This window comes from Eublepharis macularius, chromosome 19 (assembly GCF_028583425.1).
Source record: "Eublepharis macularius isolate TG4126 chromosome 19, MPM_Emac_v1.0, whole genome shotgun sequence".
Lineage (NCBI taxonomy): Eukaryota > Metazoa > Chordata > Lepidosauria > Squamata > Eublepharidae > Eublepharis > Eublepharis macularius.
This window is the reverse complement of record NC_072808.1, coordinates 23,959,286-24,102,993: the sequence shown is the minus strand read 5'-3', so window position 1 is coordinate 24,102,993 and position 143,708 is coordinate 23,959,286. Positions and strand designations below refer to the sequence as shown.

The following is a 143,708-nucleotide window of genomic DNA, read 5'->3' as shown; positions in this document are numbered from 1 at the left end:
TTCTGCGTCATTTTGACCGGGTGTATGCGTCATTTTGACAGGGTTTCATCCTAACCTCTGATCTTTTATTCTGTAAACAAATAGCAATTATTAATGCTACTGGTCTTTACACATGTCTCCTCCTAATAGAGAACATGTCTGGGGTTATTCCAAGTAAGAAATAAACCCATTTTTCCTCTTTAATCTCTGTGTTTGGTGTCTTGAAATATATATGGGTTAGTGGTAGTAGGGGACTTATAAATTGGAAGCAGGCCGATTCCAGATGGCCCTCTGCAATCCAAAACGTTGCGCGTTGTCGCGTGTCATCACGCGGAAAACGCGAAATATCGCGTTTTCTCGCGCGAGTTTTGCGTGAGGTCGCGCAAAACTAGCGCGAGAAAACGCGATATTTCGCATTTTCCGCGCGATGACGCGCGACAACGCGCAACGTTTCAGATTGCAGAGGGCCGTCTGGAATCGGCCCAGGTTGCTATTTTAAAAACTTCCCTAACACCTAACAGCACCAGTAATATCATTTTAGGTTCATTCCCTTGTTCATCTTCCAGTGTTATATATGCTGTCGAGTGTCAGCAATGTCCTTCCGCTTGGTCCCTATGCAAAAGAATAATGGAGAGCATTTTAATCTTCCAGGACATTCCATTGCTGACCTAAAGATGGCCGTCCTTAGACAGAGAAACTTCAAGGGGCGATTACAACGTGCGATAGTTGAAATGGAATTTATTTGCAGATTCAGAACAATGGGCTCTCTGGGGCTGAATAGAGACTTAGGATTCTTATCTTGCTACAGATGCTCATTTATGCTCTAAACAAGTTGCATTGTACCTGTAGATCCTGATGCCCTCCCTTGTAACATCCCACTTGCCTTTGGCTGGGATCCCCATTCCTATTGTGTCTGAAGAAGGGAGCTCTGACTCTCGAAAGCTTACATGCTGAGAATCTTGTTGGTCACTAAGGTGCCCCTGGACTCAAATCCTGCTGCACCCTTTTTGCCAGTCCTGCACCTATAGGAACAGCTTGCTGCACAGAAGTTCAGGGTGTGTAATATTTCCACCTCGCTTTATTTCAGTGCCAGAAAAAACTTCACCTGCGCTTTGCATCAGATTGCTCTTAAAGGCACAGGAACAGGGCCAGAGAAAAGCTGGCAAACTTAGCCGTGGTCTTCTGTTGGAGTCAGCGCCTGCCGGGGATGGAAGTCCTCACAGTCTCCTTCGCTTCCCACTCCCCACACCCCATCCCAGGAGCTGTCAGCTTGGCCAAACGGATGCTGAGTGCATTAGCCTGCGGCTGGCTGGCTAAGTGTCTCCAAGCAGTGGGCTTGCCATTGCTAGACGCACTTTGCTGGGCAACGCCTGGGGAGGGCAGATGAATTATTCAGCTGTCTCCTTCCCTCCCAGCATCGGTTCTGCTCTGGACTTAAAATGCTTCCCATATTCCAAACCCAGTAACCTCCCTCCCCAAATCCCTGGGTGCACATTGGGGACTTAGAAGAGGGTGGGTACATGGCTGCGTCTGTGTGGTGGGTGCCTGTTTGGACTGGGCCAGGGCGATGCTTTCTTCGCCCCCCTCGTCTTTCACAAGCCAGTGATTCTGGAGCTGGGAAATCAATCGTGAATGTGCAAACTCACCCCCCCCACACACACCCTTGGAGTGTGATGGCAAGAGAAGAATTAATTCTTGCAGCAGTAAGGAAAGTGGCAGGATGAGAACAAGGGAGCCAAATGTGTACGTGTGTGGAGGGGGGAACAGGGCCTAAAAGGATTGCCAAAAAAGGCTGAAAGAAGTTGTGGGGTGGAGTAGAGCAGATGCCATATCCTCACCTTGACAGCAGGGCCGTTTCCAGACGGCCCCCCGCCTCACGAAACGTCGCGCGTCGTCGCGCGTCGTTGCGCAGAAAACGCGAAATATCGCGTTTTCTCGCGCGAGTTTTGCGCGACGTCGCGCAAAACTCGCGCGAGAAAACGCGATATTTCGCGTTTTCTGCGCAACGACGCGCGACGACGCGCGACGTTTCGTGAGGCGGGGGGCCGTCTGGAAACGGCCAGAGTGTCCTCACGGTAGCTTTCCCCACACGTTGTTTGCCCAGCCCCGTGGCCAAGACTGTTCCTTCCACCCATGCTACCGGAGGGCTTTTAGGGTTTTCTTTTTAAAAGCCTTAGACTACAGTGACAAGTCCATTATCGATGTCTTTAAAGTTCAAAAAAAGTCCTCTGGTGGGATGGGTTAGTAGTGAAGATGGTGTTGGTAGTCGTGCTGTGGCAAGAAACATGGCACTGATGTGAACGGGATCTGCCCACGTCTTTCCATCAACACAGTGTGCAAATGCGCTTTGATGGCAAGCCTTTCCAGAAGATCGCCTCAAACTGGGTTTAGGAAAGATTGGAGCAAAACGGGGAAAACTGGATAGTGGACAATTAGAGGCTGGTGTTGTGCAGATGCTCAAAAATAGTCCCACATTGGTTTGCCAAACTGGAGCAAAACCTCCCCAAAGAAACAAAGATGGGGTGGGGTGGGGGGGCTTCTGTACCTTGAACAGATGTGCCCCCAGGGGAGTTCACACCAGTGCATTTTGTCATGTAGAGGAAAGCTGCCCCTGCTGCGCGTCCCTTTTCTTCTCTATTGCTTAAAGCTCAGAAGCAGCCGCCCTTTGGACACTGTTGAGGCAGCAACTGCAAAGGAGCCATACACTGACAACAAACAGTCCGGGAACAGCCCTACTGTTCTACATGCCCAGGGACAGAAGCAGGGCTTTTTTTTCTGGGAAAAGAGGTGATGGAACTCAGTGGGTTGCCCTCGGGGAAAATGGTCACATGGCTGGTGGCCCCGCCCCCTGATCTCCAGACAGAGGGGAGTTGAGATGGCCCTCTGCGCCGCTCAGCGGCGCGGAGGGCCATCTCAACTCCCCTCTGTCTGGAGATCAGGGGGCGGGGCCACCAGCCATGTGACCATTTTCAAGAGGTTCCAGAACTCTGTTCCCCCGCTTTCCAGCTGAAAAAAGCCCTGGACAGAAGCCTAGAGATTTGAATCCACTTCCTCTGTACTCACATAAAGTTGCCAGGAAAAATGTTCTGTCCCGTTAATAATGGTTTAATTATATACAGAAACGGGCACTGGAAGCTTGGCATAGCATCAAGGTCTGGTTTCACCTTGCTCTAGGGTTGCCCGCTTATGGGGGGGGGATTATTGGGCCTGCTTTTGTGTCTTTGAGAGAAGCCTGAACTGCAAAAGTCAGCCAGTGCGCCTGTCCATGGCTTGGAGCTGGGCCATCCATGCATGCTGCTGTAGAAAGAAGAGGGGTGGGTAAAAATGTTGGCACCCTGAGCGTTCCCCCCCTTGTGTGCACACTCCCCGCTGAGACTGACAGTTATGACTCAGGCCTCCCAGTTCTTCAGCAGGCAGAAGCCACGACTGCCCGGCTCTAGTGGAGCGCATGAAGCACTGAAATGATATCATGTGCCAGGAGAAATGGCGGGAGACGGCGGTGACTGGAGGGGCCAAGGGCTGCTTCCTGCTGGGGAACAAGGAGGCATGCAGCTGGTGCCACTTGCCCGTCCAAGAGCATCTTCATCAGGAAATGGGAGCAGCTGACAGCTCTGTGAGCGCTCCTGCCTCTTCGACTTTCTGGCTGTTGAAGGGCAAGTGAAGAGCAGATCTCTGCAGTAGATCAGGAATCCTGTTGCCCTTCCTCACCACAGCTCAAGTCTGTGCCCTGTCAGCCTCAGGGCCTCAAGCAAGGTGCACCCATCACTTCCTGGCCTGTGATGCTATCAGCTGAGCAGAAGCTAGTAGCTCAAAAGAGAGACACTCTCTGGTTTGCCGGCTGGTGGTCCTTCTCAAGGCAGGACATCACAATGGCGCTACTGAGCAAGACAATTATGCACTAGAGAGCTCCTGTTCCTTCGAATGAAGACCATCGGAGACCTTTGTCGAATGCTCAGACCTGTCTTTCTCTCTCATGGTATTCGCTGAATGGTACACACCATCTATCACCTGAGGTGGCCGCCTTGCCCCTGTGATGTTCGTTTTTGCTTACATGTTGAGAACTGGCACTCAGTCAGGTTCCTGCTTTCAGGTTCACACAGCAGAGATGGGTGTGTTCAAAACAACATCTGTTTGTTACCAAGAAGATACAGGGATGGGAGCAACTGACTAGTTTCAGGACAAGGGAGCTCATGCAGTCTACAGTTTTAACAAACAGAACTGACTGAGCAGGGGCTCTACCCCAAGAGACTAACTAAACCAACACACACTCATATCGGAGGGGGAAACAGACTGTTCTGTACACACATCACAGCTCCATAAGTTAAGTCGGTCTCTGCCTGACGCATCTGGAAAATTCTCTTGAGTCTCTGATTCAGGAAGTGTCAAATCGAGAGAGGAAGATGGTTGGAGAGAACATCGACGGCCACACAAGACCACTTCCGTTCTGTTCTTAATCTGTGATCAGATGCTCTTGATTTCTTTACCCAAAGGAGCTTAAGGCAGTGGTGAGGGGGGAGGGAGAAATGTTATCAAAATGATGTTTTTCATTGCTCCCAGTTGGGGCCTGATTCAAACAGAATGCTGTTGAGATGAAAAAACTCAGGGCTTTTTTTCAGGGGGAACGTGGGGGAACGGAGTTCCGGCACCTCTTGAAAATGGTCACATGTTTGGTGGCCCCGCCCCCTGATCTCCAGACAGAGGGGAGTTTAGATTGCCCTCCGCGCCATGCGTCGCGGAGGGCAATCTCAACTCCCCTCTGTCTGGAGATCAGGGGGCGGGGCCACCAAACATGTGACCATTTTCTCCGAGGGTGATTTAAACTTTAAAAAACTCCCCCCTTGTTCCAGCTGACCCAAATGACGTCATTGTGCAGTCCTGAGTTCCACCACTTAGTTCCACCACCTCTTTTCCCAGAAAAAAAAGCCCTGAAAAAAATTACCTGTGCATTTAGCATCTTGTTTAAACTGGACTGTGCTGCTTGTGCAACACCTGGAAGGGGTACAGATCTCTGCAATGTACCTAGCACATTTTTTGTCCTGACTTTTCTCCCAGGTGCTCAGGGTTCGGATCATGGTTTATCCCCGTAACATCTCTGTGACGTAAGCTAGGCTAAGTGTCTGGCTCAAGTGAGATTCAACGCTAAGTGGAAATTTGAAGGGGGCCTCCCAAGTCCCAGTCTAATCCCAGTCCTGTGCTGACTCCACACCGGCTTGCTAACATTGGGTGTGAAGTGGGTGAGGGCCCCATTTAAATGAGGCAGTGGGCATATACAAAGAATATAGGTATGTGATCCCAGCATGCGGTTTAAATATTTTTTTTCCTTTTAATAATAATATAGTATGTAAAAATGTGCAGGAGAGATTATCCCCATTATTCTAGTGAGCCTTGTGCAGGAGAACTTCCCGAGGGATTATGCCCCATGGGTGAAAACTGTCTGCCTCCCTTAATCTACTGCTTCCCAACATCCATCATTTTGTCTCTTGGGAAGCGTCTTTCTGCCCGTTTCCTTAAGAACACAAGAACGTTGGGGACATTCTGTTAAATCTGCGGTTTGGGGAGTGGAAAACCAATATGGGGGAGGGAGGGACGAGGCCTGGAGAGGACATTTGTGGTCACTCTGCTGCCCCGTCCCTTCTGCATGTAATCTCAGGGCCAAGTTACAAGTGACGAATGACACTTGAACGGCAAGTGAACAGACTCACGTGTATTCCTCCCTGTTCACTTGCACTCCACTTGCGCTCCACTCGATCACTACGAGCCAAGATACAAGCGAAGTGCAAGTGAACAGGGAGGAATACATGCGAGTCTGTTCACTTGCCGTTCAAGTGTCATTCGTCACTTCTAGCTTGGCCCTGAGATCACAAGCCCTTGATTTTTTTACTGATTACCTCCGTGGGGGAAACTGCAACCATACTTAATTACCTAGAAGAACATATTTTGCACCCTGCTTTTTAGGGCTATTACCTTTTGAAACCATGTCTCGAAGGGCAGAAATCAATCAGGGAAAACTCCAGTCCATGTCTTGTAAAGCTTCATGGCTTGCATCTGGATTTGTCTTGATGATGTTAAAGACACAAGAGTAGAACTGCGTATCTGGCAACTGTGCGTGCCCTGTTCCTTTCAGTGGAGTTTACGCAGGGCAGGGTGGGATTAAGACATGCTGAGGCCCTAAACTATGTCAAGTTTAGCATTACCTCCCAGATGGTAATTGAGGCCCTAAACTGTAGTTTGTTTAGCATGTGCATAAATTAAGTTCGGGCCTAAGAGGATTGTGCTCCATGGGGTCACCCTTACTACGCCTCCGATGTGCCTCATTCAGGCTGGCCCTTTTACTTATTAGGAAAGTTCTGGGTAGATGGCTGCCCTGGAGAACCACTGATGGCCAGGCGCAAACGTCTCTGAAGCAGCCCCTTCCCCTTCTGATGGCTGCCCTATGGAGTTTTGAATCTATTGCAGGCTAACTCATGCAAACTTTGCTGATCCAGGCTCTTCCTTTTTCTTTTTCAATGAGCATTTTGAACTGAATAGCAGACCCCCCAAAAAGTGACCATATCCTTTTAGCCCTGCTTTTTTCCACTTAGGCAGCTTAGTGGGGAAGCACGTTTTGCAAAGAAAAGGCTCCAAGTCCAGTCCCCACCATCTCCATCTAAAGGCTCTGGCATAGGAGGGTGCTGGGAAGGCCCTGCCTCATCTGAGGCCCTGCAGAGCAGCTGTCTGTCAGGACAGATAATACTGAGCTAGGTGGAGCAAGGGTCTTCTTCGACATGGGCTTTTTGTAGCCCTGCTATGTGAAATTGCTTAATTTAACTGGGAAGACCCAAGCCTGAAAGCTGCATATCCCCAAAGCATATGATGTTAGGGGGAGCTTTTCCAGAAATCCCATCTTTAAGGTCCGCCTGTGTCCTTGGAAATAAACACAAGACTTGGGAAGAGTTGAAAATCAAGTCCTGCCAATGGTGGCCTTTGGATTCCAAATGCTAGATTTTTACTGTGAAATAGGATGTGTGCCTTTTTGAATGTGGAAGTTCTTTTTCAAATCCTAGAATTCAAAATTAAAGGACTGTTATGCGTTAATTTGATCTTGGCTGGTGTCCAACCAGCTAGCAGCTGATCAGAACCTTGGTATGACTTACCAAATATTATGTACCGTTGCATGTCAGTGGATACAGAGAAATTGTCCAGGGGCTATTCTAACACCATTGCTAACAGAGCAGGAGTTTTTAGGAGCCAATTAAATTTCAGCTCTAGTTTTAGAGAAGAGACTTGGGAGGCTGCGGCTTCTATAAAACCATAATTGTACTATTGTGCCATTGACAAAAGAGCTGTAATGGAAAGAAGGCATGCAGGCGGCCAATTTCTGCTTGGGACAGGGCCAGATGAAAGAATGCGAGCGCCATACATGCCCTATCATGGCCCTTTGAGAAGGCGGAGGGCACCTTGCTGGGCAGCCCTGATTTTGGCTGGACTGACCTGGCAGGTGGTCTTAGTGATTCTAGAGCCGAGGGCTAAAGTCCAGGATAGGCGCCACTCAAAGCTGAGGAATCACAGCCACTCAAAGCTGAGGAAACCCTGCTGGCCCACCCTGCTGGAGCCAAGCAAGGGGTGGCTCTCACCCCCAAGAAAGTGGGGCAGAAGCCATTACCAGAAGCCCCAGGAGGGGTGGGCACGCATGGCTGTCACTGCAAGCAGGCAGTTTGCGCTCTGAATAGGCCAGGACAAGTAGCAATGGTCTGCTTGCAAAAGAAGCTCAAGCTGTTGCTAAGATGCAGCAGTATGTGCAGTCCAGAATTTCCTACAGGACGCTGGGGGCACAGCCTTGGACTATGCGCACACGCAGGACACATGGCCCTCATGCTTAGAATACGTGCTCTGCACGCACAGCATCCTTTGGGAAAGGAGATTCCTCAGGAGATTCTGGTGAACTAATAGTTGGATCTAGTGCAGCTTCCTGTGTTTACCCTGGGGCACACCCCTTGGATCTTGCCATACAGACAGTTGGGGACAGAGGAAAAAGAGACTTGCTTGAGCTGAAACCTTTCCGGGTGCCACAGCCAGCCCTTCAGCCAGCCCTGGGCATGGCACCGAGGTTCTAGCTAGGAGTCCTCAGGTGTGGCAGAGGAGGAAGAACGCAGCATGAGATGGGAGGACTTGAGGACAGGTGGAGGATGCTGACCACTGGTGGAGTTTTAGATTTGTCCTTGTATTTATCATCCTCTCAGGTCGGCAGCCTGTTGCTCCAGAGCCAAAGGTGGCTCGGCACAGAACTGAACGTGGCTCTATTTTAAAAGTATATAACATCTTTGGAGGTGTTGGTGGGATGTTGGAATAACCAGTATGTGATGGGAATGGAAGGAAGAGACTTCTATGGGATCTAAATAGCTTCTTGCTATTCTGTATCCTGACCTGGATAACCCAGGAGAGCCCGATCTCATCGGATCTTGGAAGCTAAGCAGGGTTGGCCTTGGTTAGTAATTGGATGGGAGACCTCCTGCAAAGACCAGGGCTGCGGAGGCAGGCAATGGTAGACCCATGAAAAATCCACCAGGGGTGGCCATATGTCAGCTGTGACTTGAGGGCACTGCTTTCTATAGAAATGGCTTCTTAAAGATGCTTTACGGAAAAGGGAAATGAGAGGGGGAATGGTTGCCAGTAATCCAAGTGTGACCCATGTGCAGATTTCTGCCAGCACACTAAAGCAACCGTGCAGGGTGCTCCTTTGCATATTTATGTCTTATTGTGAGTCCTTGTGTGTACCTAATAAATGACTTGCGACAGTGGAAACTTTTATGGATTATGACCGAACCTGCCAGTACTGTGAAGTTGCATTGCTTTCAGTTATGCAAAGGGGCTTTATTTTAGCAGCTCTTTGTTGCCCTGGATTTCCATAGAGTTTGGCGCTTTCATGGTAAAAGATTGCAGCCTCTGCCCCAAGGGCTGCTGTTCCCTGGAGAAGCTCAGCTCAGCTCTTCCTATCTGGGAGATGCACCGATCCTGCGGCCGCTCTCGGCGTCCACGCTTCACTGCAGTCCATTTCTGATCTGTGTAGCGAGTGGTCACCATGCAGCTCTGTACATCAGGAGCCTGAAGGCGCCGGGATCCATTTCACTCTGCCAGGCTTAGCTCTGCCGTGTAATGTACAGCAGACTGGCGCCTCAGCCCCTGGCACGAGGGAGGGGAGGGGGTGTTAGTATGGCATGGTCCTCCAGCAGGCTTCTGCCACAGGAAAGAATTTGTCTCTGCCACAGAGGAGAGACGGTGAAGAGCCGGGCTTTATCCAGGGACCCGGAGTCTTTGCTCTCTGGAACTTGGGGGGGGGGGCTGCTTTATGCCACCCCCTCACCCAAGGTTGGGGTCCCTCTCCCAAGACCGGCTCATTCTCCTCCAGCCTGGCTTGCAGTCAGTTCTGCCTCTGCTGCTGCCTGAGTTTTAAGAAACCCGGATTCTAATTTTGTCCTGCATGCCACCCCCACAGCCAGCCGGGAGATGCCTTTTGTGCAGCCTCCACAGGGAGAGAGGGGCGTGTGTGTGTGTGTGTTGTGTGTGAGTGTGTGTGCAGGAGAGACAGAGAGAGAGATCCAACAGCATGGGGAGGGGGCTTTGACCTCCAAAAAGTCATCCTCTCCCTGGGGGATGTTGGTGTGGGGGAAGAAAAATCCTGCCCCCCTTCCTCTTCCCGGCCCCCCAGCCGCGGCTAGAGCCAGATTTCCCCCCTCTGCCTCCAGAGCTGAGGATCCAGCCAGGGCACCTGGGTCCCACCCATCCCTATGCCTGCTTGAACCGCTAGCTCCCCCGCCCTCTTCCAGCCAGCCGAGAAGGAACCCAGGCGTCCTGCAACGGATACTGCGGGGCTTCCCCCACCCCACCCCGCTCCCAAACTCTCCCTGCAACACGCTCTTGGGGGGGGGGCGGTGCAGGAGCTCCCCCTCCAGGGCCGAGTCAGAGGCGGGGGGGGGGCAGGGCGGGGCCGGCAGGGCGGGGCTTCTCCGCTGCTGCCGCCGCCGCCGCCGCCGATTATGTCACATCGAGCAGAGGCTCTGCAGCGGCGGCGGCGGCGGCGCGGACGGGCGCGGCTCAGGTAGGGGCTGCGGGATGGGGCGGGGGCAGCAGCGGGGGCCCTTCCAGCCAGGAGGCGCCCCCAAGCCTTCGTCAGACTCCGAGAGGAGCGGGGGGGGGGGGCTTCGCCCCGGGGCGGGGGCCGGGCTGGGGGGCCCCTCCTGCCCGCCTCTCCTCCGGCGCCGCCGGACACCCGCGCCCTGCTCCCAAGGCATTGGGGGGGGGGGGCGAGGCGAGACCCCGGGCGCAGCGGCACGGGGGGGGGGCTGCGGGGGGGCGTTTTCCTCCGGGGGGCACCGGGGGGGCGGGAGCGTGCCGTCCCCCTCCCGGGAGGGCGCTGGGACCCCCGGGTCGCCCCTTGCCAGTGCGCGGGAATGCCGGGGCGGCGCCGGGCGCGGAGGGGCTGCGGCAGCAGGTGCGGGAGGGGGAAGCCGCAGACCCCCGCCCGGGGCCGCCTCGGCTGCGCGGGGCTGCGGGGCGGGCGGGGGTCCCCGGCGCCTTGGGGGCTGCGGCCGGGCTGGCGGAAGGGCGCCTGCCTGCGGTCTGGGGGGCCGTGGGGCGCGCCTGCCGCTGTGCCTCTGGGCGGCGGCGGGGGGCTTTGTGTAGCGGCCGGGCGGCGGGGGCCGGCAGGGGCTGCAGCCCGAGGGGGGCCCGAAGGGCGTGGCGGGCGGAGCGGGGCCTCGAGCGGCTGGAGCGGCGCTGCCCCGGGGCGGGATCGGGACCGGGGCGGGGGCGCAGAGGCCGCCGCGGGCCCTTCTGGCGCCCAGTCCGGGGCTTTGGCGTCCGAGGCGGCCTTTGCGTTCCGGCGGGTCGGGCCGTTGCGTGCCAAGCGCCGCGCTCGGGGCGGGTCTGGGGGGGGGGCCCGGCTGCGCCCCGCGTTCCCTTTCCGAGCAGAGCCGCTCGGCCAGGCGGGGCGGGTGTTGCGCCCGAAGGAACCCCCCGGCCGGCCGGCTGCGCCTGCAAGGCAGGCTGGGTGTGTCGGCGAGGCGTTGTGTCAAACGGGAGGGGCAGTGCGGAGGGGCTGCTGCGCTTTGTGTGCTGTGAGTGTGTGTGTGTGGCCTCGCTTTGAGTACCTGTTCGGGTGCGAGGAACAGAGACGCGGCTTGGATCGCGAAGGTTTTCTGGATTGCAGTTGTGTGCGGAGCTGCTGTGCGGTTGTGTGCCAAAGGGTCATCTCTGTGTGTAACAAGTGTGTGAGTGAGTATATGTGGCGGGGAGCATTTTAGGTCTGCCTAAGGCGCAAGCCCTTCAGTGCCTTCGGAGCTGAGATTGGAGACTCCTGCTATATAATACATGAGGCATCAAGTGTGGGATGCGCCTGCTGGCGTGTCGGTGCACAAGAGATGCAACATGTCTGGGCGCACAAGCAAAGTACTGCTCTCTTTGGCCTGCGGTTGTGTATCAGGATACTTGTATGGTGTGTCTGTGTCCATGGACAGCCAAAAAGACAGATAATAAAAGACAAATCAATTCCGAATTCTACCTAGAAGCTAAAATGATAAAACTGAGGCTATCGCACTTTGGTCACATCGTGAGAAGACCAGATTCTCTGGAAGTCAATAATGCTGGGAAAAGTGGAAGGCAGTAGGAAAAGAGGAAGACCCAAAAGGAGATGGCTGGACTCTATAAAAGAAGCCACGTCCTCCAGTTTGCAGGGCCTGAGCAAGTCTGTTAATGAAAGGACGCTTTGGAGGTCTTTCATTCTTAGGGTCGCCATGGGTTGGAGGTGTGTAGTGCCTTTGATGGGCATGCACCAGAAATCTCTCTGGACAGGGCTCCTGTGCATCTGTAGCAGGGCTGAATTTGAGCAAGAGTCCCCCCGCCCCACCACTGTCATTCTGGCCTGTTTGCAATGCCAGGGCTTGTCCCTGGGGCAGAAAGAGGGTGCCTTTGCGCACCATAGAATCATAGAGTTGGGAGGGCCCTTCCAGACCTCCTAGTCCAACCTCCTGCCCAATGCAGGAACTTTGCCTAACGCATCCCCGACAAGGATATGTCCAGCCACTCCTTGAAGACAGCCTATGAGAGGGAACCCACCACTTCCCTAGGCAGCCAGTTCCACTGCTGCTTCCACACCAGTAAAGGAGCATCTATATAACCACTGAGGAACTCCTGAGCAGGCTATTAGGTCAGCGGATTCAAACGTGCCCAATAGAAATGATTCCTCGTCCAGGAAATTCCTTAACGAGAGCTGCGGTCCAGGATGTTCACACCAATGGGGGGTGCATATGTCTGCCTGCATCTTCCCCCATCACTGCAGTGGCAAAAGGGGTTTCCTTGTTTGACAAGGGAGAGTCAGATATGTCAAACTTAGGGATCCTTTTCCCTAATGCTCCTTTCCTAATGGAGACAGGAGTCCACTACCAGGTTGCCATCTTCAGGTTGGGAAATCCCTGGAGATTTGGGGGAAGGCAGTTTGGAGAATGGAGGGGGTTCAGTGGGGAGGCTTCTCTTAGGGCCAAACTACAAGTGACGAATGACACTTGAACAGCAAGTGGATTGCGTGGAGTGCAAGTGAACAGGGAGAAATACACTTGCCGTTCAAGTGTCATTCGTCACTTGTAGCTTCGCCCTTAGACTCCAAGCTCCAGAGTCGTTGATCTCTGTAGCTGGGAGATCAGTTGTCATTCTGTGAGACCTCCAAGCAGCACCTGGAGATTGACAGCCCTAGCCCAGAGCCCCATGTCAGAATCTGGAGGGGGGGCGGTGTCAGCAGAAATCCTAAGATGTGGATCTGAATGTTGCTGAGCTCCAGCTGTGCTCAGCTGGTTGCTAACATCTCTCAGCTGCCCAGCCTGCAGCCCCTGCCTTCCTACCAGAGGCCAACCAGGCACAGGCTGCTGAACACTGTGCACACACACACACACACCCCGCCCAGCAGTCCTCGACTGGGTGTTTAGCAAACTGAATGGAAATCAATGACATTTTCTGCCCTGAGAGATTAGGGAAAGTCCCCAAGCTGAAGTGACGAACATGAATGGGAATTGTATCCTGGGGAGTGAAATAACCCCAAATCTCCAGTCAAACAAACGTGCGGTTTTTAATTTTCTGGCGTTTGGAGGGAGAGGGGAGTATTTTTCTGTCTGATGTTTATTTTGGCAACTTGGTACGTTGTTTGGCTGGCTCCCTTATTAGGCAGATGCTGTGTAATTATCATTTTCATTGGCCTAATAATAATGGGGGAGGGGTTGCTATCTAAACACATGATTCCAGTATTAGGGCAATAATTTGCTTTTTGAATTTCTTACCAGAAATATTATATTATATCTTGGCAAGCATTGTCAAAGGACCTTTCCTCCCTATCTATTTTATGGCTGCCTCTTCCATTTTTTTGTCCTAAGTTTCAAGATCTGATCTCAGAGGAGGCAACTGGGATAAACCCTGCATCTCTTTCTCCTGCCCTGATCCAGTTTGTATAAATGGACCTGTTTCCCCACCAATTTACAAAAATCCAGTTTGTGCTGCCCCCTAAAGAGCTTCGGTGCTCTCATGTTGTTCTCACTCACTCCAGAGGGGCTTGTGCAGGAGACCTTCCCAGGGAGTTGGTCGGTGGGTTTAGGGTTGCCAGCTCCAGGTTGGGAAATTCCTGGAGATCTAGGGGGAGAAACCTGAAGAAAGTGGGGTTCGGGGAGGGAAAGGACCTTGGCATGGCATAATTCCATAGAGTCCACCCCCCCAAAGTAGCCATTTTCTCCAGGTGAACTGATCTCTGTGGCCTGGAAACCAGGTGCATTTCCGGGAGATCTCCAGCCACTACCTGGAGGCTGGCAACCCTAGGTGGGACCTTTCTGGATTAATCCTGCCTTTCTCCTTCCTGCCAGAGTGATGGAAGCTTCCCCCAGATGCCCCCAGTCTGTGTCTCCTCCTCTTGCCTCCTGACAGGAGGGGATGGGGGCAGCAGGTGGCAATTGATTTACAGGAGGAATCTGAGGCGGGAGTGGGGGGGGGTGATGGCGGTGGGGCCAGCGGCCAGATAGCTATTTGTTGCCGGGCAACAAGGAATTATGGCTTGGCATGTTCCCCATCAATCCACCTTGTCCAAGGCTCTGGTGGCAGGAGAGGAAAATATCTAGGCCTGATCTCTCCTGCTGCTGTGCTACCCTCGGTCCTGACCCAGAGCGACCCCCGGCTTTCTGATCTTTCTGGTTTGACAGTGCTCCGCACTCGCAGCTACTTGCAGCCCCTTGTCTGTTTCTCTCCTTTCCTCTCCATGAAGGGGTCTTTGTTCCCCCTCCCCATCTATCGGCCGCATTGTCCCCAGCCTCTCCCAGTGCAGCAAGGAAGGGGCCCGAGAAATGCCTTTTCGCACAAGTGTTGTGAAACAGAATTGTATGTGTGTCTGCGGAGAGCCTTTTATTTCCAGCCACAGCTGAGCCTGGGCTTCATCCTGAACTGCCGCTGGGCTGAGGCAGCCTTTGCAACCAGCCCAGTAAGCCTCGCCCCTTGCTTGCACCTGTCTCCCCGCTCCTGTAACTGGACACACAGTGACTCACTTCCCTGCCCTTTCCTTTAATGTTGCTTATTTGCCTACCTAGCATCTCCATATCTACCCCCCCCCACCAACACACACACCCATCCAGCACCTGCTGGGATAAGCCTTGAGGTAAAGGAGATGTGAGTACAGGTGTGATCCTGGGAGGTCCCCTCCAATTCCACAGCACGTCCTTGCAAATAAAACGGGGGGCTCTGGCAGTACCTTGCAAACCCCTTCCATTCCCTGTATCTGTTGGAAGAAGAGAGGCCTTTTGTTCGAGTTTCCATCCTTCTCAAAATCTGGGGGACAGAATCTGTCCCTGCAAGATGCAATTTTGTCACCCCAGGCAAAGTGCTGCTGTGGTGTAGTGGTTTGGTTATTGGATTAGGATATGGGAGACCCAGGTTCGAATCCTAGTCCATTGCAGAAACTTCATGGGTGGCCCTGGGCCAGTCAGATGCCCTCTCAGCCTTAACCTACCTTACAGGGTGGTTGGGAGGATAAATGGAGGAGAGGGGAATGATGTACGCTTGCTTTGAGTCTCCACTGGGGAGAAAGGCGGGGTATTAATGAAGTAAATAAAGGAATGTACCCCTTATCTCCCGGGTTCCTGCCGAAGTCAGGCTTGGTTTGGACTCCGTTGGCAATGGCGTGAGGAGAGAAGGCGATGCCAGCAACCTCCCATGTTGTCAGTGGCTGCGAGTGAGCCAACGCCCCGTGGGGCTTCAGCATCCTCAACAATCCCCTGGGCAGGTTTAACTGGAGAACTGGCCCTTGTCCCCCCCAAAAACTTTAGCCTCTGGCATTTGCGGATTTCCTCTCGATGACCAGGAGGCAGAGGAATGTTGATAACAGAAAGAAATTGATTTTTTTCAACTGTCAAGAGTGTGCTTCAAAATATAGATAATGGTGTAGGCTGGTGGTTGAGTAAAAGTGTGTGTGGCTTACTAAATCTTTGTGGTCTTGTTTTGCAAGGCTTGGCATTACCGAGGTGGCTGTACCAGGTAGGCAGTGGATGGGGTGCTACTAAAGGTGGCAGTGCAGGAAATAGGCAGGCCTGACCTACCTGGAAGGTGTTCCACACCAGCCTCATTGAAACAAACAGGAGCGGCCTGCATTAGTTTCTGCCAGTTTTGTGTAGAACAATTTCACAGTGATGCGTGCAACTGGTTAATTGGTGGGAGCCAGGAGGTGCCCTTTGAAGCCCCATGCCCAGGTGGAAATGTCTTGGCACATCTTATCCAGATTATTCAAGCGACTGAGCTGGGCATCCTCCCCCCCCCCAAATGCCCCCCGCCCTCCAAGAGTTCCAAGATACATACATGTCTCAGGTCAGTATGACTATGGGAAAATTCCTTTTTCAATCCACACCACATCATATGTCAATTCCTGAGAAGGAAAGTAAATCTGGAGGTAAGAACCTCCAATCCAGGGCTGATGCAAATTACTTTGATGCTCTGAGGAAACCTTAACTCTGTTGTCCCCCACCCCTTTTCACAAAGCACCCTCAGATGAATTACAATTCCTCCCGGAGGATTTTCCTGTCCATAGCCCTTGTCCCTAGAGCTGCCAACTCCAGATCGGGGAGATTTCTGGAGGTATGGGACTGATCCCCGGGGTTGGTAGGGTTTGTGGAGAGACCTCAGTGGGGTATAATGCCGTAGAGACCTTTCTCCAGGGGAGTGATCTTTGTTGTCTGGAGATCAGTTGTAATTCCAGGGCACCTCCAGGCACCCCCTGGATGTTGGCAACCTGACCATCCTTGTTCCATGAAAGTGAATGGAGCAAAGAGAAGATAACACAGTAGAGTTGCCAACCTTCTCCAAAGGATGCCCTTCCCAGGCTCCACCCCACATGCCCAGGAATTTCCCAATGAGGGTGGTTCGGGTGAACAATGTACACCCCACACTCTACGAACAGCAGGATCCAGAAGAACTGTATTCCTGCCCCCATTTGTTTTATTTACTGCAGCCCCTTTTCCCTTGCTTCATGATAGTGAATGGAAACTTCTGCTGCAATCTAAAATAATGGGCCTGGAGCAGCACCCATCCTCTTTGGGGTGGCATAGTGAGAAGAGTGTCAGGGCACCAAGGGACTCACTCCGCTTGGACCCAGCTGGCACCCCCTCGTGAGCCCAGGAGGTGAGGGGTTTGTCTTGCTTCGGGTGACACGATCTCTCGAGTTGCCTGTGGTCAGTTTCCCCCACTGTGTGTGTGAGCGTGAACAGATTTCCCTTGCTCTTAGGGGAAGATCACCCATCACAGCCATTGGTGTCTGGTGGCCAGGAGGGTGTTCAACTGGGAACACTCTCTCTTTCTGGATTTTAATATTTGCCACAGTCTGAGCGCTCCCTCCCACTTGAGTGGGTCAAGGGCCAGAAAGACTCTCTGCTGGGGCAGCCTGCAGAGGAAGGGTGCTCTCCTTGCTGTTCAGCCGGGCCCTACAGGAAGAGCGGGGGCTTGCTCTGGGGCACTCCGAGGTCCAAGTTGCCATCACTGCTCTGGAATCCGAATCCTGAACAATCGGTGCCTTGTCACAGGCTCTCTGCTTCTTGTTGACAGGACAGCTTCGCTGCCCCCGTGTTTCCGCTGCCTTGCCCTCAGCTTGACCCAGCCCCGAGCATCGTTGCCACAGTGGGGGCTTGATGGGGGTCACAGCAGAGTTGCTGGGATGTGGCGCTGATGGATCACTGGGGTGGAGGTGGAGTGTGGATGAGCGATGCTCTGGACCGGTGGCCAAGAATGGTGCTAAGGGAGGACCCCAGCTCTGGCTCTCCAGTAGCATGAATCAGGCTGTTCCGAGAAGCAGACCTTCTCACATGGGATTTTTCCCAGAAGTACAAGCCCACTCCAAGCCTGCTGCTGGCGGACATCCCAGTGAAAGCTGGCCACTGTCTTGTGGATTAAGTACAAGACAGTCCTTTTGTATCTATGCAACCCCATGCCTCAAGTTTTAGGTGTGTATTTGGGGGGGGGGGTAAATTTGTATGTTACTAATTCACATATTACATTTCGTATTCCCACCTATTTTACATCTCCATGTGTATTTAACTTCAAAGAGTCCCATGCCCAAGCAGGTGTTTTTCTGTGCACAGTTGTTTCCTGCGCACTTGTAACCCCTAAGTATGTTCCACTATGAACAAAGAACATAATTTTTGCGTTGTCTCCTTTCATGAAACAGCCCTAATGAGGGGCTTCGTTTAACAGAGCGCCATGATATTATTAATCTCTTGTATGCCACTTTACTTTATTCCAGGCACTTATTCCTTGCACTCTGTGCTAGAAAATTTGGCTCTTGAGGTATCTTACATAAAAATCAATAATGCTATACTAAGCAAGCCAAACCATTAAGGGTTGGATCCTCACTTCTGCCAATGTAGGCCTGGATCTTTGCTGCTGCTTCCCACATCCGTAGCCCCTTCCAGTACTCAGAAAGCAGATGCTTTTTTTTCTGGGAAAAGAGGTGGAACTCAGGACCACACAATGACGTCACTTTGGGTCAGCTGGAACATCCCAGATTTGGCAACCCTAGGCTATATTCACGTGAGTCATGCCCCCACAGGCATCTGCTTTCTGAGTACTGGAAGGGGCTACGGATGTGGGAAGCAGCAGCAAGGAACAGCTGGAACAAGGGGGGAGTTTTTTAAAGTTTAAATCGCCCTTGGCGAAAATGGTGCAGAGGGCGATCTCAACTCCCCTCTGTCGGGAGATCAGGGGGCGGGGCCACCAGTCATGTGACCATTTTAAAGAGGTGCTGGAACTCCATTCCACCGTGTTCCCGCTGAAAAAAAGCCCTGTTTTTCCTCCTTTCCCTCTGCAGTTCCCCAGCCCTTGTGTGGGCCCTGTGGCTCTGGGAATCTACTTTCTAGAAATCAGAACGGGCTGCAGCAAGACACAGAAATGTGTTAAAGACCTGCCTTCCCACTGTTGGCAGTAGCTAGGAGCCTACCTTAAAATACAAAATACAGATAATAATAATAAAGTAAAATAATCACACCAGTGAAAAAGAAAAAACAGCTCTTAAAACCAACACATTCAAATAATTAAAATATTTTATGAGCCATAGAATCAGTAACATGGAAGCCGGCCATGTAAACATTCGTAACAATAACAGAGTTAAAAAGGATACAAAGCAGGGGTTATGATTAAATATAATCAATGGTATAAAATAATGATAAAAGTAGGGATCACGTAGGGAGGGAGGGAGAAAAAATGCGCGGGCAGAAAGATAAATTTTAATCTGCCTCTGTGCCAGGCAGATAATGGTGGGAGGGGCATTTCATTGCATGGTTGCTCCACATGTCAAGGCCCCGGCCCCGTGATGGGTCGTTAGAACAGACTCTCAGAAAAGGACCCCGATTAACAGCAGTAAGTTCATAGACCTGGGACCTGCAAACCTGGGACTACATTTGATTTTAAACTCATAGCAGTTGTATCTACAGTTGCAATTGCAAACCTCCAGGTCACCCACCTGGAGATCTGGAATTACAACTGATCTCCAGGCCACTGAGATCAGTTCCCCTGGAGAAAATGGCTGCTTTGGAGGGTGGATTCCACGGCATTATACCCTACTAAGGTCTCTCCCCTCCCCAAATCATGCTTTCTCCAGGCTTCAACCCCCCCCCAAACCTCCAGAAATTTCCCAACCTGGATCTGGCAACCCAGTTGCGTCTGTCACACAGGTTCCTAATGGTTCTGCTTTTCATTTGGGAGGCTGAGGCTAATAAGTCATTCTCGATTAGCTGGGCTTGGAATCCACGTTTCCTAGATTCATCCCTACAAGTGGTTGTCTCTTGGGGAGTAAATAAACTCCCCCCACCCTCTATTCCATGGGTTTAGAAACACTGGTGTTATCTTAGCATTTTGGGACCATAGAGCTCTGATATTCAGTTGCGTGGGAGCACACGTGGGTCTGTGGCATGCCACCTGTGGCTCTTCTGCGCACGACTTCCCAGTGTGGCACCGTTGCCATGTTTCAAGAAAGTGGGCAAGGCCCCTGGTCTTTGGGGGTTGTGGCTGGCAGTTGGTTCTCTCCTCAAAACAGCAGCCACCAGGTGGACAGGTAACCTGCGAATCCCCCTGAGGTGTAGGCCTTCTCCCCGGGACAGAGGTAAATTTGGCTTTTTTGGTAGATGGTTATTGCAAATGTGCACTCTGTGAGCTGCTAGAAAAGAGCAAGAGTCCAGTAGCACCTCTAAGACTAACAAAATTTGTGGTAGGCTAGGAGCTTTCGTGGGTCACAGCTTACTTCTTCAGTTAGTCTGTCCATAGCAGTAGAAAAGAGCAAGAGTCCAGTAGCACCTCTAAGACTAACAAAATCGGTGGTAGGGTAGGAGCTTTTGTGAGTCGGAGCTCACTTCTTCAGATACCAATAAATACCACTGTCCTAGTGAACGCATCTGCTGTATAAACCCAAGCTGTACTGTATGATTGTAGGATACGCAGACCCAAGGGCTCACCATTTCACTCCAGATTACATTCTCTGAATTAATTCGCAACCTCTAGTTATATTACCACGGTTGTAAATATTTAGATGTTCTCCTCCACAAGATAAACATCCTGAAATCTTGAGAGGAGCTGTTTGGTTGGGAGTTAGGTTTGCCAACAGAAAAGAAACAGGCTTGGAAGCCAGCCACCCGTCGGAGGGACCACGAAGCCACTTTGCACTTCAGCTGCATTTCAGCTACAGCTTTTCTTCATACGCTTCATACACTGTTCATTTGCAGTTTTGACTGATTTTTTATTTGCGCGCTAGTAGGCTGCACCAAGTCTAATAAAAATTAATAATAATAACTGCGCTTATATGTCGCTCTTCTAGACTGATTAGTGCCCCACCCAGCAGGGTGAGCTAGTTAGTGTTATTATTATCCCCACAATACAGCTGGGGAGCTGGGGCTGAGAGGAGTGGCTGACCCAAGGCCACTTGCTGAGGTCATGGCAGCAGTGGGATTTGAACCAGCAGAGAGCTGATTTGCATCCCAACCACTTAACTGCTGTTCTACTGTAGCTCTCGAGTCTGATGAGACTGGCTTAATTTTGGCTACATTGTTATCAGCTGTTGATTCGAAAGAATTGCATATGTAACAATCTGACAAGGCTAGGAGTATCTGACACTGTATCCGTCAGATATGTCACTTGCACTTTTGGATACTGTGGCACTTTATCGATCTTGCAATTTTGCACTAAGGAAGAAATATAAAGAAGTTTATTTTGATTTAAATATTTAATATATTTTTTTCATTGTGTAACATAGGTTTACTAACGTAAGTTAGCTGTTCACGGCAGATGCTTTCGGTTCAGTCCTCCCCGTGAATCTCTCTGCGTCTATCTAACCTGCAGGTGGTGGCTGGAGAGCTCCTGAAATTATAACTGATCAGTTCCCCTGTAGAAAGTGGCTACCTTGAAGCGTGGCCTCTATCACATTATACCTGCTGGTGCCGCTCCCCTCTCCAAACCCCGACCTTCGCAGGTTCCACCCCTAAAATCTCCAAGAATGTCCGTACCTGTAGCTGACAACCCTTTGGGGAGTCCACCTAGGGCTGCCAGGTCCCTTTACCCTTCCATCCCCCACCCAGCACTCACCTTGGCAGAATCATTGCACTTGTGCAAAGCATGTGCCTGCTCCTGGCAGGATGACGTCAATTCCGGGAGTGATGTCATCCTGCCTGGTGGCGAGCATGCTCCCACTCTTCAGGGAGTGATGTCATTGTGCTCACGGGGAGTGTACCTGCTGTGTGCTGGCCTGGGAGGTTTTTTGCCTCCTGGGCCCATTCCCTGGGGCCTCCCCCCAACTGGCCAGGTGGATGGCAGCAGGAGGCAGAGGCTGGGAGCAGGGAATCCCCTGCCTCACCAGGGACGGGCAGCCCTAAGTCCACCATTCCAGCCCTATGTAATGTTGCCACGGATTAAAAGAATTCTGAAAGTGTCTTGAGGGATTATGAATTTGCATCTCAGATATCTAGGGCCTTCAAGGTATTTTCTTGCTCTAGCCAAGATATGACCATCAGATGCATCTGACAAAGGGAGCTGTGGTTCTTGAAAGCTGACGATGCATCTGACGAAGAGAGCTGTGGTTCTCGAAAGCTTATGCTACAATAAAGTTGGTTAGTCTTAAAGGTGCTGTTGGACTCTATTATTTTGCAACTACAGACTAACACGGCTAACTCCTCTGGATCTAAGACCCTAGTCTGATGCTCTAACCACTATATACTCCTGTCTGTCAGGTACAGATACTGTTCTTGATACAGATATGAAGGTAGTAGGATGGCCACATGCCAAGAAAGATTGCAGGTGTGGAAAGGGAGTTTTGGCTGGTGCAGCAGTGTTATTCTATGTGAAAACCTGTTGCCATCAAACCTCTCCTCATCCTCCATGGTTATTGAGGAGACAGAAGTGTCCTTTTTGTCTCTGGGCCAAGCTACAAGTGATGAATGACACCTGAACAGCAAGTGAACAGACCACTTGTGCTCCACTTGCTCTCCATGTGCTCAAGTGGAGCGCAAGTGAACAGGGAGGAATACAAGTGAGTCTGTTCACTTGCCCTTCAAGTGTCATTCATCACTGGTAGTTTGGCCCTCTGCTCACCCTGCAGGACGATCTGTGGCATAATGGGAGCATGCAAGGGAGCACTGACTCCCATATAGGACCAATTTAAGTTCTTTGGAAGAACGGTAGCAGGCATGCATTTAATTCTCATCATGGTAGTCTATGAGGCTCAGGTTTCTTTATCTCATGGACAGGCTCCTTGATAAGCCTGGGATGGAAGTGTGTGCTGAGATTTAGGGGCAGGGCTCTTTCCTCCCCCACCCCACTGTTTTCCTGTCCTGTTGGGATTTGCATGTTTTCCTTTGCAAATGAGGGCAGGAGAGGCAGGTGTGGTTAACCCCTCAGTCTCCCAACGGAAGATTCATCCTTGCTTCCTGTTCAGCACCATGCGGTCCAGAAATACACCGGGAAGTTCTCTGTTTAGTTCATTCAGCAATCCAGTGGAAGGACAGAGAATTGGGAGCCAAGAAGAGCCTTCCGGCCGGATTCCTGGTTTTGGGAAATGAGGAGGGCTTGGCAGTGAGAGCGGGGGGGGGGGGGCGCTGAAGCCAATTCTCCTAGGTTTTATTCTTCAGTGCACCAAAGGCTCCTGGCTCCTCCCCTTTTGCCCTCTTTTGCGTTTTTTTAAGGGGCAGAATCCTGAAGGCCTGGTAGCTCCGCATAGCTTAGCTTGCAGTTGTCATGGAGACCACCGATGGGCACTGCCCTGTAGGGCAGAAGTTGGGAGAGGGTTCTTTGGTTCGATAATACAACACACAACACTGCAAATTAGCGCTTCCTCCCACAGCAAAAATGATACAGAGAGCTTGCTGCAAACTACACAACACCCCACTGCAGAAAACTAGTAATCGCTGAACTGTACAATCCAGAAAAAAGAGTGGGTGTTATCCAGCTGGGAGCCCAGGGCTGTATCATCACACACTAAGCATCCCACAGCACCCATTTTTCAAGAGCTCTGTAGAATCTAAAGGCATTGCCACAGATGGGCTTGCTGTGAGGCGATCCCCTCAGGCAGCAGACATGGGGGAGATGGGTAGGGTGGGAAAAAGGAAGACCTGACCTGTGGGATGCAACCGCCTGGGACTTTCGCCTGCACTAGCCTCATTGAAATGAATGGGGGAGGGATGCGCATCATGCTGTCCCGTGAAAAGCAGGGAAGTCTCGGATTTTCTGCTTCAGGCCCCCAAATGTTTGGGGCAACCCGTTCACTGCTCCCTGCTGTGTGCAAAAATGAGTTCCCTGACAACACACACTGGGAATGTTGTGTCAAGGGAAGGGAATCCATTGTGCCAAGTGGGGATAGCAGGGATGTGATTAACTGTGGTTACTTCTCTGACGGACAAATAGTGCACATTCACAAGTGGAAACCTGCAGAAAAACTAATCTGTTGTGCACCTTCTGATTTATGAAATATTTGTCATTCTGATAGGGTTTAGTTTGTTTATTTTTTAAATATACATGGTGGACTCCAGGGGCATCTCTAACAAACTACTGTGCTGCTAAAATTAACTGGAGTCCAGTGGCACCTTAAGAAGGTTTTATTCTAGCAGCAGCAGATTAGAGCCCGCTTTCTGGGATGGCAAAGATGCCACTTTGCACCATCTGATAAGGCTCCAGATCCCCTTATTCTCCCGATGGGAGAGGGGGGGACACAGCATTTACGTCTAGGATGTCCTTGAGTGTGCACGGAGTGTGCCCGCCCTCCCAGTGCAGTGCGACCACATCCAGGAGTGCTCTCGGGCTTTGTGCTGGGCTGGTTTGGCCCATTTGGGGCCCCAACTCAGCCCAGTATGAAGGCTGGGAGCACTCCCAGGTCTTGCGTGATGATACCACTTGCAGAAGTGATGTCATTGCGCTGTACCAGGAGCGTGCCCTGGGAGGCCGGCTGCCATGCCTTTCCCCCTGCCAGCTAGGTGAGTGGTGGCAGGGGAAGGAGGCTGGGAGTGGGGGATCCTCTGTCCCCACTGGGGGACCAGCCACCCTATCATCTGATGATGTAGAACCGGACCACACGATACAAATTACACGAGACTGAGCGAGTGTCAGGAGTCCTGTCTTACCCCTAATGCCCGTGACCAGCATTCTATCGATGAGCACGTGTCCTGGTCCAGGCACGCATTCAAAATTTTCTGCTCCAGTGTAGCCGCAACAGCACGTGTACGTGGTCACGATCAGTAAGTCGGCAATACAGAGCGTCCTTATTTCCTATATCTTCCACTTCCTATCTGTGCAAAGTGGAGATGCATGATGGGATATCTTGGAGGTACGTGGAGAAAACCTGTGCCGCCACGAACATGGGTTCGATGGAGGTCCTGCAGTCCTGGCGTGTGTAGTTGAAAACAATGTTGGAACACGTGTAAGTAAGTTTTCGTGTCATTCGCGTGTAATTCGTATCGTGTCGTCCGGCTCGTAGTCTCTTATCCATGAAGGCCTCTACTGAAATAAGATCTCATCTGCCTTTAAGGTGCTGTAAGACCCCACTTTATTTTTGCTGTTACAGACACAGGTTGCTTCTATTTTACACCACGTGGACAGTGGCAATCCCTTTTGTTATATTTTATCTATTTATTTTATTTATTCAATTTAGATCCTGCCTTTCTTCCTTTTTATCCACACAACAACCCTGCAAAGTAGGTTAAATTGAGAGTCTGTAACTGGCCTAAAGTCACCCAGTCAGCAGAGAGGAGATTTGAACCTGGGTCTCCCAGATCCTGGTCTGGCACTCTAACTACTACGCCACACTGGGACTATCCACACAATACTGTGCCCGATCCAGGCACAACTTGTGGGGTTCCCATATTTCCTGCGGTGATCTGTATTAAAGAAGAATCTCCTTTAACCCAACTCATTGGAGGAACTGTGGGGTAGTTTCTGACGGAGAGACTCTCTACTCAAGACATCTAACACATGAAGAAGACGTTTTGGGAGATGCAAAGTTAGCTGGGAAGCGTAGTTTAAAAAGACAGAGCCGGTGGCAGGGCAAAGGCTTTGCTGTACACTGTTGCTGTGTGAAGGGGCTGTGAAATGCTGGAAGGGAAACTTCAGCCCATTATAACCTCTCCAGGTCCAAGCCCAGCTCTGGAAGGCAGCTCCAGCCCATTTCCGTTCCTCGCTGACCCCTGGTTGCCATCCCACACAGTTTTAGACTGGAGAGGTAAAACTGACAGAACCTTTGTGGAGGTGAAGGTGAAATTAACAAACCCTCGGAAGAGCGATCTCCGCTGGCTCTGTCTTTTAAAACTACGCTTCCTGGCTAACATTGCATCGTAGCAGGGGTGCAATTTTCTGCCCTGCCGGAATAACCACAGGTCCTTCTTTGGGCCCCAGGTGTGTGTTTTTCAGTCATCTTTTTGTCACTCTGGCCCATTACCATAGGGATTATCTGTCTTGGGTACAATACTGTTTGGAAGCTTGTTTTTTTTTTTTGCTTCCCCCCAGTATTGTGGTGTATTTGTGTATTTCCCAGCATTTTCACAGATCTTCTCTGATCATTCTCAGACCTACTTTGCTGTGAACTTTTGAGAAAGATCACTGTAAAGCCTGAATGGCTTCCATGTGAGTAGGGTGGCTAACTGGCCTCTTTGCTCCTGAGGGAGCATTAATGAACCGGACTCCATTCCAGTCACATATGACACCATTTTTGCACCAGCTGCATGGATCCCAGTGGAATTCCAGATCAGGTTCAAGTTTTTGGTCTTAACCTTTAAAGCCCTTAGTGGACTGGGACCGGCATACCTGTGGGACTGCCTCTCACCATATGTTCCCCACATGGCACTTCGCCTGGCAGAAAAACATCTACTGGTGGTTCCCGCCCCCAGGGAGGTTTGCCTCGCCTCGACCAGGGCCAAGGCCTTTTTGGGCCTGGCATCAACCTGGTGGAACTCTCCTGTCTGTTGAAACTCAGACCTGGCAAGACTTGCTATCTTTTTGACGGGCCTGTAAGACACAGATGTTCTGCCAGGAATATGGTTGTTGAGGCAGGCGAGCCATCCAAGCAGCCTCCTGCTTTAGAGGGGCGTTGCCACCGGGTCGGTGATATATCTGGCAGCTGCCCACCCTGCCCTAGGAGCTTTTGATGCCGATGGATCTGTGCAACATGTGGGCTGCTGTGTTTTTGCTGAATTGTATCATTTGTAGATTTTATTGTCACACTACCTGTTTTTTAGTTTCTATATTGTGTTCATTGATGTGACCTGCTCTGAGCCTGTTTGCAAGGAGAGCAGACTATAAGGATAATAAAATAAAATAAAATATCTCTTTATTCTGTTTTGGAAAGTATTCATTCACATACTCCCTCATGCCTTTATGACTGTCTTTATTGGAACACTATTAATGAATAGATGGGAACTTAACCCTTTGGCGAGGTTGTGAATAGCCCACTATGCTATTTATTTTTTCAGTTCATTTTATTCCGTTAATTTTCTAAATTGCTGACTGTAACATGTGGGCAGTGCCGTCAATAGTTTCCTCCTCGTTCTTATATCTAACAGCCAAAGGCTTCTCCTAGTGCAGAGAAACAAATCCACACGACAGGACAAGCCTTGGCTCCAATTTATGGTCATGCAAACCAGGCAGAAATTTGAGGGTTGGGAGGGAAGGCAGCATGTTATAGCCTGATGTCGTCAGATCTTGGAAGCTAAGTAGGGTCAGTATTTGGATGGGGGGCTACCAAAGAAGCCCCTGCAGAAGAAGGCAATGGCAACCCCCCTCTGCTTTTCACTTGCCTTGAAAGCCCCTTGCTGGGGTTACCATAAGTCCGTTGTGACTGGATGGCACTTTACACACACAGACTGTGATGGGTTAACCCCCACCATGTTAAAAGCAATGCCGGCACATTCACAGGGTTTGGAAGGCACCAGGCAACAGAGGTGGTAAGCGGGGAGGGTGGGTGAGAAAGTGGAGCCAGAATCAGTGGGGAGAGAAGAGGGGGCTGACAGGGGAAAGTGGAGACAGTGCGGGAGGGAGGGAATGGGAGCCCTCTCCCTGTAAGTCCTTGCAGGCCCCCCTCTTGTAAGATTTCTGTCTTTGCACTCACATCCATATATTATTTCTTTCCTTTTAAGCCCTTCAGTCTTTTTTTGAACTATGGCTTTTGATCCTTTCTCCGGTTCCTTAGATGCATGACATCTTTATCTTTATTCCCGTTGTAATTTTGCTCTTTCCCCCTTTTCCTCTTTTCATAAGCGTGCGGAAGAATCTGTGTGGACTTTTGTTGTATTACTTCGCTGCTGCTGCTGCTATTTTCCCTCCCCATTTCAACTCCTCTGTGCCTGCAAGGATCGCCAACAGAAAATAAGATCTGTCTTTTGCTCTTCTGGTTTTAAGTACAGCATTGGGGTTGAACGAATTGAGGGGTAACTAATCTGTATTGATGTGATGGTTGGGATGGATGGTGTAGCGCAGCAAGATTGAATTGTTTCAAGTGTCAGGCTGTGACCCTTAACGGAGAGAGAGCTGATGCGGGGCAGGATCCTTGGAATCACCAAAGCTAAGGGCCAAGCTAGAAGTGACGAATCACACTTGAATGGCAAGTGAACAGACTCACGTGTATTCCTCCCTGTTCACTTGCACTCCGCTGGCACTCCACTCGATCTCTACATGAGTGGAGTGCAAGTGAACAAGGAGGAATACACGTGAGTCTGTTCACTTGCCATTCAAGTGTGATTCGTCACTTCTAGCTTGGCCCTAAGAGACAGCGGAAGGTTTATGCCTCCCTGGGGATTCCTCCCCCCCTTCTCTGCAACTCTGTTAGCTAAGAACCTGATCGCTGTGGGCTAATGAGCTTCTAATCCCCTGGGGCTTTCACTTTCCTATTAAATGCTGAGGCTGCAAATAAATATGTAAATGAAAACAGGGATCCAGTTAATTTCAGACGATTGGAACGGCTCTGGTGGAAATTACTGTCCATGGAAAGCTGTGCATGTCCCCTAGACGAGAAGTGCTAGCCAGATCATAAATCTGTTGAGTGAGGGTGGAAATGGGAGGTATCCTTCCCTTGTTTGGGGAAATAGTTCTGATCTACGGTGGCAGGTAAAGCAAATTTCTGTGGTCTTCGTAAGGATTTCCTCTTCTCTGAATCTGTTTAGGGGTATAAAGCATAGTTGTTTGGATAAGGTCAGAGAAAAGTTCCAACTCTTTTCCCCTCTAAATGACACCCACAATCCTTGATGGTTAAATTGAACAGAGAAAGGAATTGGTTAAAAGTGGGGGAAGTTTTTAACCTGCAAATTAAACAATTTTGTCTTTAGTTGATTAACAGGGTTACATTATATTTACTGGAGTGAAGGATCAAGAAGGATTGATTTTTTAAAATTAAGAATTTGTGACTCATGAAAGCTTGTGCTGGAATTAATTTTGTTAGTCTTTAAGGTGGCACTGCACTCCTGTTTAGCTTTGCTACAATAGACACATAGGGTTAGCAACCGCCAGTCGGGTCTGGAGATCTCCCAGAATTGCAACTGTTCTCTGGACTACAGCATCACATCCGTACTGAGCTCCTGGGCCAGAGCTGGCAACCCTACAAACACAGCTACCCATCTGGATTTTTTTAGCATACTCTACATGGAGAATGTTACTGTGATAAGCAATAGAAAAGAATTCAAGAGAGGTAACTGTGTTAGTCTGTTGTGGGAAAAAATTAAGGTGTTTTGTGGCACCAAAGAAGTCCAATAAAATTTTGGTCCATTGTAAGCTTAAGAACCCACTTTTTCAGATGCAGCGCAGATGGTTCTACACTAGGCTGGTTTTTTATATAGGATGTATGAAAATAGGCCACAGGGTCAAGGAGCCACAAAATGTAGGGAGTAAAGTAAACGAGACGTACTTATGTAAAATTCAAGCCTAATCAAGAATAGAGATCACTCACTAATTATGCCAAGATTGCTAACACCTGTAATGGCTAAGGGTCTGCAAGCTTTGCTAAGAGACAATAAACGCCTATAGTGACCAAGAGAAAGAAAATGGTGAAAAACCCTTTTCTTTCAGATAACCATGTTTCCAAGTCAGAGTGCTGGTCAGCCCAGCCCAGCCCAGCCCAGCAGTGGTCGTTTCCACACATCTTACCTGCCTGCGGAACATTATGCAAAAGACCCGGAAGACACCGTCTTCTTGTGCGAAATTGAACCAGGAAGACGCTGTTATCCGGGAGTTTTGTGTGAAATCGTGCAAAACTCCCGGATAACAGCATCTTCCTGGCACGAGTTCGCACGAGAAGATGGTGTCTTCTGGGTCTTTCGTGATGTTCCACAGGCAGGTAAGATGTGTGGAAACAACCAATGTGTGCTCCAAATGGCAGTTCATCTCCAGCATCATCTTTACCAGCGCAGCCACCTGAGATCCTTCTCACTCGCCAGTAGTTCCAATTCCAGGACGCACTCAGCAGCCCACATGTGACATCAGAATCATGTGACAGGAAGAGGAGGAGTCAGAGTGGTGTGGGGGCCCAGAGTGGTGTGGGGGCCAAGACTGGGCAGCAGTTCAAGAGAGCCAGGGACAGGAAGCGCAAGTGCAAGCCCTACATAAGGAGGAGTACCGTTGTCAGGAACTACTCAAGGGCCACGGCAGAACCTGCTCCATTGTTCAACAAATTCATTTTGCCGTCTCCTGTTAGCGATGAGAAGCCGGAGGGATGGGGCCCTTCCCGTCTGTGTATACGCAGTAGCAACACATCCTTCTGAAAGTGCACCGGAGTGTCTCCTGGTGCCCCCCCCCCCCATCTAGGACTGGCCAGCCCACTGGCAGAAGGGCTGCCCCCAGCCTGCCTAGAGAAGAAAAGCAGCTTCCGAGCCCAGCCCAAGGCAGAGCATGCCTAGATGGTTGGGTCAGCAGGCTGCTGCTGCTTTTTTGACTCCCTCCTTTGGAGGATGGCATTTTTCCAGGGCCCTTTTCCCCTTCCCCACCTGAGGGTCTTCTTGTCCCATGAGTTGGAGACCACCATTTCAAGATGGAGAGAACAAACTGGGACCTGCAAGACTGTGTGTGGAGGCCCCTCCCCTGGCTGCCATTTTCTGCTTCCTTCAATAGCTCAAAAAGATGCCCGGTAAGGCTTTGGCAATCATTTCGGTAATAGCAGTAGTCAATTCATGGCCAGGTTAAAAGGCAGACAGCTAAAAACTCTGTGCAGATTAAAAGTCCCACTTAAAAGGAATTTTGCAGTGGGAGGCTGCTTCCACACACGCTGGATAATCCACTTTCAATACTCTTTAGTGAACATTTGGAACTGCTTTTCCACGTGTGGAACAAAAAACCCACTTCCAAAGGATTGCTAAAGTGCATTGAAAGTGCATTATTCAACGTGTGTGGAAACGACCGGAGGCACGGACTCTGATTTGGTGTGGCTGGATGGTGGTCCAGGGATCACCGAGGAGATCTCTCTCTGGCCTGGCATACAAGTGGCTGAAGTGGAGGGCGGCTCTACCCCACCCCCCCATTTTCACCTTTCTTTGATCCAGCCCGTAAAGATTCCCCTCTGTTCAACGGCATCCCCTTACCCATTTCCCAGGCGCTGCTCAGGGGCTTTTGACAAGGCCTGTCACCTACGCCATTAATCCTCCTGCTTCCAGGATGTTTGTTTTACCACAGGGAGAAGAAATATGAAAAGGTTAAAAAAAGAGGCTTCTGATAGCTAGGGGTGGATGGGATTGAGAGGGGAGAACGGAGGGCAGTCACAAGTGCGTGTGTGGGGCGTGTGTGTCTTTACACACGTGAAATTTGCATTGCATGTGGGGATAACATCACTCAAGACGAAGGCCAGCTCCCAGTCTGCCACCCTGAATGGCATCTCACATCTGCCGCCTGCAGGCCTGTCACACGAGAGTGCTTGATCTCTCCGCTGCACCCTTGATACCTTGGAGTGGCCCAGGCTTTGCATCCTGAGGTGAATGCTGGGACTGGGAAAGGATTGATTGACGGGGAGCAATTTAGGCCAAGGCTGCTTCATGCATGAACATGTATTTATTAGCAGCCTGTTTTCTCCCTGGAAGGGGCTCTGCCTGCTCTTTAGAGCCGTCTGCCGCAGGGCAGCGTGATGGAGCTCAGAGGGGTGGTGTCCACTGTTGATACCACATCAGGTGCCAGAACGGGTGCCCAGAATGTGTCCTAACAGTCAAGCACCTGTGTGTGAGCCAGATGCAGCCTCCAATGGCCCACTTGAGGGGGGGGGTCTGGTTGGGTGGCATCTGGAGACTGTACATCTTCCCACTTCCAAGTTCTAACCTAAAGACATATTTTTTTCTTCTTTGCAACCATGAGAGCTCAAATCATGTTTGTTTAAAACAAATGGAAGCTGAGATTTTCAAAAGCTGTACTGTGCAGCATATTTCTGGTCTCTGAGCTCCTCTTGCCTGTTGACTTTTTAAAAGCATAGGATAGCAGATACTGCCAATTAGTTGCTTGGTCCTGCAGGGGGGTTTACGTTTTACTTTTTCCAAGCAAACGGGCACATAAACGTGAGGAGTTAGGCACAAGGAGTTACAGTGGTAGCTGGAGAACCAGTATGGTGTGTTGGTTAGATTGTCAGATTAGGATCTGGGAGACCTGGGTTCGAATTCCCACTCTGCCATGGAAACATGCTGGGCAACCATGGACCAGTCGCATACTCACAGCCTAACCTACCTCATGGGGCTGTTGTGAGGGTCAAATGGAGGAAGGAGAAGGATGTAAGCTGTTTTGGGTCTGTATTAGGGAGAAAGCATAGATATAAATGAAATGAAATAAAAAATAAATATATCTGATAACTGAAATGAGCCAATGCTTTAACTTTCTTCCATAAAATAGGGGTGGTAATATCTCCTACTCTAGTGGGTTATTGAAATAATAGACCCCCACCCCACCCCTAGGCTGAACTATTTGATTGATAAAAAACTGCCATGATGAAAAAGGAGCAGTTCAGCCCTCCTGCTTAAATGGGTCACCGATACCCAGGTGGGGGGGTCTGCAGGTCTCCCGAAATTCCAACTGATCCCCAAACTACAGATACTAGTTCCTCTGGAGAAAATGGCTGGTGCGGAGGGTGGGCCCTATGGCATTACACCCCGCTGAGGTCCCTCCCCTCTTCAACCCCCTCCCTCCCTAGGATCCACCCCATAAATTTCCAGGAATTTTCCAGCCCGGAATTGGCAGCCCTGCTGCCCGACTCCAGGCATCCTCATGAAATGTGAGCCGCCCTTTTGTTACTGAATAGAACATGGCTGTTTGGATCACGGTGGAGGCCAGGCAACTGGGGCCTGCTCTGTGGTTGCAGGGTACAGACTTGGCACCCGCCCGCCTCACAGTTCAGTTCAGCTGCAGAAGTTCTGGGCAGCAGTTGAGATTTCTTGTCTGTCATCTATGGTCCAGACCCTTGCTCCAGAACAGATTATGTTGTTTCTCCAAAGAATAAATAAATCCCTGGGATGAGCGTCTGTTGAAGAACACCAAGGAAGAGGGACTCTACCACTTTCCTAGGTTGCTTATTGCCAGTGAAGAACTCATAACACTACCATTTGAGGCCACCCGGTAGGATCAAACTAGGGTAGGCATCAGGAGGGTCTGTAAATGGGTCTCCCTAGAACTTTGCAATGATCCATTGTACACATGTGGGCCCCCACTTCAAATTAAGGCTGCGGGGGGGGGGGCAACCCCCCTGCTCAGTTCTTAAGTATGACCTAGGACTATTGTTGTCAACGTCCAGGTAGGGAATGGAGATCTGCTGGAATTACAGGGGTTTTTAGACAACAGAGATCAGATCCCCTGGAGAAAATGACAGTTTCAGAGGGTAGACCCCATTGAGGACCCTCCCCCCTTAGGCTCTGCTTCCAAATCTCCAGGAATTTCCCATCCTGAAGTTGGCAACCCTACCCAGGACTCCCGTTTTCCCCATTCAGGATAACATATGGCATGTTTCTGGAAAGGTGATGCTCCTTCCCCCCCAGGGCCCAATCTAAGTCAGCCTCCCCTCCCCTTGACTGTGATTACTGGGTAAAAATGCTTGAGCGATCCAGTCGCAGATCCCCTCGGTCTTTGTTGGTTCAGGACTGGCAGAAGGAAGGTCTTTTTCACACAGGGCACAATTTGTTTGCAAGGTGCGCCGCTGCAAAGGATGCTGATGGCCCCTCGCCAAAATGGCTCATTGAAAGGAGAAAGACAAATTCATGGTGATTAGCTTTGATAGCGAGAACTTTGCAGCGCCCCTGATCTGTGGCAGCAGGAGCCCTCTGGGCACCAGACAGGCAAGGGGGGTGCTCCTCATCTTGCTGCCCTGTTCCCAAGTAGAATTGCCCACACTTCTGGCAAGGGGTGGGGGCCTCGAGGTGCAGTATGCAAGCATAGCTTCATGGTGGTTTGGAGCACATGTTGGGGTTGGGCTTAGTAACTAGCTGTTATTTTCTAGTAGCCATCTGTAAACCCTGATCCCAGGAAAAGATCCTTTACAGCCAAGGAAAAAGATCTTTTATACTTGAAGAATTAAGCTTAATATTGACAGTCTTCAGTTGTGTCAAATTAATAAAACGTATGGAAGGATTTTTCCTTAATGATAATAACTGTGTGTATATACCGCATTTCTAGACAGTGTCCACTCAGAGCAGTGAACAAAGTCAGTTACAGTTTTTCCCACAATACGGCTGGGGAGCTGGGCTGAGAGGGGTCACTGACCCAAGGTCACCTACTGAGCTCATGGCAGGAGTGGGATTTGAACCAGCAGGGAGCTGACTCACAGCCCAACCACTTAACCATTATGGTTCCTGTTTGTTTTTTCTGCAATAGGTGAACATGGCTACTCCTCTGGAATTACTCCTTTTAAACTATAATTAACCTTTTTTATCATTTCCTCCTTTAAATTTAATTCCCCCCCAGCAAACACATAATCATGACAAGAATCTCAAGTAATACACAACATGTACATTTCCTGATGAAGAAAATCTCTGTCACAAAATCTGAACAAATTGGGACACTGAATAACTTTTGCATTTGGGACTTACAGGACGTGCATGTGTTTGCTGCTAAGAGGAAAAGTACAGCGTTCCTCTTAGTTTAAGTTCATGTCTAAAAGCGTTTATTACAGAAGAGGATAGGACTGATACATTTTCCGAGGAGGAGTTCTGTGGCATTCTAAAAACAAACATTTTTTGTAGCAAGCGTTCACAAAATAGAGTCCCTTTTTTTCAGAGAAGGGGAGAGGAAGAGGACAATTTTGTGGGAGAGCTTTGTGGTTTGCAGATAGAAGGTTCCTAAGGTCAGACGCTGGCATTTCCAGGCATATCTGTCTCCGGAGTTGGGTTGTGAGAATGAAACCCTGAAATCCATTGCTAGCCTGAGTAGACAGCGGTGAGCTTCACATACCAATAGTTTGACTCAGTATAATATAGAAATATGATTCAGCCATATTGGTCCATGTAAAATCCCCCCAAACAAGAACCAGATCTGTGTAATACCTTTTATTGGACCAACCAATTCAGCACACAAAACACTGTGCAAGCTTTCGAGCCTATCAGGACTCTTCATCAGGCTGGAAGTTACAAGATTTGACAATACAGGAAGGTGCAAAGCAGCCTCATATTCAAGTCCTGTGCATGCTGACTGGCGGCTCAGCCTCGTTAAACCCAGTGGGACTTACTTCTGGGTAAATATGCATACAATTGGTCTGAATGTCACTGAAGTTCCCAGACTATTAGGTTCATGAGCACTTTTTAGTAAACATCTGCAGCAAATCTGATTCTAGTTTTAAAGAAAGAATGACAACTCTGGTTGTTGTGGATTTTCCGGGCTGTATAGCCGTGGTCTTGGCATTGTAGTTCCTGACGTTTCGCCAGCAGCTGTGACTGGCATCTTCAGAAGTGTAGCACCACGTGTAGCAGAGGTGCTACACCTCTGAAGATGCCAGCCACAGCTGCTGGCGAAACGTCAGGAACTACAATGCCAAGACCACGGCTATACAGCCCGGAAAATCCACAACAATCCTTCTCCGGCCGTGAAAGCCTACGACAATATAATGACAACTCTGCTCTTGCTTGCAAGAGAGCACAAAAGTCCAAGTCAAAGCTGGGGGCTCCTCTTGGTGGTGCTGTGACCTCTGTCTTTTTCTCTAGCTAAGGAAATATCGAGGGGAACGCAAAAAAGTCAGATAAAGACAGAAGCAGGAGAGAAGTGGTTTTTGTGGGCAAAGAAAAGCCTGTGCGGAAAATGCAATAGGAATAGGTACAGGCACAGGGCTTTTTTTCTGGGAAAAGAGGTGGTGGAACTCAGTGATGGAACTCAGGACCACACAATGATGTCACTTTCGGTCAGCTGGAACAAGGCGAGAGTTTTTTAAAGTTTAAATCACCCTTGGCGAAAATGGTCACATGGCCGGTGGCCCCGCCCCCTGATCTCCAGACAGAGGGGAGTTGAGATTGCCCTCCGCGGAGGGCAATCTCAACTCCCCTCTGTCTGGAGATCAGGGGGCGGGGCCACCGGCCATGTGACAATTTTGAGGATGTGCCGGAACTCCGTTCCACTGCGTTCCTGCTGAAAAAAAGCCCTGGGTACAGGGACCTCTTAAAGGTTCAGTGCAGCAAATTCCTTTACCGTGGCAGCCAAAACCCAGCTTCTCTTGTATTCCCTCCATCATCATCATCATCACCACCACCACCACCTCCTCCTCCTCCTTTCAACTGGCTAGAAAGGGAAAATACCGGTCCTGCCAGTGGAAAACTGCCCACTAGACCCTAGAAGCGAACACTTCTTTTTAGTTCTTCAGTGGAACACTTCTTTTTAGTTCTTCAGTGGAAAGCATGTGCTAATTTATTTCTACTTTTTGTTAAAAAAAAAATTAACAAGTGTAACCTTCTCTCCCCTGCTGCCTGCTCTTTACTACCTGAGCTAAGCAAGCACCCCCAGTTCCTCCTTCAGTGCATTCTCCTCTGACTTGCAAGGACAACGATCAGCAACGTCTCTCTTTCCAGGCCCCTGATTCCCCCTCTTCCCTCCCCCTGCTGCCGCCACCTCCTTTTGTTTGCGTTGCCTTGACCTTCCTTGGCAGCTCAATCAGAATCATGGCCTGTCCCTTGGGGGGGGGCTCCCCCCCTTCCCCAGTCGGGGCTGACAGGTTGCTGTCTCCCTGCCCTCCTCTGGCTCTTAAATAATTCAGTTCCCTCTAACTGCCCCTTGGCTCCATCTGCATCCCGGCTGCTGGTTGCTGGGCCCCCGCTGAGCTAACAACATAAGCCCCCTCGCTTGGTAATTGCTAGATGAATAGAGGAAGGCGGGAGACACCGGAGGGAAATGGGGGGAGCAGAGGAGGGGGGGGCTTGGTTCAGGAATGCAAGAGCCAGCATCTTTCCTGGGGTTATCGGAATCCAGAATGACAACTGCTCTCTGGTTCTGGTCCGGGGAATACGGACCATTTGCCAAGCAGGAAGTACGTACAACCTCACTTTTGAGATTGCACACTTCTGCACCTGGTCAAAAAATCTGAGGGAGGAGTAGAATTCTTACTGGGTAGGGGACTACAGCTAACTGAATTAATATACAGTAAGTTAATGAATCGTATAGTAACTATAGTAATAAATAGTAACTAAATAAATAGTTACTAAATAAATAGTGGGGATCCCTTATTTTCTGTCCTATTGTATTTATTTATTCATCTATGCATTTTCTTCTTTCTCTTTTATTGTAGGCCAGTAAAGGTGATTGAATTGAATTGATTGAACTAAATAAATAGCTGACTGACTTAAATAGTAGCACGGTAGTGAGTTGATAAAGCGTCTTCTCTATCTAGTAGAAATGAGGGAAATCACTTGGTTCCACTCCATAGAGTTCTGGCACAGCCAGGAACGGATGGATGTGAACGGGTTCCAGGATGCCCTCTAGGAATGCACAGAGAGGCTGAACATGATGGACTGATAATCCTCCAAACAACGCTGAGCCTGCTGAAGCGGGGAGGGCGGAATATAAATGTAATAAATTAAATTAAAATTAAATTAATATCTGTGCATGCTCAGGGCCTAAGGGTGCTTTGCATTTCCCCCAGGCCCACACAGTCAGACTGAAGGTTATGGGGGGGGGTCTGTGCTGTAGGGGCCCAATTTGGATTGGGGCCATACCCTGTGTGGTGATGGGAGAAAGGGCTTGTGCCTTCTCTTTGCACCATGTTCCTGACCTGATCAGTCTCGGGTGGTGGTGGGGGGACTGTTTGGCTCATTGGGAAAATTTAGGTGTACCCTTTCAGTATGTGTGGAGTCCCCAGCTGAGGCAAATGGCACTCGCTGAGACCATTCCAGGTTTGGAAAATGGTGTGTGGGGGCATAAGCATCCTTACATTGTGCACCATAGTTGTGTTCCAATGTGGGCACTACACACCTGCAAATAGACTTCCCAAAATAAAACTTGCGACACACCTTTGATTACAGAGATCCAGGGAGGATCCGAAGCAAAATAGAATGTGTACTATAGTCTTGCAGCAGAACAGGAAAGAGGGGCTGGTATCCCCAACTGGTGTGTGTGCACATGCCAATGTTGTATCATATCACTTATTTTGCTCAGATCTTGCAAACTGGAGAATGTGGCTCCCCCCCCCCCTTATCCTTAAGGATCTTTTCTTGTTCCTTCATGGCTGCCCTTTCAAGTCTCAGAGCCAAGCTAGAAGTGACGAATGACACTTGTCTGGCAAGTGAACAGACTCACGTGTATTCCTCCCTGTTCACTTGCCATTCACTTGCTCTCCTCTTGAGCACATGGAGAGCAAGTGGAGCGCAAGCGAACAGGGAGGAATACAAGTGAGTCTGTTCACTTGCCAGGCAAATGTCATCCATCACTTGTAGCTTGGTTCTGAGTCTCCTTCTGATTTCCTGGTTGCAGTTGCCCTTTGAGCCAAGGAACAGAAAATCTTTAACAATTTTAATTTCTTTGTTGTCAAGCTTAAAACTGTGTAATTCCTGTAATTATTTTTGTCTTGGTGTTTAGCTGTAATCCTGCTTTGGTGCTTTCTCCCTTAACCTTCATCAGTCTTTGTTTCAAGTCTTCACTATTTTCTGCCAGTAACATGCTGTCATCTGCATATCTCAAATTGTTAATGTTCCTTCCACCAATTTTCACTCCACCTTCTTCTTAATCTAATCCAGTTTTCCTTATGATATGTTCTGCATATAGGTTGAACAGACAAGGAGATATACATAGCTGTGTAACATTTTTGCTAATTGGAAACCATTCTGTTTTCCCATATTCTGTCCTAACAGTAGTCTCTTGTCCAGAGCACAGGTTGCACATCAACACAATCAGATGTAGTGGCACCTCCATTTCTTTTAACACCATCCATAAGTTTTCATGATCCACACAGTCAAAAGCTTTGCTGTAATCTATAAAAACATATGATGATTTTCTTCTAAAATTCTCTGGTGTGCTCCATTATCCATTGAAAAACTGGAATATAATCTCTGGTGCCTCTTCCTTTTCTTGAATATCTGGTATTTCTTGTCCTATGTATGGTGAGAGTCTTCGTTGTAGAATCTTGAGCATCACTTTGCTTGTGTGGTAAATTGATGTAACGGTCAAATAGTTTCTGCAGTCTCTGGGATCTCCTTTTTTTCAGAACTGGAATGTAGATTGAGCGTTTCCAGTCTGTGGGCCGTTGTTTTGTTTCCCATATTTGCTGACATATTCTTGTTAAGATTTTGATGGACTGTTTCTGTAGCTTGAAATAGCTTTATTGATATCCTATCTACTCCAGATGGTTTGTTTCTCCTAATTGCTTTGAGTGCAGCGTTCACTTTCTAAAACTATAAGTTCTTCATCAAAAGATTCTTCTTTGAAGGAATCTGCCATCCTTTAATCCCTCCTGTATAGTTCTTCAGCACGTTGCTTCCATCTTTCCTTTATTTTGTCCTGATTGGATATTGTATTTCCATGTTATTCTTTCAGCCTCCCTAGCGATGGTTTGAATTTTCCTTTGATTTCCTGGATCTTGTGGAACCAGCCTCTCGCTCTTCCCTTTTTCTTCTTCTCTTCTATTCCTCTGCACTGGTTATTATAATAGTTCTCTTTGCCTAGGTGTGCAAGTCACTGAAAAGCTGCGTTTAGAATTCTGACCCTATTTCTCTTACCCTTTACTTTTGTTTCTCATCTATCTTGAGCAATTTTAAGAGTCATCCATCTAGGCTTCTCTTTTGTTTTGGCTACAGGAATAGTCTTTGCACATTCTTCCTTCTTAATGTCTCTGATTTCAGCCCACAGTTTCTGATTAATTAAACTTAGTAATGCAAATCTGTCCTTTACATGGTCTTTGGATTCTTCAGGAATATTATTTAGGTTCTGTTTGGGCACTATGATTCTTTTAGTGTTTCTTGGTGTCATGGTTAAGAGTGGCAGGACTCTAATCTGGAGAGCCAGGTTTGATTCCCCCCCCACTCCTCTACTTGAAGTCAGATGGGTGACCTTGGGTCAGGCATAGCTTCTTGGAGCTCTTTCAGCCACGCCCAACTCCTAGGGTGATTGTTGTGGGGATAATAATAACACACTTTGTAAACCACTCTGAGTGGATGTTAACTTGTCCTCAAGGGTGGTATATAAATCAAATGTTGTTGTTGTTGTTAGTACTCCTCTCTCTGTTTCCTTTGGGAGATTCTTTCTTCCTGCCTCATGGCCTTTCAAGGGGAAGGAGCTCCTGCCATGCAGGCCTCATCCACATACCCACATGCATGCATGATGCCAGATTGGCTGGCCATGTCCAATAGGAAAAGTTCATTCTTAGACTAATGTTAGTGTTATTATTAATGTTATTATTGATAAACTCATCTTGGGCTGTCCTGATCCTGCAAAGAATACTGGTGTAGTGTAGGGGTTCAGAGCATGAGTGGTAAGCCACGAAGACTTTGGCTCTGGTTTCAAAACTCAACAGGCTGCTTTAGGAAAGGTCTATGTGATGCTTGACCCAACAAGCCAACTACAGGCCCATCTACCTTGCCTTGCAGCCCACCAAGCACTTGATCTTCATGTCCCAGGCAGGTAACATAACCAGGAAGGGAGCGGGCATGGCTTAATGCAGAACACCTGTTTTGCACGCAGAAGTTCCCAGGTTCAATCACTGCCGTCTCCTGTTTAAAAGATTAAGTTATCGGAGACCCTGGAGAGCTGCTGCCAGTTAGAGAAGAAAAAGCTGACCTTGGAAGGCCAAAAAGCCTGACTCAGACGGAGGCAGTTTCATGTGTTTCTTTGTGTTGTTTGCTACACCCCTTCCCACCCATAAATGGATGATGGGTTGTATTCTGCTCTGTGGGTCATACACCTTGTCGACTGACTTTAGGTAAGCCACAGTTTCTCAACTTTGGTTCCCCACCTGCTATTAATATTGACTTGCTGTACAGGGTTGATGTAAAAACTTCAGACACTGTGCTTTGTTTTAACTGTGATTAGATTGTGAAAATAGGGTTCAGCTCATAGATGAACACTCATGTCTTCGTTTGTAGCCAGGATTTCGCCAGGATTAAACCAGCATTCACACATCATGCAAAACTAAAATTAAGACTAATTGTGGTTAATAAACCAACTTTGGGTCTTGGTTTGATGACGGGATGACATTAACAGGATGGCCCACATTCAGACCATCATGCTAACAATAGTTTAATTATTTATGTACTTAACTCATTTAATTACTTAGTTTATATCCTGCTTTATCCCCCATGGGGACCCAACGCAGCTTACATCATTCCCCTCTTCTCCATGTTATCCTCACAACAACCCTGTGAGGTAGGTTAGCCTGAGAGTATGTGACTGGCCCAAGGTCACGCAGCAGGCTTCCGTAGCAGAGGGGGGATTTGAACCTGGGTCTCCCAGATGTTAGGGAAGTTCAGTCTCTGAGGGTTTCTGGGCTTTCCCTTGGGGTCTTGGTGGTATTGGGTGGGGGCTTCTTTCTGTGGGTCATAGCTGGATTTTCTGAAAGGATCATGCAGTGTTGCAACCAAAGGCAATGCCTTTCTCTATCATTTATAGAAGATTTTCACTTTCTAAACAGGGAGAAATAATGTGCTGGTGAGAGCTTTTTGATGAGTTTTTCTCCTCATTTATCAGAAATGTCTGCCAGAGGAAGGGGAGGGATATACAGGGCTTTTTTTCAGCGGGATCTCCCAGGATCTGAGATCCGGCACCTCTGAAAAAAGATCACATGACTAGAGAGGGGCACGAACCAAAATACGAACCAACATTAAGCATGAACCAGGCCAGTTCATGGTTTGCAAACCATGGTTAGTCAGATCACATTTCTGACGAACCGTCACAAACTTTTAGTCTGGTTCGTTTGGTTCATTTTTTGGTTCGTCACTGCAGACAGCCTGGTGCCAATCAATAAATTTCCTAGGTAACAGGGGATGGACTTCCTGCCGACCTTCTGCTGCCCCGGAAGTGACCTTCTGCTGACCTGGAAGTGATGATTTTCTGACCTGGATGTGACGTTTTCACAAACCAAATGAACTGGTTCATGAACCAGGGGCAGGTTTGTGGTTCACGGTTTGTGAAATTTGATGAACCACGAACCACATAGTTCGGTTTTTTCCCAGTTCATACACGTGACTGATGGCCCTGCCCCTGGTGCCCAAAGGCCCGTGGGCCGTCTCCCCAGGTGGAGCTTCTCCTGGGCCGCCTGCTTCCCCAGTCTCTTCCCTGGCCTTTCCCTTCCTCTTTAATATACACTCTTTAATATCCAGAGGAGTAAGCCATGTTAGTCTGTAGTTGCAAAATAGTAAAGAGTCCATTAGCACCTTTAAGACTAACCAACTGTATTGAATCATAAGCTTTTGAGAATCACATGCATAAGTGGGTGTCATCAAAATATCGATGGCACCCAATACCAATGCCTCAGACAATCTAATTCAAAAGTCTTCTAATCAGACCGATTCTGGTTTTGGAAAAGGTGTGACCAAACTTGCAATTTGCTGCTCACAAAGTAGATTTCTGGCTCACAACACTGCACTGCTTAGAGGGAACATTGCTGCCAGGTAAGGGGCGGGGAGGCGAGCGGGCCTGAATCGAGGGAACGCTCTGTGTGTGTGTGTGTGTGTGGCTGCATCCTGCACGATGACCTCTCTTCTGGGAAGCGAGGTCACTTCTGGGAAGCGTGGTCACTTCCGGAATTGTGTGTTTCTGGCAGTGCGTGCATGCTTTGCATGCATGCATGTGATAATATAGAGATTCACTACCTCCTTTCCCAGAAAAAAGCCCTGGGGATATATATGCATTGATAACCAGCTAATAAAAGAGTGAGGTTTCAGCACAATGATAGGCCTTTACAGTCATCCTTTTATTTTTCTATCCATACTTATTCAGATATTTTTCCTTCTCTTTTTTTCCCTCCTCCATCTTTGCAGGCTGTCTTTCTCCACCCTTCCATCCTCCCTGCTTTGCTCTTTCCATCCATCAACCCACAGTTCTCCCCCCCTCGCCATGTACTTTCTGTCTTTCCCCACCTCTTCTTCCCATCGACCTCCCCCACCCAGCCCCTCTCTGCTCTGCCTTTCCATGAACTCATCTCCTTTTCAGAACAAAAGGGCCCCTCCCTCCCCTCACTTTCACCCATGGAACATGCATCGCAGAGCGACATTTTGCCTGTTTTCCTATTTAAAGATCTTCTCCCCTCCCCTGCCCCAATCCTTTTTCTTCTTTGATAGTGGGAATGGAGATGCAGGGCATGTCGTTCACCCACTTGTACACCACTGCACACTCCTCCAACAAGTTGGAGGGAAGGAGGGTGGAAATAAATAAATAAAGGGCTGCATTAACACCCCCTTTCCTTTTTGCTGTCTGTGCTGAACTCCTTGGGGAGAGGATGTTTTGTGGGGGAAGGGCAATCACAGTTACACAGGGGGGGTTGCTAATGGTCTCTCTCTCTCTCTCTCTCTCTCTCTCCCTCCAGCCACAGTTCATTCTGGGCTGTGCCAGCTGCCTGCTCCTCTGTTGCTGAGCCACCACGGAGGTTCAGCGAGAGGGCCCAGCCCCAGGTGCTTGGGAAGATGCCTTCCAAGGCCGCCTCTTTGCTTTCGCATGGGCCCTTGTTGGTGCTGCTTCTCTGCAGTGTGGCCGTCGCCATCCAGTTACCCAAAGACTGTGAGTAGTCAAAGCGCTGCTTCTTCTCCTTCGGTATGGTTTGCAAAGTGCGGGTCAATGAGGGAGGGCTGGATCTTGGAGCAAAGTTGGGGGATGTTGCCCAGATTCTGATGGTGGGTAGCATTTTCTCCGGTTTCTGGGCTTAGTACATTCATCCCTGTGGTTGGTTCTTTTTGTGGCATTTTGTTTTTGTAGAGCGATGTTGCCTTGGAAGGAACTTTTTTCTGCTTTTGAGCTGTGTAACAGGCTATAAATTTCAAATTACCATGCAGAATAGTAAAGAGTCCAGTAGCACCTTTAAAACTAACCAACTGTATTGTAGCATAAGCTTTCGAGAACCACAGCTCTCTTCATCAGATGCATGTGACAAAGAGAATCTGTGGTTCTCGAAAGCTTATGCTACAATACAGTTGGTTAAGGTGCTACTGGACTCTTTAATATTTTGCATCTACGGACTAACACAGCTAACTCCTCTGAAACTGCCATGCGTGATTCTGCCTGGGGGCTGACTGGCCATTAAGATTACAGGAATATTTTTGGTGGACCATTTCCCCTAGAGGGTCACTAGTGGCCAGGAGCAAGGACAGCCAAGCCCTAGCAATGCTGCCAGCACATCAGGATTGTAGCGCCACAGGGCCACTCAGCTTGGCTTTCTCCAAGACCATTTTCTCTTCCAAGTCCACTCTGGAGTGGGTCCATTTGACTGCACTCTCCTGAACTGCTTCGTCAGGGCAGGTAGGAAAGCTGAGAGTGAGCAGAAGGTGACCATTGATACCTGGAATACCTACAACAGCTCTCTCCCCAACTGGCTCCTTTCCCTTAGAAGTCACTTAGGGGAATAGTCTTAGTGCCTTCTGGCATCAGCAGCCGTTACATCAGTCTCTGCCCTCCTCTTAAGTCTCTTTCCACGTCTATCAGCCAATGCTCCTCCAGCTAAGGAAAGGAACAAAAACTAGTACCTATAACATGTAAGGAAGTAACTGGGGTCTACTGGGCAATGGTTCATATGACTAATGTCTGGATATGCAACTGAGTCTGCATTTTCATAAGCTAGCTAGTGTGATGTAGCAGTTATTGTGTTGGATGAGGGAGACCCGGGTTCATATCTGCCTAGAAGTTTGCTGGCTCTCATTGGCTTGGTGACATGCTGTCTCTTTCTGTCTCTCAGCTTAAGCCACTTCACAGGGCTGTTGTGAGGATAAAATGGGTAAAAGAAAACAGCTTTATTTGTTTATACCCTGCCATTCTCCCCAATAGAGGCCCAAAGCAACTTATATTGTTCTCATTTCCTCTCCTCCTCCATTTTATCTCCACAATGGTAGGTTAAGGTGAGAGTGTGTAACTGGGGCTGAATCCACACACCTGCAGAGCGTCCCGGTGTTGCGCTAAATGTTCGCTAAACACTCGGAAGTGTAGCGTCTTTCTAGCACGATTCTAGCGAATCACACTAGAAAGATGCTACACTTCCGGGTGTTTAGCAAACATTTAGCGCAACACTGGGATGCTCCACGGGTGTGTGGATTCAGCCTGGCTCAATAGTCACCCCTCAAGCTTCCATGGCAGATTGAGGATTCGAACCTGGGTGTCCCAGATCCTAGCCCAGCCCTTTAACCTCTGTACTACACTGGTTCTCAGTGTTCTGAGTTCCTTGCAAGAAGCATGAGGTAAAATGTAATAGACAGTCAGACACACTGTTCCTGCATAGCGTAGGCAACTTGCTACATAGTAATATTGCTTTGAACTTCTGTAGCATTTTCAGTGTGCGTAGATTTTTGCACCCTTTCCCTTGAGTATACCCCTAATGACCCCTTGAGATGGTCTGATACAGTTTCATTTTATAAATGGAAAAGAGAAGCAAAAAACTTGTGATCTGCCCAAAGCCACCCAGGTTGTCTGTGGCTGTGCTGTGGATGAATGACAGGGCTATACCCACGTATAGGAATATATTCGCTAGTGTCCCCACAGCTTAAGATGCACTTTCTCCAGGTATCTGCTGCTTTGCAAGGGATAGGTGGACTAATCGCACCTTGCCCTCCCCATTTCCTCTGTCAAACCAGCGTGCTGAACTGATGCAAAACAAAGGCTTTGGAATGCCTCCCAAATGTGCTTGCTGGCCAATTTCAGCACCAAGGACAGCTAGCAGACAGGTAAACACACAGTTGTCTTTTCAGCACCATGGAGAGAGCTTGGGGGCAGAACAGTGGAAGGGAATCTGGGAGCCTGGATCCCCAGAGAGCGTGGTCACACGAGAGGCCGCTGAATTTCTTGGGGTTGAGTGTGTAGCGTGGAAGCCTATTTGTTTTACTCGGGTGTGTCTTAATCGCATACAAAGCAAGCGATGGCGAGGAGCTCAGTTTTAGAGTGGAAGTGGTATGTGAAGGTAGGGAGCGAAATCCTCCCCGTAGCCTCTGCCCCCCCCCACTTCCTGCCTTCACATCTAGAGAGACCCTCAGTCACTTGCAGGAACTTCTCTGCATCACAGAACAGCGGGGGTGGGGGGTGGGGGATAGTTTGGCAGGATGTCTGGCCAGCATCCCTCTGGGGAGAATCCCATGGAATAGGGAGTCAATTTGGCCCTGGGCAACAGGTACTGCCCACTCTGGAAAGTGGCTGCCTCTTTGTTGGTGTCCCCTGGTATCCATAGTGGCATTGTAGACTCCCATTGGCGAGGCTGAGCCTGGCCCACTTGGTGGCCTTTCTTTTGGGGTTGGGGTGAGTGAGCAGAGGTCTCTTTCTAGGCCTTGTCTTGGGGGCAGAGAAGTTAGATGTGATTTGTGCCAGGGATCACTAGGGCAAAGCTTTGGAGCTTGTACTCATGATGAGAACAGAGCCCTGAAGGGAAAAGCAAGGGCCTCTGATCATGTGCAGTGTGCCTTTTGCTCCCCTGTGGAGTCCCTGCAGCCGGTCCAGGTTTGTCTTGTGAAAAGTGTGACTTCCAGCCGTCTTAAGGCATACAGCTGCAGTTTTACACCAGAGCTGAGGCAGATGGTCCGCAGGGTAGGCGTGATTTACACCCAGAAAACTGTGAGGAAAAGAATTAACGCCTCCTTCTCCCGGCACTGTGGTCTAGCCCCTCTGTTGTTTTTAAAAGAAATCTGAAACGATCCAATCTCCAGTCTTTCATTGAGCTGTTAGCCAGTCCCATGAGGAAGCGTGCCGTGAGAGCTTCAATATGCATTCACTTATTCCCTGTTTGCAAATGAGGGCAACCTTGTTATCTCATAGAGCATACGTTGATGTGACAGGGAAGGCATGCTTCCTGCTGACCCGTGTCTTCAACACATGTGCAGGAAAAGAAAGACAAAGTGTGAGGTTTGTCATTTCCCCACCCCTCTCCTCTATAATACATTGGCTGCTGTCTGCAGAGGGTGGGGGACATACTGAATGTGAGACTCTGTTGACAACCAGTCACTCTTTGCTTTAGTCCTATGAGTTTACTCTTCTTCTCCTGCTTTCTTGCCTATATATTTATTCCAGTGGTGTAAATGTGCAATGAAATGATCTTGCTGGTTTAGCTGGGCTGGGCTCTCCGCCTTTAACAGGCTCATTTACTTCCACATGCTTATCAGTGTCCACGTCACACATGCACCTCCCCTTTAAAGATGCAAATATGCAATACTGCAATAAAGAAAATAACTCTGAGCATGTACAGAGTGCATTTGCTGCAGAGCAAATTTTCTTCCATGTTCAGGATGAAAGAGCAAGGCTTCTTTAGGGGGTGGGGCTGCAGGGCCTGCTCAAAGCCTGAGTTTTGGCCTCTCATTTTTAGAAAGCAAGCCCAGCTTTAATTGCAGCCCTAATAGGAGAATTTGGGGCTACTATGCAGAGGAAGGCAATGACAAACCACCTCTTCTCATCCCTTGCCTTGAAAACCCTATGAGGTGGCTCTTTACGGCATCACCATGAGTCGGTTGTGACTTGAGGGCACACGTCCTATACTTCCCTTGACATTATTTTGAAAATTCAGATCAGATTTTTAAAGCTTGTGATTTCTACCATACAACCACTTCAGCTAGCTTGGTGTGTGTCTGGCTGTTCCCACTCACTTCCAGCACTCTTTGAAATTAATTTCAAAAGCTTCTTGTTCCAGTTTGCTTAGAGGATGCTGGCTTTTAATTCTGCCCTTGCAGTATTTGCTGTTCTTCCCCTACTTGCAACGTGTTTGTTCTTTCTCTGTCTCCCACCAAGGAATTCATGGACACGTTGCCTAACTTTAATACCCACAACAGACTCTTGTCATGGCTGGCTTTTCCTGATCCATTAATACCATACCATTCAAACATACCTTGCCTAACACTGGTGCCCTCATCCTAGGCAAATCCTTTTCCGTCTGTATGTTTACATACGAGATAAGCTGTTTTTAGATGAGTTATTTGCACCAAGTTTAATGTTGTTGATGCTTTGTGAACCGCTCTGAGTGGTCATTAAGTTGTCCACAGCATTCAGGGACCTTCCAGAGCTTCCTCGGCTTTTTTTCTGATCGTTCCCAAACCTACTTTGTGCCAAAATTATGCAAAAAATTGTGTCAAAGCCTGGATGGATGTTGAGATTTTCCCAGTCTTGCTTACACAGCAGCAATTTTTCCTGTCCCCTCAGTGCCTCTTTGCCACTACTGAGGTGCTTTTCTTAAAATAAGCAAATGAATATTGTTATACTGATATGATTTCATAACAACCTGTGTATCATGGTTGTTGTGGATTTTCCAGGCTGTATTGCCGTGGTCTTGGCATTGTAGTTCCTGACGTTTCGCCAGCAGCTGTGGCTGGCATCTTCAGAGGTGTAGCACCAGGTTTGCTGCTTGGCAAATGGTCCGTATTCCCCAGACCAGAACCAGAGAGCAGTTGGCATTCTGCTACACCTGCTACACCAGGTGTAGCAGAGGTGCTACACCTCTGAAGATGCCAGCCACAGCTGCTGGCGAAACGTCAGGAACTACAATGCCAAGACCACGGCTATACAACCCGGAAAACCCACAACAACCATCGTTCTCCAGCCGTGAAAGCCTTCGACAACCTGTGTATCGTTTTCTGTTAATCAGCAGCTTTGGTTTTTTTTAAAAAGTAAGTCTGTAGCCTCTTTCATTGCTGAGGTGTTGCTTTCCCCCTAATATCTCTGCAATGAAAAGGCCTGAAGTTTTAAAAAAGAATGCTGAGAATTCACAGGACCTGAACTGCATATAGTTTTAAAAGATATTCAATTGCCCATTTTTTAAGAGACTGAAAAAGCAAAGTGGGGTGGCCATTGCTAGGAGACCAGGGCAGGAAGACTGGGGAGGCCTACCATGTGGAAATCCCATTGCCACTAGCAGCCACAGTAACAATGGGAAAACTACACAAGCCTGTCCTTGTGTGGAAAACACCAAAGTTGGACAGAGCCAATATGAAAAGTGTTGGTGAACTCGGAAGTGTATCCCTCTCCCTATCAAGTTTGCCACATTCAGCACCAATCATGCTTGCCCCGGTCCCCCACCCTCTTCTGCCACTTTTATTCTTGCTGTTGCTAAGAGCTGGCCAATCAGGCAGAGATTGGTGGATTGCCCAGCTCAAAACTAGAAGCCAAGTGGGGCACCTTCCAAGCTCCATGCTCTGCACCCCGTGCCCTGAACCTCAGTGCTTGTTTAACTGACGGCAGCCCCGTCGGTAGTCACAGACACCAACTCCTGAGGAGTTGAAGCACAGCACTGCAGCAAGCTGCCTAATGCGCCCGCCACGCACTCTAGCAGCCTCCCTGCATGCACTGAATATATCTGCTGTCTGCCCCTCTGCAAAACCCATGTTGAAAATTGGGACAGTTTTCTTAATTTGAGCTAGGATTCCCAGGGGTTAGATGACCCGGATTGTGGATTGTGAAATAAAAAAATTTGTGGTAGTCTTCTGAGCTACTCTAATAGTTCCCATCACTGCACGTGCCTTATTTTACATGTCAGCCTGCTTAGGTTGACACTGTCCGTGGGTATGTTATTATTTATACCTCTATGTTCTCCCCAGTGCAGACCCAGAGTGGCTTACATAATTCCCCTTCTCCTCCATTTTCTCCCCACAACAACCCTGTGAGGTAGGTTTGGCTGAGAGTTTGTGACTGGCTCAAGGTCACCCCGTGAGCTTCCATGGCACAGTGGTTCTCAAACCTGGTTTTCCTGTATCCTATTCCCATGCTGGCTTTCCATCTTTTTGCCACCACAAACTCAAGGTCTGCTTCTCAAACTGTTGCAGCACATTCAAAGCCTGTTAGCGTTTATGCGTCCTGAAAGTTACATGTTCCAATCAATGCCCCTTCATCCATCCAGGCACCTCGCCTCATCTTGGGATTACTCAGCCGGTGGCAGGTCTCCAACACAGACACAGGGCCAAGCTGTAAGTGACGGATGACACTTGAACGGCAAGTGAACAGACTCACGTGTATTCCTCCCTGTTCACTTGCGCTCCACTTGCGCTCCACTTGATCACATAGTGTTCAGAAGAGGGAGCAGCCATTCCCCAGATTCCCTCTCCAGCCGCAGCCCCAGACTCCAGACTCCAGTGCAGTTGCTGAGAGTCTGCTGGCCTCAAAAGGTAACACTTCAGCAGGCTCAGTGGAGAGAGAAGCCAGGGAAATCCCACTCTACGAAGACCATGGATGGTCTGGCTTGAATGTATTCATGCTGCTTTTCCTCCAGAGAACTCTGGGCAGTATGCATTGCTATGCCCTGCTCCTCACAACAATCCTGAGAGATAGGTTAGTGTGAAAGAGGGTGACTGGCCCAAGGTACTTCCTCCAGTGAAATTCATGGCCGAGTGGAGATTTGAACCTGGGTCTCTCTAGTTCCAGTCTGACACCACCACGGCAGAACATTTTCTCACAGCTGAGTGTGTGAACTGACTTGTGTTGAAAGGCACTACTTGTCTTATGTGACAACAGCAACAACATTCAATTTATATACCACCCTTCAGGATAACTTAACACCCACTCAGAGTGGTTTACAAAGTATGTTATTATTATCCCCACGACAATCACCCTGTGAGGTCAGTGGAGCTGAGAGAGCTCTGAAAGAGCTGTGACTGAGCCAAGGTCACCCAGCTGGCTTTAAGCGGAGGAGTGGGGAATCAAACCCGGCTCTCCAGATTAGAGTCCTGCCACTCTTACATTGTGGGAAAAAATTGCTGGACTGGACAAACTCTTGGGCTGAACTAGCCAGGCCCAGTCTTAAATTCTTGTTCTTCACACATGAACGCTTTACAATTCTGGCAACCAGGCCCTGTACTCATTCTAAGAAAGACAGTTCAGAGTAGTGGTTAGAATGTCAGGTTGCTGGTAGATTCAAATCCATGCTCTGCCTTGGAAGCTTGCTTAGGCCGGTTACACACTCTCAGACTAACCTGCCTCACAGTAGCTGTGTGGACAAAATTGGGGGAGAAAAACATGCTGTATTACTAGATGTTAATAACCCACGTATCCTTGAACTGACTCAAAACCTCCCTCAGCATTCTGACCCTTCTGAAGCATATTCAGTTCTCATTTTGTTATGTTTTGGATTTTTATTCCTTTGGATTATTTTGCAGAGCCATAATTTCCCGTTTTCCTAAGAAAAACTAGAATGACTCTCCAGCTCAACTTTGATAGTTTAGTGAGAGCTTGTAATGTTTATTTATTTATACCCTGCTTTATTTATACCCTGCAGCTTACAGCATCATTTGCTCCTTCTCTACAACAACCTTGTGGGGTAGGCTCAGCTGAGCGAGTTACTGGCCCAAGGTCCCCCAGCGAGCTTCCCTGGTAGAACGGGAGAAGGAACCTGGCTATCCCAAATCCTAATCTGAGTGCTCCATCAGGCTGGTTAAGACAAATTAAACATGACAGTGGAGGGGGATGTATTTTAATTCTCCCAGGGCAATAAGAAATTAGGGACTGGCTCTGCTGAATGGCTCTGCGGTGCTGTCTCAACAGGAAGGCATATGCTTTGTATGTAGAATGTCCAAGTACGTTTGTGACGCAGTGGATTGAGTGTCCGACTAGGATCTGGGAGACCTGCAGTCCAATCCCTACTTAGCCACAAAGCTCACTTACTGGGTGACCATGGATCAGTAGCATTCTTGCAGTCCAGCCTACAGGCACTAGAGATCACATTGCAAATTTACAATGGCTAATGGAACATACCAGGGAATTTCAGAAGAAAATCAGCCTGTGTTTTATAGATTACAGCAAAGCTTTTGATTGTGTAGAACATGAAAAGCTATGGAGAGTCTTAAAAGAAATGGGGGTGCCACAACATCTGATTGTTTTGATGCACAACCTGTGCTCTGGACAAGAGGCTACTGTCTGGAGAGAATATGGGGAAACAGAATGGTTTCCAATTGGGAAAGGAGTCAGACAAGGATTCATATTATCTCCCTACCTGTTCAACCTCTATGCAGAACATATCATAAGGAAAGCTTGATTAGATCTAGAAGAAGATGGAGTGAAAAATGGTGGAAGGTACATTAACAATTTGAGATATGCAGATGACACCACATTACTGGTAGAAAATAATGAAGACGAAACGACTACTGATGAAGGTTAAAGGAGAAAGTGCCAAAGTAGGATTACAACTGAACATCAAGAAGACAAAAGTAATGACTACTGAGGAATCACACAATTTTAAAGTTGAGAATGAGGAAATTGAAATTGTTCAAGATTTTCTATTCCTTGGCACAATCATCAACCAACAGGGAGACTGCAATGAAGAAATCAGAAGAAGATTGAGACTTGGAAGAGCAGCTGTGAGGGAACTAGAAAAGATCCTTAAAGATAAAGATGTATCTCTGGGAACCAAGATCAAGATAATCCAAATTATGGTATTCCCCATTACTGTTTATGGATGTGAAAGTTGGAGAGTGAAGAAGAAAATTGATTCATTTGAAATGTGGTGCTGGAGGAGAGTTTTTCGGATACCATGGACAGCCAAAAGACAAATAAGTGGGTACTAGATCAAACCAAGCCTGAATTCTCCCTAGAAGCTAAAATGACAAAACTGAGGCTATGGTACTTTGGTCACATCATGAGAAGACAAGATTCTCTGGAAAAGTCAATAATGCTAGGAAAAGTAGAAGGCAGTAGGAAAAGAGGAAGACCTGAAACGAGATGGCTTGACTCAATAAAAGAAGCCTCGACCTCCAGTTTGCAGGATCTGAGCAAGTCTGTTAATGATAGGACGTTTTGGAGGTCTTTCATTCATAGGGTCGCCATAGGTCAGAAGCAATTTGACAGCACATAACACACGCAAAGCCTACTTCACAGGGTAGTTGTAAAGATAAACTAGGGATGGGAAAACTGTGCACCTTAATGGAAAAGTGGGATAAACGTATACAGGGGAGAAACAGCTGGCTTTTTCGTTTAGTTTTAAAGGCTCATATGTAACGTGGCTGGAAAAGATCTTTGCTGGCTGGCTGTCCGGCATGAGATGAGCCAGTGACCTTGATTCAGTATCTGGTTGCTTCTTGTTTCTGTTGGCTGTGCCAGGAAATCCAAGCCTGAAAGCCTCTCTCTCTTAGCTTGACGCATGTAGCTGGAGTATGCTTGGGCAAAGAGGCTATTTGCTGCAGCGTCACTGCTTTCCATAATTTTTAAAAATTTTGAAGTATATGAAAAGACATAGAACTTCAAACTACAAAGCATCCTTCACAGATTTAGACAAAAGAAAACAGGAAAGGGGAAGGGCAAAACATTCTGATTGAATATTCTGACAACATCTTATGCCATAATAAATGTGGTCGTCTTTCAGGGCTCACAAGACTGTAGCCCAGCTGTCCCTTTGGAATATACCATGGCCGTTTTCACACCTGCCCGAAAGAACACACGAAACTCACGGAACGAAGCGTCTTCCTAGTGTGATTTCCCGGCACAATCCCCTTTAATGGCGCAATGACATCAGAAATCGCATCATTAAACGGGATCTTGCCAGGAAATCACGCTAGAAAGATGCTTCATTCCGTGAGTTTCGCTTGATCTTCTGGAGGCTTTGGCTGTGTGGAAACGGCCCATTTCTGCGTAGCAAATATCCAGGGCTTTTTTTCTGGAAAAAGAGGTGGTGGGACTCAGTGGTGGAACTCAAGACTGCACAATGACGTCACTTTGGGTCAGCTGGAACAAGGGGGGAGTTTTTTTAAAGTTTAAATTGCCCTCTGCGAAAATGGTCAAATGGCACTGAGCGACATGGAGGGCAATCTAAACTCCCCTCTGTCTGGAGATCTGGGGGCAGGGCCACCGGCCATGTGACATTTTTAAGAAGTGCCGGAACTCCATTCCACCATGTTCTCAAATTGTTATTCATGAGTCTTTTGATGCTTATTGCATCCATTATAAACATTTGCAAGTTTTGACCGTGTTAATAATACTTTTAATTCATTTTGTACAACATTCATATATAGTAAATGGTTTAGAGCCTTAAGAAGCTTGTATATAATTCAAAGGGTTCCCCCCCCCCCCCCACACACACAGAAGCCAGTATCTGGTGATTAACATTTTAGCTGCTGATCATAGCCACGATATAACTTTCACTTGGGATCTCTTTCCTAATCCCTTTAGGTATCCAATCCAACTGACTCTTGAATCTAAGGACCTAGTGCTTTTCTAATAATCTTGGGAATTTTCACCCAGATTGTTTTGAACTACCATCTGTGTCTTTTCTTGGAATCGGCTCAAAATTATGATTCACCTAATTTAGTTAGGAGCACAATTCTCGAGCGCCTATGAGCTCCCTCTCTCATTATAAGCCCTGGGGAGGGGGCCTCAGCCTTCCCCCAGAGCTCCTTCTTGCTGCCCCACCCCCTCCCAATTTTGATGTTTGTGTATCTCTCCTCTCCCCTCTCCCCTCATGTCTGTGATGAACAGGCAAGTGACTCCCTTGAGACGCTTCCCCTCTCTTAATTGGGCCTCTTTCAAACCTGTCGCTGACTCAACTAGATGCAATGTTTCCTATAAGAATCAATTCAACTTGCCTTAAAGCGGGGTGGGGGGGGGTGGAACGAGTTGGCCTTCCCGTTGCTCTGACCTGTGTGGGTTGAAGACACCCGCTGAGAAAAGGCTGTTCACTACAATAAGTCGGCCACCTTTTGAGCAGGTGCCTGTTGCTGTGTTTTTAACTGTCACCAAACCAAAACAAGGGACTCCTCTGAAGTAAACCAAAAAAAGAAAGGCACTGCCTGTTGGAGGGAAACACAATGATGTGATTTTGATAATAGTTTTTTGATAATCCACGGGAGGACCAACATACTCCAACGGAAATTTACGCCGAAAGCTTCACCGTTTGGGAACTGTTAGTCATAACGTTTGTTAAATTGTGGTCAAAAGTGTTGATTATGAAGGGATTATAATACTGGCAAACTGCTTGTCATAACATTGGTTAAATTGTCGTGGTCATAATGAGCCTTTGAAAAAGTGTTGATTATGAAATGGAATTATAGCGCTGGCACACGCCTGTCAGGCTCCGCCCATTTAATAAATCCCACCCACAACGAGCTTTGTGCCACTAAGGCTTTGTGGACTGTGTGTACATCACAGCAAGAAGGAAGAGTGTGTTGGTCCTCCTGTGAACTTATTTATTACTATGATGTTTTGCACTATTGAGCACTCGTTGCACTTTATATAAATTAAAACAAAATTATTATCAAAACACTGTTATCAAAATCATATTGTTGTGTTTCCCTCCAACAGGCAGTGCCTTTTTGTGTTTTTAACTGTAGCTGGCTCTGTGGGCAGGTGGTAATGTTTATACCAATGTGAACAACAACTCCACCAGCTCAAGGCCACTGACTGGCCTCTTCTGTCCCCTCCTGCTGTTGCGCTCAACCCTTTTTGGTGGTGGCTCCCGCACTGTGGAATGGCGTTGCTGTGTTTGTCAGGAAGTATCCCACCATGTTGCCTTTTTAGAAAACTGTCCAGCCGAGCCTGATTGAAGGATTTATTTGACCAAGGAGATATGCACACCTCTGTGGCTGTCTTCCAGCTCTGATCAAGCGGGTTACTTTCTGCTTTGTACCTCTGCATCCTGGCTCCAACTGGCCCTCTGGACAGAAGAGTGGATGGAGCTTCATTCTCCTTTGTAGCTGGCAAAGGGAGCTTTGATTCCTGGAAGCTTCTACCCTGGAAAATTTGGTTCGTCTTGAAGGTGCTATTGTCCGTGAACTTTGTTCTGCTCTTATAGATTGCAGCTACACACCTGAAACGAGATTTATAGTCAAGTCCCATATAATCCAAAATCCCAACCTTGAGGCTTTCCAGCTCTTTTGTCTACATCCATTTAGCATCTTTGCCAGAATAATAAGAAAAAACACCCACACTGGTGTTTGAGTGTACCTCAAAGTGTATTACAAGGTGGCTTTAGATCTGAAGCAAGCAATGTGGGTACTAGCGAGACAACAACCAAGTGGGAAGCACATCTTTTCACTGCAGACCCTACGCTCTACTGACTATATGCTGTGTCTGAAAAATGCCTCCCTGCATGCAAATACTCCCTCATTTCCAAGATTTGTGTCACATAGTCGCATGCTGCTATCTTGCACCCTCGCTATTCTCTCCCTCTCTTGCCTTGATTGCTTCCCACACTGGAGTTCCTTATCATGACACTGAACTGATTTTCTCACATTGATATATGCCATACCAGCTGACCCCCCCCCATTGCCTTGCACACTTATGCTTCCTTTCTCAAACATGCTTGTTATACAGCCTGTGCATGCTCCTTCTGTGCATACATTCACTCTTTTGCATACAACAGCAGCTTTATGTTTCCATGCGGTGTGAAGCTTTGGTCACTAACAGATGGGCTAGCCAGTAACAGACACAATAATAACAATAACAGACACAGTAATAACAGATGCAATGGTAACCCCAAGAATAACAGACACTAAATAATAACTCCTCTCTCTCTCTCCTCCCCTTTCCCCTTTGCTTTCTTGATGATGAAGATGATCTGCAGAACTGTGAGTCTTTTAGGAAAGGGTGGGTAAAGATGGGGTGGGGGGGCAGAGGGAAGCCAAAGCCAGTCAAGGATTATGGGGGATTGGAGTGGGGGGGCATCTTCAGTGGCCTGAATCTGAATTCTGTAGCCCTTTAATGTGTTCTTCTGTGAAATATAGTTATTTTATTACAGCTTGTTAAGAGCATGAGGTGGCTGGGAAGGGGGGGGGGGCAACGGGATGCTGGATCTCTGCTTATGACTCTCTCTCTGTATTCCAGTGTGGAAACCACCTGAATTCACAGACCAGCCAGAGGAGGAGATGGTTGTCTTCCCCAATGATGACATCGTTCTTAAATGCGAGGCCACGGGGAACCCCGCTTTGACGTGAGTACAGGAAAGGATGGCCCCTAGGGAGTATCTTCCTGCAGTTTTTAAGGCACTGCTTCCCAAACCGCTAGGAGTTGAAGCAGACTTTTTTTTTTCTGAATTAAAATTGAAGGCATGTTTGGTGTAGTGGTTAAGAGTGACGGGACCCTAACTTGGAGAGCCGGGTTTGATTCCCCACTCCTCCACTTGAAGCCAGCTGGGTGACCTTGAGTCGGTCACAGCTCTCTCAGAACTCTCTCAGCCCCACCCACCTTACAGGGGGATTGTCACGAGGATAATAATAACACACTTTGTAAACTGCTCTGTGGGGGTGTTAAGTTGTCCTGAAGGGCGGTATATAAATCAAATGTTATTATTATTGAGAGCCAGTTTGGTGTGGTGGTTAATTTAGATGGTTTGTTTCTCCTAATTGCTTTGAGTGCAGCTTTCACTTCATCAAAAGATTCTTCTTTGAAGGAATCTGTCATCCTTTAATCCCTCCTGTATAGTTCTTCAGCATGTTGCTTCCATCTTTCCTTTATTTTGTCCTGATTGGATATTATATTTCCATGTTGATCTTTCAGCCTCCCTAGCAATGGTTTGAATTTTCCTTTGATTTCCTGGATCTTGTGGAACCAGCCTCTCGCTCGTCCCTTTTTCTTCTTCTCTTCTATTCCTCTGCACTGGTTATTATAATAGTTCTCTTTGCCTAGGTGTGCAAGTCACTGAAAAGCTGCGTTTAGAATTCTGACCCTATTTCTCTTACCCTTTACTTTTGTTTCTCATCTATCTTGAGCAATTTTAAGAGGCATGCATCTAGGCTTCTCTTTTGTTTTGGCTACAGGAATAGTCTTTGCACATTCTTCCTTCTTAATGTCTCTGATTTCAGCCCACAGTTCTTCTGGTTTCTGATTAATTAAACTTAATAATGCAAATCTGTCCTTTATATGGTCTTTATATTCTTCAGGAATGTTATTTAGATTCTGTTTGGGCATTATGATTCTTTTAGTGTTTCTTGGTGTCGTGGTTAAGAGTGGCAGGACTCTAATCTGGAGAGCCAGGTTTGATTCCCCACTCCTCCTCTTGAAGCCAGCTGGGTGACCTTGGGTCAGTCACAGCTCTCTCAGAGCTCTCTCAGCCCCATCCACCTCACAGGGTGATTGTTGTTGTGAGAATAATAATAATAACACACTTTGTAAACCACTCTGAGTGGATGTTAAGTTGTCCTGAAGGGCGATATATAAATCAAATATTGTTGTTGTTGTTATGGTTATACCTGAGAAGGTTTACTTTCAGAGGGTGAGGAGTAGGAAGCCCAGCAATGGACCTGGGAGCAGCATATCATTGAGTAAACCCTGAGAGATTGAATCCCTGTCAGGAACACACTTGGTGGCCACAGAAAACGTCAAGCCCCATCCCGTCAGCCTCAGGGCTCAATGAGATATTACAGCTTCCTCTGTGCTTATTTTAAAAATGAAATAAATAAACGGAAAAGGCCACCTCTGAACTGATTGTACCCCCATGGGAGAAAATGTACAGGTTCCCATATCTTTCTCCAGTAGGGTAAAAGCACGTTTTGGGGGGGCTTTTGCTAGAGAGAAAACGGCATGGGAGAGAAGGGTAATTCTGTCTCCTTCCCCCTCCCAAGCTGTTTTCCTTCTTGATGAAGCAAGCCTGACAGCTCATTTTGCAAAAGAAAACAACCTGTTTAAAATAAACTAGGGAAAAAGTGAACTAGTCATATCCTTGTACAGGGGTGTTATACGAATTAGTGTGAAGTACTTAAAAGTGCTGTGTAAATGGCATTATATTAAAATATCATGTTTATTTGCCATCCATATTGAACTTTTTTTTGTTACACCCAGATTTTCTTCTCGTAATAACTGGACTGCTGTTTTGGTTTGATGTGATTTTTCAAAAAAATCACATCTGATTTGCATACAGGTAGACTTCACCTGGAAAATATGCAAAGGTATATAAAATTTTGCCCTGACCTGGATAGCCCAGGAGCGCCTGATCTCAGAAGCTAAGCAGGGTCAGCCTTGATCAGTAATTGGATGGGAGACCTCCAACGAAGACCAGGGCTGCAGAGGCAGGCAATGGCAAAACACCTCGGTTAGTCTCTTGCCATGAAAACCCCACCAGGGGTCGCCATAAGTCAACTATGACTTGAGGGCAGGATTTCATTTTTCATGTAAAATCTTAAGGAAATTGTGTGAGGCTTGGAATGGGTAATTTCTGTAAAAGACTACCAAATACTGTGATGGGGTTGGGGGCAGAACAAGGACCGGTGGAAGGATTTTTAAGTGACCAGACATTGCAATAAAGATTGGTAGTGGTTATGTGGCCTAACAATTTGTCCATTAGCTTTCTTCTTCCTCTGATGGAGCTTTAGGATACTGAAAGCATTTCTGCATTCAGGCATCATAACAGAAGTTTGTCCACACAATGGGCATGAACACAGCTTATTGCCGTGCTGTCACACCTGCCTCATATATCCTGTTGTGTGTGGATCGCAGTCAAAAGAGTCTGGTTTTGGGGAAGCCTTGAATTGGGACTTTCCAAAAAAGCAGAAACAAAATGTGCAGTTCCAAGGGGAAATATGCCATTGTTAAAAAAAAAATTAATTGCGCAGTTTGAGGATTCATGTCATGCATGAGTGGTATTATGTTAGCAAATGTAAAATGTGAAAAGGATGTGAAAAGTAAAAGGAGTCATCCAGGTGCCTTTTGAACCCAAGACTTAAAACAAGTGGAGCCATATCTCCTCCCCCTACACAAGACATGCCTTGCATACCCCCACTGATTCACAGGCATCATTCTACGCTGGGGACTCCTGTCCTGCACTGTTCCAAAATTTCCCTTAAAAAAGCCAAACCTCAAATCAACCCTGAGCAAATTAGGGTTTGTTTCTACTACCATCATTCCCTGGTATGTTAAACCACAGTTTAACCCCAGTTTAGAATCTTGGCTTGTGAGGGAGAAAAACAAGTGCCGGTTTGCCCAAGCTCCCGTGTTCAGTCGCCATGGAGACTTGAAGCTTGACTCAAAACTTGCTGAACCCAGAAGTCTTCAGTTGTGGGAGGGAAGGGAGACAGAAGGCTGCAAGGCAACAAGCCCTGTTTCTACCCCATCATGGAGAAACCTATGTCCTGATGTCTGAGGGCAATGGCTTGATTTAGCAACTCTTGTCCAACTCCCAGACTGCAGATTGAAGGGGTAAGAAGGGCCACTTCCGTAGAAGAGGCAAGACTTGAACTGGTTTACAGCTCACAGAACTCTGCACTAGCTTTAGAAATGACACTAGATGTTTGCAGTTGCTGCCCAGCTACCCATGGGAGAGATGGTTAGGCAGTAATTGGCTGGTATGGGCACACATGTGCCATGCCAGCATCCATTCTTGCAGCTGCCACAGCGCTCTGCTCCAAACAGATATCCAGCATACAAATACATATCCCAGTGCTAAGGCTGTCACTGGCACGAGGCTTAGTTGATTAATTGAGTATTTTGATTTCATCTGCATTTGCGCAGGAATAAACCAGTACTTCTGAAAGAAAAGTACCATCCTAGAATGGACTCTGTAGCATTTCGACCATTAATTGGTTAAATGTTTGATTGACTAAAGACACAACAGAAACTATCATGCTTATTTGCATTATATTAATAATTAATATAATTAATCTGTTAACAGGTTGTTCTGATTTGCTAATCTGCATTAGTTTTTTTGAATACCGTACTGGAGATTTTCTAGGCCAGACTATGAGAAGCTCCCAGGAGTGGCCTTTTCAGTCCCCACTTTCCGGTGCTTACAGAACTGGCAATGTGATGGTGTGAAGCGTTCCCTGCCTCCTGCTGCATCTCCTTTATGCTTCCCTATGATGCTCTAGTAATGTCCCTGACCTTACTCTGCCCTCCATGGATCACCTGACCCGTGCCTTTGTCTTATCTCCAGCTTTTGTGAATTATTTCCCACTTGTATTTCCATAATCAGATCTACCCAGCAACTGCAGTCCCATTTCTCCCACCATCACTCTGTCCTGAGCCCTGGAGATGCTGATTTTACCCAACATCAAAAAGAGTCCAGTAGCACCTTTAAGACTAACCAACTTTATTGTAGCATAAGCTTTCGAGAATCACAGTTCTCTGCATCTATGATTTTACCCGGTTATCCGTAATAATCCTCTGAAAGAAGCATCTTCCTCCCAGACAATGGTGCCTCCTGGATCTTGTCTGTTATATGTCGCCTTGCTGCTATTATAGCAGCCCCCTCCTCTAAGCCTTTCTTTGGAACCCCAGTTTAATGTCTACCTCCCCCAGACCCATCACATTCCCAAATGCTTTTGTTTCTAGTTGCTGGGGCCTCCTGCAAAATGGTAGCAGCTGGATTTCCTTCCTTACTGCCTTCACCGAACACATAGTGCAGTGCAGTGACAGCGTCAGACTAGGATCTGGGAGACCCAGGTTCGAATCTGGACTCTGCCATGGAAGCTTGCTGGGGGACCTTGCGCCAGTCTCAGCCTAACTGGCCTCACAGGGTTGTTGTGGGGATAAAATGGAGAAGAGAAGGATGTAGTCCACTTTGGGGAGGAAAGCGGGGGTATAAATGAAGCAAATAAATAAATAAATAAATGTGCCCTCTTTACCAAGCCATGTTTTTCCCTCCCCCAATTTGGCAGGTTCCGCTGGACCAAGGATGGGAAAGAGTTTGACCCACAGAAGGAGCCGGGAGTGACACAACGGCATGGATCAGGGACTTTGGTGATCAGTACGAACAACGGAAATGCGGCCCCCAGGTTCCAGGGGATCTACCGGTGCTACGCCAGCAACTTGCTGGGGACAGCCATGAGTACAGAGAGCCGGATTGTTGCTGAGGGTGAGCCCCGCTCTGCCCCCCCCTTTTACACTGATGCTCTTCAATCCGCTGCTCCCCTCATCCACCTCTCTCTCTCTCTCTCTCTCACACGCACACACACACACACAATTCGCTGCAATACTTTTTTTGCCAAGGCTTTGCTGATGCTGCGGATTCTTGGCCCCGCTTGCACACGTGTGCACCGGTTCTCCGAGTAATAAATTTCCTCCCTCCTCCCGTTGCAATAAATGTCTCTTCCCCGGCTCTTTCTCTTTTACCTGCCGGACTCCCTAGAGTGCAGCCGGGCGCCCCTGTTTCCATGGAAACGGTTGCCATGGTTTCATAGTGTTGGGGTGATGTAATTGCCAATCTTCTCCATCCGCACCTCGGTGGGCCCCTCCCCCATTCTTTCTCTCCAGCTCGGCCTCGCCCTCCCCTATGCCTGCTGAGGATGAAGTAAAAACGAGGATGGGGGGCATGGAGGAGGCGGCTGTGAGTGGAGACCCCCGTATCGATCCAGGCTACAAGCAGCAGAGAGAATTGATACCAGCGAGGAATTTATCTGGGGATGACCAAGAGAATCCTTCTGTAGTCTGCAATTCTCTCCCAGAACTGGAGCTTCCTCTGCTTTTTTCCCACCTGTCTCTAAAGATCCCAAAAGCTCTTGTACTTTATGGCATTTTCTTCTTTCTAACTGTTACCGTTATGACTGCTGGGTGGTTAGGAATGTGAACCAGGCCAGTCCAATAGAGCTACCATGGAGTCATTTACCATGGAGCTGGGTGACCTAAACAGGGCTGGAAGACGTCTAGAAAGACACTGGTGGAAAGCTTGCACACTCATTGAGCTTGATACAGAGGCCATTAGAAGATCTATGAAGCACTGGTGAGAGTGGCAAAGAAATGTTATTTCTTTGCAACAATTGCTAGGTCACAACCATCCAAATTAGTATCTCAACATCCTCTGACTCTTAAACCTGAACTTTTACTGGGTCAATTAGCTGTAACGCGTTTGCAAAGTTTTTGCTGATAAAATAGCATGATAAAATAGCTCCGATATAGATGCCTGCTGTAAAAATGGTCCACTTACGGACCGTTTTGACCAGTTACAGGGATGAATATTGATGGGATCCTGGTATCTGTGAAGATCACTGCTTGTGCACTGGATCCTTGCCCACCTTGGTTTCTAAAATCATGTAAAGACCACCTAAATTAGTCCTTGATGTCTATCATAAATCAGTCACCGAATCAGTCAAGGTGCCTTCCCTCAGCCACTCAAAGAGGCAGTTATCTGCTCGCTGCTTAAAGACCATCTCTAGACAAAAACGATAGGTTCAATTATTGCCCAGTCTCTAATCTGCCCTTTCTAGGCAAAGTGATTGAAAGAACAGTAGCAAACTAACAACAGATCTTCTTGGATAACTCTTGGGCTCTAGCTCTTTTTCAGTCTGGTTTCAGGCGGGACTATGGGACCGAAACTGCTCTGATGCTTTAGTTGATGACTTCTTTCTGAATGTAGACAAAGGCCATGCTTCTTTGTTGCTCCTCCTGGATCTATCTTCAGCCTTTGACAGAGTAGACCGTGCCATCCTGTTCAGACAATTAGAGGCAGAAGTAGGTATCGGGATATGTCTTGGACTGGTTTAAATCGTTCCTGATGGAACAAGGAACTATCTTGCGGGGTTCCACAGGGCTAATTCATCCCCTTTGTTATTCAACCTCTATGTAAAGCTTTTGAGAGAAAATATTAGTAGCTTTGGAACTGGATGTCATCAATATACAGATAACACTCCGCTCTGTATGTCACTATCCAAATCCCTTGGTGATACAGTAAAGACCTTAAGCCACTGCCTGACAGCTGTGGTCAAATGACTGCAAGCAAACAAATTGAAACCGAACCCAGACAAGTTGGAAGTGCCGCCGGTTGGGAAATGTGCTCCCCACTTTTGATGGAGTACAGTTGACCCTTGCAGACTTGGTTAAGAGCCTCAGGGTTCTACTGGATCCAGCACTGCTGCCAGAGAAACAAGCTAATGCAGCTGCAAAAATGCCTTCTCCCAACTCAGTTTAGCCTGGAAGATGGCCCCTTACCTTGATATGGTCCGTCTGGCCACTTGGATCCAGGCCACAGTAATGTCAATACTAGACTACTGTAATGCATTCTACATAGGTTTTCCCTCAAAATCAACTGGAAGACTCCAGTTGATGCAGAACGCTGGAACTCAATTATCAGGAACTCTGTGAAGCATGCATAAGACTCTCAATCTGCAGTCACTCCACTGGCTTCCCATCAGTTCAAGGTATTGGCTATCACATGCACCCTCTCTTCCTATGCCTCACCACAGCAGCTTCAAGCATCTGAACAAGGCCTTCTGCAAGGGCCGCTCTGCCAGTGGGCAAAATCAACAGCTGGCCATACATGCACATTCTCTGTGATGGCCCTCAACTTATACAATAGCTCTCCCAAAGAGGTAATGAAAATTCCTAGTATCCTGGCTTTCTGCAAACTATGCAAAAATGAATTATTCAGGCAGGCTTTCTTTCACGGGTAATAGGAATATGCTGTAAGAAAATGGTTCAGAGAGAGGCGTTGGAAAGAGAGGGGCTGTAGACTATACTACTGCATACTGTCTTTTGCTAGGGTTTCCATCCCTCTTACATTCAAACTAGGAGACAGTGGGGTGTCGATCCTCCTTTGTGCATGTACAGGAGATATGGGGAGAAGATGTAGGTTAGCAGAAGCTGCACATTTTAAGGTGTAACAGTTAGTTTGGCCCTTTACTTTGCCCTGGCAAACCTTGGAATGTTTTGCTCTCTTTCTTTCAGTTTTGCTTTCATTTTTACCTGGATATTTTGAGACTTATCAATCAGGAACTTGAATTCAGATCCCTTGCATTCTGCTACGTGCACTGAACAGCATGCACCATGGCATGCTGCCCATGGTCTTGCCACATTGAGAGTTTTGACTCACTGAATAATAATCCAGAGGAGTTAGCCGTGTTAGTCTGTAGTCGCAAAATAGTAAACAGTCCAGTAGCTCCTTTAAGACTAACCAACTTTATTGTAACATAAGCTTTCGAGAACCACAACTCGCTTTGTCAGATGCATCGTCACCTTTCAAGAACCACAGCTCTCATCGCATCTGACGAAGAGAGCTGTGGTTCTCAAAAGCTTATGCTACAATAAAGTTGGTTAGAGGTACTACTGAATAATAATCAACGGCCTGTTAGCTGTACATCCTTCCCTTGGGCCAAGGAGAACAGGAAGCAAGGAGGTTCTAAGGAAAAGAGCTTTGCGAATTATGCCTGTGGCAGTCCCCGGCAATTTCTCGGTGGGTCCTTCCTGTCCTCATTGTCTTCTTTATTCTTTCCCTTCTCACCCTCCAGGTGCTCCCCAGTGGCCCAAGGAGAGCGTGGATCCTTTGGTCTGTAGTCGCAAAATAGTAAACAGTCCAGTAGCTCCTTTAAGACTAACCAACTTTATTGTAACATAAGCTTTCGAGAACCACAACTCGCTTTGTCAGATGCATCGTCACCTTTCAAGAACCACAGCTCTCATCGCATCTGACGAAGAGAGCTGTGGTTCTCAAAAGCTTATGCTACAATAAAGTTGGTTAGAGGTACTACTGAATAATAATCAACGGCCTGTTAGCTGTACATCCTTCCCTTGGGCCAAGGAGAACAGGAAGCAAGGAGGTTCTAAGGAAAAGAGCTTTGCGAATTATGCCTGTGGCAGTCCCCGGCAATTTCTCGGTGGGTCCTTCCTGTCCTCATTGTCTTCTTTATTCTTTCCCTTCTCACCCTCCAGGTGCTCCCCAGTGGCCCAAGGAGAGCGTGGATCCTTTGGAAGTTGAAGAAGGGGCCTCTGCAGTATTACCCTGCAACCCACCCATCAGCGCCTTCCCTCCCAAAATCTACTGGCTAAACAGCAGTGAGTATTTTGAATGGCTGTTCAGAGGCCTGTAGAGCTGACCAAGGGCAGATCTGATCAAAATAGTTTGGGGGACTGCTTTTGCAGGAGTGAGTGGGCAGCTAGCCCGCTGCTTTGCTGAAAGACTAGGGGCAGCAGTTCTCAAAGTGTGGGTCAGGGCCTAAAAGTGGGTCACAAATGATTCCCTTGCAAGTGCCTCACAGGGGAAGGGAGAGACAGGATGAACTGGGAGTGGAAGAAAACTCTGGAAGGCTCGCTTTGGGTTTGCCTCTGCATCCTGTATGAAACAGCCGTAAAATAAAATCTGCCATTCAGAAGTGCAATATAAATACTTTTAAAAATTGCACAGGCACACTCAGTTTTAAATGATGTGAGATTCTTGCATTTGTGCCGGGGAGTTGGAAAGCAGTACAGAATTATTTTGTTAGTGGATCTCCAAAAGTACAGTAAATTTAGAAGTGGGTGCCAGTTCCAAAAAAAAAAAAAAAAGTGAACCAGTAGGTTGGAAAGTTACCTATGTGAGTGGAGGGTCCTGGGTTCTAACTGGCGCTCCCTGGTTCCATTTTTAGAAGGGATTTTTGCTTAATGGTAGCACACATACCTTTTGTATACAAGACCCCAGGATCAATCTCTGGTTAAGTTGGTTACAATGAACAGTAATGGGGTAGAGGATCTGGTTCACTGTAAGTCAGCTGTGGGTATCTTGAAGACCAAAGGGATTTGAGTCCAGTGGCACCTTAGAGACCATCAAGATTTTCAGGGCAGAAGCTTTGAAGAGTTAGAGTTCCCTTTTTCAGTCAAAGGAACTTTATCACTCAAAAGATGTTCTGCCAGATAGACGGTGGCTGAAGCAGGCGAGCCACCCGATTGGCCTTCTGCCAGAAGGGAGGGCGGATGCCCCTCTGGTTTTGCTGCCTTTACCAATCGGCCACTCAGCCCCAGAAATTCGTTGATACTGGAGAGTTGTGCAATATGTGTGGTGCTGTTTAAATAAATTTTTATAATGATGTTTTATATTTTTATGCTACCCTGTTGGATTTTTTAACTTCCGTTTGTCATCTGCTCTGAGCCCGCTTGCTTAAATAAAATAAATAAATAAATAAATAAGATGCCATTGGACTCAAATCGTGATGTCCTACTGCAGACGGACACAGCTAGCTGCCTAAAACTAACTTAGAGATCCAATGAGCTTTGGTTCAGGAAAATGTAACTCAGTAAGTGCAAAGGGCTCAACTACATCATACGTTTTTGCTCTGGGTTGTTCCCAGGCTGTGTGGAGAGGCATGTTCTTAAACGCCACACTTCCCTGGCAGGTGTGGGCCTGATTTGGATCGTGACCGTGATGCAAAGATCTTCTTCCCATGAAATTTTCCCACCTTGAAATGTCCCCATGAGGAGAGCAATTTGCATCCTCGTGGAAACATGACATGTTGCTCATCAAGACACATACAGCCCCCAGTGGGGAAACTGTGCCCCCAAGAGCTGTTTCAGGTTTGGAAAATGTCACTAAGGGAAAGGTACAGAATTCTTCATTCTGTGTGTGCTCTGCAGTTGCAATGTGAGTCAGACTTCCACGTACCCAGGAAGGGGCCGACCTTGAGAACAGGGCCCTTCGCCTGACCCAGGGACACCCCCAAGGAAAACATTACATGTAGTTAGACCCTTAGTGTTTTAGCTTGGAGCAGGACACTCGAGTTCCCGAGTCCCAATCCCACACACTGCTAACCAAGAGGGACGGGGCTCTGTCCGTGGAGGCCAGGAGGGTTGTTGCCTCTGGCCCTGTGAGCATCTTCCCTCACCACTGTCATGAAATGGGCCTCATCTTGCAAGGTGTTTTTTGCTCTTGTGTCGAACGACAATATGTGTCTAGAAAACGCAAAGTGCCCTTTTTGTCATAGTGTAATTGCAGCCTTCTTTGCCGTCTCTTGGGGCTTGATGTTTGCACTCTGCACCCTGTTTTGCTTATTATTTATGGTACTTATATCCTGCTTTTCTTCCCAGGGTTTAGTTTTGGTCCTACGATGTTGGGTGGGCTCTGTCTGTGTATACTGGGGTGAGGAAAGCCTGTTGGCTTTAGTGTGGCATTTGACCACTCTGCTGTGCTCCGTTCTCCAATCCCCAGGGATTATACACATTACACAGAATGAGCGAGTCACCCTGGGTCAGGATGGGAATCTTTATTTTGCCAACGTGCAGCTGTCTGACAGCCGCCCAGACTACATCTGCAACGCCCACTTCCTTGGCCACCGGATCATCATCCAGAAGGAACCCCTTGAGCTGAGGGTCATGCCCAGTAAGTCTTCCGGGAGCTGCAGTGCTTGAGGCGGACATGGTCAGAGCCCTGTTGGCTCTTGGCATCCCCTGAGCTTCTCTTCTTTCTCTGCTGCAGCCAACTCTTTACTGATGAGGAAGCCGCATCTGATGCTGTCGGAGGAAGTGCCCAGTTCATATGTGGCGCTGCTGGGAAAGACCTTGATTCTGGAGTGCATTCCAGAAGGACTGTAAGTGCCTAGGGAGGAAGGTTGTCCAAGGAACAAAAGGGTATTTCTGCCAAGGACTGTGGGAAAAGATGGAAATGGGGGGCAGGAAGGATGTATTTCAGGTGACTGGATTCTACTTTTACTAGCTTATCTGCATAGCCTTCCTCTGGCAACAAATTCTGCAGGGCATCCTTGTCTTAAACCTATCACTTAGTAGTTTCAACAGGTGTTCCAGTGCTAACCCATTTTGCTGTTATGGAGGGGGGCACTTTCTTTCTCACCAGGGCCATTTCAGGTCAGGAAAATGACACAAGGGGGAAAGCTGGAACCTCCCTCCAGCAATGCTGAAGTCCTACTCTAAGAGCCAAGCTATGAGAGACGAATTACATGAGGAGGAGCACGTGAAAGGAGTCGCAATGTTAGCCGGGAAGCTGAGTTTTAAAAGAGATGGGAAGGCTCTGTCAATTTCCCCTCTCTACAGAGCCAGAGATATCACTGCTCAGAGGGTTGGTTAATTTCCTCTTTGCCTCTGGAAGGCTCTGTCAGTTTCACCTCCCCTTCTAGGAGGCAAAGAAGAAATAAACCTGAGCTGTTTCTCCCTGGCTCTGTAGAGAGGGGAAATTGACAGAGCCTTCCCATCTCTTTTAAAACTCAGCTTCCCGGCTAACATTGCGACTCCCTTCATGTGCTCCTCCTCGTGTAATTCATCTCTTGTAGCTTAGCTCTTAGTCTCTCTACAGGAGACATCTTACATGAGAACGCTCAAGTGTAGAGAGACGCAATGTTAGCCGGGAAGAGTAGTTTTAAAAGGCAGAGCCAAAGGCTCTGTCAATTTCACCTCTCTACAGAGTGGCAGAGATCACTCCTCAGAGGGTTTGTTAATTTCCTCTTTTCTAGCTGACTCTGTAGAGAGGTGAAATTGACAGAGCCTTGAAATTGACAGAGGTGTCTCGTGTACAGAGACACTCGATCACCTGGGAAACGAGTACCTAGTTGTGTTATAAGGACAGAGATGTATTGAGGTTGGTTTCTGAGGTGATTTTTTGTACTGGATTTCCTCCCCTCCCCCTCCCCCCATTCTGTTTTCTGTTGATTTTCATTTTTGTATATTTTTCCTGTGCCTTTGTTGGCTGCAGGTATGTTTTGTTAATTTGTAAGCTGCTGCAAAGAAGTGGGGTGAAACATAATTTAAAAATAAAGGATTCTGGATTTAACCTGGAGGCAATCAAAACATTCCTTTGCTTGGAAATGTAAACATCTCCTTTTGGTGTGCAGTCAGTTTGCCGTTAGTTTGTAGCAGTGAAAGTATCCAATTCCTATGTAGTATAAGCCTTCGATAACCACAGCTCTCCCTGCCAGCTGCATCTGACAAAGAGAACTTGATTCTCGAAAGCTTATGCTACAATAAAATTGGTTAGTCTTAAAGGTGCTACTGGACTCTTTTGGACTTACCTGTCACTTCTTAGACAAGTTTGGCAGGGAAATGAAATCCTCAACCCATCCTTCAGTCAGAGGAGGTGTCTTCACTCCCTGCTGAGTGCCTGAAAAGCATGAAAGCAAACCAAGAGGGGGGAAGTAACCCAAAAAAGAATTAGGTATCCACAAGACTGAGAAAAACCAAACCAACATGAACAAAATGCTGAGAACAGTACAGAAAGTAAAAGACTAGTGCATACATTTTACTAAAGTATAGAACAATAAAATCAGTTGTTATAATCCTCTGATTTTATTGTTCTGTTCTTTATTAAAATTTATGCATTTGATTTTTTACTTGCTGTATTATTTTCAGCATTTTATTCATTTTCTCAGCCTTTTGGTTACCATAACTGCAACCTTTGCTGGACAACTAGATTTGGAAGTAGGGAAGCTCCTTAGAGAAGGTACACACATGAAATTCTGAGATTAATTTTTCTATTTGTTTATTTTTTCACAGAATACAGTCGCAGGAACAGTGATTTAAAGAGGGGTGGGGGAGACAGCTTGGGGGGGGGGAGGTGCTACTTAACTCTTTTTCTCACCTTTTCCCCACTGAAAGTTGCCACAGCAGATTTCTCATTGGGAGAAAAGGATGTCCTCCACCCCGTTCCCCACCCAGCCCTGCAGCTGTGTTTATTATTATTATTATTATTATTATTATTATTATTATTATTATTATTATTATTATTATTATTATTATTAAAGTCCTCAGGGAAAATAATCTTGGCGTTATACCTCACCTTTTGTTCTGCTTGCAAGAGGCAGGTATATTGAATCCCAAATGCTCAGTTAGGGAAATGTCTTTTTTCATTGGCATCTCTGGAGAGAGACCCTCTCAGGTTTGCTGCAGATCATGAGGAAAAACTGCTAACAACAGAAAACAAAGATGCACTTGGGGGTGCGTGCTTAGTAATGGCTTCATTAAAAGCTTGCCGTTAGAATAATTTCAAAAGCAACACGAAGAGGAGCTTGGAGAAGGGGGCAAACTGCAGCTTAGCCTGACATCTCAGCGGGTCTGAAATCTTGCTGCCAAATGAGCTCAGTCAGAAAGAGAGCTGGCTGATTTATTTTAGTTTGCTTGGATCTCCAATGGGGAACCAAAGCAGCTTACAACATTTCCCTTTTCCATTTCATCCTCATAACAATCCTGTGAGGTAGGCTAATGCCTGAAAGGGTGTGACTGGCCTAGGGTCACCCAGTGGGCTTCCATGGCAGAGCAGGGATTTGGTCTCCCAGATCCTAACACAACACTACGAGTCTCTCTAGACAATACTTTTGACACATGTTCTTCATGCTTCAGGCATCTTCCCTTCCAGAGAATTTGCCCTGCTGAGGCTCGATTAATTCACAGTTTTAAGCAGTGAAGGTGGCAAGGCAAAGGCTCCGGAAGGGGAGACAGTCTGGCACACCAGGGGTGGCCGAGGGCTGTGAGAGAATCTGTTCCCTCTGGAGTGATCTCCACCGGCTCTGTCTTTCAAAACTACGCTTCCTGGCTAACATTGCATATCCCAACACTCGACAGACATGCGCTCAGACGTCTTGTGTGGTGAGACTTTACATCACACTGGTTTTTGGGGGGTAATGGCTAGGAAACCTGACTATGACCATAATCACCTGTGTTCAAATTCCTACCTACTCATCATGAAGTCCACTTGGGTTACCCTGGAACAGTCACTCTCTCTCAGATTATCCTACCTCACAGGGAGGTTATGAGGATCAAAAGGGAGGGAAGAACTTTGTGGAAACCACACAAGATCATATGAATGAGCTTCAACAGGGCTCTGTGTTAGAGAGTAGGGACCAAAATATCTTGGGCCAGACCTGACCTGAGAAGGTGACAAAGAATATTATTACAGGTGGCAAGTGCAATTTTTTTTGTCTTCTCAGCCAGGCTTGGCCCAAGTCATTTTGGCCCATTCGGTGGAATATTCAAAGGGCACTCCAGCCATGTATATATGCTGTAATTGGAAATGGAGCTTGGCAAAAAAAAGTGAAGAAGATTTGGGTGCTACCTCTTGGAGCTTCTTGCTGTGTATTTGTTTACCCCAGCCATGTTATTTAGTAGTGGTTACCATGTGAAATCCTCCTCATCAGGGCTTTTTTTCAGCTGGAACGCAGAGGAACGGAGTTCTGGAACTTCTTGAAAATGGTCACATGTTGAGATGGCCCTCCATGCCGCTCAGTGGTGTGGAGGACAATCTCAACTGCCCTCTGTCTGGAGATCAGGGGGCGGGGCCACCAGACATGTGACATTTTCTCCGAGGGCAACCCATTGAGCTCCACCACCTCTTTCCCCCGAAAAAAAGCCCTGCTCCTCATTATATAGTAAACTTTCTCCAGCCGCTTAAATGAATAGGGTGGTGGTGGCAAGAACAGGTGGCACATCTCTGAGCCATCAGATTAGTTGCCCTGACACCAGAGTGAGAAGCCAGCGTTTGTGATGTGCCCCTCTCCCCTCCCTCCTGCAGCCCCACACCGACTGTGGAATGGGTTTACAAGGATGGACTAATGCCCTTGCATCGGGCGATCATTGAAAACTTCAACAGAACGCTGCGCATTGAGGATGTGACGGAGGAGGATGATGGAGAATATCAGTGCATCGTTCGCAACGTGGGTGGCTACACACAGCATACTTACCGTGTTACTGTTGAAGGTACGTTCAAGATGATAGCAAAGAAAGATTAGCATCAGCAATTCTGAAGAAAGGAAGAACAGCTCTGAGGGGATCTTAAGACATCTGCACAGCCACTGTTGAAGTGGAGCTGATATTGCTTCACGGAGAAGGAAAAACAGTGGGGTGATAGCAGTGTCTTTCTTAACAGCAGGGCTTTTTTTCAGCAGGAACGTGGTGGAACGGAGTTCCGGCACCTCTTGAAAATGGTCACATGGCTGGTGGCCCCGCCCCCTTATCTCCAGACAGAGGGGAGTTGAGATTGTTGAGCGGCATGGAGGGCAATCTCAACTCCCCTCTGCCTGGAGATCAGGGGGCGGGGCCACCAGCCATGTGACCATTTTCTCCGAGGGCAACCCTCTGAGTTCCACCACCTCTTTCCCCAGAAAAAAAGCCCTGCTTAACAGGAATGTTTAGTTCTGTCCAAAGAAAGAGGAGAAAAGAAAAATGGAAAGGGCAGGAAGGAAGAGGTGAAGACGAGGGAAAGACTAGGAATAAGGTGTACTTACTCTAAAGCAATGAAAAGCAGGAATCTGGATTTCCACACCGAAACATTGCTTCTCTTTATTTAAAAAAGTTTCCATGCAGCCAAGTGTACTGGTCCTTCTAACCCTTAAAAGGAGAGCAAGTGGCTCCCCCAAGACACAAAGCAGCGTTTTAGTGACCAAGAATGCCCGTTGAGGATTAGGGCGGGCACAGACAGTTGGACAGTTTCCCAAAAGTAAATTCACAAATGAAAATGCAGAGTACAGGCAGTTTTATAGGCTGTAAACATCCCTATTTTAAAAGCTTTTTAAAATGCATTGCCGACGTCTTTTCTCAGACAAATTGCAAAGAGGAGCAAAGTGACTACATGAGTTTGGGAGGGGCACCAGAGGAGAAGGGAACTCGGCCCTGCCCTACAGTCTTTGGCAGCTCAGAACGGCTACAGTGAAAAGCCAAATAATTACTGAAATGCTGACTGTTTGTAAGAAAACAGGCTACAATTTAAGGCCAGATGGGCTCCTAAGTGGTATTGGGCATAGTCCAGCCAAAGTTTTTAAGAAGGGGAAAACGTGAACACACCTGTGTTCTCTTTGAAACCAGCAAGACTCAAAAGCGCTCAACTTTCCTTGGATTGTTCCCAACATCAGTATTTATAAAGCTTACATTTTATTCATTACCAACATACATCATAGATTATAACAAAAGCAAAAAAGATGGATCCCCACCCCAAGCAACCTACAATATTAACATCTAAAAGTGGAGAGATCTTAATGGGAGGAAAAGAGAGGGGAAATTTGGCAAGAAAGGATGAAAGTGAAGAGACAAGCTATACCCATGTCAAGCCCACATCTCTCTAAGCCCTGTCCCTGGTTGTTTTCACACGCACCCATAACATCGCGCAAAACTCATGGAGCGAAGCGTCTTCCTAGCACAATTTCCCAGCACGATCCCCTTTAATGGTGCGATGATGTCAGAAATTGCACCATTAAATGGGATTGTGCCAGGAAATCGCTCTAGGACGACGCTTTGTTCCGTGAGTTTTGTGCGATATTCTGGAGGCTTTGGCCATGTGGAGATGGCCCGTGTCTCCTTTTTGTGTAGTATTTCTGATAATTTAATTTAATTTAATTTATTACATTTGTATTCCGCCCTCCACGCTTTCGCAGGCTCAGGGTGGATAACAGAAATACAAACATCGCATACCATTTAAAACATTTAAAAACACTACATCTAATCAATTAACTTACAACTATGCAAAAATAAAAATATCATATATTTACATATAAATAATTAAAACCATCACATAATATAAATTTGATATTCCACACATCTAAAACATGATAATGGCTGTTTCCACACATCCTTATGGGGACAGCCCACTCACAGAACTTTGGCGGCTTCTCCCCAGGAATCCAGACACCTCCGTTTGCAAAACAGTTGCAGGTTGTTTCGTTTCTGTTTTTTGGCACCTTTTCTGGGTGGGAAAGTGCGGTCCCAGAAAAGGCACTGAAAAAACAGAAACCAAACAGCCTGCAACCATTTTGCAAGCAGAGAAAGCCGCCAGAGTTCCATGAGTGAGCCATCCCTATAAGGACATGCGGAAGCAGCCAATGTGTACAATAACATGATGAGGGCTAAGCAAGAGATTTGTGGAAGAGGTGAATTTAAAACTGGGATATTAAGGAAGAGGATGAGAAGGTAGCAGAGTATAGCACAGTCTCATCAGATCTTGGAAGATAAGCAGACCTGGTTCTTGGATGAGGGACCACCAAGGAGCCCCTGCAGAGGGAGGCAACGGCAAACCACCTCTGCTTCTTGCTTGCCTTGAAAGCCCCTTGCTGGGGTTGTCATCATAAGTCAGTGGATGGCACACACATACTTATTAAAGAAGAGAGGGAAACATTGGGGGAGTGGTTTCCCAGGATAAGGAAAATACATAGAGCCATTTAAGAGAACAAGAGACTTTCAAGCAGCCAGGGATATAATTATCATTTGATTTTCTAATTATTAAAAATATCTTTCCAATTATTGGAAGCTGGAAGTTCAAAGGCCATGGATATGTTTAGAGAGTAAAATATCCCTGATCAGGTTAAGTCTCCCCTGGACGTCAATGAGACTTAAAAATGTTTAATTTTTGCTGGATTAGGTCTGTTGTTATTTCTTATTTATATCGTATCATCAAAGTACATTGTGCTTTGAGGTAGAGCTGCACCAGCGTTGAGCCTCTATGAAGCCTCCATTTATTGTTGCTTTGTGAAAGAAACTTCTTTTGTAGTACGCATGCATGGAAAGCGTCACACATCTTTGCATGCATGCGGAAAGAGGGAACGGGACAGGGAGGCAAGGTCACTCAGCAGTGGTGAAGTTTGCTTCATGATCGTGATCATTTGTTTCTTCCTAACTGTAATACCTTTGGGAGCTCATTTTGTGTTTCTGGTCCTTTGGTCTGCTTCCCAGTGCTGCTAGCCCCCAGGTGCAGCCTGGAGATCTCCCAGTATTACAACTGATCTCCAGACAAAAAAGATCAGTTCCCCTGGAGAAAATGGCTGCTTTGGAGGGTGGTCGAATCTATGACATTATCCCCTGATGAGGTCTCTCTCCTCCCACCCTCCCCAGCTTCTACGACCTAATCTCCAAGAATTTCCCAACCCACAGTCGGAGCCTTGATAGCAGGCAGGTCACAAACCTCGCCCCCCTTGCTGTCACATGACTCTGCAGTGGCATGCTTGCGGTTCAGAGAGTCCTGGGTCTGCTTTACAGCATAGTTTCTTTAAAAATCACAGCTCCTTGCCTGAGGAGCTGTTAGTGTAAAGTTTGCCAGTTGGGGCAAAGCACAGGGGAATACCAAGAGAATCCGAAGTGTATAACTAAGGTCTCCTTGGGAGGTTACCTTTGCACAGTTGACAGCCGGAGTGGTTTGGAGGTTGATATTCTTTATGAGTAAGCAGTGATGGTAGACAAGGGGGAGCTTTAACATCCAGAGAAGAAACTCAAATCTCTGTCTTTAAGGTTTCAAAAGTTGGTAGGAGGTAAGTAGCTAACTGTAGGCTGGAACTGAGGGACGTTATTCAAATTGGTGCAGTTAACGGTGAGGCCGTTACCTTCACCCAGTCTTCTTCCACCAGCTGCTCCATATTGGACCAAAAAGCCAGTGAGCCATATTTATGGGCCAGGGGAGAATGTGCGCCTGCCCTGCGAGGCCTATGGGAAGCCCAAACCAGAGATGGAGTGGAGAATAAACGGGATTCCGCTGAAAAGTGAGTGAGTGAGTGAGTGGGTGGGTGGGTGAGGAATGTGGCGGGAGGGGGGGTGAGGAAACAAAGGTATCCTGGCATCTGACATCTCCTCCTGTGCCTAAACTTTCTGCTGTGTTTCAGATCTGGAGCCACACCCAAGGATGGTGCTGCAACGGGGGGCCCTGATCATCAGCCAGGTGGAGCCCAATGATACCGCTGTGATGCAGTGCTATGCCCATAATAAACATGGCAGCCTCTTGGCCAATGCCTACATCTACGTAGTCCGTGAGTGCCTCTCTTTATCTCAGATCAGAGCAGGGCTAGGCGAGGGGGGCTTCGGAGGCTGGAAGGGCAGGTGTTTGTTGGGAGTGGCAAAGGGTCCCTGCCACAGCAGGGCAATTATTCCCACTTGGCATGAGACTCTTGGAGAGATCAGTGACCCATCTGGCAGAATGGGCTGCTTATTATATACCCTGCCTCTTCTAGGTTAAGGGGGCTCACTTAAGGTGCCTTGTGAAAGACCGCCAAAATCTTGGAAACCGGAGCCATCGAGTTTGGGATGGGGGGCTGGTCCCCCCAGGGGTATTTCTGGTCCGTTCTTTGCTTTTTCAGCTTTCCTTAAAAGAGAGAGCACCTCTCCCCAATTAGTGACAACTTTTTCTGTAAGGCCATGCAGAAGCGGGTGTGAGGGGCGTGGGCCAGTGCTTCAGGCCACTCCCCCAGCTCCAAAATGGCTGGCCGTCCCTACCAGTTCTGTTGACCCATGTGCCATTTTCCCCTCACCTCATTTACCTCCAGCTTAGCAGCCGGAAGGCCTCCCTCATTTACCTCCAGGTTTGGCTTGGGGCCTCCCATGTATTGATCTCTGCATTGCCTTTTCTACTTAAGGTGATAAAAGAGAAAACGTGCAGGCACTTTTCCTTGAAGAAATAAATCTGCTCCTACCTTCTGGTGTTCTAGCCAATGAATACAAACCCAGTAGAATGATTGGCATTTGAAAGTTTTTATTACAAAGAAATGTTATTTTTCAGAAATATCTTAAATAACTTGAGCACCCCCCTTTCGCAGTTTTGCAATGACTTTCTGTGTCCCACTCAAACTGCTGAATATCCTTCGGCCTCCCCAGTGCGATATTTGAGCTGTGGGGCTGGTTCCGTGTGCTTATTGGATCTCGATGGTTGTTGTGGGTTTTCCGGGCTGTATTGCCGTGGTCTTGGCATTGTAGTTCCTGACGTTTCGCCAGCAGCTGTGGCTGGCATCTTCAGAGGTGTAGCACCAAAAGACACCAGGCTAACAAAACACCAGGCTAACAAAACACTCTGTATTCAACAATAGCCCTGCAGAGAAGATTAGCACATCAAGCACCAATCCATATGCAAAAGAACCTCCTCAGGATACAGTGAAGCCTCCCGCCATTAGCATTCCACACCCTGGGAAACTCTTACAGGATGACTCAGCTCAACCCCACCCCTCCTGAGTAGATACAAATGACCTACATCTTTTCCACACTGTGACACTGAGAGATCTCTGTCTTTTGGTGCTACACCTCTGAAGATGCCAGCCACAGCTGCTGGCGAAACGTCAGGAACTACAATGCCAAGACCACGGCAATACAGCCCGGAAAACCCACAACAACCATCGTTCTCCGGCCGTGAAAGCCTTCGACAATACATTATTGGATCTCCTCTGAAGGACTTAACAATGCCACAAGGGCCCAATCCTGTGCCACTTGAAAAGGCACAGGGGGGAACAAGAGTGCCTCAGCCCATTGTGCTCCAGGCCCAATCAAGACCCCCCCCCCGAATTTTTAAATCCCTTTAAAATGGTGGTAGCATCTATGGATTGGACCCATGGATGCTTTCCTATCTAGTTTGGCCCTGAAGTTGCCGTTTGCTTAGCTAGCGCCCTCTGCCAGACACCTGCTCAATTTGTTCCAGGCCTGCCAGCCCAGATCCTGACCCCAGACAACATAAGCTACAGTGTGGTAGAGAACCAAACCGCCTTCTTGCACTGCAAAACCTTCGGAGCACCTGGGCCTACGATGAAATGGTGAGTTCTCACTGCTATCTAGTCATCCCCCAAATGTGCCTTGGCTTGCTTTGTCCTTATATTGTACCATCTTGTGTATGTTTGTACGCACGCACACAAGTGGGAGACCCTTGCGGAGGCATCTCATCGTATCCTTCCCCCACTATGTCCTCTTTCCCTTCTCTGAAGGCCCCCATGCCCTCCCCCCTGGTCCTGCTTCCTTCTCTCCTTCCCGCCCCCAAACAATCTACCTTTATCTTCTGTCTTCAGCTTTCCCGCCTTGCCTATGCTGGCAGTCTACCCCAGGGAAGACGATGGCCCAGTTGTGCAGTGGGTCCTGCAAGGATCGGGGCTCTCTCGTTTTCTTCTGTATCCCCTCCCCAAATCATTTCCTCTTTCCCTCCCCCTGGCAACCCTCTATACCCTGACCTTTCCCTGCTTCCTTCTCTCCTTCCAGCTTATGATTTATCTGCCCCCCTGTCTTCAGCCTCTATTATTTATTTACTTCATTGGTACCCCACCTTTCTCCACGATGGGAACCCAAAAGAGCTTACATAATTCTCCTCTCCTCCACTTTATCTTCACAAGAAGTTAGGCTGAGAAAATGTAAGTGGCCCAGCGTCACCCAGTGAGCTACCATTTGCAACCGGATCTCCCAGGTCCCAGTTTGAAATGGTTACATCACACTGGCTTTAGTGGAGTGGCCACCATTGAGCAGTGGCGAGCAGTTGGGCCTGGGTGAGCCGTGCAGATCGTATGGTGTCAAGTCCCTGTGGTGGTTGCTGCAGAGCCTGTCCCCAATGAGTCCTCCTTTAAAGGCCAAATCGCCCCTGGAAAGGGCCCTGCTCTCTGCCTATGCTGTTAACTGACAGGCTGGCAGTACTGTTGCAATTGCCTAGCAGTAGCAACAGGCACTAGTTGGGTGTGTGTGTGTGTGTGTGTGTGGAGAGATTAGTTTCTTAAAGCTATAAGTGTTGCTTCAATTATTTGGGAACATTTCAACCCTGATATATTTTCTTTTTTTACATTTCAGATTTTTCTGCAAACCGGGGGCATTTTTTTTAGGTTTGCCAAAAGATCTGTCTTGTCTGTTCATGGGTGCAGTCTCTAAATTTCAGTACCCGTCCAAATTTGGCCATGTTGAGAATTAGATATATAGATAATGGTGATGATACGCAGCAGATAAATGTAGGGTTGCCAGTCTCCCGCTGGAGCAGGGGATCCCCTGCTCCCACCCTCCACCCCCCCTCCTTACCTGGCTGGCAAGGGAAGAGGTGGGGGAACGGGCCTCTCGGGCTGAATCGGGCTGCTGCGGAGTGCGGGAGCACTCCAGGGCCCTTGCACCACCCCAGCAATGCTCCCGCGCTCCACAGCGGCCCGATTCGTCCCCTGGTGGAGCACAGGAGTGCTTCCAGGGGTGGCATGTGGTCTACGTGATGACATCACTTCCTAGAAGTGACATCATTGCACGGGCTGGGAGCGCACACACGAGGGGACCAGCAAGAATAAGTTCCAGGCCTCCCACCTCCCGCCCGGAGGGTGAGGGGACCTAGGAACCCTAGATGAATGTCATTCAGCAGGTGCAGAATCGTTGTCTTTTGTAAATGGCAGTGTGTTTACTCTCTTGTTGGGAGATTGTCAGAATGTGCCATGAATGTTTAAAATACAGCCCTTCCCCCTCCCAATAATATCAGTCTCAGTTCATGAGTATGTCAAACACAAACATTCAGCGAGATGACCAAATTATAAATAACAACACAGACTTTCAATCAGTGAGACAAGCCAATGATAAATTAAATTGAAATTCTGTCCTTGCTAACTTATCATTTTATGACTTAGCCCATGTCTTTATTTCTTATATCTTCCTTGTGATTCTATAATTTCAGTGTTTTCCTCTTGTAATTGCTATATCCCTTTGTTGTTTTTGTGTTTCTGTACACTTTCTAATGCCTTTGTATGTTGGGCCAGTGCTGTCTTGACTGCCTCTTAATCAACTAAACATTTCTTCTTATTTATTATCTACATAGAACTGTCAAAATATATGGTGATTAATTCCAGAGCAACATAAAAAGATCACGGCCTTAAAATGCATACAGTCCGAACATGACATTGGAATCGGGGAGAGAGAAGGAAAGAGAGAAAAGAGAAAATAACAGTGCATAAATATGAGCAAATTTATTTATTTTTATTTATGTCATTTATAGTCCACCTTTCTCACAGAGACTCAAGGTGGATTACATAGTGTGAGATTAGTACAGTCATTATCAAAGATATTTCCATACAATGTCAAGGACATTTCAATAAACAATGCATAGGGTGAATAAATACAAGTTTACAAAGACAGAGCATTAGCAAGGATCCAATAGAGAGTTGAAGAAAGGCTGAAACAGAACGTAAGCAATTCTAGGACTGACATTAAACTACATGAAGCACAGATAGTATATAGGAGTACATATTTAAAGCAACAAATAATATGTAAGGCAACATAGTGGTGAAGTCTATGGTCCCTAACTAGTGAAGTGTAGTTTCATGTTCTAGGGCTTCATTTTGGTTATGCATATTCCGTTCTGTGCCCCACCTCTAGCCCTTTGGAGGCATTTACCTATATGTTAATTCTCCCACCCCACCCCAGGTCCACACAGTTGTGTGCAGTAAGTTCCATGCTGGGAATAATATTTATTTATTTACTTATTTTATTAAACTTGTAGCCCACCCTCCCCGCAAAGGGGCTCAGAGCATGTAACAACAGCAAGCCTTTACATATAAAAGTAAAACAACAATAAATAGATAAAAACCATCAGCGCTTTGATTCAGTAAAACTACTTCACGATGCGGCGCTCACATTGCGCGACCCAGACTTCAAATCCCGCGGGACGTTGGTGGCAAGCTGTTGAGTGGGCAATATGCCCATATACTCAGGTCCTGATGTGCAAGGAGAGGGTTCTATACCCCACATCCACCATTTTCCCAACTTGAAATGGCCGGTGGGGGGGAAGAACTATTTGCCCTCTTGGACCTATGTACTGGTGAGGTACACCTGTATTTTCCCTGTAGGGCAAATAGACGCTCCCCTAGGCTGTTTCAGGGTAGGAAAACATCATGGGGAGTAGGGAAGACATAAGCCCCACATGCGATGGTCCCAATCCAAATGGGCCTTCTCATGCCTGGGAATTAAATTCTGTGCCTGAACTTCTCAACACATATCTGATCACAAGGACCTAATGTGTAGGTCGGCTGTAGGGTAGCCGTGGTCCCCAAATGCTGCACTATTTGAGATAACCGGGACAAGCCCTCACTCACCGGAAGGAGAAAAGACTGGCCGGCCCTGCAGGCACCTCATTCAGCCACAGGGGATGTGGCATGTGGCCAGCAAACTCAGGTCATCCAAAGCTGCTAAACTTGTAGGAAGAATTCCCCCCTCTCACTTCACTTTGCCACTTCCTAACAGGAATAAGGTTCCTTTTACTGCAGCCATCAGGAGAAACCTCTCCTGGCCACTTGCTCTAATTTACACTGGCCAGAGGAGAAGCCTTGAAATTCTTGCTTGTTCCAGGCAGGACAGGTGCTGGGGGTCCAAGTAAAGTGACTCCTGTTGAGGTTTCCTTGCTGTTCCTTCCAGACATCCTGTGCCTTTAACAGCTGCATGGCATGCAGAACTTCATTACAGACATTCAGTTTGCTGGATTTATACCTGTCATGCAAATCTTAAAACCCCGTCATGTTTTTAAAAAATTGTAGAAGGTAATATTAGGCGTGATGATAGCAAGGAATTCTCTCTTCTGCACACACTCCAGCCCTTTTTTTCATAGAATCATAGGGTCGGAAGGTACCTCCAGGGTCATCTAGTCCAACCCCCTGCACAATGCAGGAAATCACAGAGTTGGAAGGGGCCATCCAGACCTTCTAGTCCAACCCCTTGCCCAATGCAGGATCAGCCTAAAGCATCTCTGACAAGTATTCATCCAGTCTCTTCTTGAAAACTGCCAGTGAAGGGGAGCTCACCACCTCCCTAGGCAGCTGATTCCACTTTTGAACTACTCTGACGGTGAAAAAGTTTTTCCTAATATCCAGCCGGTACCTTTGTACATGTAATTTAAGCCCATTGCTTTGAGTCCTACCCTCTGCTGCCAACTGGAACAGCTCCTTGCCCTCCACCAAATGACAGCCTTTCAAATATTTAAAGAGAGCAATCATGTCCCCCATCAACCTCCTCTTCTCCAAATTAAACGTTCCCAAGGCCCTCAGCCTTTCCTCGTAGGGCTCAGTCTCCAGGGCTCAGTCTTTTTCTCTGCCTCTCCAGGTTTACGGAAGACATGTACCTCGCCCTTGAAAACAACCGGACCTTTGAGTTCACAAATGGAACTCTGCAGCTGGAGCAGGTTCAGCACGAGGATGCTGGGAGCTACCGATGCCTGGCTAAGAACGATCAGAACGAAGTCTTCATCACCGCTCATCTCATCGTCAAAAGTGAGGCTTCCCAGAATGCACCTGGTCATTGAGTTATGATAACGTGAAATCACAGATAGGATAGAATTATAGGCAGAATGAAGCATGATGGGAAGTGGGTCAGAGGTTCTGAGTACTAGCTTGGTGGTAGCTGCTGCAGTGTTGGGTTTAGATCTGGGAGCCCTGTGTTCAAATCCTCATTCTGCAATGATGCTCACTAGATGACGTTTGGCCAGTCCGTCCCTCTCTGTCTCTCTCTTTCTCTCAGCCTCAACTACCTCACAGGGCTGTTATGAGTGTAAAATAGAGAAGAGAGGGCCATAGACACCACCCTGAGTTCCTTCGAGAAAGGGTGGGGTAAAAATACCCTAGACAGATGATGGTGAAAAACAGGAGTGAGAGTTTCAAGCCTTTGTCAACCTGAGCCGTAACCTCCAAAGGCAAACAGAGATAAATAGTCTCGCAAGAAGGAAGAGAGCTGGTTTTGTTTACAGAGTTCTCCCCTCCGTTGTGTCTTCACAGAACCCTGTGAGGTAGGTTAAGCGAAGAGCGAATGATTGATCTAAGAACACCCAGCATGCTTCATGGAAGAGTGGGGATTTGAACCCGGGTTTCTCAGATCCGAACCCAATGTGCCAATCCACTGGCGTTTCCTCCTGCCCCCTCATAGGTTTCAGGCACTGCGTCCGAGGTCTTTCACTTCAGCTCTCCCCTGAGCTGCTCTCCCATCATGATTTTGGGAGACAGGTCCTACTTCCTGGTCTCTTCTGCCCTCCCTTAATTCGCCCTATCCAGCTCTCTCTCTCTCTCTCTCTCTCTCTCTAGGGGTAGTGACAGAGAAACACTGGAGATCATTTTAATATGTTAAATAATTTATATGTACAGAGACTAGAAGAAAAAAGAACTGGGATTCAGCTAATCTAAGAAAAAACTCTCTAGGTATCGCTGAGGTAACTTAAAGCTAGTTAGATAGCAGCTGTAATCAGGGGTGACTGTACCATGAGGACTGTGAAGTGGCTTGTTCAGGAGAGGGGTTAGATTTTGAGGTGCCCATAAAGGCAGCAGGGTGGGACACAGGTCAGAAATCCTCTCTCACAGTTCCCAGTTCATTTCAGTGAGGAGAATATCTCAGGGCCAAGCTACACATGACAAATGACACTTGAACGGCAAGTGGATTGAGTGGAGGGCAAGTGAACAGGGAGAAATACACTTGCTGTTCAAGTGTCATTCGTCATGTGTAGCTTGGCCCTCAGTGAATGGTGTGCCTCGATAATTAATGGGCAGAGGGAACCTGCCAATGAAATGTTCCATCTTGGGCCACCAAAATGAGTTGGGCTGGCCTCAGCTGCAGTGAAAGGAGCTGCAGCACTGCCGAGAGAGGGGGGACTGTGGGGACAAAATTCCCCGGGCCCTGTTTGAGGGCCCTGAGGTGGGGCTCTCTGGCAGCCAATACAATTGCAATTCAGTGCAATTTAGCTTCTTCTCTGTCCACCTCTGCCCTTTTGGCTGTTGCTGGAGCATCGTGATTGCACACACAGAGTGAGAGCTGGGGCTCAGCTCCCACTGCCTGCCCCCATCTTGTACCTGCATAGCCAGCCAGCCTCACATGCTGGGCTGCGTACAAAGAAGGCAGCACATGCATCACACACTCGTCATCGTTCTCCTCTTTGCATCTGCCTTGCAAACCCCCCACCAGTTGTTGTTTGTGGCGTTTCCCAGTCCCTTCTCAGGAATGCTGTCTGGTAAATGGGCCCCTAGCCGAAGGAAGTGGAGGAGGGGCAGGGCAGGGTTGCCAGGTCCCCCTACCCTCTGGGTGGGAGGTGGGAGGCCTGGCACTTATATTTGTGCCCCCCTCATGCACGCACGAAGCGCATGCAATCCAGGCATCACTTCCGGGAAGTGATGCCACATGCTGCTCTTGGGAGCGCTCCCATGCTCCACAGGGGGCCGAATTGGAGTGTGGGAGTGCTGCCGGGCAGCACAAAGGGCCTTGGAGTGCTCCTGTGCTCCGCAGCAACCCAATTCAGGCCAAATTGGGCAGCTGCGGCACACAGGAGCATGCCCCAGGAGGCACGTTCCTAGCCTTTCCCCCCACTGGCCAGGTAAGCGGGGCAGGGGCTGGAGGGTGGGAGCAGGGGATCTTCCACCCCCAGCGGGGGACTGGCAGCCCTAGACAGGGGTGAGTTCTCATCTCTTGCCCCGGAGAAGACTATAATGGGGGGAAGGGCATGGCTGTGAAACCTCACAGGGTGATTCTGGAGAGGGAGAGCAGTTTCCCACCGTTGCTCAGAATGAGCCAAGGGCCATGTGTCAAAAACAGCGGGCGCTACAGATTGGGTTGCCAACTGGCCAACAAAGAGGCTTTGTTTACTCCTCTGCCATTAATGGAAGCTGGATCTACAGAAATCAGCAAGTGCAAATGCTTATTATTGGCTCTTTCCTGGACTTCAGGCTGCCGTAAAAGGCACCGTAGGAGACAGTAAGAAAAAAGTTGGCGGTGGAAGTGGGTTGTGGATGGAGCATTTGGTGCTGGCGAATGTTGCAGGTGCGGGAAAACTCCGCCACCTGGGGGCTCGGAGCCCCCGTCTCTCTCTTCCCCACGGAGGATAAGATGGACTTTTTACATGGCCCTTATTTTTCTCCATCCATTGAGCATCTTTTACGGCTTGTGTCTCACGATAGTCAATGGGGCTTATTTGCAGTGGTAATGAGTCCCACATACCATTAATTTATAGTGCACGGCAGTGTTCTAGCTAGGTTCCTTGGCTGGGGAATCTGGCTGATTCTACTTGCTTAATTTTCTTTCTAATCTTTGCTATTGTCCACATTGTTCAGTATGGGCGCTCCAAATGAGTTCTCCTGACCAAGGAGACACATCCTGGGTTGTTTTTAAAAGGCCTGCTCCTGGAGGCATGGGAAAACCAGGACTCGTTCTTTATTTTCGAGAAGAGGTACTTTGGGGGAAGAAGAAAGGTTGCCAAGCAACACACACGTGGCTGTCACAATGCCCATGTGTTTCATTTGCAAAAAATGAGATACCTGTTAGCTCTTATCATCTTCTCCCTTCTTTTCCTAAGCAAGACAGTGAGACAGACAGGGAGAGCCTGCAAGACAGACTGAGAGAAAGTAAGGAAGAATAGGGCCCAATGGAAGGGAAGCCCACCACAAGTACCTTATTGCGATGTGCACTGTGTCAATGTTAAGTAAAATCTGTTCTTTATTAATCCTGTCCCTTTTCCTTTGACATTTCTTACCTAATGAGCAATTATTATTCTATTTGCCAGTGATACCTGGTTTTGATTAGGGTCACAAGGGGGGCCCAGATGGAATCTGTGTCCGGAGGTACCTGGTGGCCCTCAGCAGGCCTGAGGAGGTGGTTGGGGAAAGGGGGGCCATGCAGGCCAATGAGAGGCATGCTGGAGAGAGACCCCTCCCCAGGTCACTGCTAGGCAGGATGAGGAAGAGAGGACACACTTCTCTGTTCTATTCCAGGAGCCACAAAGATTTTGGAGGGGCCGGCGGATGCAAACAAGATGAAAGGCACCAGTGTGACCTTTCGTTGTGAGGCGTGGTTTGATGTTTCCATACCAAAACACGGTATCAAGTGGCAACGAGAAGGACGGGACATTAAGGAGCTGAGCGACACTGACAAGTAAGTGTTGTGGGCCAGGTTGCGTGGCTCGGAAGCGTGCAACCCCACGAGGCACCTTCTGCTGCATTTGCCATGTCCGTCTGTCCCTCCCAGGTACTTCATCAGCAACACAACCCTGACAATCACCAACTTGGACTACTCTGATCAAGGAGAATACAACTGTGTGGCTTGGACATCTCTGGACTCTGTGAATAAAGGCGCCAAGCTAGTGGTGGCCGGCAAGTACCCAGAAAGGGCAATGGGAAGCAGGCTGTTTCCCTCTTGGGGCTGCTGACTCCGAACCAGTGAGAAAGTCGGAGGGATGGAAGGGGGGTGGCTGTTGCAGGTGGTAGATTTTGATGGAGAGTTGCCACTGCCAGCCTCCAGGTGAGGCCAAGACTCAATGGTAGAGTATCTACTTGGCATGCAAAAGGTCCCAGGTTCAATCCCGGGCAACTCCAGGTAAAAGGGTCAGATAGCAGGCAATGTGAAAGCTCTCCACCAGAGACCCCGGAGAGCCACTGACAATCTGAATAGACAATATTGGCCTTGATGATTCAGTAAAAGGCAGCTTCATGTGTTCCAGTGGGGCCCGGAGATCTCCCAGAATTACAGCTGAACTCCAGACTACAGAGATCCATTCCCCTGGGGAACATGGCTGCTTTGGAGGCGGGGACGGGATTCTGTGACATCACACCGTTGCTGATCTCCCTTCCCTCCCCAAATTCTGCGCTTCTCAGGCTCTGCCACCAAATCTCCAGGAATTTCCTAACAGAGAGTTGGCAGCCACAGCACATTGTCAGTTGTAGGACAGCAGGTTTTAATCAGTAGATCAAATCCTAAACTGGTTAATGGGCAGGGGATCAGTTCTAATCAAAGAGAGCAAATTCAAATAGGTGGGGCTTATTAAGGTATTTTTAAAGGCAAATTTTGTTTTGAAGTATTACTATAATAGGGAACTTAAAATATTAAATATGGCCTTTTCTTCTGAATGGAGCATTTGCTTTAATAAATCATAAGCCATTTTATACTCCTTTTAATATCTCAAAAAATGAATCTGTTTTGAGATTATGGTAACACAAAAATGTACTTTAAATATAATCAGCTAATCATGAAAAAAGGCAGCTTATTATTCGTCTAAAAATTCTTTGCTCTCTGGACAGTGCTATCTGTTGTGTGAAAAAGTAATCTTTTAATTTTTTGAACAGCTTACTTCCTTCACAATATCCTCCATACAAAACTTAATTAAAATTGCTTAATTTATCTTAAATGCATGAAATATATAAGTTATATATAAAAGAAAATTCATTTAATTTAACAGTTTAATCTTTCTTCCCATTTTCTCACCTCCACTTACATATCTACTTCTACCTTCCCTGATTCTTAAATATATAAATCAACTTTATTGGATAAAATATTCCAGCGTTTAATCTCCCATTCTGCTATGATTTCCCTACTGATTTTTTTCCAGTATTTTGCAACCACGATTTATGCTGCCATTCTTAAGTTAAATATCAGCTCAATTTCTTGCTCTATGCAAAGATTTTTCACATATTCTGATAGTATAATTTCTGGATTCAAACTTTTGCTTCTAGTATTCCTTCATCTCCACTTTGAGTCAGGTGATTTTCTCCCTTTCAGGCTTACCCGGTCCTGTGTTTGATCTGGAATTGTCGGAACAGCAGGAACGCCAAGTGAAGCTGACGTGGACGCCAGGAGACGATCACAACAGCCCTATTACAGGTAAGTAATTGCAATGAGTGCCTCGTGCCTAGAGAAGAGCGTTGCCGAGTTATCAAGCGAGAATCCTCATCTAGAAGCTGAGAATTCTTGCTATATTATCAAGACTCTTGTAGGAGGGTGTTTTGGGGTTCCTTCTGCTGCAGCCCAGACCTGGGCCATTTTCACACGTTTCGGCATAGCTCTAAACTCACGGTACGAGGGTGTCTTCAGGGCACGAATCCTGATGTCATCGTATCACAAAATGGAATCGTAGTGCTTGCACTCTGGTGGGAGAATTTGGGGGACAATGTCAAGAGAGAGAGAGAGAGAATATGAGAGAGAGAGAGAGCTGCTGTAGCACAGTTTTTAAGTGGTTCAGCTGCAAACCAGCACTCTACCGGTTCGAATCCCACTGCTGCCATGAGCTTAGTAGGTGGCCTTAGGTAAGCCACTCCTCTCAGCCCCAGCTATCCAGCTGTATTGTGGGGATAATCAGGGCTTTTTTCAGGGGGAAAGCGGGGGAACGGAGTTCCAGAACCTCTTGAAAATGGTCACATGGCTGTTGGCCCCGCCCCCTGATCGCCAGACAGAGGGGAGTTTAGATTGCCCTCCGGAGGGCAATCTAAACTCCCCTCTGTCTGGCGATCAGGGGGCGGGGCCAACAGCCATGTGACCATTTTCTCCGAGGGCAACCCTCTGAGTTCCACCACCTCTTTTCCCAGAAAAAAAGCCCTGGGGATAATAACACCGCTCTGGGTGAGCCACTAATCTGTCTAGAAGAATAGTATATAAGCACGATGATGATGATGATGAAGAAGAAGAATTGAAAGATGAAAGATATATTTGGCCAGATACAGAGCAAAAGTCACAAGCTGGCACTTCAGAAAATAGCCACATAAGAAGATAACCACATAATGCTATCTAGGTCACTTCAGTGCTGTTCAGCTAATCATAATGTATTTCAAATGAAAATACTGGGAGGGGGAGGGGAGGAATGCTTTAATGGCTCTGGAGAATGGTTAATGATTGTTTGTATCGGTGTACTTGCAAAGGGGAGAGATGAAGTGCTGGTGTTGCATAATGGAGGTTTGTTGTCTAAGGATAATAATCACACAATAATCATCTTTGGGACTCAAGCTAATTTGTTCCTTCCTGGAGAAAGTTTGCAATGCTGGAGTCCACAGAGGAGGTATAGTTAATAAGGAATTCAGCAAGGCAAAGGTTTGAGGTTAGCTGATTTTGTTTCTAAGACATTCAGATACAAAAAGCACCCACAATTAAATGGTGAGATTTCCCTGAAATATAAACACAGCAGTGATGTCTGGGAAGGGACTGGGCCCTGTGCTTCTGTGCAGGAAATTCTAGACCCTTACATGCAGTAACTTTGCAATTTTCAGCTCCCCATATGTATTTTGGTATTTAAATTTAGACTTTTTCTGACCCACGTAATAAAAGCAAGGTGGTAAATGAGATGGGGAACACCTAAAAATTTTAACAAATATTTGAAAACACAAATGTGTTCAGCTGAGAGCAAAACTGCTTATTGAGCGTGCGTTTGGTGTCAGTCTTAGATGCCATTTGTTAAATGGCCCTAATGCTACAGTTGAACTGGAATTTGAGACTAATCCCACATTTGTGAAGATGTTGTTTCATTGGGCATGTTCAGAGAACTTCCCTTCGCAGTCAAGCACCGTGGCAGCAGCACTGAGCTTCTCTCTTGCCTTTTTAACCAGTTTCTGATGAGATTCCCCTCCTCTCCCCACAGAATATTTTGTGCTCTTTGAGGAAAGCATCTTTGACCCGGGCCAGTGGCACAGTTTGACCAGCGTTCCAGGCAACCAGCCCTGGACCAAGCTCCACCTCTCACCATATGGGAAATATCGCTTCCGTGTGCAGGCTGCCAACTTCTACGGGCGTGGTAACCAAAGCACCCCCTCTGACTTTTACCAGACGAGCCCAGCAGGTAAGGAACCCGAGGGTGCTGTGGAGATACATGTCGGGGTGGGAGTGTCCTGTAGGCAGTGTTCTTTGTAGGAATAAAAAACAGTTGTTTGTGTAGCTGGGCACAGCTCAGATGGCAAGTGATGGAACACCTGAAGAAGAAATTCGGCTGCATGCATTCTGGATTTCCAAACAATATTAGGAAGTCACAAAATTGGTGCTTGGGTGCAGAATTCTGCAATGGGCAGTTTTGAGTTGTAATTTTTAAAAATGAAAATGTATCTCCCTGATGGCTGTAGAGAGGCTAAAGGGTATGTATAATGCAGGATTTTAGGTCATCTGTGGTATGAGATATAACTGTCTTGCATACCTTGTTGTCCCCTTTCTGACTAGCAGAAACAGAAGAAAACTGTGGAGAGTTGGGAAATACACACAGATGTTTTTAAAAACTGGATTACGTTTAATGCTGTTCACAGAACTCAGCTTTTGTGGACAAAGAAGCCGAGTTACCCAGGTGTCAAATTTTGAGTTGAGTTTCAGATCCAGAGACCCAGTTTAGTCATAACCTTTGTGAGTGCTCTATTAAATATTGCGGAGGGTTGTAGAATAACCTCATGACATACGAAAATGCCGTTTCCCAACCTCTGTCTTAGAGGCAATGTGGGCTCTTGATAGCAACCGGGAAGAAAGCCAACTTAACTCTGTTCTCTTGTTCTCTAGCCCCTGACCTGAATCCATCTGGAGTCAAAGGGGAAGGAAATGAGACCAGTAATATGATCATTACCTGGAAGGTAAAAATAATATAAATATTCTTGCACCACTGGCATTGGTCTGCCTCTTCTCACAACAGCAGTGCCATTGTTGGGGGGGGCATGGCTCAGTGGGAGAGTGCCCACCTGGCATGCATAAGTTCCCAGTTTCAATCCTCGGCATTTCCAGTTAAGAAGTTCAGGTTGGTAGGTGATGCGAAAGGCCTCTGCCCAAGACCATGAGAGCTGCTGCCGCTCAGAGTAGAGAATATGGAACTTGATAAACTTGACTCACTATAAAGCATCTTCATGCACCTATGAGAAGTGAGAGTTGACTGTCATCATGTTGATTGGCTGCTAGATTTATTTGTTTAGTTTATTTAGATTATTTTATATTTCACCTTTTACCCTGAGATTCAAGGCAGGTTACATAAAGCAAAACAAAATGTCCTGAAGCAAAATTCTGAAGTGAATCTGAAGTTTTCTGCTTGGGCGTTTTTGGAGCCTAGTTGAGTGGCTAACGGTAAAGCACAGAAATAACGATTTGCTATGCTCTAGGATTCCACGCTCTATTGTTTTACCCTAGAGTTCTGATGGATCCCTATGGTGTTGCCCAGGACTTTTTTTCTGGGAAACAAGGTGGTGGAACTCAGTGGTCAGGACTGCACAATGATGTCACTTTGGGTCAGCTGAAACAAGGAGGGAGTTTTTTAAAGTTTAAATTGCCCTCGGTGAAAATAGTCACATGGCCGGTGGCCCCGCCCCCTGATCTCCAGACAGAGGGGAGTTTAGATTGCTCTCCATGCTGCTCCAGCGGCACAGAGGGCAATCTAAACTCCCCTCCGTCTGGAGATCAGGGGGCGGGGCCACTGGCCATGTGACTATTTTCAAGAGGTACTGGAACTCCGTTCCACCGCGTTCCCACTGAAAAAAAGCCCTGGCGTTGCCCCAACATGATAATGTCACTTCCACATTCACACAGAAAGTGACATCATGGTCTTGGAGTGATGCCAGTCCAGCCCCCATTTTCCGCCTCTGCTCTACCAAATGGTGGCAGGAAAAGGAGGCTGCTGGGGCAGGAGACTTGGTAGCCCAAGTCTTTGGCTTTGTTCTTGTTCAAGAAAGTACATCTCTGCATCTCACCTATTGCCAGGACTACCTCTGTTCACTGTAAGGTATTGAGACTTGCCACTTAAATATGTGAAACTTGTCTTTTTACTCCTGTGACTATACTCATCTTCCGTCTCAAATGTTTGGGCTTCAAAGGCCTCACTACTTGAGATGTTTTAAACTGGTGATACCAGAGACTGAACCTGCAACTCTTTGACCCTAGCAAAGGTAACGACCTGTTATGAGCATATGAAATAGCCGTATTTTGAATTAAAATTATTGGGTCTTCCACTCTAACTGGCAATAGGGTCTCCAGCAAAGAGATTCATTTCATTAGATTTTTTAAAAACTGGAAATGTGAGAAATTGCAATGGGGTTCTCTGCATGCGAAACTTGTAGTCAGCCATGGGGCTGTATGCCCGGCATTGTATAGTCTGGAATAATACATTATTGTGCATCACACACATTGTGTATTATCTTGTGTATCCAGTTGCTCATTTTATGTCACTGGTCTGGTGGTCATATTTTCAAAATTGCTGCCTGTTTTGAGATAATTTTTATGAAAGCATTTTTTTTTGTACTGGGAGTAACAAAATCAGAGGATATTCACAGCATCCCTGAACTTGATCTGTTTAAGTGCAGAATAGTTTACTTATTTCTTTATTTAGAATATTTATATGCCCACCTTTCTCCTGAGCAGGTAAAAGCAACATAGAACTATTTGATAAATCAAGCATTAAAACAGCAGACATAAAAACATTAAAAACCAATCTAAAAACACTTTATGCTCCCACCGGTAGCCTGCCCCCCCTCCAAAGCCTGTAGAATCAGTCTGTTTTGCAGCCTGGCCAGAAAGCCAGGAGGGTAGGAACCCCATCCCCCCCCCCAACCTCTTGCTTGAGTCTAGACTGTTGCCAAACATGCCTTAGACAAAGGGGATACTGGCAGTAGACCAGGCTGGGAAGAATAAAGCTGCAACATGGGAATACATGGAGAGGTGGTCTTAATAATTACAGTGACCTTTCTCATATGGTTCCATTGGTTTCATCGCACAAGAACTGTAAACGTCAATTCCCATGCCGTATCTTGTGCGAGACAAGCCCCTTACAGCAAAAGTTGAGAGAGTGGGGGGGGGGGAATCCTCTGCTCCCAGCCGCTGTCTCCTGCCACCACTCACCTGGCTGCTGAGGGAGGAAGCTCGGAGAATGGGCTCAGGAGCTCCAGAACTTCTGAGCTCTGGAGCTCTTCCAAGGAAGAGCTCTGGAGTGCGTGACGTAAGTCCCCTCCATACACCCCCCATGACCTCCCATCCCCCAAGTCGAGCTCCAGGGGACCTGGCAACCGTATGAGAAAGAATTGTCTGTTAATAATAGTTTTATTGTTAGTTTATTGTTATTAATAACAGAAAGTATTTGTATAGCACTCTTAGAGGGTTCAAAGTGCTTCTCGGTAACCCTGTAAGGCAGATTAATATTATTATTATCCCCATATTTAGTACAGCAGGGCTGAATCTGTGCAAGGGTTCACAGCTGAGATCCTGCCTCCTGATGGTGTCGTTAACAGCTTTAGGGCTGCAAACTGATGCTTCCACTCCGGTGGGAGAATCTGGGGGACGATGTCAAGCAATTCAGGGTTGTGCCAGTGGGTAAAGTCACTTCTGCTGCAAAACTGGAAGCGACATCATCGCATCAGGGCAAACCTCTAGGATTCATTTTCATCTCCCTACTTCAACAACATCACTTCCAGATGTGTGACACCACACATTGGTTTGACCCAAATCCTCTCCCTTCCCTCTGCCACCCTGTAAAGCAGTGGCAGGGGACAAGGGTTCAAGGCTGGGAGGTTTCCTGCTTTGGGGGAGACCTGGCTGCTAGTCTAAATGGATGTAACCATGTGTCTGGTGTTTTTAGCTTACTTAGGGCCAAACTACTCATTCGGGTTTCTAGCTGGTTGTGTCCAGGACGGTTCCCTGCAGTCCCACGACATCACCACCAGGGGAGGAAGGGCTGTTTTGCCGCGCCAGAACTGTGCTGGAGGGAGGTTTTCCTTTGTTTTTGCTGCTCCACATAGAATGTTCTGTGCACATGGGATAGCGAAAATGGGGAAATAATTTCCTCCCAGCGCTGGTTCTGCATGGGAAAATGGTTGGCCGGGGGATCAGGACCGCTATCCCTGCAGTGGCATTCTGAACCCCTTTGGGCTCTTCTTGATTTCTGGAAAACGATTCCCCGCAGGTGCTGTGGGGAACCTGAGTTGGGTCCAGGGAACCTGAATATGTCGTTTGGCCCTGACTAAGGTTGCTTCCAGACAGGGGCACAAGAACACGCCCCTCCATGGTGGCAGCAGAAAATGGTGCAGGGATAGGCAGGAATGGTGTTCATAGTCCACATTTCGGCACCACCGTCATCTGCAAATGACAACAGTGTTCGCTGTGCCTGGGATGGGGAATGTGTGTTGTATTGACCCAGAGACTCTCATCCCCCATCCCTGACAGATCTCCTGGCCACTCAGGTCCCCTAGGAGTCTCTAAGAGCTCTGGTTGTTTGTTTTGAAGCACCCCGGCTTCCTGGGTTCCTTTGAGTGTATGTACCTCCTTAGCAAGCAACAGTGGACACAGGCTGGTAAAATATATTATTGGAGTTTATTAAGAAAGAACATAGGAGCGTGTGCAAGGCAGAAACTGTTCTTAGAAAGCATTTAGGCAAGGCAGAACACAAATAACAGGTTGCTAATCTAAATGTGTTCTAACTGGCTAAAATACTACTTGCTGGATGACTAACTAAACATTCTCTGAGTTGGTTCCAAAGCCGGCAGATCTTACTATCTGCACTGTAGGCACCCCTGGAGATGGCATGGAGCTGAGGAGCTCTCCTTCACACAGCAGATAGTTGACAGTGGCTGTAAGGTAGCAAGGCTGGTCCAAACTGGTAAACTGCCTAGAAACAAAAAGGCTTCTTGAAATCTGGAGGGGGCACCAGCCCACTCAAGGATCCAATCAGGGCTTATTTCCTAATTGGATATCACAGCCCTGTGAAAGTTTAGGGAGTATGGCTAGCGCTGAGATCAGCACCAAGCACTGGCTTTCCCAAGGCCACTCTATCAGGAGAAGAAAGCAGCCCAGGGGCAGCTAATTAACAGAACTGGTACCTTTACCAGCAAACAGACGTAGTAAGATTTCTTGCAAGACATGGAGCCTGAACCAAAGTTTTACCCAGTATTAGATGGAACAAGGCCTGCTCCTTCCTTACACGTGCACACCTCCAGAATTTGAGGCCATGGCCCAGGACTCCAGTTCCTTTAAGATATATGAGGCTGGGGGCGGGGGGGGGGGAGAGAGACTTCTCTGTGGCCTCTAGGAGGGACACCCTTAAGTTTTTGAAATCAATCATTAGAAGCAAACAGAAGCAAACAGAGGGTGATTCCGCATGAATGGTTTTCCCTGCTTCAGCTTCTAAATGACCTCGATTTTTTCTTGTGTTTCCACACGTGGGAAGGCAATCCTAGCAGCAGATTCGAAGTCACTGCACGTTTTGTCAGTTTTTTTCCCATCCTGCTTTCCCCCGACTTATTTGTCCATGCGCAGCAGATTAGGGATTTTAATCATGCGGAATTCTTTATCCGATGTTCTCCCCACCCTTGCCCTTTTATCTCGCCCTTCGAATCAACTTAATTTGATTGGCCAATCATGTTTTCTAAGCTCTACCCTTTCCCTTCCCCTCTCTTTTTTTAAAAAAAAAAATGTAAAAAAAACGTTGCAACGTTTCTACAAATCTATGCAGAAACATATCCTGTGTCACATGACAACAGCTGACCAATAATGGGTCCATTTTACAACACGCCAAATTTGTTACTTGTTGCCCGCTGACAGCTGACAGCTTCTGAGGTAGAGTGAAAGTGTGATGGAGGGACTTCAGCGTTCAACTAGTGGTCTAGGCATTTCATGGAGGGAGAAAGAGACCGTCCTCAACACAACACCGATCACTAAACCACACCGCTCACGAAGAAAGCGGGAAAGATAGACGCGGGGTCATTGGTAACAATTTTCCCTCCAAATGTCAATAGCCAATACTCTTCCACGATATCGGCGGGAAGTGCTCTGGCCTATCCAATATGTTTATTTGATGCAACGTTTATGCGTAGCAACGTTTTTTTGTGAGAATTTTTTTTCTAATGTGTTGGTTTGATGCAACGTTTATGTGTAGCAATGTTTTTTTGGGGGGGGAATTTAAAAAAATGAAGACGTGAATCATTCGACACTTCCCCCGGAAAAAGCGATGAGGAATCGATTTTTATCCTGTCAAAAATTCCACATGATGGACTTTGAGCCGATGAAATTTGCGAAACAAAAGCCTAATGTGGAATCGGGGAGAAGTGGATTCGTAGGACTCCACCGCGGCATGACTGCTTAGAAAGTCCGATCAAAATTGATCATGCGGAATCCCCCGTTGCCTGGTGCGCATGTGAATGGGTGTATTTGGGCCAAAATCAGGAATGCGGCACCGTGGAGTCACACCTCTGCTCTGGTGCCTGTCAGTCTGCGTCTTCATTGATTCAGAGCACAAAAGGCCAGTCACAGCATGGGGTGTGACTCACACAATGAGCAACACGGCTCCACGGGATGTCACCTGCTGAGTGAAACCAAACCTCCTTTAAAGTCTGGAAAAGGTTCATGACCAAGGGCATTTATTTATTAATGTTTGTTATGCATGGGGTGAGGGTTATGACCGTCTTCCAAAAAGTCAAAGTGATGTACAAGCAAAACCCACAAATCCTCATAAAAATCACATGTGAAATTGCAGGCAAGCAAACAGAACAAAAATATAGTAACCTCCTATCATAATAACTAGCCATCGTTTAGCTCACCTCAAATAGAATGAAAATATTCCGTCTCATTGATGTAAATGATGACCAAAGCGCTTCCCCTACATTTGCGCAGCAAACCTTACAATAACTCTGTAAAGTAGCCAGGATTTTTATTGACTTGAGTGGGTGGAGACGGGGGGAGATGCACTGAGTGTGAGAAATAATGGCCTGGAGTAAGATGGACCAGTTCAACCGTGTGAGTTCTTGGCTAGGCTGAGATTTGACCCAGGGCTTACCAGAAAACGGGCACTTTTAAAGGCTGATAAGTTTTTATTCCAAGCCCAGATGAGGCAGCCAGACCTCCAGAGAGCGTGCCATGGTGGGAAGCCCAGGCTGGTATCAGGAGTGGAGCAGGGGACAATGCCCGCCCCCTGCCATCACCTAGCTGGGATCAGAAGCAGAGCAAGTGGCAACGGCTGCCACTTCACCCAGCTGGGATCAGGAGTGGAGCAGGTGGCAATGCCCATTCCCCACCATCCAGCTGGAATTAGAAGCAGAGCAGGTGGCAATGCCCCACCACCACCTTCACCAAGGTGGAATCAGAATTGGAGCAGGTGGCAATGCTCTTCCTCTGCCTTCACCCAGGTGGAATCAGAAGCGGAGCAGGTGGCAATGCCCCCCCACCGCCTTCACCCAGCTGGGATCAGATGCAGAGCAGGAGTTAATGCCCTCCCCCCTTCACCCTACTGGGATCAAGTGCATAGCAGGTGGCAGTGCCCGCCTGGCACCTTCACCTGGCAGGGATCGGGTGCAAAGCAGAAGGCAATGCCTGCCCCCCCTTCACCTGGCTGGGATTGGTCACAGAGGAGGAGGCAATGCCCGCCTACCCACTCTCCCCTTTCTAGAGCCCGTTGTATTTTTTCCCTCAACGGGCTTTGTTGCTAGTAATATTATAAAGTTGTGATGTCATTGTTGCTGCATTGTGTTAGTTTCCCCACCTGTGCTGGCCTCTGCCTCCCCGCTCTGGGTCAGTCCAGGTGGAGCTCTCTGGTGTGGACCCTGAGAGGGAGGGAGTCACAAATCCTAAACAAAAATGTCCATTTGGAGAGGATGAATATCATGTCTCAGGTTTTGTTTTTAAAAAGAAGCATCATGATGCTATAATGTCATTATGCTCAGTGGAGCCCCAAGGGGCCACTTCAGGTCACAAAAATAATATGTGGGTGAGGCTTAAGCTTAGAGCTGCCTGTTGCCCACCATCAGTGGGCAAGCTCCCACCTCTGCCTGTTCTCACCCACTCTCGGGCAATTGAGTGGTGGGAGGAAACAGAGGGGGATAACATCAAGGATGCGGTGGCATAATTTCCAGCCCCCGTGTCTGTGATGCTCTAGCAATCCCCCCAATCTCAGTGGCCTTTATGGTTGAGATTTGGGGAATTCCTAAAGCTTCGCTAATGCGCTGACATCACACTCAGGCAATTACCTGGAAGTGACATTGGTGCATCAGCAACACCATCCCCACATTGTGCCCCATGTTGCTAGCACAGAGCTGGAAGCGTTACTTAAGCCCAATCTCCCTGAATAGCAACAGCAACAGTGTGCTTATATGTTGCCCTTCTAGACAGATTAGTGCCCACTCAGGTGAGTGAACAAAGTCAGTGTTGTTGTTATCCCCACAGTGCAGCTGGGGAGATGGACAGAGAGCCAAGCTACAAGTGACAAAGGACACTTGCCTGGCAAGTGAACAGACTCACGTGTATTCCTCCCTGTTCACTTGCCAGTCACTTGCTCTCCGCTTGATCAAGTGGAGTGCAAGTGAACGGCAAGTGAACAGGGAGGAATACATGTGAGAGCCAAGCTACAAGTGACGCCTGACGCAGGTTGGACACTTGTTAGCTTCCCTCAAGTTTTGATGGGAAATGTAGACATCCTGGTCTTGCAGCTGTAATGGAGAGCCAAGCTGTAAAACCAGGACACCTACATTTCCCATCAAAACTTGAGGTAAGCTGACCAGTGTCCAACCTGTGTCAGGCGAAGTGTCCTTCGTCCCTTGTAGCTTGGCTCTGAGAGAGATGGGCTTCCCCAAGGCCACCTGCTGAGTGTCATGTATACCTTAGGCATCTTTACCTTTAGGTTAGGAGGAGGGGGATGGGTAGTCAGTAGATGCTCTTTCCTTTCTGTCTTATCTCTGTGTGGGGGGAGCTGGAGCTACAAGGCGCCTGGGAACTGCTTCGAAAACCTTGAAGCCTGGAATCTTTCCTCCTGCGAACCTTTCCCGCTCAGAGCGCTGCGCCAAAGTTAATGGACCCTTGTTCGAAAAGGGGGAAGAGGGAAAGAAGCTTATCATTGATCCTGTGTTGTGCTTGGCGGGCATTCCTGTCCATTTCTCTACCGTTCTCTGATGGTGAAACTTTCTCGATAAAGAACCTTCACCCATATAGCCCGGGCTGATGGAGTAGAATGTCTGGGGAAGGCAACTGGCAGAGTGTGACACTGAGCTCATGGCGGTAGAGGGATTCGAGTCAACAGAGTGCCGCTGACTCACAGACCAGCCCCTTAACCACATTGCTGCGGCCTGATCCCGAGCTGAATTGGCCCTGTGTGCCTGGAGTTGAGATCCTGGTGGGGAACTTAAAACACGGGTCTGGTCAAAAGCCCTCTTGGCAGATCCAGGGGCAGCCTAAGGATTTTGTAACGTGCACTTAGGCCCCTGTAGAGTGTTGAGAACTGGCCCCTTTGCTGATGCGCTATCAAGTCAGGCAGTGTGTCACTGTTGTGTTTATGTTGTGGCTACGGGTCTATCTGCGCCACTTGCATCTTTTTTAATAGTTTTTATTGAATTCAAATACAGAAGATAAAGATTGTAGTTTGTCATTTACAGAAAATTCTAGATTAAAATACTGTACAATAAAAAGTAATAAATTATAACAATTGCTTGTGTCAGAAGGCAAATGAATTCTATGATACACACCAACATGCATAAAAACACTTCACATTAGTAAAGAAACATAAAAGTAATTTACACATATGTATGTAAATAAAACTGTTTTAAGCCTGGATGGGGTCTATTAATTTCAAGATAATCAAGGAAGGGAAGCCACTTTTCTAAAAAATTGGTGGTTCTTGGGAAGTGCTCCATCTGAAGGATTTTGTCATGTAATTTCTCTGAAATGCAGTGATCCCAGATTTTCATATACCAACTATTGGTTGAAGGGTTGGTGTTTGACTTCCAAAGTCCAGCAATTGTACTCTTAGTGGCCACTAGCAGAGTTTCAATAAGATCTGTCCTTATTGCTGGTATACTAACTTGACAGTTGTCCCAAAGATTTAAAAAAATGAGTTCTGGCAACAATGGAATATGGAAGTTTGTGATTTGGTGTATTTCTTTAAGAACCTCCTTCAAGAATTTTCTATATATTTACATTTCCACCAACAGTGATCAAAACTACCTATTTCACCACAATTTTTCCAGCAGTTTGGGGACTGTGCAGACGAGAACTGAGAAAGTTTTGGGGGGGGGTTAGATACCATCTATTTATTATCTTGTAAGTTTGTATCTTAGTGACGATTGTTTTGGAATTATATATATTGGAGGACCAAACTCGCTTCCAGATATCAGTGTTAAGATCTATTTGGCAGTCTTGGGCCCATTTGCAGTTTGGCTCTCCATTTAATTGAAGCTTACAGAGCGGCAGTCTATGGGAGGGAGAACATACGGTCGGGAGGGGAGTGCAGGCGTCGGGCTCTCGCCAGATGCCCCCCCTTCTCCTCTGCTGGGTATGTGTGTGTGGGGGGGGGTCTGTAAACTTCAATTAAATGGAGAGCCAAGCTGTAGGACCAGGACACCTACATTTCCCATCAAAACTTGAGGTAAGCTGACAAATGTCCAGCCTGTGTCACTTGTAGCTTGGCTCTAGTTACCAGGCTCCAACCTAGTGAGTGTTCATTTGAATGCACAGATTGAGCAGAACCAGAGGGCACCTGGAGCTCCCGTGGCTGCCTCTGTTTATCTGCTCCCCCTGCCCCTGCCTTCCTCTGCCTGGGCTGAGCAGCACTTGCTCCCTCTGAGCCAGACCACACTTAGGAGTCACACGAGGAGTGACAAGCGTGCCCAGACCCACTTGCTGTCACACATAACAACTTGTACGACGCAGGTTTGCTCACCCAAAAAGCGCTCTGTTTTGCCTTAGGTCAGAGAAGCAGGTAAATGCATACCACCCCACAGCTGTTTCCACTGGTGAAAATGGTGTGGTAAGAATCTGGAATTTCCTCTTCCCCTTAACTGTGCTCCGAAGCCCAACAGAGCACCTTTTATACAAGTCATTCCGTGTGACATTGAGTTGGGTCAAGCCCCTGTGTCCTGATGCAACTTCTGTCACTGGCACTGACTAGTTTGGCTCTTAGAAAATGGGCGGAGCACAGATCTGGAGAAGAGAGGGGCAGACCTCTGCCACGAGGAAGGCGCCTACATTTTCAAGAGCCAGTTCCAGGCCTCGACACTTCTCTCTTCTTGTTTTATTTAAAGAAACAAACACCTCACCCCAGCAAAGTACCCCTTTTTCCCCCACCCCAGTGCTGCGTTGCTTATGTACATCCAGGGCACAGCCTTTGTGGTGTTGGGGCCGGTGCTCCTGTAGCTTCCCAGTAGCCATAGGTATGCAGAGTCCTTTTCAGGAGATTTACTAAGAGGCAGGGCTTTTTTTCTAGGAAAAGAGGTGGTGGAACTCAGTGGGTTGCCCTCGGTGAAAACGGTCACATGGCCGGTGGCTTTGCTCCCTGATCTCCAGACAGAGGGGAGTTCAGATGGCCCTCCGCACTGAGCGGCGCGGAGGGCAATCTAAACTTCCCTCTGTCTGGAGATCAGGGGGCGGGGCCACCGGCCATGTGACCATTTTCAAGAGGTTTCAGAACTCCTTTCCACCACATTCCTGCTGAAAAAAAGCCCTGCTAAGAGGAAATGTTTTCTGCACATGCGTAGAGATACTCTCTTTCGTCAGTATAGATGCCTACTCTAGAGCCAAGTCTTGGTGTCCAGAACACTTCTCTGTTCCATCTTAGTCTACTTTTAAAAGACTGACAGTTCCTGGTTCTCGTCTCACCCCCTCCATGCCTACCGCTTCTGTGGCAAATCTGCAATAGTGCTGACCTACCTAACAGGGTGGTTGTAAGGAAATAATGCATGTGAAGCACTTGAAATACTCTGAAGTTTTATATAGATGCAAAATATTTCTATTAGCAGTATTCTGAGGCCAAGTTCAAACTGATTCAAAGAGAACGTTGGTCAACACAATGGAAAGGAACTTTTGGAACACATTTGGAATACTCTATCAAGTTTTGGTCTTTCGGTCGCAAAAAAGGGACGCTGTAGAGTTGGGACAGAAAAGAGCAACCCAAATGATCCACAGATTAGAGTACCACTCCTCCAAGGAAAAGCCGAAATATTTGGCAGGGGTGGGGGGTGGGGTTAGTTTAGAAAAAACGATGGCCAGGGAGAGGCATCGTAGATATTTGTAAAATTATAAGCATTTGTGAAGAAAAGTATACAGAGATAACATTTCCTTTCTTTCATGATGCTATAATTTAGGAGTCAGCCGGTGGAATTAATTAGCAATAGGTTCGGAACAGACTAAAGGAAGGATTTCTTTGCACACAGGGTCATTAATTTATGTAATACTCTCCGGTGACAACCACAGTCTTAAGTGGACTTTTAAAAACGTGACTGCACAAACCTCATGGAGGAAATGTCTTATCAATAATGACTGATGGGACGTCCATGAGCAGGAACAGTAGAGCTGGGACAGCCATCGTGGGCTTCAGGCCCTGCTTGCAACTACCTGGAAGGCACCTGGCTGGCCACTCTGGGACATGGACCGATGGGCAAAGTGGACTTCGCATCTGACCCAGCCAGACCACATCTACTTATGCCTCACTTTGCTGCTCCTTCTGTTTCCCCCCTTCCCCTTACCCCCTTAGCCCTTACCTCCCATGGACTGGAATGCTCCTGAGCTCACATACCACGTGCAGTGGCGCCCGTTGGATGAGCCACACTGGAACGAGGTTGAAGTTGCAGGTCCCCCTGTGGTGGTGACGGACACACCGACCTTCTCCCCCTACCTGATCAAGGTGCAGTCATGCAATCAGTTTGGCAGCGGACCCGAAGCGGATATCCTCAAGGGCTACTCAGGGGAAGACGGTGAGTAAGGAGGGGGAGCTGGCAGCAGTCACAGCCGCGGAGGCAGGAGTGGGGATCGTGGCACGCAAAAACTGAACCATCTCAGGAAGGCTCAGTGGGAAAAGCATTTTGGACAGAAGCCAAACCCAGCAGATCCCTTAATACTTAAACTCAGGGCTTTTTTTCAGCTGGAGCGCGGGGGAACGGAGTTCCGGCACCTCTTGAAAATGGTCACGTGGCCGGTGGCCCCGCCCCCTGATCTCCAGACAGAGGGGAGTTTAGATTGCCCTCCGCACACAGCATGGAGGGCGATCTAAACTCCCCTCCGTCTGGAGATCAGGGGGCGGGGCCACCAGCCATGTGACCATTTTTGCTGAGGGCGATTTTAATTTGAAAAAAACTCCTCCCCTTGTTCCAGCTGACCCAAAGTGATGTCATTGCGCGGTCCCGGAAGCGTGCACGCACTTTGCGTGTGCACATGTGGTACCAGGGGTGCCACCTCCCACCAGGAGTTACCCCCCCATGCTGGCAACCCACTGAGTTCCACCACCTCTTTTCCCAGAAAAAAAGCCCTGCTTAAAATTAAAGAACAGTGAAGAAAGTTTTTAAAGAAATACGATCTTGGCACCCAGATTCTTTTCTGTGGCAAATAAGTTAGGGAACTGGGGTGGGATGCTGCACCCCTCCTTCAAGAAACATCTTGGATCTTGGCACTTCGGAAACTGATAATCAGTAGATTCAGTGCCCAAGGAGATTCCCAGCCAGTTTTTGAGCCTGACGCCATCAAAATTAGGATTCAGTTAGGATTTAACAGAATCTCATGAATCTAATGACATCCCCACCCAAAATACATCATCAAGGTAGCCACAAATTTACATATCCTCCTGGATTCATAGAATCATAGAGTTGGAAGGGGCCTTCAAGATCATCTAGTCCAACCCCAATGCAGGAACAGCCTAAAGCTTCCTTGACAAGTACCTGTCCAGCCACTCCTTGAAGACTGCCAAACAGGGGAACTCATCACATCCCTAGGCTGGATTACTCTTAACGTGAAGAAGTTTCCCCTGATGTCCAGCTGATTTCTTCCTTCCTGTAACTTAAACTCATTGTTTCGAGTCCTATCCTCTGTTGCCAACAAGAACAGCTCCCTTCCCTCCTCTAAGTGACAGCCCTTTAAATACCGAGACAGCAACCCTGTACATTCTACAGTGTAAAAGAATTACAATTACTCACCCTCTAAAGGGCATGAGTCACTTTTCTGAGTATGACTCCAATGAAGAGAGTTGAGTCCAGAATGGGGACTTTTTATTCATTAATAAAAAGTAACCTCTCTTCTCAATGCCTCATAAAAAGTAACTCCTCTTCTCCGCAGTGCCTGTGGCCACCCCTGAAAATGTGGGGGCAGAGGTCATCAACAGCACGGCCATCAGGCTTTCCTGGAGTCTGCCTAACGTAGAGAACGTTCGGGGCCACCTCAAAGGATTCAAGGTAAAGCCCTAACCCAGCTTGGCGGGGGGGGGGGGGTGGTGGTGGTGGTGGTGCCATTTCTAGGTGGGGGAGGCAGGCTTGTGAACAGAAATAGTTGCTATTAACCAAGAATTCAGTGCTCCTTTAGCAGCTGGATCGTGTCCAAAGATGGAGCCACACTTGACTATTAGAATATACAAGTGGAGCCCTGCAACAAAACGGTGTGGATTGTGTCAGGGTGACATTGGGAGGGGGGGAGGTCCAGTGTGACCCCCTTCTAAAAGATCCTTCTCTGTTTCCCTCCCTTCCCAAGGATTTTTTCCTGTTCTTTTCTCCCCCTTTCTCAATGGCTCTTCCCTGCCCCCCCTTTGCAAGGATCATTCCCTTTTCCTTCCCCCTTACCCCCCCTCCCTCCCAGGCAAATATCCTTACCCCACCCCTCCCCATCCTTGGCTCCCTCCCAAACATCCTTACCATCCACAAAACAGCCTTTCCCTTTCCCCTCTTCTCTCCCCCAAACCCTCCCCCTTCCCCCTTTTCCTTCTTACTGGGGATTGTTTGGCTCAGCGTTGGCCCCTCCAAGGCCGGCAGGATCTCACCACAATGTAGTACTGGATAGACATGCCAGAGCTTCCCACGCAGCCCAGTGCAGGATGGGTGCTCTGGCACTTCCCAAGGCCCAGCACAGGGCTGGCATGGCACGAACTGCGGCAGCTTACTGCCTCCTCAGTCAGGCCTGGGGCAGCTTCCAGCCACCTCACCCAGGACTGAGGCAGCTTGGTGCTGCCATGTCTGTGCCTGAGAGAGGCAAGGGTGCCTGCTTCTCTGGCCAAGGTGCACCACTGCATATGCGCAGCAGTCGGGTAAGTCATTGGGGGGGGATTTACCCCCCCCATTTTTTTCAATGTTCCAGATCCACAAGGTTGCAGAGGCATCCAGTTTCTAGCCTAGTGGCCCTGATCCAAGATTTAAGTATCTGCTGGAAGGGCACTTGGCTGTTAGTATATAAAATGATGGTCTGCTTGTTTTGTACAATTTCTTCTGCAATATGGGTGGTGATGGAGAGGGAAGGAGCTGAATGTGGCACTCAAGCCCTCTCGGACCTTCTACTGAGATTTCCCTGGGGATGGTCCAAACATTACAGCCCTCTCTTTACAAACGTAAAGGCTAGAAGTGGTAGGGAAAGCTTTGAGGTTCAGGGTCTAACTCTTGGGTCCGATAATCAGGCTTGTTCTCAAATGGTGCTGCTATTTCAGAACTGTGCAATACACACATCCCAGAATATCATGGGCACCCCTGGCTTTGTTTGTTTGTTTGAAGTATTTATTAGCTGCCTTTTCTCCAGAGTTGCTCAGGGTTAGGCTTTGAGCATGGGTTTCAGAAGCTGAGAGAGGCCACTTGCCTGGCAGCTTTGTTGAGTTCTCTGAGTCGAACTAAACGAGACAAGTTACTCGAGTTCAACATACATCTGCTTACCTCAAGGTTTGATGGGAAGTGTAGGCGTCCTTGCAGCTTTAAGTTTAACGTTTACAGAGCGGCAGGGAGGGGAGTGCAGGCATCGGGCTCTTGCTGGGCGCCCCCCTTCCCCTCCGCTGGGTGTGTGTGTGGTTTTGGGGCCACTCTCCTGCCCCCCTTCCCCACATAGTAGACAGGGTGCCTGGCCACTGCTAGCTGTTAGCGTGGCTTGGGGCAGGAGCCAGTTGAAGAGGTCAGCAGACAGGACACCTGGAATGTCGCTGCATCTTCCCCCGCTCGCCTGGCCCCTGCAGAGCGGCGCAGCATGCGTGCCCAGGCTGGCACAGTGTTGGGCCGTAGCATTGCTGCCTTTCCCCCCGCCCGCCCAGCCCCCACCCGAAGCCATGCCATGCGGGAAGGGGCACGCCCGGCAAGAGCCCTACACCTGCAATCCCCTCCCTCCTGCTCTGTAAACGTTAAACTTAAAGCTGCAAGGACGCCTACACTTCCTACACTTCCCATCTAACCTTGAGGTAATCAGACACGTATTGAACTCGAGTAACTCATCTCGTTTAGTTTGGCTCTCTGCTGAGTTCTGAACCTGTCTCACCCTCTCTTTGCTGGGCATTCTCTCATCTTCTACACTGTCGCTCAGTGAGATTCCCTTGGTAAGAATTAGCTGGCCAGGTGGTGGCTGGGGGCTGCACCAGGGCTGCGGTGCTTCTGGTTTTATAAGAGCATAGAAAAGGCAGTCTGGCATTGGGTGCAGAATCCATTTTCTAAGAAGCAAGTTGCTAGCCCTTGTGACTACAAAGAGTTGTTTGAATGTATCTGGTCAATATGTAATGAACTTCAGAAGCCAGAGGATTTCTAATTAATATTTGGAAAATTTCAGGGATCGGGAGCACAACTTCAGTGACCCGTGTAGCCCTCTGATTTACTGTATCACTAGGAAAGTTTTGTCCTCCTGTCTACTTGCCCGGGAACTAGAATAAATTTGTGTTTGTTTCTGTTGACGCTTCCCTGATTTCCATAAGCTGCCTTGTTTTTAAAAGAATGTGCCCTCTGGGTGGGGTTGCCAACCTTTAGATGGGGCTGCCTGGAGATCTGGATTACAACCACTCTCTAGACTAGTGAGATTAGTTCCCTTGGAGAAAATGGCTCCTTTGGAAGCATTATACCCCCCTGAGGTCTCTACCCTCCAAAATCCTGCCCTCTCCAACTCCTGGTTTAAACCAGAAGTGACATTGGGAGCCGGTGGGGCATGTGTGCCATTCTGCCATGTCTTCCAGCTACCATCTCCACACCTCCAGCCTGCCAGTCAGGTGAGCAATAGCAGGGGCAGCAGCTGGCGGCAGGGGATCGCCCACCCTCAGCCAGAAAATGGCACTCCTATTTTGAAAAAAAGGAGGAAACTGGATACATGTTTGCTATCGATCCTTGTAAAAAAAATCTTTGTTTCTTTTGGAGGAGGAAGTACTCTGCACATACTCAGAGGCACGTAGTCCAAAGGCTTCCAAAAAAGAGAAACTGGTGACTGTAATGGGAGCAACTTTGAGAGTATGGGTGGGTGGGTGGGCGGGGGCTAGAGCTATAGAGCTGTAGATAAATAACACTCTTCTTCTCTCTCCTCTCTGAGGTTTATTACACCTGGCTAGGGACCATGGCAGAGCGTAGCCGCCGGCAAGCCCATCACCACGCTCACCACCACCTGGAGAAACGGGAGCTGCTGATTGAAGGGAATGTGTCTGAGATCATATTGGGGGTTTTCAGGCCCTGGAGCCGGTACCGGGTTGAGATGACTGTGCTCAATGGGAAGGGGGAGGGGCCCCGCAGTGAAGCCATAGAGTTTGGCATGCCTGAGGGAGGTAAGAATCATGCATTTTAAATCCCTCGCTCTCAGCCTCCTTTTCAGACTTCCTCTTTCCCTTCCTGTGCTTTCCCCTAACTTCTGTCCCTGCCCTAGGAACTAACTGTTCCCCCATTGCTGTCTGAACGCTGGCTATGCTGTTTTAAATTCAATGCACATTTATGTTACACAGGGCTTCTTTTCTGGGAAAAGAGGTGGTGGAACTCAGTGAGTTGCCAGCACAGGGGGCAACTCCTGGCAGGAGGTGGCGCCCCTGGTACCACACGTTCCCAGGACTACACTTTGGGTCAGCTGGAACAAGGGGGGAGTTTTTTAAAGTTTAAATCGCCCTCGACAAAAATGGTCACATGGCTGGTGGCCCCGCCCCCTGATCTCCAGACACAGGGGAGTTGAGATTGCCCTCCACGCCAGCGGTGTGGAGGGCAATCTCAACTCCCCTGTGTCTGGAGATCAGGGGGCGGGGCCACCAGCCATGTGACCATTTTCAAAAGGTGCCGGAACTCCATTCCACCGTGTTCCAGCTGAAAAAAAGCCCTGATGTTACACATATTTTAATAAATATGGACGTTTTCATTTCTGTTATTTTTAATTAATATCAGGTCATGTCAGGGCGTAACTGCATGCTACATTTTCCCAAAGGGCACCCTCCCAGGTCAGGTGGAGAGATATTCTGAAGTTACACACTTCCTGGGTACACATGAGCCCAATTTGGATGTGGGGAGAAAGAGGGCTTAGACCCTGGCTGGAGCTGCTTTCCCAACCTGATACGGCCCCAGGGAAGTTGCTGTTTGCCCTACTGGCGGCTACATGTGTACACATTATGTTTCCACAACTGGGCAAATAGAACCCACCCACCCCAGCCATTTTAGGTAGTAAAACAGCACAGGTTGATCGAGTTCTAAGCCCCTTCTCTCCATATGCTATGGAATCGGTCCTAATTGGGCCCACATGGACCTGGAAAGCAGAAAACTTGAGAATAGACATGGGCACGAACCAAAAAAAATTACAGAACCAGAGGATCATGGTTCGGTGCAGACCACGATCCCGAATTCCCGAACAGCAATGAGCGTGTCCCGTTCCCGAACCCGGATCGTGGATCGTGAAACCCAGCCTGGGAGCCCATGGCTATTTATAAGCATGGGTCCCATTCAGCAACACAGGAGGTCTGTGTTCGGCTGTCAGAGCTGCCTATCAGGGTTTGCAGGGATGAGATTGGAGTGCCCATGGCTACAGAACACCCCCTTCCCCCTCCCTCCCCTGGGTGTCTTCTCCCAACTGCTGCTCTGTGGTTGGAAGGAAGCCCTGCTGATCAAGAAAAGCTGGGCTTCCATTCAGGTTTCCAGGGTGACAGAAGGAGGGCAAACAGAGCTCAGGCATTCCCCTGGCTCCGTTGCCAGGGGAATAGATTGCTGGCGCCTGAGTGTCTGGATCCCCGAATCAAGCCCGAACGCCACGATCCAGGCCTCTCCCGACCGCTGGATCGTTGGCCGTGGACAATCACGATCCACCGGGTCACGATCGCGCGATCGCCATTTTCGTGAGTTTTTTACATTCGTAATGCGGATCATGCCCATCTCTACTTGAGAATATGCTACTCCACTCATTCCTGCATCATCCACAGGGAAAACATACACTTGACAGTCTGGCATAGAAAGATGCTTAATGGCAGCAAAAGCTATTTTTCTGACATGAAAGTGCTAAGGGAAGACGTGCTCTATCCCACACAAAAACTCCCCTCCAAATGGCACCTCAGGAAATTTCCCTGCCCCCGCCAATCTTTTTATAGGATTCATCCTGATTTTTCACTCTCTTCTCAAAGACGGAATCAAAATGCTTCTGAAGAAGCACTTCCTACTCTTCAAATTAATATACAATACTTCAAATTGACATACTAGACAAGATGCACTTCGGCCAAAATGTTCACCTTTCAATAAAAAATAAACTAGAAATGGATGTAGGATCACTGATATGTAGATGATTTTAATGTGGCTTTTTTTTAAATATTGAGGGTACACTTTTACACACACCTTGGTGTATAAGACATGTTTCTCCCAGTCTAACTGATCCTAGGATTGGAGAAAATACTTCAAATAACAGAGTATAGGGAAGTAAGAGGTAGGAGAAGGAGCAGATGTTAGTTCCCCTCAGCTGCACACTCCATTTTCTTCACATGACAAAACTTTTCCTCTCACTTAATTTGTGAATGGGCATACGCATTTCTTAAATGTATTTTAAATGTTTCTCTGCTGCCTTTCTTCACAAACTGTGTGAGCTTAAATCCACAAAATCACACTCCCTCAACATATCTAGTTTGGCCTTTAGGCCGTATCCTCTTTCTCTAAGCCTGCAATCCAGTTTGGAATTTGGCCACTTTTAAATTGGAACCAAAAAATTAGGAATCCAGTCAGCGATCTCTTACATTGTTTCTTTCATCCACCCTGAGCAAAGATCTAATAACAACAACAACAACATTCAATTTATATACCACTCTTCAGGACAACTTAAGGCCCGCGCAGAGCGGATTACAAAGTGTGTTATTATTACCCCCATGACAATCTCCCTGTGAGATGGGTGGGGCTGAGAGAGCTCTGAGAGAGCTGTGACTGACCCAAGGTCACTCAGCTGGCTTCAAGCGGAGGAGTGGGGAATCAAACTCAGCTCTCCAGATTAGAGTCCTGCCACTCTTAACCACCATGCCAAACTGGCTTTCCACCAGGCTTCCCTCATCCCCAGCATAGTCTCTCTTCTCATGACCAGGTTTATCCCTTTTAGTTTCAAGAGTTGCCCAAATCCCCCCACCCCCAGTGCTTGAGGACAGAAGATTAGGGTGTTTTTCTCTTATTTGGAATGGGACATTTGAGAGAGAAATGAGGTGGCATCTTTGGAAGAAGCTCTACAAGAGGGCACATTCTGCCATTCCACAGTCCGCACTATTTCTGAAGAGCAGCTGTGGGTAAATCCTGCAGCTGGCAAGGTCGGACTGCTGCCAGAGGTGGATCACTGGATGGCAACTCCAGCCAAATCCTGGACCTGATCCACTTCCTACCCTGTTCTCCTTGTGTTTGAGCCCTAGAGGGAGATGGCAGTGTCTTGTAGTTGGGGGAGATCGGCTCACTACCTGGACTCCTTGCTCTTGTTTCTATACAGTAGCAATGAGAAAGCTGTCATGCCTGAACCCTGATTGCCCTTCCTGCTGTTGCCCCAGTGCTAAGAAGATGAGCAGGACACATGAATTTAAGGTGGCAGAAGTGGCATGTGACACTCTCTTCCCTGGGGAGACAGACAGGTCTCTTGTCTGGGAAGGGAATGCTATTGTGGGTCTCTTGCGCGCAGGGCTCATAAAGCCAGAAGCCTGCTCTGCCCACCTCCAACTCCGTTCACTGCGGAAACGAGAATGTTCTCCTCCCCCACCCGACTTACGATTTCCCCTCCCCCCATTCCCGAATGTTTCCTTCACCCTCCGTTTCTCTCTGCCTCCTCGTATAGTGCCTAGCCGGCCTGAGACTTTCACCATGGAGCTCCTCCAGGATATGACCGCGTACCTGCAGTGGACCGAACCCAAGTATCGCAATGGAATATTAATGAAATATAGACTCAAATACTATCTGGGTGAGTCCAGGGAGGGTTTGGGCTTGCTTGGGGACCGAGTTGTAGAGGGCACAGGAGGCTTGGGAGAATATACGTCTTGGCCCACCATTACTTTTTCAAGTGTCAAGACCCTTTTTCTCGATTCATAAGGGGTAACTTGTCCCTCCTTTCTGAGATCCTTTTCAAATATTCAAAAACTATCTGCACATCTCCCGTGCTCAACGTGTAGTTCTTTCAAGCTCATTCTAAAATTTCTGAATATTGGCCAGTTGGCCACTCAGGCTGAGCACCGTGCATTTTGCCACCCCACATCCCCTTCTTCCCATTCCCCATCTTGGTCCCTTCCTTGCTGTCCTCACCAAGGAGTCTTGGGCCACAGGTGTGCCTGGGTGTGTGTGAGTCTGGGAGGCGAAGGCCTGTGCAAGCAACACCCTCACCCATGCCTCCTCTGCCAGTTTGGTGCCCCTTGGGTGTCTTGGGTACTGAAAGATGCTGTGCTTCCTCTGCATTTAGGATTTGCATGCCATTGTATTATACATTGTTTGAATTCCCTCACCCCTGCCGCTGCCTACTTGTGTCTAGCCAATCAGACGGCCAATGAGACAGAAATGGACCCCATCGACATCCCGATAAGTCAGCATTCGCTCGTCATCCCCAACCTGATGCCCTATGCTGACTACAAGTTCAGCTTATGGGCAGAAACAAAAGCAGGGCCGGGGGAATCCCATACCCTGGAAGGGAGCACGTTTCCAGAGGCAGGTAAGGAAATCCTTCCAAGAACTTTCTCATAAACGCTGAGAAAGGGAATATCTCACACAAGGTTTAGAACAATGAATACAAAATAGATAGGATGAGCTCTTCAAATGGGATGAACTTCTGTCATTCAACAAACACGAGACTTCCTCCTGCTGTGGCCAGTTTCACAGAAGTCTTCCTCAGACGGAATGCCAGAATGTGCATTTGGAGCAGCCGTGGAAGGAATACAGAAATTGCTGCTGGCTCTTTCCACATTGAGGGAGAGAAGAGCCACCTCTGGTGTAGAGACAGCAAAGGATGGGGTAGAGGTGGGCAGAATGAGGCCCAAATGCCCCATCCCTCTGCCCCATTTTTAAAAAGTGATTTTCAAAAATCTAAAATCTCTGTCATGCACCAGGTTAATTTGTGATTTTCTGCATATAGAATTTCAGGATGAAGGGCAAAAGACTGGTGCACACAGGTGACCTGGGATAAGGTCTCTGGACACGTTTCAGAGCTTTTTTTGCTGCCTTAATTATCTTGTTCTTCTTTAAAGGGGACTCTGGCAATTCCCCGGACAACATTTTGCTCAGTTGGCTCTTGAATGACAGCATGAAGATACAGCACTAATAAATTCCCTTTCATTCCCTACCTGCCTAGTGCTGCTGTCTTTTGAGAATATCACGGCTACTGAAGTGGGAGAGAACTTCACTGTCATCAAGTGGATTCCACGCATAAAACAACGAGAAGTAAAGTTTTCAGTCCATATCATGGACAAGACTGGTAAGGACCACTGTATGTGAAGGGGGGGGGGGTCAATAACAATATTCTCTTTTCCCGTTTGTTTTCATGTCAGTCTTATAAGGTGAATTGGCTATTATCAATTTGTATGTAAGGAGCAACTGCCCTGAGCTACCGACCCAGAGAACCCAAAGCTTTCAAAGACTTGTGGCCTGAATGTGTCCTGTCCTTAGAATCCAGAACATGTTCGGGATGAGTTCCTCCTAGCTACAGGAGAGGGAGAGCACAGAGCTTCCCAACCGCCGGGAGAAGAAGGGCAGAGCCTTATCAAGGCTGCAGGCAGCAAGGTGCAATGGGAGCGCAGCCAATGGCCACTGAAGCAACGTCACTCAGAAGATTTATAGGACCTGATGGAATCTCTCTGGATGCCTCTTGTCACCTGACAGCTGCTGAACTAAAAGTCGGGGTACTGCCTCCTGGCATTGGTAGCACAGTCGAGAACAGGCAATAGCAAGACACTCTGAGTGCTCAAGTCTGAGCCCCCCTCCCCATTTCCCTGAGCTGTCTATAACTAGGGGAATTATAACTAACTAGCAGGGCCACTTCTGGTCCCTGTGACGGTCTTGTGCAGCCCCAGGCGTGTGGGCAGTTTAGGTGCTACCATAATGAATAAGCCACTTCCGCAGGGACGCTTGAGTGAAAGATCTTACACTTGTTCTCCCATTGCAGATACACATGCATTGCTAGGGAGACAGAGTACACTTGAATGTAAGACCACACAGAGAGTCAGTCACTTGAGCATCCCCGTGTAAGATGTCCTGTGTAGAGAGACTCTCTGTGTAGTGGGAAAGGATTCGGTGGCCTTCTGTGATACACGGGCAGGCATCCGTGTGGTCTCCCTCTCCTCCCCTAGAACCCCATGCAAATTTATTTTTCTTGCTTTCTGGCATGCACACGCGTAGCAGAAAGAAGATGAAATAATATTAACATACATGTTTTTGATTAGTAACTGAACTTTGGACATACGTCAACATCTGATGCCAAATATCTAACGTTTGGATGTTGAATTCAGTGTTTAGCTTGCTGGACAGTGCCTTGATGTTTTGAGAAGAAGAGGAAGGTCAAAGCTGTTTTCACACTGCTTACCGGCCACGGAACATCATGCCAAGCTCCTGGAACAACAGCATCGTCCTGGAGCGATTTCGCGCGAGAACTGCTGTCGTTGCAGGAGCTTGGTGCGATGTTCCGTGGCTGGTAAGCAGTGTGAAAACGGCCCATGTTATCAAATGACATGAATTGCCATCTATTAAATAAAGTGAACTGCTGAAATCTAATATTGTTGACAATGAATAGCAAAATATTTGAAAGGCAATTAATATTGAACAGCAAAAATCAAATGAGGAGGATTCAGAGGAGAAATATTTATCTGAAAGCCTTGTAATGGAGGGACTGTCTTTTCCTGGATGGGCCCGTACGGCAACTCCAGTCATCCTCCCAGATTTCATTGTTGAATCCCTCCTGTAGTGTAGTTAGGACTCACTCAGCTGAAGCCCAAATGCACTCCGTGGGCACTGCTATTTTAAGAAATGGCCTTGCGAAGGCAGGGAGAAAGGCTTCCACCCTCTAGAGGTTCAGGGAACTGCTTGATTCCAAATTGTACAGATGAGCTTTTTCAAGAAGAAGACCCAAAGTGGTATAATAGCAAAGAGTCCAGTAGCACCTTTAAGACTAACCAACTTTACTGTAGCATAAGCTTTTCGAGAACCACAGCTGTCTTCGTCAGATGCATCATCAGCTTTTGAGAACCACATCTGACGATGCATCTGATGAAGAGAGCTGTGGTTCTTGAAAAGCTTATGCTACAGTAAAGTTGGTTAGTCTTAAAGGTGCTACTGGAATCTTTACCATTTTGCAACTACAGACTAACACTGCTAACTCCCCTGGATCTATGACCAAAGTGGTATGGGGCTAGAACCGGAGAACATCATCCATGCAGAAAGAGCCTCATTTAACAGTCCCTATTTCTCCTGGTTTGGGAAACGAGCAGATACTAAAGGGGCAATCCAGTGATACAGGCAGGTTTAAAGACTCTTGGGCCTGCTGTTATCCAGATTGGGGATTCATTGCTGGGGGATGCCACCTGGGTGTGCCAACTGTCTGGGCCCAGACAACTGGCATTCAGCCTCCCAGTCTCCAAGACATTTGTGCATCCTGACAGATGGAGGGAGATGGTTGGAGGAAACGTTTGCCAACTGCTGGAGTGGATTCTGAGATCCAGCAGGCTTTGCATTAGCATGAGGGGCAGCCCAGTCACTCTGGAGTCTCCCGGGGACGTGTTTTGTTCTCTCTCCGCTCTGTTCCTCAACTCCAGTGTCCCTTGAGACCAAGCATAATCAGATTTCCCCGTTTGCGATTCAAACTTTCTCACCAACTGCAGATTGGCTCAGACTGTCTTCTTTTGAATTTTGAAGAACTGCAAGAAGCACCTCCCCAGGTGTAGATAGAGAACAATACCCCCAGCATAGTTTTAAGATCTTCCTGCTCACATTTTCCTATGGTGTCTGTGAATACAGAGGATTATTTTTTTGCACACCGTGGGTGTGCAATGCCCACAATCTAGAGATTGCTGGAAGAGCATGTACAAGGCCAGCACATTCCCCAATATCTGACCAGCACAGACACCAAAGAAGAATTTTCGAGGTCTCTTGGGTGCATCCCAAAATTCTATTATTTTCAGGAAAGTGCACCAAAGGATCTAGGAAGTTTTTCTATTCTGATGCTATTCTCTAGCATGATATTAAATTATTATAATCGTATAGAATTATAGTATGGATATTCTCCAACACCATGTTTTCAGTATCACAGTAAGATTTTTTTTAAAAAATATAACAAACCTCATACAAAATAGAAATAAAAATATAACAACTGTAGTGGCAAATCTACACATAAGCACTCTAAAAGGTTTCAAAATATCTTAAAATAAGTCCATATGCAATTGTTGTCTATATGCCATACGTTCAAACATTGTCTCTCCAATGCCATAAAAGCTGCAGTACGGGCACAAAGGGGCCATCAGTTGGGCTACAGGAGACAGGCAAATACTTTTAAAATAAATAAAATTAATGTCATCAACTCAGATTTTGTCCAATAGCCAGACAAATCACCAAAAGTATAGATCACAGAAATGGAAGACTGAGGGTCTAAGATAAACTGTAAAAATTCATCTGCATAAAGAATAATTTTTAATTCCAAAGAATTATCGAGAGCCATGAATATTATTATTCTGTTGGATGGCATGGAGGTTGAAAAAAATTAAAAGGAAAAACAAGAAAAAAGAAAGAAAAAGTAATAGAAACTATTTTTCCTCTAGACCTTCACTTGACATCAGCTGAAAACAAGCATTAGGGCTCTTCTGATCCAATATACAGAATTATCCAATAAATACGTAGATTTCCAGTGCAATCCTATGGAGAGTTACTCCAGTCTAAGGCCATTGACTTCAATGGGCTTAGACTGGAGTAACTCACCATAGGATTGCACTGTTCATGTTAGAGATTCTTCTTTTTTTAAAAAAAATTAGGGATTATTCTGATTGTAGGAATTGAAAATAGATTGGTCAGTATCATAATATCTTTGTACAAATCTGTAGCATGGCTGCTTTAGGAAGAATCTCAGGTGAGTAGCTGTGCTGGTCAGCTGTAGAAGAGGAAGATTTGGATCTGGTAGTGAAATGGCTAAAATGGAGTTTATTTGCAAATTCAGAAAAGTGGAACCCCCCAGAGATGAATCAGGATGTTGGATTTTTCTCACACTGCAGATGCTAGTTTTCTGCACACCCATGCTATATCAAGCTAATTACTTCATGTATTATAGCTAGCTTCCGTTCACTCTAATTTGCAGTACCCCTCCCATTCTCTACCTGGATTATAAAGGCTCCTACCTTTTTCCATGCCATGTATATGACAAAGAGAGCTTTGACTCACGAAAGCGCATGCTCCGGAAATCTAGTTGGCCTTTAAGGTGCTACTGGGCCTGAATTTTGCTCTTTTAGGAATAACGTGGCAGTTCTAGTGACCCATCTCAAGAATAATATTTACTGTTGGGAAAACTGAAATGATCAATTTATTATATTTTTATTTATTTATATTTCAATTTATATACCGCCCAGGGGCTCTGGGCGGTAAACAGTTTAAAATCAATAAAAACAAGAAAACAACAATACTAAAATCAATATACAAAACAATAATGAAATAAATTAACCAAGTGCAATGGTGGGGAGAACCCCCCCCCCCAAAGGTGGGAGGCCGACATGGCACTGCCCCCTTCAACCACCGAACGCCTGGCGGAACAGCTTTGTCTTACAGGCCCGGCAGAATGATAATATGTCCCGCTGGGCCCGGGTCTCCATTGACAAGAGCATTCCAGCAGGCTGGGGCCAGGACTGAAAAGGCCCTGGCCCTGGTTGAAGCGAGGCGGGCTTCCTTAGGGCTGGGGACCACCAGTATTGATCATCAGTTCTTTAGGTACACTTCTTGGGTTTTCCAGTAAACATAACTTTGGTTTTATTTATTTCTTCATGAACAAGATATCATTTTTACAAAAGTTTCCCAAATCCAGCAGTGCAGCAAACTTCTTAAGTCCTTGGGCATTTAAGAACAGGACCTGTATCATCTGCAAACATTTTAAAAAATAGCTGTCTTACAGTCTTTATCTAGGGTAAATATTTTTCAAGTAACAGTGTTTGGATAAGAATTCAAAACAGAAGAAGCCAATGTACATAATATTGGCTGGACTACGCAGCAGGGCAGGTAGTCTAATTTATCTTGAAGTCAAAGTATACGGCTGTCTGTGGAAGGCGCTGAATAATGTGGACTTTCCCCTTTCTTTCTGGGTACTCACTAGATGGAGAACCGTGGCATAACATAGGGAAGGCCAGCTCTAGCAAAGGTGTCTACCTTATCCCAGACCTGCAGTCAGGCAAACAGTATCGTATCCGCTTTGTGAAAGAGCACCGTAACGGGAATAACGAAACCTTCTGGGAGGAAGAAGTGGAAACCCATGGCACCTGTAAGTGATACTGTGGACAAAGAGTTCAACATAAAAATAACCGCTATTGCTCGATATGCTCTGACTTGATTATACTTGTGCTGTGCTTCCTTTCCCTTTGTTTATATAAATCACTTATTCAACCAGCATATATGGGCTTGGCCTATCCTGGAAACTCAGTGAAGGTAGCAACATGTTAATTAAAAATAAACATGATATTGTATATGTAAATATGGAGCACAGAGCCCTGTAGCGCAGAGTGGTAAGCTGCAGTACTGCAGCCCAAGCTCTGCTCACGTCACAACCTGAGTTCAATCCTGGCAGAAGCCAGGTTCAGATAGCCGGCTCAAGGTTGACTCAGCCTTCCTTCCTTCCGAGGTTGGTAAAATGAGTACCCAGTTTCCTGGGGGTAAAGTGTAGATGACTGGGGAAGGCAATGGCAAACCACCCCATAAAAAGTCTGCCAAGAAAATGTCGTGATGTGACGTCCCCCCATGGGTCAGTAATGACTCGGTGCTTGCACAGGGGACTACCTTTATCTTTTCAAAATATGGGGCATGATATAGCCTGATCCTGTCAGATCATGGGAGCTAAGCATGGCCAGTACTTGGACCAGGGGCCAATGAGGAATACAGAGGAAGGCAATGGCAAACCCCCTTTGCTTCTCACTTGTCTTGAAAGCCCCATGCTGGGGACTCCATAGGTCAGTTGTGACTTGACAGCATGTGTGTATGTACATACATAAATATTCCATCCAGCACCTAACCCTACTAAACCTCTGCCATCAAATGCCTAGCCCAGTGATTCCCAACATGGCTTGTATGGGTGTCATGCTACCTTCCCCCGCAATGAGTTTCTTGGTGCCTATTTCCTGTTTTCCCTAAGTATTTCTTCCCCAAAGTAAAGATCAAATCCTGGTTTTCCTCCACTTCACTGGAGGAGGGAGCGCTTCAGAAGAACCCAGGAGGCATCACCTTTTGTGTCTGCAGGGAGCGCTTATTCCTAAGCAGTTGACTCCATTGCAAGAGGATACTTGGTCTGAATATAGAGAAAGGCCATGCCTCCTTATTGCTCCTCTTGGATCTGTCTGCAGCCTTTGAGGCAGTAGACCATACCATCCTGTTGAGGTGTTTAGAGACAGAAGTGGGCATCAAAGGATGTGCCCTGGACTGGTTTAAATCATTTCTCATGGAGTGGACTCAAAAGGGTTGCCGTCGGAGATCAGCTATCTCCAGAATGGGAACTATCTTGTGGGATTCCACAGGACGCAATCCTATCTCCCATTTTATTCAACCTCTACGTAAAGCCTTTAGGAGAACTCATTCGCAGCTATGGAGTTGGGTGTCATCAATATGCAGACGACATCCAACTATATCTCACTATCCAGGTTCCCACAGGATGCAGTAGAAATCTTAGATTGCTGCCTGACAGCCATGGTGAAATGGTCGAAAAACAACAAATTGAAATTGAACCCAGACAAGACTGAAGTGATGCTTGTTGGGAAGCCAGAGATCTTGAAGGACATTGTACTTGCCACTTTGGGTGGAGTTTGTTTGACCCTCACTTACTCGGTTAAGAGCCTAGGGGTTATACTGGATCCAGCGCTACTACTAGAAAAACAAGTTAAGGCAGCTGCAAAAAATGCTTTCTACAATCTCACTCTAGCCTGGAAGATGGCTTCTTATCTCGATGCAGCCAACCTGGCCACCTGGATCCATGCTATGCTATGGTAACATCAAAACTTGACTATTGTAATGCACTATACATGGGTCTCCCATCTAAGTTAACTAGGAGGCTCCAATTGGTGCAAAATGGATTATGTTCTGTTTCAGCAATCCTTCAACCCTGTATTGGATCCTTGCTAATGCTATGTCTCTGTAAACTTATATTCATCTACCCTATGACATTGTCCTTGACACTGTATGGAAATGCCTGCCCTTGTCCTTGCCACTAATGGTGCTAATCTCACACTATATAACCCACCTTGAGTCTCAGTGAGAAAGGCGGAATATAAATGACATTAATAACAACAACAAGAACAACAACCTCTCAACAGAATGTATGTGCATGTATGTGAGAGAGAGAGAGACTATAGAAAAACCTTATGCTGTTTCCAAAATATGCTCAGGCTAGGGCTTTGACATACAGCATTAAGAAGGCACTCTTAGGATGCACCTCTCCTGGCAGTGAGGGCCTAATTCCATATCTAGCCCTTGGTTTCTCCCCGATCTTCTCCCCCTCCCTCCCCCCCACCCCGCAGTAGGGATGTGAGTTTGTTTACATTTCATATTGTGTAGTACTTTGGCAGAGGGAACAGTGCCCTTAACTTCATTTAAGGGAATGCTTGATAAAGGGGAATTCTACATAAAATCTGGGGATTTAACAGATTATTTTCAGTTGACAGTTTCTTTATGTGAAAGAGTTAGCTCCTGTTTTTGCCTCCTGTCATTTCCTGTCTGTTTTTTCCCTCCAGAATTTGTTCAGTGATCTGGCAGAGGTTGGTATATGTCTAATAATCATGCTGCTCGCAAGTAAATTCCGACCGAGTAAATGCATCTGGAAAAAATCCCTCTGTAAAGGCATCCTCCAGCAAGGATTTCACTGCCACCAGCCCTTACTTTATGTTTTTAAAAATCCAGACAGGGATAGGAATGATGGAAGCAGAGAAACTAAGGGCCAAGCTAGAAGTGACGAATGACACTTGAATGGCAAGTGAACAGACTCACGTGTATTCTTCCCTGTTCACTTGCACTCCAGTCGATCATCGAGTGGAGTGCAAGTGGAGTGCAAGTGAACAGGGAAGAATACCTGTGAGTCTGTTCACTTGCCATTTGAGTGCAATTGTTCACTTGCAATTTAAGTGTAACGTGTGAGTCTGTTCAAGTGAATGGCAAGTGAACAGACTCACATGTATTCCTCCCTGTTCACTTGCGCTCCAATCATGTAGTGATCGAGTGGAGCGCAAGTGAACAGGGAGGAATACATGTGAGTCTGTTCACTTGCCATTCAAGTGTGATTCGTCTCTTCTAGCTTGGCCTGTAGGCACATCCCCCTTCAGTTTGGAACATGGTTCTTAGGCTTTCGTGTGTTGATCCACGACCACAACTGTGTGGGCTCTGTCCCTAAGCCTTCTCTTGTACCTTCTCTTGTACAGGGCTAGTTTGGTATATAAGGACCATCTCCATAGAGGGTATTTGATCTGGCTTTGTTGCATATGGGAAATGGGGTTTTCTCACTTCCAGACAGCGTCATGGGGCTCTCATGTACCTTCTGGCTTCTCCCCCCAGCTTTTCTGCAATCTTTTACTGCATTTTCCCTACCTCAGCCCCTGCAGTGGTCATTTCCCTCTCCCACGTCACTGGATGGCTTTTCTGAGCTTTTTAAAAATTGGTAATTAACAGGTTGTTGTAGAATGTTAACATTAGAATGATCTGGCTACTAGGTTCTCTGAATTCCCAGATTTCATTTTTTAAAAAAAGCCTCTAGCCCTTTTCATTGCAGAGATATACCCTTACATCTCAGTGACAAGAGTGGCTATTACCAGGGCTTTTTTTCAGCTGGAACGCAGTGGAACAGAGTTCCGGAACCTCTTGGAAATGGTCACATGGCTTGTAGCCCCGCCCCCTGATCTCCAGACAATCTCAACTCCCCTCTGTCTGGAGATCAGGGGGCGGGGCCACCAGCCATGTGACCATTTTCTCCGAGGGCAACCCACTGAGTTCCACCACCTCTTTTCCCAGAAAAAAAGCCCTGGCTATTACTGTTTTAAAAATTAATTCTGGGAATTCAGAAGGCCTTGTAGACAGAACATTGTAATGCACATTAACTATTTATCAATTGCTGGTTAATTAAAAAAAAAAAAGCCCCCTAGTGGTGCAGAAGAAGGCCTGGCCCTAATGGAAGTCTGGAGCAGGGAAAATGTGGAGACCTCATTCCCACAGCGGCAGTGAGAAAACGACTTGCCTTAACATTTTCTTTACAGGGCACAGAAGAGAAATGCATTTCAGCCATTTTGAATATGATAGGACTGCCATTTTCTACATGGGTTTGCTGTGATGAAAAAGCCTCAGGTGGATGTGCCAGTTAGACTTCTAGGTAGCCAGGCTGGAAAAGCCCTCTGCCCAAAGGCTATTCCTTCACAGATAACTTCCCCCCTTGGGTTCCATTCCATTTAATACCAGGCTTGTCTGTACAAGTCAAGGACTTTTAGAGAAGACAAAATTTTCTATAAAGTTTTTGAAATAGAGTAAAATGCAATAGAACCAAACCCTGATCTAAACAATCCATAACTAGCAAAATCCACTGCAGGATCAAGTGATTAAAACAAATGTGAACGAGTTGCGTGCTGGCTTGCAGAGGATTATATATTACGTTGAATAGTCTTTGGTTTAGTGGTTAAGAGCAGCGGGACTCTAATCTGGAGAGCTGGGTTTGATTCCCCACTTCTCTGCTTGAAGCCAGCAGCAGTGGTCTTGGGTCAGTCACAGCTCTCTCAGAGCTCTCTCAGTCCCACCCTCCTCACAGGGTGATTGTGGTGAGGATAATAATAACACACTTTGTAAACCACTCTGAGTAGACATTAAGTTGTCCTGAAGGGTGGTATATAAATTGAATGTTGTTGTTGTTATTGAATATATGTAAGTTAGGAATCCGTTCAGAGCTGGTGCCGCACAATCTATCAACTATTTAAAAATGACAGGTTTATCGCCGTTTTTGTATGATCTTTTGAGTGTTTCCTCCCTCCTGGTTTATTGGGCATTTTAATAGGTTTGGTGGTATATTATTTATGATTGTTGTTCTTTGATGTGGCGTCCTTAAGAGGAGGAAGACCCGACAAGCGTGCTGGAGAGATGCTCTCGGAAAGCCAGGCTCAGGAAACGGCACCAAAAGAGATGGTGCTGTTTAGGTTTCAGAGGCAATTCTGAAGGCAGAGATTTGCTAACTGCCTTGAAATATTTAGAAGGTTGTGACAAAGAGGATGGAGAACCATGGTTCCTTCTTGGGAAAGACAAAGCGCCAATGATGGCTATTCCAGGAGAGCTGATTTAGAGTTAACATTAGGAAGAGCAATAGGCGTTATTTAGTATGCTGTTGCCTTGATTTATGACGTCTTTTTTAAAGTAGGTTGGGATTTTTAATGGAAAAATCTTGGCATATAGCCTAGCCTTCCCTTCCACCCCAAGCTTGTGGAAAGTGGGCAATAGGGTTGCCTGCTGCCTGGAGACAGAAAAGTCACGTCCCTTTGGGTGGAACAACACGAGACGAATGGCACATGAATGCACTTATATGTGTTTCCCTGTTGCACTCCTGTCCACTCACACAGCACGGCCACACTGCACGCATCCCCATGTTCATTCTGGTTTGGGCTGGCACGGGTTTCTTCAGCATACCTCCATGACACGGGATGCTAACCCACCATGCACCTCCACTTTGCCAAGCATCCCTTTTCCCTCTTTCACTCCCATCTGTCCCCATCCGTCCCCACCCTTTCTCCTGGTTGGGAAGCAGAAGCAGACAAAAGTGGCCGCTCTGCAGTGGCGAATTGCTGATGCTGCCCGCAGGCACTCACAGTCACCACGACGATTACACACACAGCCCGTGAGTGCACGGACTAAGACGACAGGATATGTGCTCACCTTGGGGGAAATGGACACAGGTGGGTAGGAGCAGATATGATTATATTCACTCGCATAGACACGTGTAATTCGTCTCTTGTGGTTTGGCCCTTTGATGGAGGCTTATTTATCAGGTGATGTTATTTACCTCCATCCCTTGAAAAGCATCATTTCCGCACATGAACCCTCGATTAAAGGGCCACGTTACTTTTCTCCTGGCCTATTGGCAACCCTTGGTGACATACTAAAAAAATGGCTGCAGGATACCATCAGTTTTTTAATATAACCCAGTGACCAACCAGTGTCATGGTACTTGGTAGTTCTGTAGGAAGCTTAGGAAGTTCACCTTTTGCAATGACTAGCAGCGAAACCCTCAAGCTTTATTTACTTCCTTTATACACTGCATTTTTCCCCAGTGGGGACCCCAAGTGGCTTACACTTAACACGCCTCTCACCTGCTTCATCCTAACAACAACCCTGTGAGGGGTATATTAGGTTGATAGTGTGAGACCCAGCAAGCCTCCATGGCAAAATGGGAATTTGAACCTGGTTTTCCCAGATCCTAGCCTGACATTGCAGTCACCAACAAAGAAAGGTACTGGAGCTCAAGGCTGCCTGAAGTTTGCATCGCCTAAACTACAAGTCTGAGTCTTCAAAGAGTTTGTTTTCATTACAGGGATATTTGTTGGTGGGGAGAGAAACAAGATGTCCCCTTTTGTATTTTTATGTAACACATTTCTTTTGCTTTTATATAGCAACAAATATACCAAAGGTAACCAGTTCTGATTTTAGTGTATGTGCTGCTTACAGCAAGCAAACTAAATGTAACTAAGGAGAAATGTAATTGGGGCAGAAAATGGGGGTGGAGGAGGCTATAAGAACTTATGTAAAAATGGAGGCAGGACAGAGCGGAGTGAGTGGCGAAAAGGCTGTGGGGGAGAAGGGGAAAGGGGGGGGGTTCCATTGTACAGCCGACCATCTTCAGACCTCACCGCTGGACCTTCCTGCCGTCCCCTCCCAGTACAGCCTGGTGAAGCCCTTCTCCAGTTTTGTTCCCAGAGTCAGTAGAGTTGGCTAGAATGTTTGCTTGCATGGCAGAACAGAGTTGCCACTTAGGAATTAAATGCACAAGATGCCTTTTGCTTTAGTCAAGAAACAGACACTCTTTATTTATAAGGGACTCCATACTGGGTAGGAAAGAATGGAGATAGCATTCTAAACACTCTGTCGAGGGTGAGAGAGAGGGAGTGTCGGCCCAAAGGAAGTTTCCCCGAGAGAACAATCTTGACCCCAAAGGTTCAGACAACAGAGCAGGAGAAAGGGAGGCTGCTCAGAGACCAGACCTATAGAATCTCTCTATAGGAGACATCTTACGCAGGGATTCTCAAGTGTATGGAGACACAATGTTAGCTGGGAGGCATAGTTTTTCACCTCGATTTCACCTCTCTACACCAGGGCGGTTTAAAAAGACAGAGCCGGCGGAGATCGCTCCTCAAAGGGTTTGTTAATTTCGTCTTCACCTCCCCCCTCCCCGAAGGCTCTGTCAATTTCAACTCCCCTTCTGGGAGGCGAAATCCACTGGCTCTGTCTCATGTAGAGAGGTGAAATTGACAGAGCCTTCAGCTCTGTCTTTTTAAACTATGCTTCCTGGCTTACATTGCGCCTCCCTACACTTGAGCATCTCCGTGTAAGATGCCTCGTGTATCTCTCTGGCTCTATAGACATCTCTGAAGTCTCAGCCACACATTCCTTCATTTCTAACAAGAAGATACTTTGAACGAGGGCAAAGCTGGGAGTTTGCAGGGTGGGGTGGGGTGGGGTGGGGGGCGGAATCAGCAGAAATGGTTGCTGCCTCTTTGGAACAGACTTGGGTCTTCAGAAGCATATGGCTGGAAACATCCCAGCATCACATTAGTCATATCTAGAGACTTTTTTGTTAAAAAAAATAGCCCCACTACTCATATATAAAATTGTAGCAATTTTTCCAATTCTCCCCCTTCTCAGGACTTGGGAGAGCCTGAGATAAGTGCTGGAACTGAGTACTGGGGGTCCCATTACCCCAAAAAAGCCCTTTCTAGGGACACTTGAACTCCCGCTAGTTGAGACTTGATTTATTGACAACCGGTTTGATAGTCCATCAGTGTCCAATAGGAATGCTTCACTGCATTCCTTCCTAACTGTGCTGTACAACACACTTGGCTTTTTATTTATTTTATTTATGTCATTTATAGTCCGCCTTTCTCACTGAGACTCAAGGCAGATTACATACCGTGAGATTAGTACAGTCGACATCAAGGACAATTCCATACAGTATCCAATACAGAGTTGAAGAAATGCTGAAACAGAACATAATCAGTTCTAGGACTGACATTCGACAACATGAAGTACAGGTAGTATAGAGCATAGAGTGGAGCATAACTGCTCCACTCAGAAAGCGATTGATTAAATGGACAATTAGATCACTCACAAATCATATACATTGTTCAAAAACCAATGTTTTGTTTCAATACATTCCCTAGCATCTGGTGTTCATCTAAGCAGTCCATAATGACACTAATGGCCGTGGATCACTTTGAATCGGCAGTATCTTTGCGTATGTGCAGTTTTGGAAAACCTGATGCAAACCAGTTTGGTGGGTGTTAGCAGCTGTTTTGCCCAAACTGAAGAGGACTGAGTGATGAACTTGCATTAGATCGGCACCTTCAAGCACAGTAATTCAACTACAAACACATTTGCAGCAAAATTTGCACCATATTATATCCCTTCTTTTTAGTTTGTTTTCAAAAATTTTATTTTATTTTAACAGGTTAAGTACATGTTATATTGAACAAATTCGCCAAGTTCATTGCAAGTTAAGAAAATCCATTGACATAACTTCTAGCAACACAATGATGTAAATACAATAAAATCTATATGTAGATGCATAATTAGAATAATCACAGGCAGTATATATTGTTATAGTATAACTTTTCATAATAAAGTTTTAACTATTTAAAGAGAAAACTGGTGTTGCTTATGTAACTTTTAAAATTGTATATATAAGATTCACCGCACAATCCGCAGCGGGAACGAGAGCCGAAAGCACTCAGGGAGGTGACTAGGAGTTACGCCCATGTATCTCAGACTTACGCTGGCATAACCCTCCCCCCTAAGACAGCACAGCAGCCTGGTGCCGCTCCATCTTGGCCCTCCATCAGCACCAGGCTGCGGTGGCCGGGCACAGGAGTGAGTGTCAGCATACCAGGGGCGGGGTGTGCCAGTTAGTCACCTCCCTAGGCATTTGGGGCATGGGAATGCTCCCTGCAGTGGTGGAAAGTTATGCCATGAAAAACGACAGCGTAGCCCATAGATGCCCATTGTATGGGAAAAGTTGGGGGGAAACCCTTGTGCCTAGCCCCGCCCAAGCGTCCCAGAGGAACACAGGGTGCCAACTACCATGGGGACCAATCTGCTCATGCCCTCGTGAAGGCCGAGCCCCTCCCCACACCAAATCAGCTCCCTGGTCACCCTATATAACCTCTGGCCGGGAAACCCATGACCCCAGGCCAGTAGGGAGGCAGTCGGAGGCTCTGCCCAAGAGGCCCTTGCTGTGGGGACTTGGAGTGCAAGGCAGAGGAGAGTGCTCGCGGGAGCTCAGCGCAAGAGTGCTCGGGGGGACACGTGTGGGAGGAGAGCCACATCCAGAATGTCTGACTGACAAGTACTACCCAAGTCTCCTTGCAGGTTACCTGTCTCCCGAGTCCTGGTTCAGGAAGGGGCGAGGGTGCACCGACAGGTAAGAAGGCGGTGGGGGGGCAGCTGGCCCAGCTTGTTTGTTCTCACTGGGCTCCCCTCTCCCCTCACCCGTGTCCCCCCAAGTGCCGGTCTCAGTGGTTGAGCCTTGTTGGGAGGGGTTGCAGCCGCTGCCCGTGAGCTGGCATGGCCCAGGTGTGCCATAGAGGCAGCCAGCCAGGGAGCCTTGCCCAGCACAGCTGTTTGGGGGGAGGGCCCTGAGCAGCCCGTGGCAGGGCTCCGCTCAGACCCCCTTGGCCACTTCCTGCAAGCAGGCCATCTTCAAGAAAATGTAGACCGTAGTCCCAGAATCCAAGGGGAGGGGAGAGGGCACTGCTGCAGGCTGGGGAGACTCCGGCAACTCCCCCATGGTGGCAGGGGCATGACCCCTTGTCTGTCTCCCTCACAGGATCGGGACGCCAAGCAGCCATGGGAGCGGAACAGCCAGATGCAGACAACACGCACCAACCTGCCAGAGGGGCATCCCCCATCTGGTTGCCAGCAGCACCACTCACGATGAAGCGGCAGCTGCTGCCCCTGCCCTTGGGACCCCCCCTCCCAGGACATGGCAGACATGCCTGGGGTTAACATGAGGTCCAGCCCCTTGCTGCACACGTGTCTGTTTCCCTTGCAGGCAGTTTGCCGCCCATCAGGGAGGCCAAGGAACATAGTTGTTCCAGCCCCCAGTAATCCTTCCCAGCTGCCCTCTGAGCCCTGCCCACAGAGCTGTTCCTTGGGCAGCCCACGATTCGATCCCGTTCCTGAGACAGCAGCGTGAGGAATGGCCCTCGTGGATCTGACCGCTGTGCAAGCAGGAGCAGCTCCCTACCTGGGCGAGAGAAGTTGGCAACATGCGTCCAGACGTTCCTCTTTACTTTGGCTCTTCAATAAAGTCTGTGTCAAACAACAGATCCCTCCCTCCCCGTCTGTTTGCCTGTGCATGACAGCAGTTCCCCCCGCCCACCGCTCACTTACATGTTGGGCTGCCCTTTCACACACCCCAGAGGATGATCTCTGGCGGTGAGGCAGTGAGGTGGGCGCCACGGGTGCCGTGGGGCCAGAGGGGGCGCCGGAGGGGTTGCCAGGGGCGGAGGCGCGCGCCAAGGAGCTGGCGTGCCTGGCCCGCAGCTGCTGCTGCAGCTGGCGAGCCCAGCGCAGCCGCCACTGCCACACGCCTCCAGCTGGGTGCAGCAGCTGCGGGCCAGGCACGGCAGGTGGCCAGGGCGGCGTGCGGAGTGCGGGCAGCCTCCTTGCACCGCCCCAGCCACCCGCCAGCCAATGGCCCTGGCTTTGCTGCGTGATGATGTCATCATGTGGTGACATCATCATGCAGTATGGGGAGGGTGCGCTTGCTGCGCGCACATGCATGGGATGGTGGCCGCAGGCGCCAGAAACCCTGGCGCCAGCCGTGTTCCTGTCATTCGTTTCAGCAGCCACTCCCTGCTTCCCTCTAAGGGGCTGCCTCTCCAAGGCTTGGGAGGTGATTCGGAGTGCTGTGGGCTGCAGGTGGGACCCTTGCCAGGTCCCACTGCCTTTCCAGTCTTGCTTTTCAAGTAGGGGGTGCACGTCTCTCAGAGCGGTGGCAGGGGGGCAGGGGGCGGGCAGTTTGCAAACAAGTGGTGCTTCAGCTGCCAGTCTGGCCCTTGTCAGGAATGAGGGCTGGGCAAGCCAGTGGGCAGGTGCCCTGTCTGCACCTTCAGTGAACCCACGGGGCAGGGTTCCTCTTGAGGCAGGTGACTCTGTTGGGGTACGGCAAGCCTGATCGTAGGGGTCTTTCTGCCCTGTGCACCTGCTCCCTGGCATTGGCAGCTGGTAACCTCAAATGTGGCCCAGCCCCTGGACTGGCTACGCCTTTCCCTGCCACTCAGCGCTGTCAACGGCAGCCGCTCTGCAATTGGCGGATTCTGCTGGCTTTGCTGGAACAACTGGGATGCATTCTCTCCTGGACACACCTTGCCGGGCTTGGCTGCTAGTGCAGCTCTCCGGCCAAAGTCCTTCGGGAACAGAGGAGCAGAGCCACAGTTGCGCAGGTGCTGGTGGCCAGGCAGCCCTCAGGGTTGTGCTGCCCATTGGATTTTATTTTTGCTTAAATCAGCTTTTTAATTTAGCATATAGCAAAAAAAAGAGCTGCTTTTCCTGGACGTTGGAAGTAGGGGTTTTCATTCTCTGTGCTGAACTTTATCTGCTACCATAATATCCCGAGCTGTATTGTGCCTAGCTTGGAAAGGGTTTATTTTGCTTCCACTTCTGAGTGATGTGCATTTTAGTAGCTATTAGCAGAAGATGTATAAGCACTGTCCATATTGTTTGTCTTTGGTATATCTGAGTAGTGTTGATTTAACTCATAAGAAAATGGTATATCCTTTTATCTTCTGGATATAACATTTAATCAAAATGTTGCCCTTTTGTATAATATTGCACATAAACATGCTGGAGTCTTTCCAGAGTTAAATATCATCTCATATAGCACCAGGGCTTTTTTCCTGGGAAAACAGGTGGTGGAACTCACTGGGTACCATACGCACGTGTGCTTTGTGTGCACGCTCCCAGGACCTTCCGGGAAGTGATGTCATCATGCAGGCCATGGCTGCCCCAGGAGCGCTCATGCAATCCACAGAGGGCCCGATTTGGGCCCAAATCGGCCAGGATGCACCACTGCCGCATGGGAGAGCACTCTCCTGCCTGGCAGGCCGATTTGGGCCCAATCTGGGCTGTTTCGGGCCATTTTTGGCCCATTTTGGCCAAATTGGGGCCCAAATTGGCCTGGAACAGACTGCTGCTGGGTGGGGGGACCCTCCTCCACCAAAATTGCCAAAAGGGCTCTGATTGGGCCTGAATCAGCCTGGAACGGGCCACTGTCACATGGGGGAACCCTCGTCCGCCGAGCAGCAACCTGATCCTGGCCATTTTGGGCCCGATTTGGGCCAAAACGGGCCCAAAATGACCGAAAAGGGCCTGAAACGGCCCGGATCAGGCCCAAATTGGCCTGGAATGGGCTGCTGCCAGGCGGGCAAACCCTCCCCCACCTGGTAGTAGTCCAATCCTGGCCGTTTTGGGTCCATTTCAGCTATTTGGGGCCAAAACGGGCCCAAAATGGCCGAATATCCATGTCATGTGGGTATGTTCAAGAGGTGCCAGAACGCTGTTCCATTGTGTTCCGGCTGAAAAAAAAAGCCCTGTATCGCACTTTTAAGACAATTCTCTTTATTAGTGTGTGGAGAAGTAAAAGGTGTGTTTCTCCATTTAAAGAAGCAAAATGTGGAATCTACTGATTCATGCAAATTCTAGAAGTTGCATCCCAAATCTCATTATATCTCATACTGAACCAGGCAATAGAATTCGGATCAAAAAATCCACACAGGGAGGCCAGGGACAGATTGGTGGTGGTGGCGGCGGTGGTGGCCATCGTGGGTGTTTCCCAGGTTTGCAGAACAATATGAAATGTTAAAAAATACATTAGGGGTTAGAAAATCTGCAAAATCATTAAAGCAACATCTGCTTCTTTAAGGAAATTGCACCACTGAGGGCTCATGAGACTCTCAGTGCAATCCTAAATAGAGTTACTCCAATCTACAGCCATTGAAATCCATTGACTTAGACTGGCATAACTCTTCTTAGGATTGCACTGTATGTTGTGGGATGCTCGTGGCCATTTTGAGAGTTGTTAAGCAACTCCCACCTAACATTGCTGAGGATTCCAAGCTTCAGTTTGTCTCAGTGTGACAGACAGACAAAAAATGTAAAAGATAAGTGTGAAGGCAAGTAAAACGGGGAGGGGGAGTAAAAAATGGAAAGTAGGAGGGGAAAAGAAAAAAGTGGGTAGTAGGTAGGTGGGTGGGGAGGTAGAGAAGGAGAGAGGTTGCAGGCAGTGCCTGGGGAATGGGGAACTGCGATTTGCCCCAACTGCAAGTCCTTGTGGCTCCCCCACTTGTATGTCCTAATATTTTGTGTTTTTTATTCTATCACGGTTCTTGACCGGCTGAGATTCTATATTACCCTCTTGGTACCTACCTTTTGGGGGTTTTTTTACCTTGTTTTACTGTATTTTATGCCAATAAAAGGTTTATGATATGATGATGATGATGATGATGATGATGATGATAAGGTAATTGATGCTATTTGCAACCCTTTTCTCGAATTGTTTTAATTCTCTTGTAAATTGTTGTTTGATACCTGCAGTGTTTATCCAGTGTTGAACCTGGAGGTATTGAAACCAAAGGATTATGAGAGCTGGGAATTTGGTAGTTTTTTCTTGTTCAATATCAAGTCGACATGCTTGTAAACTGAGGTTAAGTGCTTCAGTGTCAGAATCAGAATAATGTAAGATCCCAAATTTAGAAGGCCTTGATCCATCACTGATGGAAAGTATCTAATGTCCACCCTATGGACTCAGGTTTCTGTGAACCTGGGGAAGAATATATGAGAGAAGGTGCTGCTTCAGGCTTATTCTTTGTTGGAAGAGGAGGATCCAGTGCTGTCCCTTTCTTCAGGTTTCAGAGGGGGACAAACTAAAGAGTTAGAAAGGTCGGGGCACTCTGTTTACTGCTCTGACTATCCCTTTGATATGCAGATTGCTATTCTCAGGATTTCCTCCTCCTGACTTCCTCCCACTCCCTCCTTCACTTCTCCCTCCTGCAATCCATGTCCATCCTTAGACTAGATAGGTAGTTAGGATTTGTCTCTCCTCCTTTCCTAATCAGAGTATGGAGTTCCTGCAATAAAGAACTCTTATTTCTTTTCTAAATACAAACCAAGTGTATGCTTTTATTATTTTCGTTCCTGCACACACACCAGCCAGCAGAACCAGCTCACAACCACCTATTTCCATGTTTCTTCTACTAAATGATAGACTCTGCTAATGGCCTACACATGGAATCCTTTAATTAGGTTTCTGGGGCCAACATATGATTTATTTATCATTCTTCCCATGTTGTATAAGAATTCAAGGTAATAATCAGTATCTTGCAGTAGGTACAGAAGTCAGAGACTGCTTACGAAGTGGGTCACTGCTGTCATGTTCAAGGTCTCCACAGGCCTGCTGGACATCCCCAGGAGAAGCGTCTTCTGGTAGTTCCTCCATCCTAAAGGGTCTTTCCCCTAAGAGGAGGAACCACTTGAAGGTGGAGGAAATCTCCCCTTAGGCTGGAGGCAGGATTCAGCCTTTGTGCAGTGGAATGGTCGGGTATGAGCCTGTATGCATATATGTATGAATGTCGTTACTTCATTCATAGCACACCTTTCTTGTGAAGACCCAAGGTGGATTACAGCAAAAAATAATGAAGGACAACAGAATTGACACACTTAGAGAATATTGCGCTATACAAACACAGTTAAGCAGGAATTACAAGATTGGGGAACAATGCAGCGAGCTTTATATTTGCATACAATAATGCAGGAGTGCTAGATTACAAAATTAGAGAACAATGCAGTGAGTGCAGCATAATATATACAATTAAGACTGCCTCAAATACTGCAGCCTTGTCCACCTCATACAAATGTACAGCGAGGCAACTGCCGTGCTCCAGTATGTGGAATTCTTCTCTTTTTCCTTTGCAGTACATAAACCCCGGACGGGTTTTGCCACAGAAGGTTGGTTCATCGGCTTTGTCAGCGCCATCGTCCTCTTGGTCCTGGTTCTGGTACTTCTCTGCTTCATCAAGCGCAGCAAGGGTGGCAAGTACTCGGGTGAGGTGCCCCCAGCCCCACCCTAGCATCTCGCAGCAGACCCCCGTGGGCTTCCCCCCCAGGCTATTATAATTTATCAGTTATATAGCACTTTTTAGCGTGCCTGGTGTCGTTCGTCCTCACAACAATCCTGTGAGGTAGGTTGTTACCATTCCCATTTTACAGAAGAAGACTGACCCTAAAGAGACTTGAGAAGTTGTTGATGTTCATCTAGTGCAGACCACAGTCGAGCTAGAAGTTGAACCTGGGTTTTAAAGGTTGATAATTTTGAGTGCCAACAGAGAAAATGGTTTCAAAAAACACTGCCTGCAGTGCAATGAGATTCTGGGTTCAGTGTTTGATTTGCTGGATTGTCCTGGCTAATCCTGAACTCGGGTTGAAATGGATCGGTTGAGAGCTCCTCTATCACATGTTTTCATCTTACACCCAGAACTACAAGTCCCAGGTGCCTTGCAAGGAACTCATGACAATTAAAGCTGTCAGACACTGGTTAACTTTCTTTATTTTGGGTATGTGTGTATTGCTACCTTGCCATTGCAAGATTATAAGGAGGTCCATGCTGAGGAACAATAGTGGGGTTTTGCCATTCACAAAATATGATAGAGTCATATTTTTTTTTGTACAGGGAATGCGCTATAGTCTCTGCCCAAGAGGTCTGAGTGCTTCCAAAAACCTGTTTGGCCTGAGATGTTAGCAAGTAATCATGTCTGTCGTAGGCCTCTATTGTGCCATCTTCAACTCTCCTAAATGCTAGCCTCCATCTTCAGGCCCAGGTGCTTTAGCCCCCTTTCTGGAAACCATCCAGCTTCTCAGGCTCCAGCGGTTGAAGGTAGCTCCTTAGTATTCCCTTCTGATCCCAACCTTCCTATGGTCCCTGCTCCCGAAGAGAAAGCCACACACCTCAACTGCCTAATCAGCAGTGAAGACACGTAGCTTCCCCTTCTGAAGATACCATCAGGCACTATCTTCACCCTCCCTCCAGTTCCAAAAGGTCCCTGCCTCCTAACGCTTTCTTCTAGTGTGACATGTGTTCTTTTCTATTCTAGTAAAAGACAAGGAAGACACACAGGTGGATTCTGAGGCCAGGCCCATGAAGGATGAGACTTTTGGGGAATACAGGTAGGTACAAAGTAAAGAAGCAGAGATGTCTTTCCCAAAGCCTGATGGCCAATGGACAGGACTGGACTAGGTTGTGATAAAATCAGGGCTTTTTTTCAGCAGGACCATGGTGGAACGGAGTTCCGGAACCTCTTGAAAATGGTCACATGGCTGGTGGCCCCGCCCCCTGATCTCCAGACAGAGGGGAGTTGAGATTGCCCTCCAGCGGAGGGCAATCTCAACTCCCCCCTGTCTGGAGATCAGGGGGCGGGGCCACCAGCCTTGTGACCATTTTCTCCGAGGGCAACCCACTGAGTTCCACCACCTCTTTCTCCAGAAAAAAAGCCCTGCTGATACCGAATGCTTGTACTGAAGCTTTTCTTTGTATGTACCGTCTTGTGTATTAAATAGTCTTCTGCCATCTGGGTTCAGCGAGTGAGGAACTGGGACAAGAGTCCAGCTATAGAATGAGGATTGAGAGCAAAGCCCTTTCTCAAAGTCTTGTGTACAACATGTTGTGCTTTGAACAGCTAGTTGGTTGGGAGGAAGATGGGTCTGGAAGCAGGAGCTGAGTTTTTAAAATCTGTGAAACAACCTCAGTCTAACTCCTCCTTAGTGCACACATTTCTGCTTTTTGTCTTCTGCTGGATGCCCTTATAAATCCGATTTCAGTTGTCTTTCTTTTTCCTCTTTTTTCTTGCTTCGCTTATGCAGATCCTTGGAGAGGTAAGAGAGCAAGGAACATATTCTGGGGCTGAGGAGGGGCTGGCGGCAGTGGGGCGCTCACCCTCTTGCCTATCTTTCTCAGTATTCAGCATTACAGTTTATAATTGATCCATAAATGCTGAGAAAGAACCAGCCTTTCCCAGGAGTAACTGAAAGGAAGAAGGGACAAAGATTTGAATGGATATTTAGTCCTGAGAAACCTCAGAAGCACTTTAGCAGCCCACATGGAACTGCAAATATACTTAAAGTTTTTTGAAGTCATTATGTATCATGTCTGGAAAAAAAGCAGAGAAGACTGGGATGCGCTAGGTAAACTACAACATTGTCTTGACCGTCCATTAAAAGTGAGTGAAAAATAACAGCAGTTTTAGAGGTCTGGCAGGGAACTTAGCTGTTGCTCCCCTAATAATATATTTAGTAAGAGTCAGGGCTTTTTTTCAGCTGGAACGCGGTGGAACGGAGTTCCAGAACCTCTTGAAAATGGTCACATGGCTGGTGGCCCCGCCCCCTGGTCGCCAGTCTCACAGACTCAAACCCTGGTTTTCCTCAGTGAATGCTGGTTTCGCTTTCTTCTCTCTAACCCAGAAGGGCTATTGCTGGGGGACAAGCCAGGATGAGGCCAACCACAATCTAAAACTGTGTTTAACAAAACAGCTTCAGATTCTGACCATTTCCTGGTTTTATAGTCCATAATGGAGAGGCTTGGCTTGAGTAACCATGCAAACCCTAATTAAACCATAGTTTTATGTGAAATTTGAACTGAACTGCTGTGGAGAGGGTGAGGGGGGCATGCGTACAGCTAGTGTTCTCTTTTCCGTTCTAGAGAGCAGATTTTTTAAAAGTTTTGAATTTTGGAGTTGAACCACCTCCAGCGTCTGGAAAATCTGGAACCTGTGGCCAGTTTAATATTAATTGAAATGAATACCAACCCCCACCCCAGCCTCACCCTGCTTTGAAGTTTGGTCAGAATCTGTGATGAACAACAACTTTTTAAAATTGTGGGCAAGACATTTGTCCATCTCAAAAGTGAAATTTGGGGGAAGTATAGATAAGCTGTGCCCAAGCCTGCCAAGTGTTGTCTTGACAGCCCACCTAAATGAGGATGCATTCACACCCTTGAGGGCACAGCACCGGTGGGTCCCTGTTCGCCCCATAATCCTTGGCACAGGCATACACACATGTGTGTGTATGCAATCCTGGGAGAGAAAGAGAAGCAAGGTACAATGGGAGAATCGTTCTATTAATAATTATAGATCCTAACATGTTTTGCTTCCCACCCTGATTGAGGTGGGCATTTGGAGAGCTTGCTGACAAAGCTACAAGCAAAACATGCAAGGATCTAAATTATTCTCCCATTGCACTTTTCTTCTTTTTCTTTTCCTGGACATTACATTGGTGCACCCCCCCCCCTCTTCCTTGTGTATGCCATCATGAGAAGCGCTTAGGGTGTGTGATTTGACCTTCACATTGATCTTCCTTCCTTCTTGTCTCTTGTTGTCCTCCTTGAAGTTCGTCCATGCTTAGAATTAGGTAACGACCAGCATTCTTCCTGCAGCCTTCCATCCTGGGCTCCTTTCCTCCTGAGCTGCCTTCCCCGTGTGCCACAGCTCTGGCCTCTCGGCTGCCTCCACCTGTGTCTTGCGGTGGGGGGCCTTCAGGAAGCACTGCCCTTGGCATGTTTTTCTTTTTGCTCTGAGCAGTGAACATGAACGGGACTGCTGCAGCTTTGCCAAAACTGGGGATAGGAAGCCCCAGAGCACCACAAGGATCACCAGAACCAAAGCCTCCTGCCTCCTGTGTGTCACAGGCATCTCACACCCTCGCACAGCCAGCCACCCTCTGCTCCTCGCTTCATCATGTACTTGTGCACATTTCTGTCTGATGTCAGCTCCATAATATGCATGCTGTTCCGCAACTGGGCATTCGTTTGAAACCAGCTCCCTTTAGCTGACATGCTCTTGAGCCCCGGCCTTGCGTTCTGCAATTCCACACAAACACAGAAAAGCTGCAGAACTCTGCATTTTGAGAATCTAGGCTTTTAAGAGCATATTTCTAGCCTCTGTGGCTAGTCTGTGGCCAAAGCCACTGTGAAATAGCCAGAAAAGTAGATGGATTTCTAGTGATCAGGGAGATTTACAGTGCAATCCTAAACAGAGTTACTCCAGTCTACGTCCATTGAAATCAATGAGCTTAGACTGGAGTAACTTTGCTTAGGATTGTACTGTTAGTGTTTTGAGTAGGAGAAAAAAGGCATCTTTGCAAATTAGCTTGATTTGCATAATTCGTCCAAGTTGCAAATTTCAACCATTCTTGGCATGGAATTTGGACACCCTTGATTCAAAATATGAATTTTTTAAAATGCAAAAGCAGTGGGAACTCCAGCAGACACCTGGATCTGATGATACTTGCTCCTTTCTATGATCCTGTATGTGAACAAGTCTGGGATTGGGGGGGTTTTTTGGGGGAGGGGGTTATACAGCCTCCCTTGCAGGCCTGTTTTCCAATCCTTTCTGCCCCGTTACACTGCCTTGGGTGCCTTCCTTGGAGTGTGGTGTCAAACAAACTTTCCACGTGCCTTGTATGAATGTGTTTCTTTCACTTTTTGCATCTGCTGCTGTGCTAAGATTTTAATCATACGTGTTTGCTAGGACGGTCTGTTTTCTGATGTCGATTTCCACTGTCACCTGTGCATGTGTTCTTGGGGTGTATCCTTGCGTACACTATTTTTGTGCATGTCTCATTGCTGCTAACACATCTGGGATACTCAAGCCTTTTGCTGTCGTGCTTGTTTGTACTTCTGTATGGCCTCAGTGATTATAGAGGTGCCTTCCCTGAATTTTCGGTTTCATTTGTTTTTAAAGCAAACTGTATCTCTTCATGTTGTAAAGATACAATGAACACATGTGCAGGCAGGCAGGCAAGGATGTCATTTGGAGGAGGGCAAAGAGCTGTTCCAGTTGGCAGCAGAGGGTAGGACGCGAAGCAATGGGCTAAAACTACATGCACAACGGTACCGACTGGATATTAGGAAAAACTTTTTCACCGTCAGAGTAGTTCAAAAGTGGAATCAGCTGCCTAGGGAGGTGGTGAGCTCCCATTCACTGGCAGTTTTCAAGAAGAGGTTGGATGAATACTTGTCAGAGATGCTTTAGGCTGATCCTGCACTGGGCAGGGGGTTGGACTAGATGGTCTGTATGGCCCCTTCCAACTCTATGATTCTATGATTCTATGATCTGCCTGTGTCCTCAGACAGAGGCTGACTTGCTCCCCGTTGTCCCATTTTTCTTGCCAGGGAGTGCAAAGGAGTGGAGCTGAGTTACAAACAGCTGGAGCATTTCACATTTATTTATGAAACAAGGAATTTTAAAATTATTTAGTACATTACTGAAGCGCATTGCTTGGGTGAAGTCTCACTAAAAATCATTTACAAGCCGTGGAATGGGATACAGTCATATCTAGAAATCCCGCAGGTTTCAGTGGGAGTTAGTTGGGATTAACATTTGCAGAATCGGGCCCTTGTATTTTAGATGTGTGGTGTTTTGCATGAATCTCCACAGGGTCCTCTTTCCAAAGAGCATGTGAAGGCTACCCATCCTGCAACATTCCTGGCTAAGATCCTGGGGAAGGCCAGTGCTTGTTCCCCCAGCCGAGCACACGACACTTATTTGAGTCACATGGGCGGACATTGTGCCGGCGTCATGCTACAGCTGTTTCAGTTTCCCTGTGTGCATGAGCCCGTGCTATTGCAAATGATTACTATTTCACAGTGATTGTGCAATACACAATACGTGCAGCTCTTTCACTTAAAGCCAATCTGCTGGCCCCCAGTGAGACCGAGAGTCAGAACACACGAGACAAAATACCTAGATTCAATTCGTGTTCTCTTACCTAAAGGTTTGCCGGGAAGTGTAGGCGTCCTTGCAGCTTAACGTTTAGCATTTACAGAGCAGCGAGGAGGGAAGTGCAGGCGTGGGGCGCCTTTCCTCCCACTCTCAAGGTGCATCACGGCATTTTCCCTTCCCCTCACCCGGCCTGGCTCTGCTGAGCGACGCCTGGCTGCACCGGGAGACTTTAAGCTGCAAGGACCCCCACACATCCCTCTCTGCTGCTCTGTAAATGCTAAACTTTAAGCTTCAAGGACGCCTACACTTCCCGACAAACCTTCAGGTAAGAGAACACGAGTTGAACCTAGGTATTTCATCTTGTGTGTTTTGACTGTAAGAGGTTGCTTCTGGATGCCTCTGGCCAGGGAGGCTCTCTTGTTGATCATGGCTGACCCAGGATGGTTTGGGGCCTGAGGTGAACAAACAGCTCCCTCCTCCCATCTACTGACATGGGGGGCGGGCGGTTCTTCAGGAAGTGCTCCGGCGTAAGTCCTGTTGATCTCGGATCAACAGGACTCTCGGGCAAGATGGCACCTCAGGTGCTCAGAGCACATATCTTCACTCTGCTCTCTTCACAACACCCAAAATCCACTGCTTGAGGCAGTCACTTCAGCTTGTGCCAACACAAGACCACCTCCGCGTGTGACCCAGATACTGCTGTGGCTTCCCTTGCAAGCTATTCCCGTCATTTATGAGGCCCTTTTGTACAGGGCAAACGGGTCAACTTGCTCTTTGTATGGTCCTCTACCACCAGATTCACTCTGATATTTGCACTTCCTTTGTGCACTGCCCCAGACATTTTGGGGCTCGAGGTCTCTCTTGGGTAGTGAAACGTACACATTGGCTAGCCTTCTTGCTCTCTCTCTCACTGCAGTGATAATGAAGAGAAGCCTTTTACAAGCAGCCAGCCCTCCTTGAACGGTGACATCAAAGCCCTCGGAAGCGACGACAGCTTGGCGGATTATGGGGGAAGCGTGGACGTCCAGTTCAACGAGGACGGTTCCTTCATCGGCCAGTACAGCGGTCAAAAAGGAAAAGAAGGGGGTGGAAACGACAGCTCGGGGGCTACCAGCCCCACTAATGCGGCTGCTGCCCTGGAGTAAGAGGGGCATTTCCCCAAAAGATGCCTCCCAATACAGGGGGGGAGAGGGTTTCCCTCTGAATTATTTGGGGGAGCAAAGAGGTTAAAAAAACACCCCTCACCTAGGGAAATAAAACAATTTCCTCATTCGAAAATCATCTCCCTTAAATGGAAATGGTAATTGGGGCGGATTCAGCCCTTTGTTTACTAGCTCCAAAACCAGGGAGGGTTGTAAAATCAGGGGATTTCCCAAATTATCCACCCCACCCTGAGAAAAGTTGGTCTCTCATTTCAATCTTCCCCCACAAATGATGTCCATATAAGTGTATGGCAGGGAAGGAGGTGCAGCGTTCGATCAATTGGGTGGGCTTCTGTAAATGAACGTGCGGGTGGGTGGGGGCCTCAGGGTTCATTATTGCCAAAAGAACTGATGCTCCCTTCCCAAGCCCTAGCCATGTTTATTATTTGTAAATGTTGGGAACGGGAGTGCGTTTGCTGTCGCTGTAAAGCCACGTCTTCCCTCCAGCCCAGGAAAGGCGATGGAGCAGGAGATGGGATAGTAGGAGCTGTGAGATGTTGGAGGCTTTCCCTGCCTCTGGGAGAGAACAGATTTCTCATGGGCTACATGGAAGAGTTAGGAGCCATGGCTGGGAAAGGGAATGAATTTCCGTGGGTTGGAAAGTCAAAGGCCCTGTGGGTTATTTGAGTATGTGGTGTGCCCACCTCTCCTTGTGGGTGATGCTGCCCGAGATCTCCTAACATCTCCAGCTGAATCTCATAAGCCCTGCAACCCACACTCCCTCAATCTGCCAATCCTTGTGCCCTCTTTGCTCTGTTTTCAGACTATGCCTTGTCCAAGAGGCAGCTTTCTTGGAACAGTGGTTTTCAAACTTTCTACAGTCAGGGAATCGTTCCATTTTGTCTGCTAAGGAACTCCTGCCTGTCTGCCACGGAACTTGTACATTGCAGCACAATCTGGGATGTAGTCTAGAACTCAGGTCCTGTGGGGCATTGGCCATGCTGGCTTGCTGGGCCTTACAGCTGGCATGCAGGGACTGGGCACACGCTGGCCCACCCGCAACACTACCCTGCAGTTAGTTGTACATTGAAGGGGGAGATGGACAACCTGCAACACGGTTTGAAAACCACTGCCGATATGATGTTCCCTTCTGGTGCTGAATTTCCCTCTTGGGGTTCCCTCTTTTCTCTCCTGTCTTTGGGGTGCCACATTATTTCATGTCTCTCTTTCTTACAATGACCAAAATCTAGGATTCCTTCCGCTGGGCCTAATGTCCACCACTTCACAAACACATGCCTCCTTCCCCCCATGCCTTCCTCCCCAAAGAGACTCCCTGCTTCTTGAATGCATCTCACGCAGCTGCCTTGCGACACACTCTGTCTTTCAAAAGTGGCCTCTTGTTCACCGAATTGACCCCCCCCCCCATATCCACCTCCATCCGGTATAATATTTTTTCTCTCTCGCTTGTCAGGGATGAAATAGATCCTTGGTTTTTTTGCATAAAAAGTTTTGAAAAAAATAATAAAAAAGTACTGATGTTTTGAGCACCCTACACAAAATAAACCCTGCCTTCTCCCTCGGTCTGTAAATATTTCAAACCCTTGTGCTCGAGTTTGTTTTAGATGTCTTAGGACTGGTGTTTTGAAGTCTTCTGGTTGGTCTATTTAGGTGGCTTGGATTTAAAAAAAAATGAAAAAAAAAACATTTTAAAAGGTCTCCTTCCTCTTGATCTGTGATGCCCCCCCTGCCCCCCCCCCAGCCTTCCTGCCCTGTGTATTCTCTTTTGTCAGGTCTGTTGCTATCTACCTTTCTCTCTCGATGGCTTTTTTATATATATATATATGTATATATAAACAGAATTATAAAACGGTAAATAAATGCTGAAATTGGAGATTGCTTGGAGTGGTGATAGACAAACTGCAGTTGGGATGAGCAATATGATGTCTGCCTGCGAATGCAAAGCGAGGTTCTGAAAACAAAATTTGGCTTCCTTCTGGCTAAATACCTAACCATTGTCCTGAGATTGCCCAGCATCCATGATCGCTACTCATCCTCAAGAAGCCGTGAGGGTTTTTGATTGTTATATAAACTTTCTCCCATCTCTGGCTCCTTTGCACACGAGACAGCATGACTGCAAGAAGAGCTGGGTATTCTCAAGGCCATGATCAAGACGGGTCCGCTCATTCCTGGTAACAGATTCCAGAAGATAGTGATGGGTTGTCGATCACCTTGTTCTTGGGATCTCTTTTGTGGACTCGCAGAAATAAGAACATAAATACAGCCATGTTGGATCAGAACAGGAATCTTATCTAGTCCAACATCCCATCTGAGGGTGTAACTGCACGCATCAGGTCACAGGTGTGCAACCAGTCTCACAGCCAGATGTGTGCCAGGGGAGCTCATCTTTAAAAGCATCCATTCACTTGGAACTGTAAAGGAGGGAGAAGGAGCTTCCAGATTCCCTCTCACCTGGTTTTTCACTGGCATGGAAGCTCATCCCCCTTCACAGTGTTACCAGAATTGGTCTCCTTGCAAGTAAGAGAAATTTGTGCGGGAATTAGCTAGCAAGGAAGACAGCTGTGCAAAAGGCTGGTAACTACAGGATCTTGTTCACCAATGTTTATGGGGTCCCTTCCAAAATAGCAAATGAGGCTGATGCTTAAGTTCAAATAACAATCTTTTATTAGAAAAGAAAAATGCATGCACATACACACAGAAGTGCAGGGGGAAATGGTTACACACACACAATCAAGGACAGGAGATCTCATCACGGAAGGAGGGAAAGGAATGTGTTAAGTGGGGATGACTCTGCGAGACCTTTGTTGCGCTGGATTCCTTAGGAGCTGGGGAGCCTGTAAATCCAAGTCACCGCTGATCACTCCACGTTCCTATGCAGCATGCCATTCATGCCTGTGAGCCAAGCTACAAGTGACGCCTGACACAGGTTGGACACTTGTCAGCTTCCCTCAAGTTTTGATGGGAAATGTAGGCATCCTGGTCTTGCAGCTGTAATGGAGAGCCAAGCTGTATAACCAGGGCGCCTACATTTCCCATCCAAACTTGAGGGAAGCTGACAAGTGTCCAACCTGTGTCAGGCGTCACTTGTAGCTTGGCTCTGAGTCTCCCGGGCGGGACTCAGCAACTGTTAGCTGGAAGTCCTTTGGCTGCAATACAAGCTGCCATTTTAAATCCAGAGGCCTGGTGACATTTAATATCACACACAGCCATGTTGAAATGGCCATTAAAGATGGCGGAGGCCGGGCCAACTGCTTACAACAGTGTCAAGTGAATGAGCTCTTTTAAAGGTGAGTTCCCCAATGTATGTTTAACCACAAGTCTGGTTGCATACCCAACACGTGTCACACATATTGTGTAGTTTGGCTCTCACACAGTGGCCATAGAGGCTGAGGCCTTCCCCTGAAGTTGCCTTCTGGCCCTGATCTCAGAGGCTGACTGCCTTTAGCCATCGTGGCTAGCCGACGTGCTGCCCACGCTCACTCTTCCACTTGTACACTCTGGAACTGCTGTGTCTGAGGACGTCGGAAGGAAGTTTGGGGTGGTACCAGGTGTTCTTCTGCCTTCCGGCTGACCCCTCCTGCCGTCTTGGGCCTATCCCTTAGGAATTCTTGTGTATTCTTTTACAAATGCAGTGCTGATAGGAGGAACCTTTAATACTTTCCTCCCCTGCAGGTTTCTCAAAGCTGCCTGCCCTCAAGTGGTTTTTACCCCAGCTGTGGAAAACTTGCAGACACCTACAGTTTTCCCTCAGTGTGGCTTAAAGGAGCTCAAGGATTTTTTTTTCTAGTGAGAAAATGGGGGCAGGAAAGGGTTAAAGTCTCCTCCTCCCATCCATGCTACTCTCCTCCTTGAAAAAGCAATCCTGACAGGTAAATGTGCAAAAGAAAAAAAAAGCAGTGTAGAATAAACATGAAAGAAAGGTGTTGTTGAACCTCCATCAGGTGGTAAATTTGTGTCTGTGCAGGTAGGGTCATTGTTCGTATGATGGAATGCTCCTCCGTTAAAAAACCCCTCACACATAGAAAACTACCACATCAGGGGTAAGGCTGGGCTAGAGCAAACACAGCTACATGTTTGCCATAGAGTTTGGTTTGATCCTCAGTCCCTCAACACACTGTGAAGCATAAACTGGAACAGACGCATGGGCGCTCTGGAAGCTCCAAAAAACTAGAGTGGGGACTCTTCTGTCTCTTCTCCGTGGCGGCTCATAGCTCCTAAGGGAGACCTGCTTCCTACTTTGCTAACGGGGGTGGGGGGTGGACACAGGACTGCACATTATAATCAGTTTAATTGGCAGCGTAATCAAGTCCAGCTTTAATCATAGATTCCTGTTTGCCCTTGATTAATAGGGAGCCTGAAGGGCATACAAAAACACAGGCTTTCCCCCGGTGCCGCATCTGATGCAACCGAAACATAAAGATGCCTTTTCCAAAATCATTGCCAGTACAGCTTTCAAATCTGGATCTTCTCAGCTATATTGATTGGATTAGAACTTCTTCATGTGGAAGTCATGGGGCTCAGCTGTGCTTTTGTAAGAGGGAGGGACTATTCTGTTTTCCAGGGCCATGAATGGATTAAAAAAGTGTTTACAGATGCTGTTTCGTTCTAACAATGAGTGGTACTTTTTTTCTACCAAATTTAAAATGATATCTCACTTTATTTATTTATTTGATATCATTAATAGTCTGCCTTTCTCACTGAGACTCAAGGCAGATTACCTGGTGTGAGATTTAGAGACACGATACCGTTTGTTAAGAGGCTATCTGTTATTTCAGTTTGATTTCTTCATCAATTAAAAAGACAGAGGT

The 143,708-nt window shown here is 47.6% G+C and overlaps 1 protein-coding gene across 1 annotated transcript; it reads left to right on the top strand.

The window, feature by feature from the left end:
• The first annotated feature begins 42,910 nt into the window (after positions 1-42,910).
• L1CAM (L1 cell adhesion molecule) lies at positions 42,911-140,773 on the top strand. Its single transcript, XM_055003450.1, has 26 exons — positions 42,911-43,095; positions 56,284-56,389; positions 61,047-61,243; positions 65,029-65,151; positions 67,274-67,444; positions 67,541-67,652; positions 71,576-71,760; positions 75,390-75,521; positions 75,642-75,785; positions 77,438-77,549; positions 81,829-81,995; positions 85,467-85,626; positions 85,720-85,844; positions 87,247-87,348; positions 89,093-89,290; positions 89,989-90,059; positions 101,903-102,122; positions 103,474-103,589; positions 106,663-106,891; positions 110,380-110,502; positions 111,064-111,240; positions 111,877-111,999; positions 116,860-117,024; positions 131,946-132,074; positions 133,121-133,193; positions 138,657-140,773. Exons 1-26 carry the CDS (start codon positions 43,002-43,004, stop codon positions 138,883-138,885), a joined length of 3,783 nt encoding a protein of 1,260 aa, XP_054859425.1. The 5' UTR covers positions 42,911-43,001; the 3' UTR covers positions 138,886-140,773.
• Positions 140,774-143,708: the final 2,935 nt, after the last annotated feature.

Bases quoted from the DNA above. Each gene is read 5' to 3' on its own strand.
- L1CAM (XM_055003450.1), top strand. From the start codon at position 43,002: ATGCCTTCCAAGGCCGCCTCTTTGCTTTCGCATGGGCCCTTGTTGGTG. The intron at 65,152-67,273 runs GTGAGTATTTTG...TCCAATCCCCAG, and splicing joins AATCTACTGGCTAAACAGCA to GGATTATACACATTACACAG. The intron at 102,123-103,473 runs GTGAGTAAGGAG...TCTTCTCCGCAG, and splicing joins GGGCTACTCAGGGGAAGACG to TGCCTGTGGCCACCCCTGAA.